Source organism: Dendrobates tinctorius, unplaced genomic scaffold (genome assembly GCF_039654945.1).
Source record: "Dendrobates tinctorius isolate UK_male_01 unplaced genomic scaffold, ASM3965494v1 ptg000427l, whole genome shotgun sequence".
Lineage (NCBI taxonomy): Eukaryota > Metazoa > Chordata > Amphibia > Anura > Dendrobatidae > Dendrobates > Dendrobates tinctorius.
In genome coordinates this window covers 440518-566352 of record NW_027362091.1, presented here as the reverse complement: position 1 = coordinate 566352, position 125835 = coordinate 440518, and the positions used below count along the sequence as shown (strand labels likewise).

The 125835-nt window shown below is 45.9% G+C and overlaps 3 protein-coding genes across 3 annotated transcripts; 2 read left to right on the top strand and 1 right to left on the bottom strand.

Annotated features, from left to right (window-relative positions):
* Nucleotides 1-5653: 5653 nt before the first annotated feature.
* UEVLD (UEV and lactate/malate dehyrogenase domains) lies at nucleotides 5654-20044 on the top strand. The gene is made up of 12 exons (XM_073564096.1): nucleotides 5654-5832; nucleotides 6257-6341; nucleotides 7953-8018; nucleotides 10231-10394; nucleotides 11648-11783; nucleotides 11866-11966; nucleotides 12990-13098; nucleotides 14139-14309; nucleotides 16300-16473; nucleotides 16850-16937; nucleotides 17027-17150; nucleotides 18849-20044. The coding sequence occupies exons 1-12, from the start codon at nucleotides 5791-5793 to the stop codon at nucleotides 19014-19016; spliced, it is 1428 nt and encodes a 475-aa protein (XP_073420197.1). The 5' UTR covers nucleotides 5654-5790; the 3' UTR covers nucleotides 19017-20044.
* Nucleotides 20045-33861: 13817 nt separating this feature from the next.
* On the top strand, nucleotides 33862-67181 carry TSG101 (tumor susceptibility 101). Its single transcript, XM_073564077.1, has 10 exons — nucleotides 33862-34050; nucleotides 39039-39123; nucleotides 40317-40382; nucleotides 42580-42743; nucleotides 43425-43545; nucleotides 44151-44211; nucleotides 44470-44573; nucleotides 65227-65429; nucleotides 65702-65941; nucleotides 66321-67181. The coding sequence occupies exons 1-10, from the start codon at nucleotides 34009-34011 to the stop codon at nucleotides 66408-66410; spliced, it is 1176 nt and encodes a 391-aa protein (XP_073420178.1). The 5' UTR covers nucleotides 33862-34008; the 3' UTR covers nucleotides 66411-67181.
* Nucleotides 67182-74468: 7287 nt separating this feature from the next.
* On the bottom strand, nucleotides 74469-84903 carry LOC141076779 (L-lactate dehydrogenase A chain). The gene is made up of 8 exons (XM_073564078.1): nucleotides 84773-84903; nucleotides 81179-81310; nucleotides 80987-81104; nucleotides 79788-79961; nucleotides 79277-79450; nucleotides 78416-78533; nucleotides 77761-77884; nucleotides 74469-75544 (listed from the first exon to the last, which is right to left on the bottom strand). Exons 2-8 carry the CDS (start codon nucleotides 81302-81304, stop codon nucleotides 75380-75382), a joined length of 999 nt encoding a protein of 332 aa, XP_073420179.1. The 5' UTR covers nucleotides 81305-81310; nucleotides 84773-84903; the 3' UTR covers nucleotides 74469-75379.
* Between the last annotated feature and the right edge of the window lie 40932 nt (nucleotides 84904-125835).

The following is a 125835-nucleotide window of genomic DNA, read 5'->3' as shown; positions in this document are numbered from 1 at the left end:
GTGTGCAGTGTATGATATGTGTACGGTGTGTGCTGTATATCAGGTGTGTAGTGTATGATATGTGTACGGTGTGTGCTGTATATCAGGTGTGCAGTGTATGATATGTGTACGGTGTGTGCTGTATATCAGGTGTGCAGTGTATGATATGTGTACGGTGTGTGCTCTATATCAGGTGTGCAGTGTATGATATGTGTACGGTGTGTGCTGTATATTAGGTGTGCAGTGTATGATATGTGTACGGTGTGTGTGCTCTATATCAGGTGTGCAGTGTATGATATGTGTACGGTGTGTGCTGTATATTAGGTGTGCAGTGTATGATATGTGTACGGTGTGTGCTGTATATCAGGTGTACGGTGTATGATATGTGTACGGTGTGTGCTGTATATCAGGTGTGCAGTGTATGATATGTGTACGGTGTGTGCTCTATATCAGGTGTGCAGTGTATGATATGTGTACGGTGTGTGCTGTATATTAGGTGTGCAGTGTATGATATGTGTACGGTGTGTGTGCTCTATATCAGGTGTGCAGTGTATGATATGTGTACGGTGTGTGCTGTATATTAGGTGTGCAGTGTATGATATGTGTACGGTGTGTGCTGTATATCAGGTGTGCAGTGTATGATATGTGTACGGTGTGTGCTGTATATCAGGTGTGCAGTGTATGATATGTGTACGGTGTGTGCTGTATATCAGGTGTACGGTGTATGATATGTGTACGGTGTGTGCTGTATATCAGGTGTGCAGTGTATGATATGTGTACGGTGTGTGCTCTATATCAGGTGTGCAGTGTATGATATGTGTACGGTGTGTGCTGTATATTAGGTGTGCAGTGTATGATATGTGTACGGTGTGTGTGCTCTATATCAGGTGTGCAGTGTATGATATGTGTACGGTGTGTGCTGTATATTAGGTGTGCAGTGTATGATATGTGTACGGTGTGTGCTGTATATCAGGTGTGCAGTGTATGATATGTGTACGGTGTGTGTGCTGTATATCAGGTGTGCAGTGTATGATATGTGTACGGTGTGTGCTGTATATCAGGTGTGCAGTGTATGATATGTGTACGGTGTGTGCTGTATATCAGGTGTGCAGTGTATGATATGTGTACGGTGTGTGCTGTATATTAGGTGTGCAGTGTATGATATGTGTACGGTGTGTGTGCTGTATATCAGGTGTGCAGTGTATGATATGTGTACGGTGTGTGCTGTATATTAGGTGTGCAGTGTATGATATGTGTACGGTGTGTGCTGTATATCAGGTGTGCAGTGTATGATATGTGTACGGTGTGTGTGCTGTATATCAGGTGTGCAGTGTATGATATGTGTACGGTGTGTGCTGTATATTAGGTGTGCAGTGTATGATATGTGTACGGTGTGTGTGCTGTATATCAGGTGTGCAGTGTATGATATGTGTACGGTGTGTGCTGTATATCAGGTGTACGGTGTATGATATGTGTACGGTGTGTGCTGTATATTAGGTGTGCAGTGTATGATATGTGTACGGTGTGTGCTGTATATTAGGTGTGCAGTGTATGATATGTGTACGGTGTGTGCTGTATATCAGGTGTGCAGTGTATGATATGTGTACGGTGTGTGCTGTATATCAGGTGTGCAGTGTATGATATGTGTACGGTGTGTGCTGTATATTAGGTGTGCAGTGTATGATATGTGTACGGTGTGTGCTGTATATCAGGTGTACGGTGTATGATATGTGTACGGTGTGTGCTGTATATCAGGTGTGCAGTGTATGATATGTGTACGGTGTGTGCTGTATATTAGGTGTGCAGTGTATGATATGTGTACGGTGTGTGCTGTATATCAGGTGTGCAGTGTATGATATGTGTACGGTGTGTGTGCTGTATATCAGGTGTGCAGTGTATGATATGTGTACAGTGTGTGCTGTATATTAGGTGTGCAGTGTATGATATGTGTACGGTGTGTGTGCTGTATATCAGGTGTGCAGTGTATGATATGTGTACGGTGTGTGCTGTATATCAGGTGTACGGTGTATGATATGTGTACGGTGTGTGCTGTATATTAGGTGTGCAGTGTATGATATGTGTACGGTGTGTGCTGTATATTAGGTGTGCAGTGTATGATATGTGTACGGTGTGTGCTGTATATCAGGTGTGCAGTGTATGATATGTGTACGGTGTGTGCAGTATATCAGATGTGCAGTGTATGATATGTGTACGGTGTGTGTGCTGTATATCAGGTGTGCAGTGTATGATATGTGTACGGTGTGTGCTGTATATTAGGTGTGCAGTGTATGATATGTGTACGGTGTGTGCTGTATATTAGGTGTGCAGTGTATGATATGTGTACGGTGTGTGCTGTATATTAGGTGTGCAGTGTATGATATGTGTACGGTGTGTGCTGTATATCAGGTGTACGGTGTATGATATGTGTACGGTGTGTGCTGTATATCAGGTGTGCAGTGTATGATATGTGTACGGTGTGTGCTGTATATTAGGTGTGCAGTGTATGATATGTGTACGGTGTGTGCTGTATATCAGGTGTGCAGTGTATGATATGTGTACGGTGTGTGTGCTGTATATCAGGTGTGCAGTGTATGATATGTGTACAGTGTGTGCTGTATATTAGGTGTGCAGTGTATGATATGTGTACAGTGTGTGCTGTATATTAGGTGTGCAGTGTATGATATGTGTACGGTGTGTGTGCTGTATATCAGGTGTGCAGTGTATGATATGTGTACGGTTTGTGCTGTATATCAGGTGTACGGTGTATGATATGTGTACGGTGTGTGCTGTATATTAGGTGTGCAGTGTATGATATGTGTACGGTGTGTGCTGTATATTAGGTGTGCAGTGTATGATATGTGTACGGTGTGTGCTGTATATCAGGTGTGCAGTGTATGATATGTGTACGGTGTGTGCAGTATATCAGGTGTGCAGTGTATGATATGTGTACGGTGTGTGTGCTGTATATCAGGTGTGCAGTGTATGATATGTGTACGGTGTGTGTGCTGTATATCAGGTGTGCAGTGTATGATATGTGTACGGTGTGTGCTGTATATCAGGTGTGCAGTGTATGATATGTGTACGGTGTGTGCTGTATATCAGGTGTGCAGTGTATGATATGTGTACGGTGTGTGCTGTATATCAGGTGTGCAGTGTATGATATGTGTACGGTGTGTGCTGTATATCAGGTGTGCAGTGTATGATATGTGTACGGTGTGTGTGCTGTATATCAGGTGTGCAGTGTATGATATGTGTACGGTGTGTGTGCAGTATATTAGGTGTGCAGTGTATGATATGTGTACGGTGTGTGTGCTGTATATCAGGTGTGCAGTGTATGATATGTGTACGGTGTGTGTGCTGTATATCAGGTGTGCAGTGTATGATATGTGTACGGTGTGTGTGCTGTATATCAGGTGTACGGTGTATGATATGTGTATGGTGTGTGCTGTATATCAGGTGTACGGTGTATGATATGTGTACGGTGTGTGTGCTGTATATCAGGTGTGCAGTGTATGATATGTGTACGGTGTGTGTGCTGTATATCAGGTGTGCAGTGTATGATATGTGTACGGTGTGTGTGCTGTATATCAGGTGTACGGTGTATGATATGTGTACGGTGTGTGTGCTGTATATCAGGTGTGCAGTGTATGATATGTGTACGGTGTGTGTGCAGTATATTAGGTGTGCAGTGTATGATATGTGTACGGTGTGTGCTGTATATTAGGTGTGCAGTGTATGATATGTGTACGGTGTGTGTGCTGTATATCAGGTGTGCAGTGTATGATATGTGTACGGTGTGTGCTGTATATTAGGTGTGCAGTGTATGATATGTGTACGGTGTGTGCTGTATATTAGGTGTGCAGTGTATGATATGTGTACGGTGTGTGCTGTATATTAGGTGTGCAGTGTATGATATGTGTACGGTGTGTGCTGTATATCAGGTGTACGGTGTATGATATGTGTACGGTGTGTGCTGTATATCAGGTGTGCAGTGTATGATATGTGTACGGTGTGTGCTGTATATTAGGTGTGCAGTGTATGATATGTGTACGGTGTGTGCTGTATATCAGGTGTGCAGTGTATGATATGTGTACGGTGTGTGTGCTGTATATCAGGTGTGCAGTGTATGATATGTGTACAGTGTGTGCTGTATATTAGGTGTGCAGTGTATGATATGTGTACAGTGTGTGCTGTATATTAGGTGTGCAGTGTATGATATGTGTACGGTGTGTGTGCTGTATATCAGGTGTGCAGTGTATGATATGTGTACGGTTTGTGCTGTATATCAGGTGTACGGTGTATGATATGTGTACGGTGTGTGCTGTATATTAGGTGTGCAGTGTATGATATGTGTACGGTGTGTGCTGTATATTAGGTGTGCAGTGTATGATATGTGTACGGTGTGTGCTGTATATCAGGTGTGCAGTGTATGATATGTGTACGGTGTGTGCAGTATATCAGGTGTGCAGTGTATGATATGTGTACGGTGTGTGTGCTGTATATCAGGTGTGCAGTGTATGATATGTGTACGGTGTGTGTGCTGTATATCAGGTGTGCAGTGTATGATATGTGTACGGTGTGTGCTGTATATCAGGTGTGCAGTGTATGATATGTGTACGGTGTGTGCTGTATATCAGGTGTGCAGTGTATGATATGTGTACGGTGTGTGCTGTATATCAGGTGTGCAGTGTATGATATGTGTACGGTGTGTGCTGTATATCAGGTGTGCAGTGTATGATATGTGTACGGTGTGTGTGCTGTATATCAGGTGTGCAGTGTATGATATGTGTACGGTGTGTGTGCAGTATATTAGGTGTGCAGTGTATGATATGTGTACGGTGTGTGTGCTGTATATCAGGTGTGCAGTGTATGATATGTGTACGGTGTGTGTGCTGTATATCAGGTGTGCAGTGTATGATATGTGTACGGTGTGTGTGCTGTATATCAGGTGTACGGTGTATGATATGTGTATGGTGTGTGCTGTATATCAGGTGTACGGTGTATGATATGTGTACGGTGTGTGTGCTGTATATCAGGTGTGCAGTGTATGATATGTGTACGGTGTGTGTGCTGTATATCAGGTGTGCAGTGTATGATATGTGTACGGTGTGTGTGCTGTATATCAGGTGTACGGTGTATGATATGTGTACGGTGTGTGTGCTGTATATCAGGTGTGCAGTGTATGATATGTGTACGGTGTGTGTGCAGTATATTAGGTGTGCAGTGTATGATATGTGTACGGTGTGTGCTGTATATTAGGTGTGCAGTGTATGATATGTGTACGGTGTGTGTGCTGTATATCAGGTGTACGGTGTATGATATGTGTACGGTGTGTGCTGTATATCAGGTGTACGGTGTATGATATGTGTACGGTGTGTGCTGTATATCAGGTGTACGGTGTATGATATGTGTACGGTGTGTGCTGTATATCAGGTGTGCAGTGTATGATATGTGTACGGTGTGTGCTGTATATCAGGTGTGCAGTGTATGATATGTGTACGGTGTGTGTGCTGTATATCAGGTGTACGGTGTATGATATGTGTACGGTGTGTGCTGTATATCAGGTGTACGGTGTATGATATGTGTACGGTGTGTGCTGTATATCAGGTGTACGGTGTATGATATGTGTACGGTGTGTGCTGTATATCAGGTGCGGGGTATGTAAACATGTGGAGGAAGTTGTGCTCGGTTGCAGACTGCAGAGGAGGAGGAGGGCGGCCGGGCACCCAGTGATGTCGGCGGCTCCTCCCTGCTGCTTGTCCCGGTCTCTGCAGAGGAAGCAGGAAGAGAAGCCGGGAGCTCCGGCCCGAAATGGAGTTCAGCGTGGAGCTGATGAGACAGCGGCTGGGGAAGGTGAGGGCTGATGTGGTGCCACAGTGTGGGGGAAGGTGAGGGCTGATGTGGTGCCACAGTGTGGGGGAAGGTGAGGGCTGAGCACAGGACTACTACAACTCCATGTAACTAGTCCTGGACTGATACCGGTGTCACGTGACTGCTAGTGTATAACTAGTACTATGGTGATACTGACGTGGTATAACTAGTACTATGGTGATACTGACGTGGTATAACTAGTACTATGGTGATACTGACGTGGTATAACTAGTACTATGGTGATACTGACGTGGTATAACTAGTACTATGGTGATACTGACGTGGTATAACTAGTACTATGGTGATACTGACGTGGTATAACTAGTACTATGGTGATACTGACGTGGTATAACTAGTACTATGGTGATACTGACGTGGTATAACTAGTACTCCTTTATTCCCACAGTATAAGTTCCGAGACCTGACTATCGAAGAGCTGAAGGATGTGCACCGCGTCTTCCCCAGCTTCCTCTATTCTATGGACACCTACAGTAAGTACCTCCGCATTATCCTAGGATTATGTAATGTCGCTGTGTTCAGTGGTCTCGTGTAACCTGCTGACTCCACGCAGGGCCGGTTTTAGGCAAAGTGGGGCCCTAGGCAAAGTATAAAATGGGGCCCCAAATGCTGACATATTGCACGTCACACAGAAGCATTTCGGTTGTAGTTACATGCGCTGAGTTCAGGACGATAAATGAGTGTGATCGACAATATTGAAGTCGTTCGACACTTGTTTCCCGGCCTCTTTCCACCGTCTGAGAAGGAATGATGGGGACAGAACAATCACTAACAGATCACCATACAGTATCATGTTATCAGCAGCACATCTACAGTTTACACCCCATAGTCCTCCATATAATATAATCTGCCTCATAGTCCTCCATATAGTATAATGCACTCCTCATAGTCCTCCATATAGTGTAATGCACTCCCCATAGTCCTCCATATAGTGTAATGCACTCCCCATAGTTCTCCATATAGTATAATACACTCCTCATAGTCCTCCATATAGTATAATACACTCCTCATAGTCCTCCATATAGTATAATACACTCCTCATAGTCCTCCATATAGTATAATACACTCCTCATAGTTCTCCATATAGTATAATGCACTCCCCATGGTTCTCCATATAGTATAATGCACTCCCCATGGTTCTCCATATAGTATAATACACTCCTCATAGTTCTCCATATAGTATAATACACCGCCATAGTCATCCATGTAGTACAATTCACTTCCCATAGTATAATGCACCCATAGTTCTTCATATAATGTATTCCCCATAGTCCTCGATATAGTATAATGCAGCCACCCCACATGGTATATAGCACAGCCCACCATTGGAATACAGCCCAGCATGGTATATAGCTCCCCCAGAATGGCCCCACAGTCCAGTACTCACACTGATTAAAAAAAAAAAAATTACACTCCTCACCTTCTCCTCGTGCCTGCGCTGCTCCCGGCTCCTGTCTCCTGCACTGCCTGGCACACAGTGAGTGAGCGATGACGTCATTGCACACCTGCTGTGTCAGAGGCAGAGCGGGGAATGATGGGAGAGGGAGTGTCAGCTGACGCTCTCTCCTCCTTCAATGCGGTGGCGGGGGGAGTCTGCACTGGGGGCAGGCGGGCCCCCTGCCTCACAGGGGCCCCATAGCGGCGGCATGATGTGCCGCTAGCTGGAGGCCCCTGGGGGAGCGGGAGCCCTAGGCAGCTGCCTGGTCTGCCTGCCCCTAACGCCGGCCCTGACTCCACTTCTTGTCCTACGTACTGGTCCCCCCGGAGAGCCTTGTTTGGAGGTAGTGGACAGATGAGGACTTTTCAGTATGTTTGGGGTGAGTGGGGTCCGGCCCTTACTCGTGTGGGGAACCCACATACGCGGCTACCAGTGAAGACTTTTGGGTCAGGTTGGTTCCTTGGTGCGCATTAAATGATATTCAGCCCCCAAGTACTGCTGTCCCCTGATCTGCGCAGTGTGTATGCGGTTAGTACATTGTGCATGATATATTTAAAGCCTTTTGTTTGCACCTTTTATTTTTTCCAAACATTTTTGGGGGGAACAATGTAATGAAAAACATTGACAATTTTAATGTTATTTTCAGCATTTAAAGATGGATCTCAGAAGGATTTGTTGAATCTCTCAGGAACTGTTCCCATGAAATTCCAGGGTAATGTGAACAAGAACCTTACTGTGTAATATAGGGAGGCTAAACACATATTTGGGGTACAGGATGATGATGGCGCTGACACTTGGTACAGGATGATGATGGCGCTGACACTTGGTACAGGATGATGATGGCGCTGACACTTGGTACAGGATGATGATGGCGCTGACACTTGGTACAGGATGATGATGGCGCTGACACTTGGTACAGGATGATGATGGCGCTGACACTTGGTACAGGATGATGATGGCGCTGACACTTGGTACAGGATGATGATGGCGCTGACACTTGGAGCACAGAAGGAAGTTGATGATGACACTTGGGGTACATGATGATTATGATGATGAGGACACTCGGGGGACAGGAGGAAGATGATGGTGATGCTGACACCCTGGGTACAAGACGATGGCACTGATAATCTGGGTACGGTATAATGATGCTGACACTCGGGGTGCGGTAGGAAGGTGACGCTGACACTCGGTGCAGTAGGTTGATGACGCTGACACTCGGTTCAGTAGGAAGATGACGCTGACACTCGGGGTGCAGTAGGAAGATGAGGCTGACACTCGGGGTGCAGTAGGTCGATGATGCTGACACTAGGTGTGCAGTAGGAAGATGACGCTGACACTAGGTGTGCAGTAGGTCGATGACGCTGACACTCGGGGTGCAGTAGGTCGATGACGCTGACACTCGGGGGGCAGTAGGTCGATGACGCTGACACTCGGGGGGCAGTAGGTCGATGACGCTGACACTCGGGGGGCAGGAGGAAGATGACGCTGACACTCGGGGGGCAGGAGGAAGATGACGCTGACACTCGGGGGGCAGGAGGAAGATGACGCTGACACTCGGGGGGCAGGAGGAAGATGACGCTGACACTCGGGGGGCAGGAGGAAGATGACGCTGACACTCGGGGGGCAGGAGGAAGATGACGCTGACACTCGGGGGGCAGGAGGAAGATGACGCTGACACTCGGGGGGCAGGAGGAAGATGACGCTGACACTCGGGGGGCAGGAGGAAGATGACGCTGACACTCGGGGGGCAGGAGGAAGATGACGCTGACACTCGGGGGGCAGGAGGAAGATGACGCTGACACTCGGGGGGCAGGAGGAAGATGACGCTGACACTAGGTGTGCAGTAGGTCGATGACGCTGACACTAGGTGTGCAGTAGGTCGATGACGCTGACACTCGGGGTGCAGTAGGTCGATGACGCTGACACTCGGGGTGCAGTAGGTCGATGACGCTGACACTCGGGGGGCAGTAGGTCGATGAAGATGACGCTGACACGGTGCAGCAGGTCGATGACGCTGACACTCGGGGTGCCGTAGGAAGATGACGCTGACACTCGGGGGGGCAGGAGGAAGATGACGCTGACACTCGGGGGCAGGAGGAAGATGACGCTGACACTCGGGGGGCAGGAGGAAGATGACGCTGACACTCGGGGGGCAGGAGGAAGATGACGCTGACACTCGGGGGGCAGGAGGAAGATGACGCTGACACTCGGGGGGCAGGAGGAAGATGACGCTGACACTCGGGGGGCAGGAGGAAGATGACGCTGACACTCGGGGGGGCAGGAGGAAGATGACGCTGACACTCGGGGGGGCAGGAGGAAGAGGACGCTGACACTCGGGGGTGGGGGGGGCAGGAGGAAGAGGACGCTGACACCGGGGGGGGGGCAGGAGGAAGAGGACGCTGACACTCGGGGGGGCAGGAGTAAGAGGACGCTGACACTGGGGGGGCGGGGCAGGAGGAAGAGGACGCTGACACTCGGGGGGGGGGGCAGGAGGAAGAGGACGCTGACACTCGGGGGGGGGGGGGCAGGAGGAAGAGGACGCTGACACTCGGGGGGGGGGGGGGGCAGGAGGAAGAGGACGCTGACACTTGGGGGGGGGGGCAGGAGGAAGAGGACGCTGACACTCGGGGGGGGCAGGAGGAAGAGGACGCTGACACTCGGGGGGGGGGGGGGGGCAGGAGGAAGAGGACGCTGACACTCGGGGGGGGGCAGGAGGAAGAGGACGCTGACACTCGGGGGGGGGGGGGGGGGCGGGAGGAAGAGGACGCTGACACTCGGGGGGGGCGGGAGGAAGAGGACGCTGACACTCGGGGGGGGGGGGGGGGCAGGAGGAAGAGGACGCTGACACTCGGGGGGGGGGGGCTGCAGGAGGAAGAGGACGCTGAGGTATACATATGTATGTTATATATAACATTGTCTTGCAGGGACTCTCTATAACATCCCCGTCTGCCTGTGGCTCCTGGATTCTCACCCGTTTGCTCCTCCACTTTGTTTTCTGAAGCCTACACAGAACATGGGGATCCGGGTTGGAAAACACATAGACAGCCATGGACGGATCTACCTGCCGTCCCTTCAGAACTGGAGCCATGTAAGTACCGCCGCACACACGCGTCGCTATGGTGATGAGCAGAGCGTCCGACATAGAAACATTTTGTGAGCTGTCCATAGCAGCCAATCACATCCCTACTTTCATTTTCTAAATGGCCTCTAAAAAGTAAGAGCTGGATTCTGATTGGCTGCTGTGGGCGAGTTGTTATAAAGCCTATGATCATTAATGTTGGTACTTGTGTCATGTGATTAGCGCGCTGAGTTTTGCCGCTCACATGACGACGACGACCAGATTAGTTTCAGCCTGTTATTAACTCACCGGACTGGAGTTTCTAGTTGTGGCTGGAATCAGTATTGCCAAAAATAGCAGGAAAGATGACGAGCGGCCGCAATGACTAAATGTTGTATCTTAGGAGGGTTTTAGGTTTAGGTGATGGCTCCTCGGAGATTGTCAGTTGTCACTTCACTGCAGCTGTGAAAAATGTTAATTTACAGGGAAATCATAGTAGCATCATCTGCTTCTGGGAAAGCTGGGTGACCACCAATATGGCTGCCCTATAGCTCGCACAGGGGTTCCCATCCAGACTGCTGTATCTAATTCTCCAGAAATATCGAAACTGGGGTCAGATTGTCCTTCAGGGTTCTGGAAAAGCTGGATTTAAGGCGTACTGATACGCTGATACGTTGTGTGGTCCCCCCTTACATGGCTGGTGCCGGCTGTGTTATACAGCTAGCAGCAGTGACCAGAAATAGCGCCTATTACTGCTCATTAACCACGTCAATACTGATATCAATAACTGACACTGACATTTAATCATCGCAATCACAGCGGTGCCACGTGGTATCGATAAAAAATGTCATCTCACCCTGAAAAAAAAAACAAAACCCTCATATAGCTCCATAAACGCAAAAATAAAAGTTGTGGACAACAACAACCTAATTTTTTTTTTTTTTAATAACTGATAAAAAAAAACCCCTATAAAATCCAGTCTCTCCGTTATCCTGCTGATCTGTATTGTCATGTTACAAGGTCATTTTTTTTTTCTGTAAAAATGATCGCTGTCAAGAATGATACCCACAGCCCCCAAAACCCAAAAAACTAACTTTCTGGCAGGAAACCAGGGATCTAGAAAATGAAGAGAGAGTTAATATTTCAGAACTTTCAACATACATTATATAGGTAGTAACATCTGAGACATGTATGACCTGTTCCCGGGGGAGGGTGAGCAGCCATTACTGTACCATCTGCTATAGTACCGGTCACTGCCATCTGTAGTATTTGGTCTCTTACAGCCCAAGTCTACCATACTCAGCCTGATCAAAGAAATGGCAGCGACGTTTGAGGATGAGCTCCCGCTTTATTCCCTCTCCGCTACGGAAGCCGCCAGGCAGAAGGAGCTTCTGTCCTTCATCTCCAAGGTCACTGATGGTAAGGATATATGGAGGAGCCCCCACGATGTAGAGACTGGCACACTGTGCCCCTCAATATAATAATATCATTACATTGCCAGGTGTGTCCGGTGTAGACGTAAGTGGAAAAAGCCGCAGTAAAGTCGCAGTGATCGGAGGAGGAGATTTGGCTTTGGCTTGTCTATTGGCTATTTCTGCAAAGGTACAAAAAAATGCAAAATTTTATACATTTCCTTATATTAAATCCTAATAATCCTGAGAATGATGCCGGTTATCAGGATAGCTGGACCATCCAGCACCAGATTTGTAGTATTGGGTTTCTGGATTTCTCCTGTCACTTGTCATTTGCCCACTGTGAGGTAGAGCGCTGTCATTCAAGTAAGGGATACTCACTCAGCAGCCACAAAATCAGATCCGGCACAGGTTTTCCATAAAATCATAACAGTCCATGCAGTTTATTCAGCAGCATAAACCCATAACAGCAACATAAAATTCACTTAACAGCATAGCGTCCATGACAGAGTTCAGCTCTGTTACTCTGTAATCATACAGGTTATGCACACACAGGCTTTCTAGCCTCAGTTATCTCAGCCTGTCAGGGTTTCCTCATGCTGCTTCACCATGCTGCACACGTTCATTCCCTCCAGGGAACTAACAGGCACACGTCGCCATTACTCACAGCCACTTCACAGGCTGTTAGCCAGGAAGCCCCATCTCAGCGGGACCTTCCACACTGGACCAACCGAGTCCCAGCATTCACGTCATGTGACCTACCCTGGCCACCTTATATGGTCCGTAGCCACGCCCACCGGGTCACATGGCTATGACCTCATCACAGGTCCTTGAACCATTCACAGACATTTTGGAATAGCGTTCTTAAACACACCCCCTGGGTGGGTTTGTAGGTAACTGGGCCGGCCCGTCTCCCCAGTTACCTGGAGACTTCTCCCTGACACATTAAAACAACACCTCAGCAATATCATTGCTGATCAACACACACAAGTCTCCATCTCAATGCCACCCACCTTGAGATACATAACGATCCTTCAGGATTCTGCCACTCATTCTCTCTCTTGGGACATCCACCTAGCGGACACCGTGGTCACTACACCACACCACCATAGCATGTTATCTCATAAAACACCCCTGAGAGATAATTGGGAAGCGGACTTGCTGAGATCACAGACCTGCATGGTCATTTTACATGATTAATGTTCCCGTACAGAGGGCTGTGGACTCGCTTGTTCTTCTCGATGTCAGTGATGGAGGATCAAAAGGTGGAGGAACCAGTGACCTGCAACTTTTCCCGATTCCTGATGTGGAAGTCAGTAAAGGTAGGTGATACACTAAAAAAAGGCACTAAATAAATGGCACTATTTTTTATATATATATTGCAATTTTAACTATATTTTATATATATATATGCAATCTATATATACAGTATATGTGCAATTTTAATATATTATAATATATATATAATATATGCAATTTTAACTATTTTATATAAAATATAGTTAAAATTGCATAAAATAAAAAAGGTGATCACACTATCTCAAACAAGACCGGTAAAAAGACTAGAAAATAAGGTAAAAAGTTAAAAACTTGAAAAAACCAATCATCCCTCTTTTCTGCAGTTAATAATAGAGATAAAAAAGCATATTCTGTATTGCTGTATACATAAAACCATAGAAGTCAGATCTATGAAAATATAAAACAGTTTAACACAGACATGAAATGGTGTAAAGAAAAAACCTACAAAGTTGCTGTGATTTGTTTGTCACCCCTCCCACATAAAATGGAAGTCAAGGTTGATGAAAACGCCAATGAAAACAGCTAGACACATAAAACAATAAAGCTCTATCGACATAAAAATGAAAAAAAACTTTTTTTTTTTTTTTTTGTTTACAAAGTTTCGAATTTTTACAAGGTACTAAAATAGTGAAAAAAAAAAAACAACCACCTACAAGTTTGTTATTGCCATAACTGTACTGACCTGGAGAATCGAGTAGCCAGTTGACTTTTACGTTGTAAAAAAAAAAAAAAAAAAAACGAGACACAAAAAGTAATGGCCGATTTGTGTTTTTCCATCACTTCACCGCAGATAGATTTTTATTTTTACCACCATTCAATACATCACACTGTAAAGTGAACGACGCCGTTCAAAATGACAACTCAAAAAAATCGAAAGGTAGAAAAAAAAAAAGGTTATGGCTCTTGGAAGAAGGGGAGGACAAAATCTAAATCACAAAAAAAAAAAAAAAATTTGGTTGCATCTTTAAGGGGTTAATATTTACGTAAGCCTTCATGATTACTTTGATTTGAATTTGGGTATGTGGATGTGACGGGAGAGAATACGCAATGTTCTTCATTTCAGATCTGTCCTGTGTTGCCGGCTCGAAAGTCATAGTGATAACGTTAAATGCATGGAGTAACGCTCAGTCATACCTGGAAGTCCTACAAAGTAACGTGGACCTTCTGCGTGGATTTATACCAGCCGTGGCCTATCTTTGCCCGAATAGCGTGCTGGTCATTGCCTCCCAGCCTGGTAAGATCACATCGTAGGTGCATGTTAGAATTGCTTGACTTCTATTATTTTCCATGACTTAGTTGTAAAATCTTTAGTTTTAGACCCTGCTCCAAAAAATAAAGGGAACACTAAAATCCCACATCCTAGATATCACTGAATGAAATATTCCAGTTGCAAATCTTTATTCATTACTTAGTGAAATGCATTGAGAACAATGAAACATAAAAATGATCAATGTAAACAAAATGAATATCCCATTGAGGTCTGGATTTGGAATGATACTCAAAATCAAAGTGGAAAATCAAATTACAGGCTGATCCAACTTCAATGGAAATACCTCAAGACAAGGAAATGATGCTCTGTATTGTGCATGGCCTCCACGTGCCTGTTTCACCTTCCTACAACCAGGGCTGTGGAGTCAGAGTTGAGCCCATTTTGGTGGAGTCAGAGTAGGTGTCATGGAAATTGAGGAGTTGGAGGTTTGGCTTACCGACTCCACAGCCCTGGTATGAGGGAGTCGGAGTCATGGAAATTGAGGAGTCAGAGTCAAAGTTGGAGTCTGAGGTTTGGCTTACCTACTCCACAGCCCTGCCTACAACGCCTGGGCATGCTCCTGATGAGGCAGTGGCAGATATTCTCCTAATGGATCTCCTCCCAGATCTGGATTAAAGTATCAGTCAACTCCTGGACAGTCTGTAGTGCAACGTGGCATTGGTGGATGGAACGAGACATGATGTCCCAGATGTATTCGATTGCATTCAGGTCTGGGGAACGGGCAGGCCACTCCATAGCATCAATGGCTTCATCATACAGGAACTGCTGACACACTTCAGGCACATGAGGCCTAGCGTTTTCTTGCATCAGAAGGAACCCAGGGCCCAGTGCACCTGCATATGGTCTCACAATGGGTCTGATGATCTCATCCCGGTACCTAATGAAAGTCGGGGTACCTCCAGTTAGCACATGGAGGGCTGTACGGCCCTCCAAAGAAGTGCCTCCCCACATCATTACTGACCCAATGCCAAACTGGTCATGCTGGAGGATGTTGCAGGCATCAGAAGGTTCTCCACGGCGTCTCCAGACTCTCACATCTGTCACGTGCTTAGTGTGATCCTGCTCTCATCCATGAAGAGCACAGGGCGCCAATGTCTAATCTGCCAATCTTGCTGTTCTCTGGCAAATGCCAATTGCCGTGCATGGTGTTGGGCTGTAAGCACAACACCCACTTGTGGATGTCAGACCCTCATACCACCCTCATGGAGTCTGTTTATAACAGTTTGAGCAGACACATGGATGTTAGTGACCTGCTTGAGGTAATTTTGCAGGGCTCTAGCATGGCTCAACCTGTTCCTCTCTGAACAAATGAGGTAGCGGTCCTGCTGCTGGGTTGTTGGCCTCCTATGGACCCTCCTGGTGTTCTGGCCTGTCTCCTGGTATCTGCTCCATGCTCTGGACACTGCTGACAGACACAGCTATCCTTCTTGGCACAGCTCGCATTGATGTGCCATCATGGACCAGCTGCACTACCTGAGCCACTTCTGTGGGTTGTAGACACTGCCTCATGCTACTGCACCTCTAATAGTGAGAGCAATGACAAATTCAAAAGTGACCAAAACAGTAAAAAATGATGAGAACAGAGAAATGGTCTGTTGTTACCCCCTGAAGAACCACACCTTTGTAGGGATTGCCTTGCTAATTGCCGATCATTTATAGTTTGTTCCATTTGCACAACAGCAGGAAACATTGATTCATAATCAGTTTTGCTTCATAACTGGACAGGTTAATTTCTCAGAAGTGTGATTTACTTGGAGTTAAATTGTGTTGTTTAAGTGTTCCCTTTATTTTTTGAGCAATGTATATTTTTAATCTATATTTTTGGGAGTGTGAAGGGTTTGGAGGTTACTTGGTGTAACATCTTTCAGGTGGTACTTTTAGTATGATTCCTTTTAAAATTCTATATAATTCACCATTGTTTCTTATGTAAATAATATATTGACAACATTTTCAGTGGAAATAATGACCTATGTGGCCTGGAAACTAAGTGGCCTTCCCTCCAGACAAGTCATTGGAATCGGAAGTAACTTGGACTCTGCAAGGTTTCAGCATGTCGTTAAAACATTAACCAGTTCTTCAGAGGAGTCACAGACAGGTTGGGTCATTGGGGAGCAAGGAGCAAATAAAGGTGAGAAGGAATGAGTAATAATGGAACTCTAAATTTAATTGCCACATTGTATATTAGCAGCTTTTGTAATATACTGTATTATATGTTTCCATCAGAAAAAAAAAACTAGACCTGACTTCCCAAACAATTTTAAGTGTAGTCAGATTCCCCATTATGTTTGGTCTGTTCCATATTGCACAGGTCATTTTCACTACTAGACTATATCATTACGGATCAAACCATTGCAGATTGGGGGTGTTCTGACTACATTTTAAACATTAAAGTCAGTTACAGATGATTTTTTTTTTTTTTCAACTTTCCTGCAACATTTGCTGGAAAATAAACCACATAAAAAAATGGACACAAAGATTGAACGCTATGAATTTGTTTATTTTAGTGGCGGCTTGGAGCGATCCCGATTCAGAAAATAATCACAAACCTGGAAAGATATATCCCAAGCTCTTCCAAGAACAGCTGACAAACAGGTAACGAGTGAGGTCTTATTAAAGTATTATATGTAGTATTGAGTTTTGTGTGTTTTTTGTTTGTATTGATATTTTATTAACTCTTACAGAGCCATGGAGGCCATGAAAGGTAAAGGTCAGAGGTCGTGGTCTATCGGCCTGTCTGTAGCTGACCTCACAGACACCATTGTGCAAAATAAGAGGAAGGTTCACTCGGTTTCTTCACTGGCTAAGGTAACGACTAACTTCTGCTGAAAAGTGAAACGCTTAGGAACATGACAATAACGAAAAACGTTTAGGCAGAACTCATCAGTCTGTCATGAATTGGTTGTGGAGTTGCTGTGGGTTCAAAGAGTATTCAAATTATGCCCTAAAAGTGCTTTAATCCTCTTCCCTGATGGTTCTGCGCCAGCAGTCCTGTGGTCTCCTGCCGGCATCTACACTACCGACCTTTTGGAATGACCCATTGAACGGTGACTCCTGCAGTCAAAATTGATGACTTATCATTGCAAGGAGCCGAGTGTACAGATCCCATGAAAGCATTGCCATGGGAGGACTAGGGGTGGGAAAAAAAACAATAATAAAAAATAATATATATTTACCCTCTTCCTCCTCACTGTCCTAAGGCTGCAGCAGGAACCTCCCCCCTCTGCCGTGTCTGCAGCAGGAACCTCCCCCCTCTGCCGTGTCTGCAGCAGGAGCCTCCCCCCTCTGCCGTGTCTGCAGCAGGAGCCTCCCCACTCTGCCGTGTCTGCAGCAGGAGCCTCCCCCCTCTGCCGTGTCTGCAGCAGGAGCCTCCCCCCTCTGCCGTGTCTGCAGCAGGAGCCTCCCCCCTCTGCCGTGTCTGCAGCAGGAGCCTCCCCCCTCTGCCGTGTCTGCAGCAGGAGCCTCCCCCCCTCTGCCGTGTCTGCAGCAGCAGCCTCCCCCCTCTGCCGTGTCTGCAGCAGGAGCCTCCCCCCTCTGCCGTGTCTGCAGCAGGAGCCTCCCCCCTCTGCCGTGTCTGCAGCAGGAGCCTCCCCCCTCTGCCGTGTCTGCAGCAGGAGCCTCCCCCCTCTGCCGTGTCTGCAGCAGGAGCCTCCCCCCTCTGCCGTGTCTGCAGCAGGAGCCTCCCCCCTCTGCCGTGTCTGCAGCAGGAGCCTCCCCCCTCTGCCGTGTCTGCAGCAGGAGCCTCCCCCCTCTGCCGTGTCTGCAGCAGGAGCCTCCCCCCTCTGCCGTGTCTGCAGCAGGAGCCTCCCCCCTCTGCCGTGTCTGCAGCAGGAGCCTCCCCCCTCTGCCGTGTCTGCAGCAGGAGCCTCCCCCCTCTGCCGTGTCTGCAGCAGGAGCCTCCCCCCCTCTGCCGTGTCTGCAGCCGGAGCCTCCCCCCTCTGCCTTGTCTTCAGAAGCATAAATATTAAGCTACGTCGTCCTCACTATGTCCCTCTCCGATCTGAAAGTGTCATAAATCACCAGGGAGTAAACCTATAAATTTTCTAGCTTTAAGAAACATTGCCTGTTTGTAGCTCAAACATACTGGATAAAAAAAAGGATGAAAACAAGTCGTCCATTATTCAGTCATCTTTTCAAATAATCCCCATCCCTCACCCATGCTGTCAATGAATGGGAATTCACATGCTGAATACAGATCCTGATCCAGTTTCACATGGCTACAAGGTTCATTCTGAGAGAGAAATCTGATGCTTACACCTTGTTCACACATTGCAGCTTTTCCTGACGTTGTGTGAGCCAGACAAGTTTCCATATTTTGGATGTAAACAAGAATCCCCAGTCACTGACAGCAAGCGGAGATCATGGATGGCCGAGAAATTGAACCACAAGTCGTATCCGAAAGTTTCGGACTTTATTATATAACACCCACTAATATTATAGACAGACTAGTTACTTACTAATAATTGTCGTACACCCATCAGACTGTATTTTGTGTTCTGTCTTCAGGGCTTCTTCAATATTCAGAATGACGTGTTTCTGAGCGTGCCCTGTGTGCTGGGAGACAGCGGGGTGCTCGGGAGTCCCCAGATCCTACAACATGAAGATCATGTATCTGACACTCTCCACAAAAGTGCTGCCTCGATCCACGACCTGCAGCGGCAGCTGAACCTGTGATCCGCAGCGGAAGCCGGACTCCGTGACGCCTGTAATCTCTGCAGTGCAGAGTCGCTTTCTGAAATGATCTAAGAAGAAGGGACGGGGTTCATCTGTATTTCACATTTCCAGTTTAGCGCACACCATCAGCATCCATGACCGCACTGATTCACCGGAAGCCATTGCATTGGGTGGGCACCTTCTAACGACCCCCAGAAGGGCAGCTGCAGCTGTGTGACTGGTGCCTTGTGCATCTAGCTATTTATATTCTGCATTTCTGTTTTGTCTTTCCTGAACACTCTTGCTTTTATATAGACAATGAGGCTGGAGGTGGATGACGACTTCTGCATCACCTTGGTCTTATAGTGATGAGCGACCGTGCTCGGATAAGGTGTTATCTGAGCATGCTCATGTGCTAATAGACTGTCTTCGGCGTGCTCGAAAAGTATGATCGAGTCCCCGCGGTTGCATGTCTCACAGCTGTTTGACAGCTGCAACACATGCAGGGATTTCCTGTTTGTTAGGCAATCCCTGCATGTGTTGCTTCTGTCAAACAGCCAAGAGACATGCAGCCGCGGGGACTCGAACATACTTTTCGAGCACGCCGAAGTCAGTCTGTTAGCACACAAGCACGCTCGCTCATCGCTATTAGCCTGATGAGGTTGATGTTTGCTCAATTATTTCTTTGGATCAATTAAAAAAAATAAATTCACTGACAACGAGAAGTTGTCCTGAAATATTTATACTGTAATTGAACTTTAGATGAATGGATCGGTCTTGGTTGCAGGGCTGCAAATGGGAACCACTAACATAGTCCTGTCTTAACTTGCAAGAATATATGCATAAACACATACGATACGCGGCTGCAGCTGCGTTAACGCTTATTCGCATTTTTACCTTTTCTTATTTTGTATACTGAGAGCACTGATTCCCTACATTTTTATATCTATGGACCTATTGGCGGTTAGTCCTGTACAAGGTGGAAAATTATTTCATTCAGTGAATGGAATCATTTGGAAAAAAAGAATAAAGTAACTTTTATAGCTGTGCAGGTTGTGTGTTGTGTATAGTCATTCACATATATCCCCTCTCTGTATTGTACGCTGACGTAAATGATTGACAACTAGTGATGAGTGAGCGTGCTGGGATAAGGTGTTATCTGAGCATGCTCAGGTGCTAACCGAGAGGTTTTGGCGTGCTCGAAATATATGTCCCGAGTCCCAATGGCTGTATGTCTCATGGCTGTTCGACAGTCGTAACACATGCAGGGATTGCCTAACAAACGGGGATTCAAAAATATTTTTCGAGCATGCCAAAATCTCTGGGTTAGCACAAGAGCATGCTCAGATAACACCTTATCCCAGCACGCTCACTCATCACTAGTGACAAGCTACAAGGGATTGTTCATGTGTTATGTTCTTGGCTGTCAGCAAATGGGAACTATCCCAGTAGGTGTACTGTCCTATACCCATGATAGTTATTGGCCAAAAGCGCAGTCATCTGACCTGTGGATACATGTGACACTTACGCCACAACTTTGAACCTCTTCATGTGCTAACTGTAGGACTCTGGTGTATTGTGCTTTGAGTCTAAAGCCCGATTCCACACACACCAATAATCAGGGATCAAGAATAATTCCCAATTGTCGGCACGTGTGAACATGCCCATAATCAGCGCTTTTCTCATTCATCCGCTGATTTGAATCTTTCATGTGGGCATGTATGTTATTTTCATCTGCATGACTTCTGCCCGTGTAAACAGGATGTGCTGCCAATAATATCCGTGCTACATGAGGTCAGAATGATCGAATTAACCATCATCCTGTCCCCATGCGGTTGTGTCAGCCTGGAGACTACAGTGCCTTGGGTTGTAAACCTCTTGATTATGCTGCGCACCGTGGACAAAGAAACATCAAGATCTCTGGACATGGACCTGTCACCTTGAAATTGTTGATATTTTTTAACAATTTGGTTCTTAAGTCCTCAGACAGTTCTCTTCTCTTTCTGTTCTCCATGCTTAGTGTGGCACACACAGACACACAATGCAAAGATTTAGTTATCTTCTCCCCTTTGTACCTGGTTTCAGGTGTGATTTTCATATTACCCACTCCTGTTACTCGCCACATGAGAGTTGGAACGAGCATCACATGCGTGAAACAAAAGTTGTGTACTCACAAATTTGGAAAGGTGCCAACAATTTTGTCCGGCCCATTTTTGGCGTTTTGGGTGAAGCTATGTCCAATTTTTTTTGTGTTGTTTGAAATCAATACACACAAAGGAAATAAACGTGTGTATAACAAAACGTGTAATTGCAATAATTTTCTGGGAGAAATACTTGATTATCAGGAACAATATCAAGGGTGCCGACACTTTTGTCCCTAACTGTATGACAATAGCTATGGTGAGAATGAAATTTCACAAAAAAACTGCAGCCTGCCATTTTATGTTGTGGATCTCAACGAATTTTGACGTTTGCAATGCAAGATTTCCGAGAGATCCACAGCAGAAAGATCCCAATGGGACATAAACTAATGGATAAAAACGATAAATTTAGCCATGAAAGCCATCAATTACGCAGCTCAATAAAATGATCTTTAGCCAATGACAAAGCATTTTTTGCATCAGATGGCCGAAATATTTGGAACCGGAAGTGAAGGGAATTTTTAGACATTTCTGACAATGGCTTAAACCACAAACTAGGGGATAACTTATTACAGGGGGTCAGATGGCTGGTTCCCCCACTAAAAATGAGAACTGGGGTTCTCCAAATGCTCTGAGAATGGAGGTGTAGTGATCGTGCTCAGGCTGCACTCCACTCACTTCTATGGGACTGTCTGTACAGCTCTCTGCCAGGTGCTTGGAGCAGTGATCGCTCAAATACATCAGTACTTTGGGACCCCTGTTGTCAGGTTTAGAGGGGCTCTATGCTGTCTAACCCCCCCAGCGATCATACATACATTACCTATTCCAGGGTTCCCCAACTCCAGTCCTCAAGGCCCACCAACAGGTCATGTTTTCAGGATTTATTTAGTATTGCCCAGGTGATAATTGCATCACCTGTACAATACAAGGGAAATCCTGGAAACATGACCTGTTGGTGAAAACATGACCTGTTGGTGGGCCTTGAAGACTGGAGTTGGGGAACCCTGGCCTATCCTTTTGATGGTACATGCATGATTGGCACAAATTGTCCTCCAGGATTATATCTGTGGATGCAAAAGTGAATAGCGGCGTTTCCACCCCCCCGCTTAAGACTTTAGATGCCGACGTCAACAGCGAACGCAGCATCTTAGGGGTTAGCCGGATGAAGGTGGGCTTCCTCCATCAGCCCCATGACTTGACTGTGGTAGTCGCACATGCGTTGCCATGGCACCTTAGGGGTTAAACGGATGAAGGTGGACTTCCACCGTCAGCCCATCGCCCCATGACTTGACCGTGGTGGTCGCAGATGCGATGCCATGGCACCTTATGGGTTAGATGAAGGTGGGCTTCCTCCGTCAGCCATTCGTCTCATGACTTGACCGTGGTGGTTGCAGAGGCGTTACCATGGCACCTTAGCAGTTAGACGGATGAAGGTGGGTTTCCATCGTCAGCCCATGACTTGACAGTGGTGGTCGCAGATGTGTTGCCATGCCCATGACACCTTAGGGGTTATACGGATGAAGGTTGGCTTCCACCGTCAGCCCCATCACCCCATGACTTGACCGTGGTGGTCGCAGATGCGTTGCCATGGCACCTTAGGGGTTATACAGATGAAGGTGGGCTTCCACTGTCAGCCCAATCACCCTATGACTTGACCGTGGTGGTCGCAGATGCGTTGCCATGGCACCTTAGGGGTTATACAGATGAAGGTGGGCTTCCACTGTCAGCCCAATCACCCTATGACTTGACCGGGGTGGTCGCAGATGCGTTGCCATGGCATCCAGAGTCTGGGTCTAATTCGATGCCTATTGACATTATAATAAAGGGAATACTCTATATTTTATTTTTAGTCCCAATACTAGACAGAAAAAAAACCATTTTCCTTCTTACCCGCTTCTTTACAATTTTTTAAACATAATAGTCCTTGACCTCATCAAAGGGTCACATCCCACATTAATATAAAAACAACCATATCCTGAACGGATATCAAGAATGTGTGACAAATTATCATATCATTAAAAAACAATTTATTAACCAAAATTAAAAATACATACTATGAGTGCTCACAGATCAAAACAGAAGCGGTTGGGAACCGACACAATCACCCAGAGAAAATAGCTGGTATATATAAAGCACTAGGTGGTATGAAAAGAGCTCATATATAGCTCAAATAAATGCCCATAGTTACCCTTTGCTAGATATTGCACTGATACAAGCAAAATCAATTTAAAGCAGCAAGAAAAGAAGACCCCTGACCACTGCTAATGACTAAAGTATCTAAGTGCAGTGAAATTAAATCATGGCGCCTAACTGCCGCTTGTAAGAAAGTGTCTATGTGCAACCTAGAGTAACTTGTGTTACTACAAGGACCTGAGTGAGTGGTATAAGAAGAGATAATCTCCCACCATAAATATGTTGAACGTACTAAACGTGAGGCATTACCTGAGATGCTGTGTCCAGACCCACACCGCGTCCCCTGACGCGCGTTTCGGCGTTCCTTTTTCAAAAGGCGTGTTTTAAGGCAGGGGGAATTTACCTATTTATAGATGCCCTCCATCCAATCAGTTTCAACTACTGAATCACGTGGTATCATTGCTAAGTGACCGCTGTGTCAGTGAAACCAGGATATAACGGCGCATGCGGCTATGTCGTCAGCTCCTGTGAAAAGACTGCCCACCTCCGCCTGACAGAGCGCTCTGCGTTCCACTTCGGAATAACCGGGCGAAAGACAGACGCCCACGTCACTATGCCAGACATGGGAGGTCTGGAGAGACTCCAAAAGGCGCATGCGCACATCCAGGATATGTAAGGTGTAGTGATGTGATGTAAAGAAATAGATCTACCGCGATACAGCGAAGATCATAATAAGTGAAAATTAATAATTACAGTGAAACTAATATATAGTAATAAAGTGCCATGTGTAAAGCAATATTGTATCTTTTTTCACCCATTAATATAATTCTAAATATATACTGTGCTAGAAATCCACCACAATACAGCAAAAATCACATTGAAAATAAGTGAATATGGTGAATCAATAATATATAATTATATAACAATGATACCAATATTAATATAAATATATTATACAACCTCATACTATATCAAAAGGATATAAAAATAACATCAAGATATGCCAAGAAATTTTATGCTACATATTAGGACAGTAAGCTTTATAGATTATTAGGCAGACTAGACACAGTCCCAATTTAATCAAACCAAAGTCCTATACCAGCCACTAGGGCCATAAAAAAGTCCGACCAAAGTCAGCATAAAAATGTCAGCAGAAAAATGCTTTATGAAAAAATTCTTTTAGAAAAAATTCTTTTTGAAAACGTCATCTTCAGAGTCAAGATATTTCGTCATCTTGAAAGTAGACAGGAAGTATCGAAGCCGATATAATATATCAAATGCAGAACTTGTTTGAAGAATCAGAACATTGAAACCAATGTCGTATGGAAGGCATGAATCTATAAAAGTAATGCACCATAATTAGACACATGAACTAAAAACATGATTAAAAACAACCCCCCGATGATAAAAACTTCCACTATAATGATCATACTGTATCTATAAGAATCACAGAAACGCCCCAAAACCAAAAGACTCATTCAGACCCTGCGGTGCCAAAGTGTCTAAACGGTAAATCCACCGGGATTCAATTTGTGCCAAATCCCTACCAATGTTACCACCTCGCACCCCCAGTGATACCGAATCAATACCTTTGATCTTAAGGCCCTTGGAACTACAAGAATGGTATTTCCGAAAATATCTTGGGAGAGTTTTTAATGTAGACACATCTTCAATTTTTCGGGCATTTTCAATATCTCTACAGTGCTCCAGCGTCCATATTTTTAACTCTCTTGTCGTCATGCCGATATAGATTTTATCGCACGGACACGTGGCATGATAATGTGCCTTCTGATGGTATACACTTTGCTGTTGTCATAATTACCGAAATTTTTTGATTTAACCAAATTCAGGCATGCCTTGCATAGGCCACATGGATAAAAACCGGAATTGTCAAAGTTATCCATGTAACTGATGTATTTGGATGGATTATATAGACTATGCACCAAGAGGTCGCGCAGGTTTTTAGATCTCCTCGCCACCAGAAGTGTTTTTTTAGGTAATAACTTTCTGAGAACTGGATCAGTTTGCAAAACACTTCAATGTTTTTCAAAAAATTTTCTAAATATAAACCACTTGTTATGGTAAGTAGTAATCATCCGCACATTGTCTTGTTTAGTTGTTCCATCAACCTTATTTTTTGTGTACAACAAGTCATTTCTTGGAGTGTTTAAGGCTCGCCTGTAACCTTTTTCGATGTTTCTTTCACTATATCCTCTCTCACGAAATCTAGTGGCAAGGTCTATAGATTGTAGTTGAAAGTCACTGAGGTTAGTGCATATTCTTTTCGCCCTCAAAAATTGTCCAACTGGAATTCCTCTGATGGTAGCAGGCGGGTGTGAAGATTTAGCATGAAGATTTAGCATGAAGAACCGAATTAGTGGCTGTCGGCTTTCTGTAGAGATTTGTGGACAAAAAAACATTGTTATCCACACTGATTGGAAGGTCTAAAAATTCAATCATTCTACCAGTTTTGAAGGTAAGTTTTATATTCAAATCATTTTTATTAAGGGTCTCCATGAACACCGCCAAGTCACCATCAGACCCCTCCCAGATGAACCAAATGTCATCAATACACCTCATCCAGCCTGTGACCAGGCTGGAATGAGGTATAGGATCACAAACAAAAATGTCACGTTCCCATAACCCCAAAAATAGGTTGGCATATGAAGGGGCACAGCAAGCCCCCATTGCTGTGCCCTGGCACTGTTAATAAACCATATTTTTGAAAATGAAAATATTATGGGTGAGGGCATATTCCAAAAGTTGTAACAACGATGCCACCATATCCTTATCCAAATTACTAGCATGTAAATACCAAGAGGCCACCTTCAAACCATCTTCATGACGTATTGACGTATATAACGCCTCGACGTCAGCCGTCACCATTATTGTATTGTTTGCCAATTGCACATTGTCCAATCTATGCAATGCCGAATTAGTGTCTTTAATATAAGACGGCAAATCACTAACTAGAGGTTTTAAGTAGTGATCTATAATGGTGGTAACTATCTCGCATAGGCCTCCATTATCCGATATTATGGGTCTTCCTGGTGGGTCTAACACATTTTTGTGAATTTTTGGAATCAGATATAGTGTGGGTAAACGTGGTTGCATCTCTTTGATGGTATCCACCAATTTTTTCGGGATGATCCCTTTAACAAATGCCACATCTAAAATTTTGACCAACTCATCCTGAAAATCATGTAACGAATTGTAAAATAACTTTTGATAGTTGTCTTTATCATTTAATAAATTAAACGCCTGTTTTTCATATGTTTCATACGGCCAAACAACCAGGTTTCCCCCTTTATCTGCGGCTTTGAACACAACTTCAGTCAAACCCTGAAGGCTCACTATAACCTCTCTCTCAGCCTTACTGCAATTGGTAAAACCAAAACCATCTCTGCTCAACTGTTCGATGTCATTGGTTACCAATTTTGTGAATACCTCAACAGCTGGACAAATGTTTAATTAGGGACATTTTTTTGACTTATTAATAAGAGAAAGGGGAAAACCTGGCTCACCGAAGTAGGATTGCTTTCCTCTGCCAAAGCTTCAAGATTCTCAAGTGCCTCCTTTTGAAGGGCAGAGGTCAAGGGATCCTCCATGTCACATTTATGATGTAATTTCTGTAAGATTATTTTCCTAGAGAAGAGATGCACATCCTTGATTGCTATGAAAGGATCTAAATATTGAGAAGGAGAGAAAGTTAGACCTTTTTCAAGGACTGAAAGCTGTACCTAGTTAATTCATGATTGGATAAATTAATTACCTTTGGCTGTGCATCCCGTGGTGTAATCTATCATGCCACGTGTCCGTGCGATAAGATCTATATCGGCATGACGACAAGAGAGTTAAAAATACGGTGCGGGGAGCACTGTAGAGATATTGAAAATGCCCCAAAAATTGAAGATGTGTCCGAATATGGTGATATATGCGGCGCACGAGGTGGCGCCAGTAAAACGACGTGGTCACTGGTTCTAGCATGTATATTTGTAATTTGTTGCTTAGCACAAGTAAATTAGTGTACTAAAATCTGCATTGCTTAAATATTCTATTGTGACATCCTGGACTTGTGTGTCCTTTGGAGTTATGAGTGATAAACATTTTGCACCTTTGTATTTTCCACCAATAATTGGCTATGTGATTTTAATTATATACTAATAAAAATGGTATTAATTACAGATACAGTATGTTGCCTTTTGATCATCTTTTTTTATATGCATGCTATGTGGTAATTGATGATAGGCCATTATAATCCAATCACCGCATGGTTAATTAACCATGTGGGTTCCTCAGACCTGTTGGTATTTAATATTCATTTGGCGCAGAATCATCACAGATCTTTTTTTTTCCCGTCAATCTTTCTATTGTTTAAATGCAGCTATTCAGTGCAGATTATTTTCTGTTTCTTTCAATTGGACAGATTAAGCCACTAGCTTGGTATAATATTGATGCTTTTTTTTCAGTCCGTTTCTGCAACCAAAAAATGGAAATAAAACTTGCTGAGTGTGGGAAAATACGCGCGGATTGTAGATGCAGAAACACCGCACGCTTCGTATTAAAATATGCATCAAATATAATATGAGCGTAATCTTAAAGGGTTTGTCCACTGCTTGGATAACCCATTTTGGATTAAGTTAGTTCCCCTTGTAAAATAAAATTAAGATACTCGCCTCCCGCAGTAGCACCGTGCCAACGATGCCAGGGCTTGTGTTATATTGGCTGCAGGGATCACATGGCATGACAGTCAGCGGCCACAATTGGGCTACAGCGCTCGTTCTTTAGGATGAATGTCAGACGAGTGAAAGAAGTAAAAGCGCATTAGCCCCAAAGCGGCCACTGGTTTTCTGCAGGGATCACATGGCGTAATAATGCCACGTGTGACCCGGCGCTTACATAGCTGGAATGGCGCCAGTGCGGGAGGTGAGCATCTGTCGTTTTTACTTTACAAGGGGGACTGCTTAATTTATAAATGGGTGCTCCAGTCATTGGACATCCCCTTTAATACTAGGTTCACCTGTATATTCGATGATCTTGAAGACATTTTTTTTTTTCCATTTTATTATAGGTATACTAATCCTGTTTTGTTTTTTTTCACTTTCTTAGATTCTGCTGTAATCCCTACAGATAACCTATCGTTTCTGCCTCGGCCAGAAGATGACGACCCTGAAAACCAGCAGGAGATTCGGATTGACATATACCTCAACTGCCTTCGGAAGATAAAACAGATCGTGAATGACACTGAGGCCAAAATTTTGGCTTTAAAGGCCAAAGAGTTGTGAATTTGGGCAATTAGTTTGTTCTATTCTTAGGGTGGTTTCACTCTGCGTTCAGGCACCCGTTCAGTGGCTCAAGTCGGGGATTATGTCAAGACCCCAGCAAAACTGGATCCCAGACATATGCACCAACGGGCCATAGACTATAATGGTGCTGGCAGAGTAAACGTGCGCTGTGCCATTCAGGAGGGTATTCCTACTGGAGGTGGATACTCCAACGCAGTAGACTGTGTCTGGGTGTCCGCCTCCAGTAGGCATATATGCCCGAAAATGATGGACGGCAGAGCACACGTTCACTCTTCAGCACCATTCTAGCCTATGGCCTCGTCAGTGCATACGTCCAAATCCAGTTTGTGGGGGGCTCGGACACAAGCCCTTATGGGGCCACTAAACGGGAGCCTACAGACAATGTGAGCACCCTTACACAAGCTGAAATTATATCATAACATTCTATGATTATGATATAAACGTTTACACAATTTGACAATTTAGTGAATGTAAAAATTAATATTATATTACAACATCTTTTACTTTATATACTATGTTCCATTTCACAAAGATGACACGTAGTTATGAGGGACATGATTCTTTGTAATGGCTCTTCTTCCTTTCCATTTATGCCTTTACCATGATTCCCTGTCTCCTCCTCTATCTATGCTATGCATACAATGTTCGGATTGCCCTATTTGTCTTAGATTATTCTATTGGAAAATGTAATGTTCTTTCAAGACCATAATGCTGTGAATATAGTGAGGAATGTACCAATATATAATATATACAATAAAACCAGTTTAAAGTAATTTCTTGCTCGTGTTATAGGGGTGGAGGATACCGAAGATTTAGGATATAGGCTGCTACCAATAGGTGGCTGAAAATGTTATCTCCTGCCAAGGCTGTGTCCTTCTTTAAGACACTGGACTAACCAGTTTTACCTTATGGCCTCACTGCTCTTACAGAAGGGTTATGCTATTTTTCAGGAACGTCTCCCCGTTATTCCCACGGTTGGGCATGGATAACAATATCGACCCCATCACAATGCAGAGACCCTCAAAGAAGACAAGTGGGACCCTAACTCTCCTCTGTATCTTACCAGCCTTGAGTCTCCATACGCATCAGAGTAAAGTTTGCCAAACACTCCAATATTGGCAGAATTAGCATACAGTCTGTGTACAGGGCCTCTCAATTTGTTTCCCGACAGATGAAGTTGAGCAGTGATTATCCGTCCTGTCGAATTTCAACAGCTGATCCTTTTGTTCTCCAAGAAATTGGCCTCCGACAGAGGAGGTTGGCAGAGCTTCTCTTATAGAGAACACAGGAATTCTTGGCCTGGGAGAGAATGGGGGAGATGGCTCTTAGCCAAACAATTGGCTATTTAATGTTTGTGGGGTCCTTTAGGGTCGCCCTCATTTGAGCCTGCTCCCCACCCGTTCTCCCATTCCCCACAATGACCCTGTTGGAATTGAAAAGAAGGGGATCTAACAGAGGGAAGTAAAACCCTCTAAGTTTGCTTCCAGTCACCTGTCTATAGATAACTTGCTTCTGGTCTCCCGACTAATGCCCCTGATTATTTCCACCGATTCCACCTTTGGGCTTTCCTGCATCCCACCTACCCTGTGGTCTCCTCTACTTTTAGTGCACCCTTCTTTAGCCTCTGAGCCCACCTTTTTGCCATCTTAGCACTATGCTTCGGTGCTACCTGTCCAATCCGCCTTTTTCCTTCTTTCTCCGCCTCGGTGTGGAGCGGCTCCTGCGTTCTTGCGTTCCCTTACTGGTGCAGCTATGCATATTATTCTAAGCACGGATATAGTAACGTTGGGTGATTTGACTTTTGTTCTACTTTCTAGATTTCTTTTTTTTATTGCAGTGTGAAAGCATGTCCTCTCCTCAATATGAGTAATGCATTTCCTTGAGTCTCTGCCCGATATCGCACTGTGAATTGCACAAACTTTATCCCACCTTACTGTTCTAGTAAGCACTGCAGGGGCAGAGCTTATATCATATTGCCTAATACATTACCCCTGAGTTAAGCTCTCCTGGTGAGGTGGATTCTCTAAGTCATAGGTTAGAATGGGCAGCTCGGATCGGTAGTGATGAAGCAGTGGAAATGACCAGTGTCTGGAAGAGGAGTGCAGATGGGTAAGTGAAGCAGCAAGCAACTGACACTGCTCCTACCAGTTGTTGGAGGAGACTCGGAATATCCTAAACACATTAGACGACTGGCTGGTCCGGATGAAATCTTCACGCTCAGTCGATATTGATCTAAAAAAAAAGCGTTTGGCCATAGTGTTTTCTTTGCAAGGAGAAGCTGAAACAGAAGCTCATGTGAACCTATAGACCAGTGACATAGTGTGGCTTGCCAGCATCTGGGTTAAGGCAAGTATTGCACCCGCAAACCCAGTAATAATACACCCATAAGTGCCCACTATAAAGTAGTAATGCCATCATTGTGCCAGTATAAGTTAAGTTTATACTCTTCTAATCCAAGCATCTGACTCCTCCTTTCCCTTATACACACAGAGGGCTCAATATGATGTAATTGCGTCACCTTCACCAAAACGCTGATGTGTGGTGCAGGATAAAGGGTGGTGATGCAGCTTATGGATCCCCGATCTGCCACAAGAACCATCCATATTGGTGTCTTGTTGGCGACTGTGTAGTCAAGGTGACGCTCCGATCTGGGGCACCGGACTATAAGTCTGGGACACCTGCACTGTCCCAGAACTACGGCATCAGGCTACAAGACTGGGATATGTGCACTGTGGCGCCCCTGAGGCTCAGTCACCACAGAGGTACTGCACCTTCTCCTAAGGTGTAGTGCCCTACCACCTAGGTAAGTTGGGATCTCCTTTCCACGCTCCAACACTCGCACCCCACACACAGGATAGTTCAGCGCTGACCACATTGCGGCTTCATGCTTAGGCCTGTTTCACACTTCCGTTTGTGACCATCAGTCAAGATCCGCCGATTTGAAAAAAAAACGGATCCGCCATTTTACTTGGCAGATCCGTTTTTTTCCTCATAGACTTGCATTATCGGCGGATCTTGACGGATGGTCGTCCGTTCGAACCGCTTTTGTACGGATCCGCCAAGATTTTGGCGTCCGCTCAGCGGCCCGGACGGAGCATGTAACGTTATTTTGTTATCCGGATCCGCTATTTACTAAATTAACCCGCATTTCTATCTGGCTGCTGGATAAAACTCTCTCTCTCTCCTCCACGACATACCCCTCCACATCGCCGCTGCTGATCTCTCTCCTCCACATCGCCGCTGCTGTCCCGCGAGATCTCTCTCTCCTCCACGACATACTCCTCCACATTGCCGCTCCTTTACGGCACCTTCTCCACGACAGCGCACCTACTGATGCCGCGACCACCGCTGCTGCTCCCGCTACTTCACCGCTGATGATCCCGCCGTGCCCACAGCTCCTGCGTCACCATGCCCGCTCCCGGACTGCGCTACATCGCCGGTATTTTTACATTTTTTTTTTTTTCACAAGCGCGGTTCCTTTAATTTTTCAACTTCGGCGGATCCATACATCCGCCAATCCGATGCCACCCGTTCCTGTCAGTCCGCCTGCGGATCCGTTTTCCGCTATTTTGGCAGATTCGGACTGACAGGAAAAACTGAAGTGTGAAACAGGCCTTAGAGGGTAGCAGAGCACCTTTCGTGGTTCCTTGCTTCGTAATACGAGATGTGCTGGGAGGTGGGTGGAGTTAGATATAAAAGAGTGGGAAAGTTTAGAATTACAGGTCAGTCTGACAGAGGGTCAGAGGAGTCTGAGGGTCAGTCAGTTAGGAGAGACTGAGGACGGATCCCTGGAAGAAGGGATGGAGGAAGGAGTGCTGCAGTTGCCTCAGTGACCTGAGCCAGCTGGCACGGGAGAGGAACAGAAGGAGAAAGACGTAGAACTGAAACCTAAGCTTCCATAAGAGAGAGAAGGAACAGTGCGGAACAGAGAGGAGACGTGGGTTGGAAGAGGAACCCTGCCTATAGGTTCTAAGCGCAAGGCCGGGGCCCAGTCCCCGAGGTTGTATGGACACTTATGGTTCTGCAGCAGACTCCGGTGGAGTAGTTGGGTGTAAATGCACTACTCCCATCTAAGACTTGGGGGCACAACAGCAACTGAATAGAGAGCCAGGATTCTGGAAGAGTCCCCGAGAGAGGCTACAGCTGACTGTCATACAAGTAGAGTTGTTAGGAACATCTGACAGGAGGAACTTCAGAGTACCACGGTGCTGGAGCTCTTCACACCTTAAGGCGCAATAGAGGAGTCGTTCAGGAAAGGTACATGTTGGTGGAGTGTTGGAGAGGAGAATCCTGACTTGCCCGGGAGGTTGATTGAGTCTCTGCCCCGGAGGCAGGCACCAGTGTGTACCACGAACTGTGAGTAAAGCTTTGGAACTGCAGGCCCTGGTGTCTTCCATTCATTTGTGCGCCAACACCGTCAGCACTGCTACATTTGGGTACCAACATTCCTCACACCGCCTGCGCCTATACACTGCCCTGTCGTTACAGCTTCACCTGTGGGGAGCTACACCATCTATGCTGCAACACACCATCAGCCCCAGAGGATCTGCATGCAGCGTTGGCTCAACATCTTGCCAAACACCACAGGTGGCGTCACGAACTATCACATAAACTATATCATAAACCACCATTGATTTGGGCGCCCAGGGCCACGGACCGGGTCTCCGCCGCTGTGACATATCCCACTGACACCGGCCCGGTACCGAGTACCCGGTCCCCACAGCCCTGGGACGGGGCGACCCAGCACGGTCCCAGATGTATGGCATCGGGATAGAAGTCTGGGACACACTCACTTTCCCAGATCTACGGCATCAGGTTACAAGTTTCAGACCTGCATGGTCCCAGATCTGGGGCACTGGGCTACAAGTCTAGGACACGTGCACGTTCCTGGATCTAGGGCGCTAGATCTGGGACCCGCACTACCGAAAACAGCAGTGTCGCACTGTCTCTGCCTCCGGCTGTACAGCTCCCAAGTAGTCACTAGAGATCTTAAATGTCCACTTTGGAGCTCTCCTTTCCGTTTCTGCGGTTGGTTGGTTGTCTTTGGTGTTATTGCACCATCACATGATGCAATCTGATTCTATAGACAATATGCCTCATATGTTAACATTCGATAAGCTTAGCGGACAGCAGAGCTGTATACAGGATTTGTCCTAATACTTCAATTATTTATGGGATAAAAATGGGATCTCAATGTAACATGCTGGCGTCAGGGAGAACTGCCCTTATCCAACATGGCGGCGGCAGCGCGGTCTGTGGTCACCATGGTAACACACGGCTGTATCCAGGGAAGTGACGTTTGAGCAGGGAGCGGAAGTTGCAGTGCGGACAGCTGGACTTCCGGTTTCACTGGGTTTGGTTCTAGGAGCCCGAAAAGGGAAACGGAGGGAGATCGGGGACAGTCAGTGATCGGCGGCGGGGACACTCCTCACCATGGCGGTGTCAGAGGCCCAGCTGAAGAAGATGCTGAGCAAGGTGAGAAGAACTCCCACAAGCGGGTCACCACGTCTGACCCGCGGGAGGCCCCGTCACTGTGGTCCCGCCACCCACCAACACCATGTGACAGCCCCTGTACCGTCATATCCCCCCCGGTATCTCAGCCCCTGTACCGTCATATCCCCCCCTCCCCCCGGTATCTCGGCCCCTGTACCGTCATATCCCCCCTTCCCCCGGTATCTCGGCCCCTGTACCGTCGTATCCCCCTCCCCCGGTATCTCGGCCCCTGTACCGTCATATCCCCCCCTCCCCCCGGTATCTCGGCCCCTGTACCGTCATATCCCCCCTTCCCCCCGTATCTCGGCCCCTGTACCGTCGTATCCCCCTCCCCCGGTATCTCGGCCCCTGTACCGCTATCTCGGCCCCTGTACCGTAGTATCCCCCCCCTCCCCCGGTATCTCGGCCCCTGTACCGTCGTATCCCCCCTCCATCTCGGCCCCTGTACCGTCGTATCCCCCCTCCATCTCGGCCCCTGTACCGTCGTATCCCCCCCCATGGTATCTCGGCCCCTGCACAGTCATACCCTCCCCCGGTATCTCGGCCCCTGTACCGTAGTATCCCCCCTTCCCCCCGGTATCTCGGCCCCTGTACCGTAGTATCCCCCCCCCTCCCCCGGTATCTCGGCCCCTGTACCGTCGTATCCCCCCCCCCTCCCCCGGTATCTCGGCCCCTGTACCGTCGTATCCCCCCCCCCTCCCCCGGTATCTCGGCCCCTGTACCGTCGTATCCCCCCCCTCCCCCGGTATCTCGGCCCCTGTACCGTCGTATCCCCCCTCCATCTCGGCCCCTGTACCGTCGTATCCCCCCTCCGTCTCGGCCCCTGTACCGTCGTATCCCCCCTCCGTCTCGGCCCCTGTACCGTCGTATCCCCCCTCCGTCTCGGCCCCTGTACCGTCGTATCCCCCCTCCGTCTCGGCCCCTGTACCGTCGTATCCCCCCTCCGTCTCGGCCCCTGTACCGTCGTATCCCCCCTCCGTCTCGGCCCCTGTACCGTCGTATCCCCCCTCCGTCTCGGCCCCTGTACCGTCGTATCCCCCCTCCGTCTCGGCCCCTGTACCGTCGTATCCCCCCTCCGTCTCGGCCCCTGTACCGTCGTATCCCCCCTCCGTCTCGGCCCCTGTACCGTCGTATCCCCCCTCCGTCTCGGCCCCTGTACCGTCGTATCCCCCCTCCGTCTCGGCCCCTGTACCGTCGTATCCCCCCTCCGTCTCGGCCCCTGTACCGTCGTATCCCCCCTCCGTCTCGGCCCCTGTACCGTCGTATCCCCCCTCCGTCTCGGCCCCTGTACCGTCGTATCCCCCCTCCGTCTCGGCCCCTGTACCGTCGTATCCCCCCTCCGTCTCGGCCCCTGTACCGTCGTATCCCCCCTCCGTCTCGGCCCCTGTACCGTCGTATCCCCCCTCCGTCTCGGCCCCTGTACCGTCGTATCCCCCCTCCGTCTCGGCCCCTGTACCGTCGTATCCCCCCTCCGTCTCGGCCCCTGTACCGTCGTATCCCCCCTCCGTCTCGGCCCCTGTACCGTCGTATCCCCCCTCCGTCTCGGCCCCTGTACCGTCGTATCCCCCCTCCGTCTCGGCCCCTGTACCGTCGTATCCCCCCTCCGTCTCGGCCCCTGTACCGTCGTATCCCCCCTCCGTCTCGGCCCCTGTACCGTCGTATCCCCCCTCCGTCTCGGCCCCTGTACCGTCGTATCCCCCCTCCGTCTCGGCCCCTGTACCGTCGTATCCCCCCTCCGTCTCGGCCCCTGTACCGTCGTATCCCCCCTCCGTCTCGGCCCCTGTACCGTCGTATCCCCCCTCCGTCTCGGCCCCTGTACCGTCGTATCCCCCCTCCGTCTCGGCCCCTGTACCGTCGTATCCCCCCTCCGTCTCGGCCCCTGTACCGTCGTATCCCCCCTCCGTCTCGGCCCCTGTACCGTCGTATCCCCCCTCCGTCTCGGCCCCTGTACCGTCGTATCCCCCCTCCGTCTCGGCCCCTGTACCGTCGTATCCCCCCTCCGTCTCGGCCCCTGTACCGTCGTATCCCCCCTCCGTCTCGGCCCCTGTACCGTCGTATCCCCCCTCCGTCTCGGCCCCTGTACCGTCGTATCCCCCCTCCGTCTCGGCCCCTGTACCGTCGTATCCCCCCTCCGTCTCGGCCCCTGTACCGTCGTATCCCCCCTCCGTCTCGGCCCCTGTACCGTCGTATCCCCCCTCCGTCTCGGCCCCTGTACCGTCGTATCCCCCCTCCGTCTCGGCCCCTGTACCGTCGTATCCCCCCTCCGTCTCGGCCCCTGTACCGTCGTATCCCCCCTCCGTCTCGGCCCCTGTACCGTCGTATCCCCCCTCCGTCTCGGCCCCTGTACCGTCGTATCCCCCCTCCGTCTCGGCCCCTGTACCGTCGTATCCCCCCTCCGTCTCGGCCCCTGTACCGTCGTATCCCCCCTCCGTCTCGGCCCCTGTACCGTCGTATCCCCCCTCCGTCTCGGCCCCTGTACCGTCGTATCCCCCCTCCGTCTCGGCCCCTGTACCGTCGTATCCCCCCTCCGTCTCGGCCCCTGTACCGTCGTATCCCCCCTCCGTCTCGGCCCCTGTACCGTCGTATCCCCCCTCCGTCTCGGCCCCTGTACCGTCGTATCCCCCCTCCGTCTCGGCCCCTGTACCGTCGTATCCCCCCTCCGTCTCGGCCCCTGTACCGTCGTATCCCCCCTCCGTCTCGGCCCCTGTACCGTCGTATCCCCCCTCCGTCTCGGCCCCTGTACCGTCGTATCCCCCCTCCGTCTCGGCCCCTGTACCGTCGTATCCCCCCTCCGTCTCGGCCCCTGTACCGTCGTATCCCCCCTCCGTCTCGGCCCCTGTACCGTCGTATCCCCCCTCCGTCTCGGCCCCTGTACCGTCGTATCCCCCCTCCGTCTCGGCCCCTGTACCGTCGTATCCCCCCTCCGTCTCGGCCCCTGTACCGTCGTATCCCCCCTCCGTCTCGGCCCCTGTACCGTCGTATCCCCCCTCCGTCTCGGCCCCTGTACCGTCGTATCCCCCCTCCGTCTCGGCCCCTGTACCGTCGTATCCCCCCTCCGTCTCGGCCCCTGTACCGTCGTATCCCCCCTCCGTCTCGGCCCCTGTACCGTCGTATCCCCCCTCCGTCTCGGCCCCTGTACCGTCGTATCCCCCCTCCGTCTCGGCCCCTGTACCGTCGTATCCCCCCTCCGTCTCGGCCCCTGTACCGTCGTATCCCCCCCCCGTCTCGGCCCCTGTACCGTCGTATCCCCCCCCCATGGTATCTCGGCCCCTGCACAGTCATACCCTCCCCCCGATATCTCGGTCCCTGTACCATCATATCTTCCTCTCCCAGTATCTCAGCTCCTGTACCGTCATATCCCCCCACCGTATCTCGGCCTCTGTACCGGCATATCCCCCCACCCAGTATACTGGCCCCTGTACCATCATATCTTCCTCTCCCAGTATCTCAGCTCCTGTACCGTCATATCTTCCTCTCCCAGTATCTCAGCTCCTGTACCGTCATATCTTCCTCTCCCAGTATCTCAGCTCCTGTACCGTCATATCTTCCTCTCCCAGTATCTCAGCTCCTGTACCGTCATATCCCCCTCCCCCGGTATCTCGGCCCCTGTGCCATCATATTCCCCCCCCCATGGTATCTCGGCCCCTGTACCGCCGTATCCCCCCCCTCCCCCATGGTATCTCGGGCCCTGTACCGCCGTATCCCCCCTCCCCCCCCCCCCGGTATCTCGGTCCCTGTACTGTCATATCGGCCCCCTCCCACGGTATCTCGGTCCCTGTACCGTAATATCGGCCCCCTCCCATGGTATCTCGGCCCCTGTACCGTCATATCCCCCCCCCTCCCATGGTATCTCGGCCCCTGCACCGTCATATCCCCCCCACCCGGTATCTCGGTCCCTGTATTGTCACATCCCCTCACCTGGTATCTCGACTCCTGTACCGTCATACTCATCCCCCCCCCCACGCCTCCTGCGGTATCTCGGCCCTGTACCGTCTTACTCCCCCCCCCACCCTCACGGCGGTATCTCGGCCCTGTACCGTCATATCACCCGCCCATATGTCAGCCCCTGTACTGTCACTCCCCCCCATCCCGGTGTCTCGGCCCCTGTACCGTCACTTCCCCCCACCGTATCTCGGCCCCTGTAGCGTCGTATTCCGCCCCCGCTCTCGGTCTCTGTACCGTCTTCATACCCCTACCTCCCAGTATATAGATCTCTGCACCATTTCACCCTACACCCCCATATACTGTACATTTACTGTCATCGGTGCATTTCTTTATTGTATGTCGCTGTCCCTTTAAGCTTTGTGTATCGTCACTTAGTCATGTGCTGACAGCCATGAGTCATTGTGGCAGCACTACCTGCCAGTATAAGTCCCCAGTGCACATGTGACCGGCTGATCTCAGATTTCTATTCAAGGAAGTCATACCTGAGGAATAAAGCCACCCAGTGTCCTAGATTAGCCGGTCCCTGCACTGGGATCTACATGGAGGAGCGTGCGAGTCTGCTTTAATGGAGAGCAGACATCATATTGGCGTCCGCATGTCGTATTCTCCCTGTCCTAGTAGATGAATGTCATCTACACATACAGTACATGCATGGGGAATCACGGCCAGAGACATTGTACAGCCCGGGAGCTACAGTCACCACTAGGGGGAGCTTACTGCATACTGTCTATATACTGAACCCAATAATAAAAGTGTATTCAATGAGCTCCCCTTAGTGGTGGCTGCAGGAAGACAAAATTGTATCTTGTAACCATCTCTGTGGATAAGATTTGGAGCAATGTATCAGTGACCTATAAATATATAAAAAAAAAAATGTATTGTATCAAAATGTTGAGGCCGATTAAGAATTCAAAAAGGTAAAATCGTATTTGCTGCACATTCCCATTCAAGGAGCGTATCTGAGGCTGATGGGGCTGCTTCTTGTGATTTTAATATATATATTTTTTTTTTCTGCTTGGTTTTAGTACAAATACAGAGATCTGTCAGTGCGGGAGATCATGAATGTCATCGGGCTCTACAGAGACCTCAAACCATTACCTGACCATTATGGTACGTGACGGATGTCTGCAGGGGGTGGTAGCGAGAGTTTGTGTCCGGTCCTGGGCACCACAATGCAGTGACCCTCTCGGGCACATCCCACGCTGCTTGCTTAAAAACTGATTTTATTACGTATCTCTTTGTGCGGCACCATGACGCCCTGACAGTGACCCCAGGCAGCGAGGATGGGGATCTGATCCTGGGGGGGGGGTAGCAGCCGCTCAGTGGTTTCTTGCTTGGGACAAAGTGGTCTCTGTCTCTTGTTCACTACAAAGGAGAAAGTAAATGATAGACGCCGGTGCCTGCCACGACCCAGAAATCCTTTTCTGCACATAAGAAAAGGCTGTTTTATATCGACCTTTAGCTGAGACCACGAGGAAATAAAGGGAATTTATCGAAATTAGCACAAGGCGGAAAATTAGAGCAGAGGTCTGTAGCTACTAAGCAGAAGCCACCATCAGGTGCTCTTGGTGGAATACGGTCATTGCTGCCTTTTGCTTTTACTGGTTTTGATAAATCTCCAGTATCCAAGGGTATTCCCATCTCAAAGTCATGGCAAATATATGGGGTATGTTATCACTTTATGGTCGATGGGGGGTCCGGCTTTGGACCTATTCAGATTCCACAATTGGAGATGAATCGATGCTGGTGTCACTCCTCATATCTCCCCTCTATGGAGGGATCTGCAGCACCACTCCGTTCAGGTACATGGAGTATCCAGCAGGTCCCTGCACAGCTGGGGGGCCGTATATGCTGCTGTGCAGTGTTAGAGGGGACGCAGATCGCCACTCCTGCTGCCGCCCTTTTATTCTCAGTATCACAGATGTCAGATCCACACTAGTCATAGTGATGGCACATCCCACCACCTTATGTGATGGCAATAGCCCTTCTATGCAGTTTTGTTACAATGTTTTGGTGCAGGTAAAACGTGCTCCATTCTGTGACAGCAAGGAGGGATCTTTAAAAAGTGACTTTCTTTAGCAAAAAAGTACTGAGAGTTTAAGTAAAACTGAGAACCAAACTTTAGATTTACTAACCCCGCCCCCCCCCCCCCCCCCCCCCGAGATGCCAAGCAGCACCTGTCACAATGAGAAAGCGAGGGGCAGCTGCTCATGTGCAGACATAGATCAATACCCAACACTAGAAGTTAGGAGACATTGTGGAATATTCATGGGTTAGCGACTAATTGATCTTTCTCCTTTTAGTTTTTAATGATGGCACCTCCAGAGAACTCCTCAGCCTCTCGGGCACCATTCCGGTACCGTATAAAGGTAAGTTCAAGGTGTGGGACGATGGAAACTTCGCTCCACGATGGGTAAAGAGAAATATTGTGCTATTAGACACTGTCAGGACTGATGAGGTTCGCTGTCGTGTTGAACTCTTCCTCTCTGTTGCTGTGTACCCGTGCAATCGTGAGGGGGGGCGATAATTGGTATACGCAGTTGCAGTTTTTGGGAATGGTCTGTACTGATCACATGATCGGCGCTGGTCCTTCAGAGAGCACAGGTGCCTCACACTAAATGCCCAGAGCAATGCTGCAGATTGGTCAGAGATCGACAGGTGCTGTTACTCGCTTTATTTTATTTATATATATATATATACAGTGGGGCAAAAAAGTATTTAGTCAGTCAGCAATAGTGCAAGTTCCACCACTTAAAAAGATGAGAGGCGTCTGTAATTTACATCATAGGTAGACCTCAACTATGGGAGACAAACTGAGAAAAAAAAATCCAGAAAATCACATTGTCTGTTTTTTTTTCATTTTATTTGCATATTATGGTGGAAAATAAGTATTTGGTCAGAAACAAGCAATCAAGATTTCTGGCTCTCACAGACCTGTAACGTCTTCTTTAAGAGTCTCCTCTTTCCTCCACTCATTACCTGTAGTAATGGCACCTGTTTAAACTTGTTATCAGTATAAAAAGACACCTGTGCACACCCTCAAACAGTCTGACTCCAAACTCCACTATGGTGAAGACCAAAGAGCTGTCAAAGGACACCAGAAACAAAATTGTAGCCCTGCACCAGGCTGGGAAGACTGAATCTGCAATAGCCAACCAGCTTGGAGTGAAGAAATCAACTGTGGGAGCAATAATTAGAAAATGGAAGACATACAAGACCACTGATAATCTCCCTCGATCTGGTGCTCCACGCAAAATCCCACCCCGTGGGGTCAGAATGATCACAAGAACGGTGAGCAAAAATCCCAGAACCACGCGGGGGGACCTAGTGAATGAACTGCAGAGAGCTGGGACCAATGTAACAAGGCCTACCATAAGTAACACACTACGCCACCATGGACTCAGATCCTGCAGTGCCAGACGTGTCCCACTGCTTAAGCCTGTACATGTCCGGGCCCGTCTGAAGTTTGCTAGAGAGCATTTGGATGATCCAGAGGAGTTTTGGGAGAATGTCCTATGGTCTGATGAAACCAAACTGGAACTGTTTGGTAGAAACACAACTTGTCGTGTTTGGAGGAAAAAGAATACTGAGTTGCATCCATCAAACACCATACCTACTGTAAAGCATGGTGGTGGAAACATCAAGCTTTGGGGCTGTTTCTCTGCAAAGGGGCCAGGACGACTGATCCGGGTACATGAAAGAATGAATGGGGCCATGTATCGTGAGATTTTGAGTGCAAACCTCCTTCCATCAGCAAGGGCATTGAATATGAAACGTGGCTGGGTCTTTCAACATGACAATGATACAAAGCACACCGCCAGGGCAACGAAGGAGTGGCTTCGTAAGAAGCATTTCAAGGTCCTGGAGTGGCCTAGCAAGTCTCCAGATCTCAACCCTATAGAAAACCTTTGGAGGGAGTTGAAAGTCCGTTGTGCCAAGCGAAAAGCCAAAAACATCACTGCTCTAGAGGAGATCTGCATGGAGGAATGGGCCAACATACCAACAACAGTGTGTGGCAACCTTGTGAAGACTTACAGAAAACGTTTGACCTCTGTCATTGCCAACAAAGGATATATCAGAAAGTATTGAGATGAAATTTTGTTTCTGACCAAATACTTATTTTCCACCATAATATGCAAATAAAATGAAAAAAAAACAGACAATGTGATTTTCTGGATTTTTTTTTCTCAGTTTGTCTCCCATAGTTGAGGTCTACCTATGATGTAAATTACAGACGCCTCTCATCTTTTTAAGTGGTGGAACTTGCACTATTGCTGACTGACTAAATACTTTTTTGCCCCACTGTATATACACTAAATCATGGCAACTGCATATTTATTGAGGTTAAAGGATTTTTATTTTTTTGCGATATTTAGCATTTAATGGTCCCGGAGACTCCACCTGTTGTGAAACTCTCATTACCAGCTTGTGGCCAACAGGGCATGCTGGGAGTTGCAGTACCCGGAGAGCCACAGGCCGCAATGCTATAAAGATTATGATGGCAGCTGTGTATCTGTAGTTGTTAAATATCAGACAATTTTTCTTTTGTTTCCGTTTGCTCTTTAGGTAACACATACAATATCCCCATATGTCTCTGGCTACTGGACACCTACCCCTACAACCCCCCAATCTGCTTTGTGAAACCCACCAGTACGATGACCATAAAAACCGGAAAACATGTAGACGCTAACGGCAAGATCTACCTCCCGTATCTGCACGAATGGAAACACGTGAGTACAATCGCCTGTAAGAAGCGTCCTCAGGGCTGCCATATGGCCGGTCCCAGCTATCTGCTCTGAGGTGGGGTCACCTGTATATAGATATACGTGGACAGAACAGAAATCTATATAATGTGGTCATACCCAATGTACGTCCGCAGGCAGGATTCTTTACTGTGAGAGCAGTTATTCTTTATATAGGAAATTGATCAAGGGGTTTATTCATATCTGTGAAAAGCATGAATGGACTTCATTACTTGAACAACCCCTTCTTAAATTCCTGGGTAAAGTAAGAAAAGCTATTACTCTTCTCATCAGCTGGCTCCTGGTCACCTGCTACTCACATTGTTACATGAGCACCGCAGCCAGTCTGTATCCGCTGACTGGCTGCAGCCTCTGCTATTTTGTCAGGACATCTGCTCGGCCAAAATATTAGTGATCAGCAGCTGATCGACTGCAGTGGTCTTTTACAAGAACAATGACGTGTCTCCCACCAGGAACAGCAGGTCCATCTTTGCTATGAGAGGTGAGTATAAATTGTTTTTTATTTTGTTGTTTTTTTATGAGGCCCTGAATTGATTAGGTAGGGTTATATATACATATATTGTGACAGTAACAGAACTCAATGAGAATGTGCTGGATGCAGCCGGGCCGCAGATGAATAGTAGTCACCGCTTTCTTCTCTCTCCACAGCCTCCGTCAGACCTGCTGGGGCTAATTCAGATCCTGATTGTCGTATTTGGAGAGGAGCCACCAGTCTTTTCTCGATCTGCACCAGCGCCATACATGTACCCGGCCACCGGCCCTCCCAACAGTGAGTTTTATCTCTTTGTACCCTTCCTTGGTAATAATCGTTATCAGCATGATAGCTGACAAGTCTGCACATAAATACTGCACTCACTAAATATATAAAAAGTGGTAAAAAACTTGTGCACACTATAGAATCGGCAGAATCCAGGGATCGCTAATATCTGTTTATTCAGACCGCTCCTTGCACGGGACACAGGCTGTGAACAAGGCCTTGGTGACACTGAAACATTGTCCTTTTCTCCTGATTCTTGTGCTGACACGCCACTGTGAATTATCATATTGTGTGCGCCATGGTTGCTACAACTGTAGCACTAAGCGCCACGAGTGCCCACTGTAATATTCCATATACTTCATGATTGCAGAAATGACTGCAGGCGTCAACCTCTGATTGTTTTACATTGTGGATGGAGCACGGTTTTCCAGTAGCACAGTGTTTCAGGGGGACGAGCACAGGCCGGTTACACTTATCTATTGTTGATGGTGTCACAATGTGATGTAGTTCCTTAATCCTCTACATATGAAATAATCCATCTTACTCCATTATTACTTTCTGATATTCACAATGTTTATCCTTTCATCATTAATAATTCCTTTCCATGTGTATTTCAGCCTCGTACATGCCCGGCGCCATCCCCTCTTACCCATCGGCAGGTCTCCCGTCCAACCCAAGGTACAGTGAATGCCATGTAATAGAAAGAGATGAGACATATCTAAGTTTACAATCTGCAGATGTATTAATAAGTTTCCTCCCCATGTTTCTGATAGCGCAGCCTGTGTAGGACCCCTGAGCGTTCATCTGTATGGGGGGAAATCGGGTCATAGTTGTCAGATGCGACTTTTCTCGTACATGGCCAGCTTTCGTCACATTTTCTGCCTTTTGACCGCGAAGGGGAATTGTCTCTGAAAATTGTCTGGTTTCTGTTCATAGTGGGTATCCTGGCTACTATCCAGCTGGTGGGTCATATCCCCCAACATCCGGCCCCCAGATGTATCCTCAGCCCCCTGTTTCTCATCCTCAAGTTACCAACTCCGGTGAGTACTGCTGCAACAGAAGACCTTTGCGTTAAAAAAAAAAAAAAAAAAAAAGGTTTAAGAAGTCACGGTAGAACTGGGAGTCCGGTTTTCATGTGATCAAAACTTCAGCTGTAACATTGGGGGGCAGCACTCGTTTGACAGGGCAGGATGAAAAAGTTGTAATGCCCCCCATATAAAATGGAAAGTGAACAGCTGAGTGATCATTTGGCTGACCGGTAACTCTCCCAACTCCTCCATATACAGGAGCGCTCGGCAGAAACTTGTCTCCGGGGACATTGTAATTCCAAAGTTGGGAGACCCCCGTATACACAAGACTATCAGCCGATCCTTGGGGGTTTAGCTGACTTCAGTATAACGTGTGTGGAGCCTTTATGAGACTTCTATGTATAAGGAGGGGAAGCTGCCAGTGAGCGTAATGGTAGAAGTTAAGCCACTCGTCTCTGCCCCGTCCAACCCTGTTCACATCCGTTACCGGTCATTGAGGACCTGATCTCCGTACTTCTGACTTGGGGCCGGCTTTTAGGCCGCAGACTTTTTTTTAATGTTTTGTCAAATGTTACGCATTGATGCAGAATAACATAATGGCGACCATAGCGGTAAAGAGATGAGTGGCCCATTCACAATGTGGGGGATATTGCATTATTTTTTATTTTAGAATTATGGGCATGGGATAAATTGTTACCATGTACCCTAGTGTCGAAAGATTAAGAGGTCGGCATTGAGCCACTAGAAGACAGCGCTCTGTATCTTATACTTTTCCGCCACGAGAGGGCGTCGCGCTCCTGCAGGTTTTTTTCTGTATGGGGTTTGTTTGGTTGTCATGTTCTTGTGATTTCTGAGTTCCAGAGAACTTCATTCATCAGCAGTTATACAACTGGCAATAAATCCACCTTCATTTATACTGGTATTTCATAACCTGACCACTGTGATTAACGTCTTCTCTCTGCTCATATCGGCTCCTCAGATTTCTCTGCCAAGTATCCGGCCTTTCATCAGACAATCTTATTGACCTCATTAAGGGCCCAAGAACAAGGCTCCACGTATTAACCCCTTAGTTAGCATAGTAAAACAAAAAATATTTTGTCACTGTGTCTTCTGAGTCATATAGTTGCAGAAATACCAAATGCAGATAGTTTTTTTTTTTTTTTTTTTTTTTTTTACCCCTTCACTACCAAGGGTGGTTTGCACGTTAACTACCGGGCCAATTTTTACAATTCTGACCACTGTCCCTTTATGAGGTCATAACTCTGGAACGCTTCAACGGATCTAGGCGGTTCTGACATTGTTTTCTTGTGACATATTGTACTTCACTTTAGTGATAAAATTTCTTCGCTATAACTTGCGTTTATTTATGAAAAAAACGGAAATATGGCGAAAATTTAGAATATTTTGCGATTTTCAAAGTTTGAATTTTTATTACCTTAAACCAGAGAGTTACATGACAGAAAATAGTTAATAAATAACATTTCCCACATGTCTACTTTACATCAGCACAAATTTGGAAACAACATTTTTTTTTTGTTAGGAAGTTATAAGGGTTAAAAGTTGACCAGCGATTTCTCATTTTTACAACAAAATTTACAAAACCATTTTTTTTAGGGACCACCTCACATTTGAAGTCACTTTGAGGGGTCTATATGGCAGAAAATACCCAAAAGTGACACCATTCTAAAAACTGAACCCCTCAAGCTACTCAAAACTACATTCTAGAAGATTATTTACCATTCAAGTGCTTCACAGGAGCAGAAGCAACATGGAAGGAAAAAAATAACATTTAACTTTTTAGTCACAAAAATGATCTGTTAGCAACAATTTTTTAATTTTCCCAAGGGTAACAGGAGAAATTGGACCCCAAAAGTTGTTGTCCAATTTGTCCTGAGTACGCTGATACCCTATATGTGGGGGGGGACCACTGTTTGGGCGCACGGCAGGGCTCGGAAGAGAAGCAGCGCCGTTTGACTTTTTCAACCTAAAATTGGTTGGAATTGAGATTGGACGCCATGTTGCATTTGACGAGCCCCCAATGTGCCCAAACAGTGGAAACCCCCCACAACTGACCCCATTTTGGAAACTAGACCCCCTAAGGAACTTATCTAGATGTGTGGCGAGCACCTTGAACCCCCTGGGGCTTCACAGGAGTTTATAACGCCCGGGCGTGAAAATAAAAAATCATATTTTTTCCACAAACATGATCGTTTAGTCCCCAATTTTTTATTTTCCCAAAGGTAGCAGGAGAAATTGGACCCCAAAAGTTGTTGTCCAATTTGTCCTGAGTACGCTGATACTCTATATGTGGGGGGGACCACTGTTTGGGCGCACGGCAGGGCTCGGAAGGGAAGCAGCGCCGCTTGACTTTTTCAACCTAAAATTGGCTGGAATTGAGATTGGACACCATGTTGCGTTTGACGAGCCCCCAATGTGCCCAAACAGTGGAAACCCCCCCACAAGTGACCCCATTTTGGAAACTAGACCCCCTAAGGAACTTATCTAGATGTGTGGTGAGCACCTTGAACCCCCTGGGGCTTCACAGGAGTTTATAATGCCCGGGCGTGAAAATAAAAAATCATATTTTTTCCACAAACATGATCGTTTAGTCCCCAATTTTTTATTTTCCCAAAGGTAGCAGGAGAAATTGGACCCCAAAAGTTGTTGTCCAATTTGTCCTGAGTACGCTGATACTCTATATGTGGGGGGGACCACTGTTTGGGCGCACGGCAGGGCTCGGAAGGGAAGCAGCGCCGCTTGACTTTTTCAACCTAAAATTGGCTGGAATTGAGATTGGACGCCATGTTGCGTTTGACGAGCCCCTAATGTGCCCAAACAGTGGAAACCCCCCACAAGTGACCCCATTTTGGAAACTAGACCCCCTAAGGAACTTATCTAGATGTGTGGTGAGCACCTTGAACCCCCTGGGGCTTCACAGGAGTTTATAACGCCCGGGCGTGAAAATAGAAAATCATATTTTTTCCACAAACATGATCGTTTAGTCCCCAATTTTTTATTTTCCCAAAGGTAGCAGGAGAAATTGGACCCCAAAAGTTGTTGTCCAATTTGTCCTGAGTACGCTGATACTCTATATGTGGGGGGGACCACTGTTTGGGCGCACGGCAGGGCTCGGAAGGGAAGCAGCGCCGCTTGACTTTTTCAACCTAAAATTGGCTGGAATTGAGATTGGACGCCATGTTGCGTTTGACGAGCCCCTAATGTGCCCAAACAGTGGAAACCCCCCACAAGTGACCCCATTTTGGAAACTAGACCCCCTAAGGAACTTATCTAGATGTGTGGTGAGCACCTTGAACCCCCTGGGGCTTCACAGGAGTTTATAACGCCCGGGCGTGAAAATAAAAAATCATATTTTTTCCACAAACATGATCGTTTAGTCCCCAATTTTTTATTTTCCCAAAGGTAGCAGGAGAAATTGGACCCCAAAAGTTGTTGTCCAATTTGTCCTGAGTATGCTGATACTCTATATGTGGGGGGGACCACTGTTTGGGCGCACGGCAGGGCTCGGAAGGGAAGCAGCGCCGCTTGACTTTTTCAACCTAAAATTGGCTGGAATTGAGATTGGACGCCATGTTGCGTTTGACGAGCCCCTAATGTGCCCAAACAGTGGAAACCCCCCACAAGTGACCCCATTTTGGAAACTAGACCCCCTAAGGAACTTATCTAGATGTGTGGTGAGCACCTTGAACCCCCAGGGGCTTCACAGGAGTTTATAACGCCCGGGCGTGAAAATAAAAAATCATATTTTTTCCACAAACATGATCGTTTAGTCCCCAATTTTTTATTTTCCCAAAGGTAGCAGGAGAAATTGGACCCCAAAAGTTGTTGTCCAATTTGTCCTGAGTACGCTGATACTCTATATGTGGGGGGGACCACTGTTTGGGCGCACGGCAGGGCTCGGAAGGGAAGCAGCGCCGCTTGACTTTTTCAACCTAAAATTGGCTGGAATTGAGATTGGACGCCATGTTGCGTTTGACGAGCCCCCAATGTGCCCAAACAGTGTAAACCCCCCACAAGTGACCCCATTTTGGAAACTAGACCCCCTAAGGAACTTATCTAGATGTGTGGTGAGCACCTTGAACCCCCTAGGGCTTTACAGGAGTTTATAACGCCCGGGCGTGAAAATAAAAAATCATATTTTTTTCCACAAACATGATCGTTTAGTCCCCAATTTTTTATTTTCCCAAAGGTAGAAGGAGAAATTGGACGTCAAAAGTTGTTGTCCAATTTGTCCTGAGTACGCTGATACTCTGTATGTGGGGGGGACCACTGATTGGGCGCACGGCAGGGCTCGGAAGGGAAGCAGCGCCGCTTGACTTTTTCAACCTAAAATTGGCTGGAATTGAGATTGGACGCCATGTTGCGTTTGACGAGCCCCCAATGTGCTCAAACAGTGGAAACCCCCCACAAGTGACCCCATTTTGGAAACTAGACCCCCTAAGGAACTTAACTAGATATGTGGTGAGAACTTTGAACCCCCAAGTGTTTCACTAAAGTTTATACTGCCCAGGCGTGAAAATAAAAAATCCTATTTTGTGCCCACAAAAATGATCGTTTAGTCCCCAATTTTTAATTTTCCCAAGCGTAACAGGAGAAATTGGACCCCAAAAGTTGTTGTCCAATTTGTCCTGAGTACGCTGGTGCCCCATATGTGGGGGAAAACTACTGTTTGGGCACACGTCGGTGCTCAGAAGGGAAGAAGTGACGCTTTGGAATGCAGACTTTGATGGAATGGTCTGCGGGCGTCATGTTCCGTTTGCAGAGCCCCTGATGTGGTTAAACAGTAGAAACCCCCCACAAGTGACCCCATTTTGGAAACTAGACCCCCTAAGGAACTTATCTAGATATGTGGTGAGAACTTTGAACCCCCAAGTGTTTCACTAAAGTTTATACTGCCCAGGCGTGAAAATAAAAAATCCTATTTTGTGCCCACAAAAATGATCGTTTAGTCCCCAATTTTCAATTTTCCCAAGCGTAAGAGGAGAAATTGGACCCCAAAAGTTGTTTTCCAATTTGTCCTGAGTACGCTGGTGCCCCATATGTGGGGGAAAACTACTGTTTGGGCACACGTCGGGGCTCAGAAGGGAAGAAGTGACGCTTTGGAATGCAGACTTTGATGGAATGGTCTGCGGGCGTCATGTTCCGTTTGCAGAGCCCCTGATGTGGTTAAACAGTAGAAACCCCCCACAAGTGACCCCATTTTGGAAACTAGACCCCCTAAGGAACTTATCTAGATATGTGGTGAGAACTTTGAACCCCCAAGTGTTTCACTAAAGTTTATACTGCCCAGGCGTGAAAATAAAAAATCCTATTTTGTGCCCACAAAAATGATCGTTTAGTCCCCAATTTTCAATTTTCCCAAGCGTAAGAGGAGAAATTGGACCCCAAAAGTTGTTTTCCAATTTGTCCTGAGTACGCTGGTGCCCCATATGTGGGGGAAAACTACTGTTTGGGCACACGTCGGGGCTCAGAAGGGAAGAAGTGACGCTTTGGAATGCAGACTTTGATGGAATGGTCTGCGGGCGTCATGTTCCGTTTGCAGAGCCCCTGATGTGGTTAAACAGTAGAAACCCCCCACAAGTGACCCCATTTTGGAAACTAGACCCCCTAAGGAACTTATCTAGATATGTGGTGAGAACTTTGAACCCCCAAGTGTTTCACTAAAGTTTATACTGCCCAGGCGTGAAAATAAAAAATCCTATTTTGTGCCCACAAAAATGATCGTTTAGTCCCCAATTTTCAATTTTCCCAAGCGTAAGAGGAGAAATTGGACCCCAAAAGTTGTTGTCCAATTTGTCCTGAGTACGCTGGTACCCCATATGTGGGAAAAAACTGTTTAGGCACACGGCAGGGTCGGAAGGGAGTGACGTTTTGAAATGCAGACTTAGATGGAATGGTCTGTGGGCGTCATTTTCCATTTGCAGAGCCCCTGATGTGCCTAAACAGTAAAAAAAACCCACAAGTGACATTGATTTGGAAACTAGACCCCCAAGGAACTTATCTAGATGTGCCCCAACTAATCTAATGTTTCCGGTAACGAAATTTAGTAGTGCATTGAGGTGTGGTACAATTTGAAGCAATCCTTCATACACAGGCCAGGTTTTTCGGGGCAGGTGTCGCATTGATAAATGGTGTCCTTGCGTATTCCGTTTTTGTAACACACTCGGCACCTTTTTTGCGATTTACCTCTTTTTCCAGTTTGCGGGACCTCCCCCGGGAAATGCTGACCTGGTACAATACGAGCACCTTCAGTTCCGGAAGTTCTGGGGCCCGCTCCTTCCAGAGTGCCAAACATCAGGGCCTTAACCACTACCTCCTGAAACTGAAGGTACGACGTATCGCTGGGGCATGCACATTGTGACAATAGGAATGCGTTGAGCATTGCCAATTGGACGATGTGCACGACCAGCTTTTTGTACCACGCCTTGGCCTTTCTCAAAGCATTGTACGGTTGGAGGTATTGATCGGAGCGATCAACGCCCCCCATGTTTTTATTGTACCCCAGCACACATTCAGGTTTGCTGACCTGTGCCGAGGTACCCCGTACAGTGCTGAGGGCGCTGCCATCACCGTGTATGGTGGTCAAGAGAAAGACATCCCTCTTGTCCTTGTACTTGACCACCAGCAGGTGGTCGCTACATTGGGCCCTGCTCTCACCTTTTCGGAGCATCTGCCCAAGTAGCGTCTTCGGGAGGCCTCTCTGATTTTTGCGGACAGTACCGCAAGCTGCGGTACCTCGCGCAAAGAGGGCTTTGTAGAGTGGGACACTGGTATAAAAGTTATCAGTGTAGAGGTGATAACCTTTATCCAGCAGTGGGTGCACCAAATCCCACACAATTTTCCCACTCACTCCCAGGTCAGGAGGACACTCAGGGGGTTCAATCCTGGTGTCCTTTCCTTCGTACACTCTAAACCTGTGGGTGTACCCTGAGGTACTCTCACACAGCTTATAGAGTTTGATTCCGTACCTGGCCCTCTTACTGGGCAGGTATTGACGGAATCCGAGCCTGCCCTTAAAATGGACCAAGGACTCGTCCACGCAGATGTTCCTTTGGAGAACGTACACTTCAGCAAACTTTTTGTTGAAGTGTTCGATGACCGGCCGAACTTTGAACAGACGGTCAAAGTTGGGGTCATCTCGTGCGAGACACTGTGCATTATCGTTATAATGCAGAAACTTGAGGATGGCCTGAAAACGCGCCCGGGCCATGACCATTCGGAATACTGGAGTGTTGTATAAAATATCAACACTCCAATATTGCGAAATTTCAGGCTTCTTCAGGATACCCATGTGGAGGACCAGGCCCCAAAACTTCGTCATTTCAACTGCGTCCACAGGAGACCAGTTAGTATAGGATGAAAGCGGGTTTTGCTCCAAAAATTGCCGAGCGTACAAATTAGTTTGCTCCACCATGTGGTTAACAAAATCCTCAGAGAAAAAGACTTTGAAAAAGTCAATTTCTGTGAGGCCGGTGGTGTCAAACTTGATTCCTGATTCTGCCACAAAATCAGGAATCAGTGGCTCGTAATTTTCGGGGGGCGAGGTCCACACAGGGTCTGCTGAATCAGCTGCGGGCATGGTGGGCGCTGCCTCATCTTCTGTCCTGGAGCGTCTGCGTGGCGGTTCCGCAGGACCCGAGGAGGAAGATGAGGAGGGGGAAGAGGAAGAAGAAGAGGATGAAGAATCCGAAAAATAAAGAAAAGTCGGATCGTCATCCTCGCTATCAGTGTCGGAGGCAAGGTAAGAATATGCCTCCTCCATTGAATAGCGCTGTTGGGAGGAACGTGATGGGCGGGACATTTTTTTGTGTAAATATGGTGCTTGGGTGTACTTTATTTATAACTGTGTATGTGGTGGGGGGCTAGTGATTGGTGCACACTATCCTGTAAGAAAAAGCTAAAAGGAAATGTGGAAAAAAAAGTCTAAAACAGCAGGACCTAGATATGGTAAGTGAACGGCGTCACTTACCAAAATTCAGTGGCTGCTGGATGTGTGCACAGGGGTGGCTCAAAGGGGGGGGGAGGTGAAAAAGAAAAATGGAAAACAGTCGGCACGAACTTTTATAAGTGAATTGCGTCACTTATCAAAATTCAGCGGCTGCTAAATGTGCACACGGAAACGGCACAAAGGGGGGTAAAAAGAGGGGGCTGGGAGGATTGGGGTGGATGAATAGAGATCGGACAGGGATCAACAGTTAGGGTTGTAGTTACGTGGCACAAAAAGGGGAGAAAAAAATTTAAAACGGCAGGCAGGTGGCGCAAAAGTGGGGTGGAGGGGGGTGGGGGATGGGGGGATTGGGGTGGATGAAGAGAGATTGGGCAGGGGTCAGTTAGGGTTGTTGTTAGGTGGCACAAGGGGGGGAGAAAAAAAATGAAAAACGGGATGTGTGTGCGAAGGAAAAAAGGCGAGCACGAGTGTTGATCGGTGAACTGCGTCACCGATCAACGCTCGGTGGCTGCGCACGGAGGTGGCGCAAAAGTGGGGTGGAGGGGGGTAAAAATAGGGGGAAGGGGGATGGGGGGATTGGGGTGGATGAAGAAAGATTGGGCAGGGGTCAGTTAGGGTTGTAGTTAGGTGGCACAAGGGGGGGAGAAAAAAATGAAAAACGGGATGTGTGTGCGGAGTAAAAAAAAGCGAGCACAAGTGTTGATCGGTGAACTGCGTCACCGATCAACGCTTGGCGGCTGCACACGGAGGCGGGCCAAAAGGGGGGGTGGAGGGGGTAAAAGGGGGGTGAGGGGGGTAAAAGGGGGGTGAGGGGGGTAAAAGGGGGGACGGGGGAATGAAGATAGGTGGGGGGGTGAAGATAGATTGGGCAGGGGATCAGGGATCAATTAGCACTTACAGTTGTAGTTTTCTTTCTTCTTCTTCTTTCTTCTGCAGGGATTGTGATGCTACAAGCTGTGGCACCACAATACCCAGCACAGGAGCTCTTGCTGCGTCCGACCTCTCTGCAGGAATCCTCAGCTAGAGTGAGGACCCCTGCAGACAGGTTAGACAGGTCAGAGGCAGGTCAGGGGGCAGGTCACAGAGCGGTCACTTCGCTGCTGTGACCTGTCATTGGTGGGATCGAATGATTACATCGATCCCACCAATCCCTGATCTGCCTGGTGACCATGGTAACTGCCTAGGATCGGAGCTCACAGCTCCGATTCCTAGGCAGGTCATGGCCAGGTCATCAGCAGGGCACAGAGCGGTCACATGGTGACCGCAGCTGTGCCCTGTGGCTGGCGCGATCGCCGATCTAATCGATCGCGCCAACCACTTCCTGCAGGCCCTACTGGGCCTGTCCTAGGCTCTGGCCTAGGATCGGTGCTATTACAGCACCGATCCGGGCCGGTACCGGCAGGGCACAGCGGCGATATTGCGCCGCTGTGCGCTGCGATTGGCGCGATCGATTAGATCGGCGATCGCGCCAATCTGGGGGCTTTTCTCCGGTGCCTGGCGTTGCCAGGCACCGGTCCTAGGATCGAGTACATCGGTACTCGATCCTAGCCTAGATTCCTGTTGTTTCAGCCAATCTGATTGGCTGAAACAAAGAGAGTTGCTGTGATTGGTTGTTCTGAATTGAACAGCCAATCACAGCTCAGAGAGGGGCGGGCCAGGGCGGAGACTGCCCGGGATGCCGAGGCCATCTATCCTGAGGTAAGATGGCATCGGCATTTTAATGCGATCACCGCGACTTAAGTCGCGATGTCGCATTAAAGGGCATGACGTAATATTCCGTCCATGGTAATTAGGTCCATGGTCACATGGACGGAATATTACGTCAATTGTAGGTAAGGGGTTAATTAAGCACAATAAAAGTAATTAAAAAAATAAAAATTCTGCTGCTGTATTCTAAGACTTTATTTCTTTTTTGTTTGTTTTTTTTATGCGAGGGCTTATTTTTTAAAGGACGTGTTGTTGTTTTTTTTTCTCTCTATAATCAAATTTTCTGGGAGTACACCACTTTCTTCATGTTGTATTCTCACCTGTGATAATTGAGGAGACTGCTGAGAAGTGATCTCACAAGAGCAGGACTTGTCATTTTTTTGCGAAGCTCTGAGTAATTGCTGCTAGATTGCTGGATTACGGTATATTTCTCAATAATGGACTCCTGACAGAACCAATTACTGTAATCTGAACTTCTGTGTTGTATTGTTCCTCTGTTATTCCTCTTGGAAATTGGAGTAACACAGCGGCAGAGTTTGGGGTCAGAACAGCACAGCGCCCGCCACTGTCTACTGGCTGCTCCTGGGTACTGCAGATCATCTCCTATGAAGTGGATGTGCTGAGCTGCCGTACTCTGCAGCGGCCACTACATGGTGTACGGTGTTCACATCCGGCTGGCACTTGAGCAGCTGACGGATGATCAGTGGTGGGTACCAGGTACCAGACCCCCACGGATCTGATGTACTATAAAAATGTGCAGTAATTGTTGCATAATAAACATGTATCTCCACTAGGTAGAGCTAAATGGCCACCAGGCGGTACTTGCACCTCTTGTCTAGCAATTTAAATGCAGTTTCCCTCTATATCCACATGGGATCGGCGGCGGAGCCAGTCAATGATCACTGGGTCTGCAGCCATTGATGTACATTTACCAGGCCAGTCCTCTGTCCTTGTACATCCCCCCCGTACTGTACGTCCAGCGCTGTTGTAACCGGATGCTGTTTGCTATAAAGGTTAAAGGCGATATCAGCCCAGATGGCACAAAGCCTGCACAGGCTGAGATAAAAATAGTGAAATGCTACAGGGTCACGTCTAGGGCACAATGAAGGGTTACTGCCGAAATGAAAGGATTTCTCAGGTTGGGGCAGACCTAGCAATACAGTGTAATTATTAGTCAGTGCTAGCGGAGACATGACCGTCACCTTTATCACGGGGGCCCAATTTGGGGTCTGTTTACACCACCTATTACTTGGCTTACTTTGTGCACCACAATTCTGGTGCATCGGGCTTAAAAAATACACCTAGAGATACAATGTTAAAGCATTTTTCTACAGCAACAGCGCCACACCTTGTCACTGGTTATGCAAGGAACTGCAAGCTCAAAGAGCTCTAGTTATGATCTGCAATACCAGACACAGTCGATGGACAGGGGTGGCGCTGATTCAGGCAGGTAGCAGTTGTGTATTTTTAACACTAAATTACATTTAATATGCATTTATAAATGAAACTGGAGTCCATCACATTCAGCAAAAAAAAAGGTGCAAAGACTTCATTACTGGTGGCAGTCCTCCATTACTGTGAAATACACAGGGGCGATCTGCTCACTTCGATGTCTCTGCGCTCCCAACCACTTTTTCCCGTCTCCCATGACGGCACACATGAGAGGGGATTCGCCCAGTCAGGACAGGAACCCTACTGAAGATAAAAGGGCGGTACCTCTACCTCGCTTCAGTTGGGTTTCCTGTCCTGACAGGGACCCGTGTGCTGAAGACAGCGGTCACACGTACCTGCCCCTCTCCCGTGCCGGCGTTGAAGATCAGGCTGGTTTTCCTGAGCGCTGTGCGTCGGGTGGGGGAAGCGCCGTCCGCGGGTCCCCAGGGGGTTCAGCGTCCATGCGGGCGCAGAAGCAGCACGGCTGGGGTCCTGGGGCTCTGCCGTGGCTGCCGCGCCGCCCTCTCCCCCTCTGCCAGGCCCAGAAGCGGCGCAGGAGCATCAGGAGGCGGCCGCTTCCGGGTCGCGCCCCTCTGAAGGGGCGTGCCCGCGTGACGTTGGGAGGCGGCGCCGACGATCCAAGATGGCGACGCCCATAGAGAACAACGCCGGCGGGCGAAAGGAGATCCTGGCGGCATGGCGGGGGGGGGGCTGTGGGGTAACCGGAGGAGGCGCAGAGTGCTGTGGATCCCCCTTACATAAGGGGGATGACCACAGAAGACGCACTCATGCCCAAGGCTTCAGGATGGAAGTGGGGCAAGACGAGCAGCAGCAGCAGCGTAAGCAGCAGCGACAACAGCGTAAGCAGCAGCGACAACAGCGTCAGCAGCAGCAAGAGCTCTCGCCAGATGCCAGGCCGAGCCGCCAGCATACCAGGAGCAGTCGCTCGAGTGGTGGGAGCGGCAGTCGTAAACGCGACCGGCGTGACTCTGAGACGTCCAGGAGGAACGTCACGAGTGCATCTGAGGAGCCTCCGAGATCGGTACCCCTGATTGACAGCGGTGGTGAGTGATCTTTGTGAATGTCACCCTTATAGTAACGGGGTTCCCTTTTCTCTGATCACTAGGGGTCGAGGAAGGCCAGCAGCAAAACCAAAAATAGAGAATGCGCCCTATGTAAAAACCCGCTGGCAGATCAGTGGCAGAAAGACCTGCGCTGACTGTATAAACAAAACTATACAGGAGGAGACCCCTGATTTGGTGACTAGCCTGAAAGAGTTAATACAACAGGAGGTGAAAGGCTCCCTAAAGGCAGCCCTTAAAAAGAAAGAGAAAAGAAACCGTAGAGGGAGCTCCGATTCAGAGGCCTCGCCAAGGCAGAAGGGGCGGGATAGACCCTTGTCCCCCTCCACCTCCTCTTCCTCTACCCAGTCCTCAGAATCCTCCTCGGACAGCGATATAGGCGGCCGTGGAAAAGCTGGTCAAAGCAATTAGGGCTACAATGGGCCTTAAAGAGGAAAAAGTTCCCAAATCATTAGAGGATGTAATGTTTGGAGGACTGGAGGAAAAACGAAAACGTACCTTTCCTATAAATGATAAAATAAAAGCACTAATTGACAGGGAATGGAAAAAACCGGAGAGGTCAGGGGACTTACCTTCCACATCAAAAAGGAGGTACCCTTTTGAGCAGAAGGATTCAGAAACCTGGGAGAAAGTCCCTAAAATTGATGGGGCCGTAGCCAGATCCTCAAAAAAGGTATCCCTACCATTAGAGGATTCCGGCATGTTGAAAGACCCCCTTGATAAAAAAGCAGACGGTTTCCTAAAACACATCTGGGAAGCTTCAGCAGGTGGATTGAAGCCAGCGATAGCTGGTACCTGGACCGCTCGTGCCCTCATGGTCTGGCTACAACAAATAGAGGACCAGATCAAGGATAGAGTTCCTAGGGAAGAAATTTTGTCTAATTTGACACTGGTGCACGGAGCAGCGGCTTTCCTAGCAGATTCCTCTGCAGACTCTGCAAGGTTGACAGCTAGAGCAGCAAGCCTGTCAAACGCGGCAAGACGAGCCCTGTGGCTTAAAGGGTGTCCCGGAGATTTACCATCGAAGCATAGGTTATGTTCCATTCCATGCGACGGCCAATTCCTCTTCGGGAAAAAACTAGAAGAGATTTTGGAACATGCGGGGGATAGGAAGAAGAGCTTTCCCCGATTTCCGGGAGAACCCAAAAAGCAGCCCTTTCGGAGGAGGAGATTTAACAGGGGTCGTCCCCCGGGAGATAGAAAAAGCTGGGACTTTAAAGAAAGAAGAGCATCGGGCTATATGTTTAAAGGGCCCTCCACGTCCTCCAAAAAATCTCCCCAATGACGTTGGGCCGGAGGTAGGGGGAAGGCTTTCTCTCTTTCCGCCTGGGCAAATATCTCCCCCAGTACATGGGTCCTAAATATAATCAAGGACGGCTTAAAAATAAAATTCATCCGTCCGCCCAGGCGCACCTTCATAATGACACCCAGAAGGAAAGCCCAAGAGCAACAGCTGGCCCTGGAGACGGAAGTCTTGGGACTAGTGAAAAAACAAGTCCTACAGTAAGTCCCAGTGCAAGAAGAAGGAAGGGGGTTCTACTCCCCCCTCTTCTTAATACAAAAACCAGACGGCTCTTGGAGAACCATTGTCAACCTGAGGAGACTCAATCAGTGGGTAGACAATTGCTCCTTCAAAATGGAGTCAATCAATACGGCCACAAAGATTCTGTTCCAGCATTGCCTCATGGCAGTGATAGACTTAAAAGATGCCTACTATCATATCCCAATTCATCGGGAATATCAAAAATATTTGAGTAGCGCTCCATGTCCAGGGACAGGTGAAACACTACCAATACGCAGCCCTTCTGTTTGGCCTGTCTACAGCCCCCAGAGTATTCACCAAAGTGATGGCCGAAGTAATGTCTTTTCTGCGTTCCAGGGACATAGTGATCGTCCCATAGCTAGACGACTTTCTGATAATAGTGAGGTCGGAGTCCCACTGCACACATCAAGTGAAGGAAGTGATAGCAATTCTAGTAGGACTAGGATGGATAGTAAACATCCCCAAGTCAAGGATAACCCCAGCAAAAGAGCAATCCTTCCTAGGGTTGATATTGGACTCCGAGCAACAACGCTGCCTCCTACCAGAGAGCAAAGTGACCAAGATAAGAGGCCTAGCTCGCACAGCAATACAAAGACCAAATATGACACTGAGGAACGCAATGTCCCTTTTAGGCTCACTGACATCATGCATACCCGCAGTAGCATGGGCGCAGTACCACGTAAGGCAACTACAGTGGGAAGTTCTGTCAGCACAGAAACAATTAAAAGGGCATTTAGAAGGCAAACTATGTCTCTCAGTGGCTGTAAGAGATTCCCTGCTCTGGTGGACTGTAGAAAAGAATCTAACAGCCGGTGTCCCTTGGCAAAAACCAGTCGAGGACATTACAACAGACGCGAGTGCCACAGGATGGGGAGCACACCTGAGATCCCACACAATACAGGGGACCTGGTCCTCGCTAGAAAAGGATCACGGTTCAAATGTAAAAGAACTATGGGCAGTGGAAAAAGCCGTGAAACATTTCCTTCCCTTACTTCGGGGCCGCCACACCCGGGTCATGACGGACAATCAAGCAGTAGTAGCCTACATCAATCACCGGGGGGAACGAGATCTCGGGGCCTCATGCAAATATCAGATCTACTCTTCCAGCTAGCAGAACAACATCTGTTATCCATCACAGCACTGCACATAAAGGGGGCAGAAAATATACAGGCAGACTTCCTGAGTTGCAGGCACCTAAAACAAGGGGAATGGTCCCTAAACCCCCAAGTCTTCCAACAAATAGTTCAGGCCTGGGGCAAACCAGAAATAGACCTGTTCGCTACCGCACAGAACCGGAAGGTCAGGAAGTTCTGCTCACTAAACCCAAGGGAAAACCCCTTCGCAGTAGATGCCCTACAAATACCCTGGAAGTTCATCCTGGCCTATGCATTTCCCCCGATAACAATGATCCCAGTAGTGGTCAGGAAAATCGGGGGAGGATCGAGCGAGAATAATTCTTATAGCTCCATTCTGGCCGAGAAGGCCTTGGTTCTCCCTTCTGAGGCTCATGTCAGTGACAGATCCATGGATACTACCGGAGATTCCAGACCTGCTTTCCCAGGGACCAGTGGTCCACTCTCAGGTGAAGGGCTTCCATCTAGCAGCCTGGAATTTGAGAGGGCGCTACTGAGTCGCCAGGGATTCTCTCCAGGGTTAGTCTCCACCCTGTTGAAAAGTAGGAAACCTATAACATCCCAAATCTACGGTAGAACATGGAAAAAGTTCCTAGACTTCCTGGGGGAACCCTTGGGGGATGTAGCGCCAGTGGGACCTATCCTAGAGTTCTTACAGTCGGGGCTACAACTGGGGTTAGCCACTAATACACTCAAAGTTCAAGTCTCAGCTTTGGAGGCCCTATATAACTACAACTTAGCAGCCAATAGGTGGGTGTCCCGATTCATAAAGTCCTGTGGCAGGTCAAGGCCGGTCATTATCCCAAAGATACCACCCTGGGACCTCAACCTAGTCTTAGAGGCCTTAACCAAAGACCCCTTTGAACCACTACTAGAGCTGTCAAAAAAGCTACTTACACTTAAAACTGTCTTACTGGTAGCCTTAACATCAGCCCGAAGAGTCAGCGACCTTCAAGCTCTGTCTATATGTTCTCCATATACACAGATATTGGAGGACCGAGTGGTTCTAAGACCAGACCCGGCCTATCTCCCCAAGGTAGTCCAAAAGTTTCACAGGACTCAGGAGATCTCCTTGCCATCGTTCTGTAACAATCCTAGAAACCTTGGGGAGCAAAAGTTCCATACATTAGATGTAAGACTAGCCATATTGCAATATATGTCAGTAACTAGTCAGTGGAGGAAAGATCAGTCCCTTTTTGTAGCCTTTCAGGGTAGTAGAAAAGGGCACGGGGTAGCTAACAGTACCATTGCCAGATGGATCAGGGAGGCCATTATGTTATCCTACTCCGCAAGTGGCGCTCCGGTTCCAGAAGGCATCAAGGCTCACTCCACCAGAGCCATGGCTACCTCCTGGGCAGAGAAGGCTGAGGTATCAATTGAACAAGTTTGTAAAGCCGCTACTTGGTCCTCACCTTCGACCTTTTTTAAGCACTACCGACTTGATCTGTCTTCCTCTACTGAACTAACCTTTGGTAGAAGGGTGCTGCAAGTGGTCGTTTCTCCCTAAGGTGTCTTATTCTACAAAAGTCTCTCATGTGTGCCGTCATGGGAGACGGGAAAACACCAAGGTTACTTACCGGTAGCCGGTTTTTCCGGAGCCCATGACCGCACCTGTATATTCCCCCCCCTTTTCACTCCTTTGGTGTGCACTATAGTTTGGGTGTTTTTTTAGTTAGATATAATGTGGTGATAGTTTTACCATGTGTACTAACCCGGGGGGCCTCTCATGCTCTGTAAACCAACTGAAGCGAGGGAGAGGTACCGCCCTTTTATCTTCAGTAGGGTTCCTGTCCTGACTGGGCGGATCCCCTCTCATGTGTGCCGTCATGGGCTCCGGAAAAACCGGCTACCGGTAAGTAACCTTGGTGTTTCTGCACTGGCGCTGCAGGATGTGCAGTCGTCTCCTGCCACGTTCTAAGTGCATGTCCAGGAATGGCCGTCCTCCTGTGCACGGCTGACGGTGACAGCTTGTAGGCGATATGTGCACGTGGGATTTACAATCAGGCTGACAATTGAACTAAACCGCCCATTGTATAATCCCCAGATTAGATTGCAGGATCTGCTTATCATAAGGACTTTTTCATCAGATATAAGGACTTTTTTACTTGCAGGTCAGTGTCTTGTGCGTTTTTAGAATTTTTTTTTTTTTTCTTGGCTCTGCACACATCGTTCCATTCAGTCTTTCTAGAGATCGATCAACCACAGCTTAGAAAGTCCTTGATGTATGTACACCTTTGCCCGTAATCACTACTGGCACCCTCCAGAAACCTTTACGTAGGTGTAACGGACAATGGACCCTCCTTTTATTATCCTGCACAGATATTGTAGATTTTGGGGCTCATGCGATAATCGTGAGCCAATGGCAGCTACAGACCCTCTATTTCAGGGATGTCAAACTCCGAGGGCCAAAATTAAAATCTTGGGTAAAGCTGAGGGCCGACTTTAATCTTGATTATAAAAAAAAATGTCAACAATGATATTGGAAAGGGATAGTGGTGGGGACAGGATGAATTGGTAAGGTGTAAAATGGTAATATTAGTGGGAATCTGCACTGCATAGATAGATATGGGGTGTATTAGAGGGTGAGGGGATCTGTCTGCGTATTGGGAGGTTGAGACCAGTAACGAGGAAGGAAAAAGACACAGCAGAAAAAAGGCAGCACCGCTTACCTGCCCAGGTCTTTGAACAAATGCACTACAGGATGCAGCCAGCCCATATAGCAAAGGTGTTGGCAACACAGGTGCAAAATACTAAATAGACAGCCACTCACCACCTACCCATTCGTGTAGGGGGTGACTGCTTAGTATTCATTTGCACAATAAATTCCTGTATAGGGCACTGTTCACTTAAAGGTACTGCGTAGTGTCTGGTTCACAGCCTATAGGGGCATTTACACATAGCGATATCGCTAAAGCGTCACCGATTTTGTGACGCAGCAGCGATATTGCTATGTGTGATACTTACCTCCGACCGGCTCCCCCGCTGGCTGTCGCTGATCGCGCAGCTCCATTTCTCGTCGGGCGCTTCCTCCACAAAAAGAACTAAAATCTTCCAAAAATTAAAAAAAAAAAACACAGCAGAAAATAGTGAGTGGCTGTCTATTTAGTATTTTGCACCTGTGTTGCCAACATGTTGCTATGTGGGCTGGCTGCACCCTGTAGTGCATTTGTTCAAAGACCTGGGCAGGTAAGCGGTGCTGCCTTTTTTCTGCTATTTTTTTTTTTTTTTAAATTTTGGAGGATTTTAGTTCTTATTATTATGCATTTATATAGTGCCATTTATTCCATGGCGCTTTACATGTGAAAATGGAAATATAGACAAATATAGTAAACATGTGTAAGACAAGGGACACACAAGTACATAAGGAAGGGGCCCCTGCCCGCGAGGGCTCACAGTCTACAGGGATGGGTGAGGATACAGTAGGAGAGGGTAGAGCAGGTCGCGCGGTGGTTCAGTAGACCGAGGATCATTGCAGGCTGTAGGCTTGTCGGAACAGGTGGGTCTTCAGGTTCTTCTTGAAGGTTTCCATTGATGGTGAGAGTCTGATGTGTTGCGGCAGAGAGTTCCAGAGTATCGGGGAAGCACTGGAGAAGTCTTGTAAGCGGTTGTGGGAAGAAGAGATAAGGGGGAAGGAGATCTTGAGATGATCGAAGGTTGCGTGCGGGTAGGTACCTAGAGACCATGTCACAGATGTATGGAGGAGACAGGTTGTGGATGGCTTTGTATGTCATGGTTAGGGTTTTGAATTGGAGCCTCTGGGCGATAGGAAGCCAGTGAAGGGCCTGGCATAGGGGGGAGGCTGGGGAATAGCGGGGAGACAGGTGGATTAGTCGGGCAGCAGAGTGTAGGATGGACTGGAGCGGAGCCAGAGTGCTAGAGGGGAGGCCAGAGAGTAGGAGGTTGCAGTAGTCGAGGCGGGAGATAAGAGCATGCACTAGTGTTTTTGTGGTTTCATGGTTGAGGAATGAGCGGATCTGGGAAATATTTTATGAGTTTGAGGCGGCAGGAGGAGGCGAGGTCTTGGATATGTGGTTTGAAAGAGAGCGCAGAGTCGAGGATCACCCCAAGGCACCGAGCGTACGGGACTGGGGAAAGAGAGCAGCCGTTGACATTGATGGATAGGTCTGGTGGAGGGGTAGAGAGAGATGGGGGGAAAAGATGATGAATTCTGTTTTGTCCATGTTCAGTTTGAGAAAGCGAGCAGAGAAGAAGGCTGAGATAGCAGACAGACATTGTGGGATTTTGGTCAGTAAGGAGGCGAGGTTGGGTCCAGATAGGTAGATCTGCGTGTCATCGGCATAGAGGTGACACTGCAAACCGTGGGATTCTATGAGCTGTCCCAAGCCAAAGGTGTAGATGGAGAATAGTAGGGGTCCTAAGACTGAGCCTTGGGGAACACTGACAGACAGGGGGCAAGGTGAGGAGGTGGTGTGTGAGAGGGAGACACTAAATGTTTGGTCTGTTAGGTATGATGAGATCCAGGATAGGGCCAGGTCTGTGATGCCAAGAGATGAGTCTGTAGCAGGTGGGAATGGTCTACGGTGTCGAAGGCAGAGGACAGGTCCGGGAGAAGGAGGACAGAGTAGTGTCGCTTGCTCTTGGCGGTTAGTAAGTCGTTAGTGAGTTTAGATAGGGCAGGTTCAGTTGAGTGATGCGGTCGGAAGCCAGATTGTAACTGGTCAAAGAGGGAACAGGAGGAGAGGTGGGAGGACAGTTCCAGATATACATGCTGTTTCAGTAGTTTTGAGGCGTAAGGGAGAAGAGATATTGGGCGATAGTTAGACACAGAGGATAGGTCAAGGGAGGGCTTTTTGAGGATGGGTGTGATTGAGGCATGTTTGAAGGATGAGGGAAAGACACCATTTCTAAGTGAAAGGTTGAAGAGGTGTGTTAGAGATGGGATGAAGACTGTGGCCAAGTTAGGGATGAGGTGAGACGGGAGTGGGTCGAGGGTACAAGTGGTGAGCTGTGATCTTGACAGAAGGGTGGAGAGCTGATCTTCTGTGGCTTTGCTATTAGTTCAGTAATGAGGAAGAATGCGGATTCCTTGATATGAGAGGAAGGATTGACAAAATGGTGAAAATGTCATGTCGTCGGGGAGCAGACACGGCTGCACAACTCGTGGGTGTTCTTAAAAGCACAGTGGATGCTCTTACAAGCAGAACATAAAAAAAGCCTATTGCCACATGCCAGATTTTGTTGCAGAAAGTTCTGCAACGAAAGATTAATGAAGAGAAAACGTGCTGGGATAAGGTGTTATCTGAGCATGCTCCTGTGCTAATAGAGTGACTTTGGCGTGCTCAAATAATATGTTTGAATCCCTGCAGCTGCATGTCTCGCTGCTGTTCGGTCGCAACAAAATCTTTTGCTTCATTTTGGTTTCACTCATACCTCGTACAGGTGATCCTTTCTCACAGCTAGCCACTCAGACATGTGCCCCTCGCCTCTGGCAATCACAGGTTCTCCGGGTCATGACTGACTCGGGGGCATCTCTATGGAGCAGCACTCACTCCACCTTATGGGGCAAATTTAATTTCCCTTCGGTTACTTCCTGACAGCCAAATGTAATCACCCTGCGGGCCAGATTTGGCCCATGGCCCAGAGTTTGACATGTGTGCTCTATTTAGTCCACAGGGTAGAAATCATTGCAGGTCTGACAATTTGTAGGGTTACGGGCTCTATTGCTGCTAATGAAAGGCTAGAGAATATGATGTCCCTTTGAGTGGTCCGTCACCCCCTGATGCTGTCATTCCTATGAGGTTATAATTATCCAGACACTGATCTCACTGTTGTCGGCCCTTAGGTCCAGCCCGAGATGGCACCATTGGTGAGGACACAATCCGGGCATCCCTTATTTCCGCTGTAAGTGACAAGTTAAGATGGAGGATGAAGGAAGAAATAGACCGCGCTCAGGCCGAGCTGAATGCCCTGAAGCGCACCGAGGAGGATCTGAAGAAAGGCCACCAGAAGCTGGAGGAGATGGTCACCCGGCTGGACCAGGAAGTGGTAATTCATGATTTATTGGATTTATGGTTTGGTTCTGCCTTAGAATTGTATGTTTCTACTTTAGTGTATCCAATAGTGTCACCTAACGTTCCCAAAAAATATATGTAGCAAGGACGGGTGTAACCTACACAGCGTTGAATCTGGCTCCATGACCAGCCAGTTGGCCGAGGGCTACTGTGCATGGATGACCAAGCTGTTCACAATATGCCCGATAATCAGAACTCTTCTGCAGTTTCTGTTTTCATATCAGAATTTTTCTATCTTCCCATCAGACGGAAGTGGATAAAAATATTGAAACCCTAAGAAAGAAAGACGAGGAGTTGGGAGCGGTAGTGGAGAAGATGGAGAGCCAGTCTGAGTACAGAGACATTGACGAGGTGATCGTGCCGACAGCACCGCTCTATAAGCAGATCCTGAACCTGTACGCAGAGGAGAACGCTATAGAAGACACCATCTTTTACCTGGGGGAAGCGCTGAGACGTGGCGTAATAGACCTGGACGTGTTTCTCAAGGTGCGTCTTACTAAAATGCCACAGCTGGACCGAGCATCAGATATCCACTACCAATCATTAACAGAGCGTAAGGGTCCGTCTGTGTCTGCATTTCAGTATGAGCTATTATGTTCTGTTATCAGCTACGAACTGTAGCAGAAAATAAAAAATTAACAAAGCAGATTACTCTGCTCAGGCCAGTTTCTCTTGAATCACTGTCTCCCGTCTTCACACTGTTCTAGAGGAAGCCTCGTGAGAGGTTCTGCAGCGGCTGGGGAAAATGCTATTATACAGTGTTTTACATTACTTCTCCTTTTGGATTCACATTAGCTATGTATTTGTGCTGCGCACAGTTTTTTGGGACCCTTACTTACCATGGTCTTTTCTGCTTTTCCCCCAGCACGTCCGTCTTCTGTCCCGCAAACAGTTCCAGCTCCGGGCACTGATGCAGAAAGCCAGGAAGACGGCCGGACTGAGCGATCTGTATTAACATGAACCTCCCCACCCTAATTTTTATTTTATTTTTTTCTCAATTCCTGAGATCATTAGAGATTTGGGTTAAGTTATTGTAAAAAAAAAAAGAAAAAATAATAATGAAGAAAGAAACTGATGTTTAGTTTTCTGCTGGTGAGGGCGGCGGTCTCAGAGCGATGCACTTTGTCTTTGGTTTAGATTGTATTACAGAGCGAGGTAACCAGAAGAGTGGCGGACATTATAACACGTGCTGTCCCTCTGGCCGGTACTGAGAAGAGCGAATGGGACGGGGATGAATCGTGCAGGGGGTACGAGGACGTCCGCGACTTCTGTATAGCTTACTAGAGTTTCTGGTTACCAGTTAGGTCATTGTGTAGCGGGCTGAGTATAGAGGTCCGATTTGTACAAATATATATTTTCCTTTTTTAACGGGAAAAATTTCCGTTTGCTGAGACTTGCTGCCCGATGACGACAGTTGCTCCTTCGCACCAATATATTACACTAAGTGAACGCTGATCACTCCATGGCTAAGGAGCAACCGAGTCTGTGCCTGGGCGAGCTGCAACTCTCCGCCATAGGAAGGTTTTCCGTCCAGCGCTGGCTTTGCAGAGGAGGCCGTACGTGAGGATTCATTTGCCTGTCATTTGAGCATTTTTTGCCCTGTCTATATTTGTATGTGAAGCAGCTGTACAGTGCACCTGGAGCTTCTTGCTGTGCGGACACAGCATCAAATCCACCTGTATGTGAATAATTTTATTAATATGTATTAAAGAAATACTAATTCTTTCTTTTGTGTTGCTTTTATTAAGACGAGAGAATAGTTCTGGGTGAGACTAGGAGGAATGCATATTTTCTCCCTCACCCATGACAGCACCACGGAGAGAGGGGGTCCGCCCATCAAGGACAGGAACCTACAGACAAGAGCGGCACCTCTCCTCCGCCCCCCCAGTTGGGTTCCTGTCCTTGACGGGTGAACCACGGCAGCAGGAGCGCAGCACTTACCGGGGTGAAGATCCGGGACCGTCCCGTCCGCGGTCAGACAGCGGGGAGGCCCCTGTCGCGGCGGGGTCGGTTGCCGAAGCCGCTGCAGCTGAGGGGCTGTCCAGGGTGAGCGGGCGGGGAGGACCGGGCCGCCGCTCCGGGAGGAGTAGGGGACGCCGGTATAGGGGCAGCGCCGGGTACAGAGGTGTACCAAGATGGCGCTGCCCCGGAAATAGAAGGAGGAACTTCCGGGTCCCCGAGGTCAGCGCATGCGCAGTGCGCACTCTCCGGGGGAGGCAGCGGTGCAGGCCGGGAAAACAGGTGACGCCAGGGCGGCCTATTCAAATTTGGAACGCTGAAGCAGCCTCAGGGCTGGAAGCGTTCAGGCGTGATGGATAGCGACCAGCATGAGGAGCTACAGCAGCCTAAGCAGCAGCAACATAGGCAGCATCACCAGCACCGCCAAAAGGATAAAGACGGACGGGAGAGCCGGTCCAGTAGTCACTCCACGCAGCATTCAACTGCAAGGAGCAAGTCACCTGCCGTGGATCGCCCAGTGAGGGATTTGGATCCACTTCCAGAACCGGTACCTGCAACCGCGCATGGGGGGTAAGTGGATCTTCGTGAATGTTCCCCATTGTAATAGACTTCTTTCCCTTATCAGGGAAAGAAGAGAGAAAAAACCAAGAACAGGGAATGCCCCACCTGTAGGAAGCCATTACCAACGCCCTGGGAGAAAAAATTATGTGACTCCTGTATACAGGAGGTCCTCGGCGGTGAAACCCTGGATCATGCCGCAGACCTAAGGGCGGTAATCCGCGCAGAGATTCAGAGTGCCCTTTCATCCAAAAAACGGGAAAGGAAGGGAGGGGGACGTGGTAATAGAGTCCCAATCAGAGAGCTTATCGTCAGGGGAAGTCACCTCCCATACTGTAAACACCGACTCGTCATCCTCCGAAGAGGAGACGGAAGGTCGTCATTGTTTCCCCCTGGACGAAGTGGATGCCTTAGTAAAAGCGGTAAGATCCACTATGGGGGTGGAAGACCCCCGGACTGATAGATCAGTCCAGGACATTATGTTCGGAGGACTGGGTCAAAAGAAACGGAGGGTATTTCCGTTAAATAAGAACGTCCAAGGCCTCATAGATAAAGAATGGGAAAAACCGGATAGAAAAGTCTACGGTTCCTTCCATCAAAAGAAAGTACCCATTTGATGAGGAGGCATCCACTTCGTGGGATAAAGCCCCCAAACTAGACGTGGCGGTAGCCAAAGCTTCAAGAAGGTTTGCACTCCCCTTTGAAAATATGGGTACCCTGAAAGACCCATTAGATAAAAAAGCGGATACCCTACTTAAGGGCACCTGGGAATCAGCAGGGGGAAACATCAGGCCGGCGGTAGCGGCAACCTGTACCTCCAGAGCTCTTATGGTATGGATAGACCAATTGGAGAGACAGATAAGGGAAGGGGTTCCCAGAGATAAAATCCTGGAATCCATGCCAATGATAAGAGGGGCGGCAGCCTTCCTGGCCGACTCTTCGGCTGATTCGATAGGATTGTCGTCCAAAACGGCAGCCTTGTCGAATGCAGCTAGAAGAGCTTTGTGGTTAAAATGTTGGCCTGGGGATCTCCAGACAAAAATGAAGTTATGCGCCATTCCCTGTGAAGGAAAATTCCTCTTCGGGGAAACTTTGGATGACATCCTCGAAAAGGCAGGCGACAAAAAGAAAGGCTTCCCAAACCTAGGACCAGTGAGCGCCACGGGCTTTAAACGGTCCTTTCGGAACAAAAAGTTCTTTCAGAGGAGACCCCCGAGAGACCAAAAATGGGAAGACAGAAGAAGGGACAGGGGGTTCATCTTCGGTAACTTGTCCCGGGATAAAAAACCCGCCAAGTGACTGTGGGCGCCCAGGGTGGGAGGGAGACTAAGTTTTTTCCTCCCAGCCTGGGAGAAAATATCCAACAATCCCTGGCTGATAAATCTTATAAGATCAGGATAAGGATAAGCTTTTATTCTCTCCCGCCGCAAAAATATATAATTACCCCGATAAGGTCGTCAAAAAACGAACAAGACGCCCTCGAAAAGGAGGTCCTGAGTATGTTGGACAAAAAAGTCCTACAGGAGGTTCCCCCACAGGAGAGAGGCAGGGGGTTCTACTCGCCTCTCTTCCTAGTAACCAAACCAGACGGCACCTTCCGCACCATCATAAATTTAAAAAGACTGAATTGCTATATCAAGAACAAAAAATTCAAGATGGAGTCGATCAAATCGACCATCAAAATTCTCTTTCCGCAATGCTTTATGGTGGTCTTAGACCTCAGCGATGCCTACTACCATGTCCCCATTCACAAAGAATCCAGGCAATACCTCAGGCTAGCAGTCTCAATAGCAGGAGAAATAAGAGAATTCCAATACAGGGCCCTGCCATTTGGGATCTCAGTGGCTCCACGGGTCTTTACGAAATTGGTGGCAGAGATGATGGCTCACATAAGAGAACAGGATGTTCTGATAGTGCCATATTTGGACGACTTTTTAATAGCGAGCAACTCAGGCCAGAAATGCACAGAACAGAGGGACAGAGTGATGAGCACTCTAAAAAACCTCGGGTGGCTTCTGAACCTGAAAAAGTCAAGGCTGGAACCAAGGAGAGTCCAGGAGTTCCTATGCCTGACACTGGATTCAAACATCCAAGTGTGTTACTTGCCAGATCACAAAAGGGACAGAATCATTCATATGGTACAAAAAGCGAGGCAAAACCCTTCTATGACACTAAGACGAGCAATGTCTCTGTTAGGGTCCCTCTCTGCATGCTTGCCGGCGGTCCAGTGGGCACAAATACACATGAGGGATCTGCAGTGGGATGTCCTGACCAACCAGTGGGCTTTAGGAGACCACTTGGAACATCATATTACGCTAGATTCAAAAACTATTCATTCCCTAGCCTGGTGGGAGGACAAAAACAACTTGTCCAAAGGGATTCCCTGGGAGGCCAAGATCACACATGTAATTACCACCGACGCCAGTCCTGTGGGATGGGGAGCACACATGGGCATCAGTGTGGCTCAAGGAGGATGGAGAGGTCAAGAACTAAAAGCCTCCTCGAATCAAAAAGAACTGCTAGCAGTAAATTATGCCTTGAGTCACTTTTTGCCAGCATTAAAGGGCCATCATGTCCGGATATTCTCGGACAACCGAGTAACAGTGGCCTATATAAACCACCAGGGGGGAACCAGGTCCAGAACGCTAATGGAGGCATCCTCCGAGATATTCAGGTTAGCCGAGGAAAACTTACTGTCCCTATCGGCGCTACACATACAGGGAGTAGAGAACCAGACAGCAGACTTTCTGAGCCGTACCCAACTACATCAAGGGGAGTGGGCTCTAAATCAGTCCGTTTTTCAGAAGATTGTGGAAATGTGGGGAACCCCAGACATAGACTTATTTGCAGACCACAAAAACAAAAAACTGGAAGCATTCTGTTCTCTAAATCCCAAAGGGAATCCTCGGACCCTGGACGCATTTATGCTTCCATGGACACGGGGACTATTGTATGCCTTCCCACCGACCATTCTCCTCCCGGCGGTGATAAGGAAAGTCAGGGAAGAAGGGGCTCGAGTAATACTTATAGCCCCTTTCTGGCCAAAAAGAACATGGTTTTTATGGCTCAGAATAATGTCAGTAACCGACCCCTGGGTTCTACCAGATCTCCCCGACCTTCTATCGCAGGGTCCTGTGCTACACCCCCAAGCAGTGAACCTCCATTTAACAGCATGGAATTTGAAAGGTCACTGCTGAGGGGGAAAGGATTTTCAGAAAATCTAATTTCCACGTTGCAAAAAAGTAGAAAACCAATTACAACCAAAGCCTATGGTAGAACCTGGAGGAAATTCCTATCCAGTTCGGGGGCAAAGGTTCAGGATGGAATACAAATGGATAAAATCCTGGAATTCCTCCAAAGGGGGTTAGAACAGGGACTAGCGACTAACACACTAAGGGTACAGGTAGCGGCCCTAGGCGCCCTCTATAATCAGGAGGTGGCGAGCGACCCTTGGGTATCACGGTTTATCAGGGCCGCAGCCAGGTCTAGACCAATAACTACCCAGAAAGTACCATCATGGGATCTGAACTTAGTGTTGTCAGCCCTAACAGGACCCCCATTCGAGCCTATCCAGTCAGCTCCACTAAAGACCCTATCATTAAAAACGATACTGCTAGTGGCCCTAACATCTGCTCGCAGAGTGAGTGACATTCAAGCCTTATCGGCATTACCCCCATTCATTAAAATTATGGAGGATAGAATTATATTGAAACCTGACCCTGCATATTTGCCTAAGGTAGCAACACACTTCCATAGATCACAGGAGGTAGTCCTTCCTTCCTTCTGCCCAAACCCAGGAATAGAGGAGAGGAGAAATTTCACACATTAGATGTGAAGAGGTGCTTAGTGCACTACCTAGAGGCCACCAAGGGATGTAGGAAGGAAGGATCTCTCTTTGTGTGTTTCCAGGGACCTTGGAAGAGGCTCGGGGCGTCCAAAAGTACCCTGGCAAGATGGATAAGGGATGCGATTGCCCTGGCATACTCATGCAGTGGGAATACCATCCCGGAGGGTCTAAAAGCCCACTCTACGAGAGTAATGGCGACCTCATGGGCAGAAAGATCAGAGGTATCAATAGAGCAGATCTGTAAGGCGGCCACCTGGTCAACACCTTCTACCTTTTTCAAACACTATCGCCTAGATCTAGCCTCTGCGTCTGACCTGACCTTCGGGAGAAGGGTCCTTCAGGCGGTGGTCCCTCCCTAAGCTACCAATCTCTGAAATTCTCTCCGTGGTGCTGTCATGGGTGAGAGAGAATAGCTTAGTTACTCACCGATAACGGTGTTTCTCGGAACCCATGACAGCACCCGCTTAATTCCCCCCCTTTTTTCACGTGTGCGGTGAGCACGATTTAATGTGTGTAGAGTGTGTTCTTAGACACGAGGCTTCTCTATAAGTATACAAATTATAATGTTATGTATATACTTCTGTTGTTAACTAACCGGGAGACCCTCTGATGGTCTGTAACCAACTGGGGGGCGGAGGAGAGGTGCCGCTCTTTTGTCTGTAGGTTCCTGTCCTTGATGGGCGGACCCCCTCTCTCTGTGGTGCTGTCATGGGTTCCGAGAAACACCGTTATCGGTGAGTAACTAAGCTAATCGTCTTTATATTGCCTTTTCAATAGCGGCTCTGCCTTTTCTTGAATGGGACTGAACTATAATATTGGGGGACATCTGCTACCATTAACCACTATACCTAGTAACCCATGAACGGGACGTGTCAGACCCCCAATCCGATACGGACAGCCTCTCCTATGTGTATCGCCACTATAGGGAGCTTATGCTCCATTGTGCTATTAAAGTGTACCTGTGGTAGCTCATATCCAGAAGCTGTCCTGTGTGTACATGAGGAATAACACCATTTTTCACCAGTTTTTCCTGTTAGCTGCTATGATGTTTCCCATCACAGTCACCAGAGATTCCTGTTCTGTCTATATATAACCTGTTCAGAAGCAGTAGTAAGGTCATTATATATCAGTACTGAGACAGTGTAGCTGTGAATCCAACACTGGGGGCAGAAACAATTACTAGCACGCAGTAGCCCCATCTGTGTGTGTCTGCTTCTTACTCTCAGAAAATAGAGTATTACAGTGCCAGATTCTACTAAGGCTGAATTCACACATCTGTTTTTCATGGTCCAAGTATGAACTAGCCGTGGTCTTATCTTCAGAGTCTCATAGACATGCACGAGGTGTTGAGTTCCAAGTCAGTAGACCCAAGGCTGCTCGTGCATCGGACTACAAAAAGCCTAAGGTTGGGGTCACACTTCCAACTCGCGCAAGTTTCTCACCTCAATACTCGGGACCGGAGTGTGCGGCTGCATGTATTTCTATGTAGCGGAGCGCTCCAGTCCCGAGTTCTAGCGGCAGTGCCGGGTATTGATGCGCGAATTTCTCGCATTGCAGTTGCAAGAGTGACCTCGGCCTAAATCTCATCCAGAAGCTGCTTAGAAAAAAAAAATTACATTTTCACAGAAATTAACTGGAGCGTAGCGTAAGATCCGTGGCAATCTGTGTGGAAATTGAGGCTTTTTTGCAACAGTTTTTTGTTCCTTTCCCCTCCCTAGGTTGAAACTTCCATTTTTCAGACTGTTGCAAAACATCATGCGAGATGTCATTAAACCAAAGCGATAAAACCATTGATTTTGTGCCAAGAGGAAAAAAAAAAAAGTCTCTTGGCGTTTACAAAACGGTACAAAGTTTACCCAGATAACCCTCCTGGTAATGTGAGAGCTGAATTATTACTTGTCACACCTGAGAAATGGGAACCAGTATGGATGGCTGCTTGGATATTAAAATGATTAATGATCTGATTACTGATCGTTAGCGTTAACCCATTGAGGTCCATGAGTCAGCAAATAACCACACTAAGTTTGTACAGATGGTCACCATCCTGTTCCAGCTGGACGACTAGAAGACAATACGGGGGAATGAATTCCACATGTTATTAAAGCTCATTCGTTATACAAAAGTTCTGCAATTTCTATTTTTTTTCCACTGCTCGCTGTCAGTGACTGGAATCATCTGCATTCAGAGGCTAAAAAAAAAAAAAGCTTTCCCAATTATGGCTGTTGGACCTCGGTGCAAAACTTTTATGGGGAAGTCAAAGTAAAGTAAATACATGCCTCCATGATTATTGACTTTTTTTTTTTTTTTTTAAAAGTTAGTGGCCCTTTAAGGCCATGTGCACACGCTGCGGTTTTGGCCCTGCAGAACTGCAGCAGTTCCGCAGACATGGTACTTTACCATGTTAGCCTATGGGTTTTCAAAACCGCAGTGCTCACGCTGCGGTTTTTTACCTGCGGAAAAGCTGCGGTTTTTTTCCGCAGCATGTCAATTGTTTCTGCGGATTCTGCTGCGGTTTCACACCTTTAACATAGTAGAGATGTGAAACCGCAGGCCACTTTACCTGCGTTTCTGCGGGAAAAAACCCGCAGCAGAATCCGCAGCGTGTGCACTCACCCTAAGACTAGAATGACAGACCCAGAACTGCACAGACCAAGTTCCAAAATTCATTTTATTAGTGTCAAATCCATGTTTGCCTTTTAATCTCAGCTGAAAATACAGGAAACTTTCCTTGGATGGAAGTGAAGACAACATACAAGACGCAGGTATTATCTCCTATAGATTCTCTTCTGGATGTGAAATCTCATCCTTGTAAACAACCGTCCAGATGCTTCTGGATTGTCTAAGGATCCTCCTTGGTCAATGGACAATAATGGAGTGAAGGCAGCCATACTGAAGTAAAATATGTCACTTAAAGGGGATCTCCTTCATTTACTTTTTGCACAAATATCTGACTTCATATAGTATGGCTAGCAGGGTTTCAGTGTTGGTAAGCCTTCTTGCCTTCTGCCAGTGGTCTGAGAACAGCAATTTGTCCTGTTTTAAGAACATGGGAATTTGAGACAACCTGGTTGCTATGGAAATTATCCCTGACAATCAGATTTAAAAGGGTTGTTAGGCATTGTATACATCCATAGCAACAAGACCAAACCTGGATTGGCAGAGAAGGGAAGGGCAGCCAGTCTGCTTTATCAATCAAAAGTTTAAAAGAAAAAAAAAAAAAAAAAAAAAAGGTAGGGCCCCTTTAAATCCACCAAAGCTGTCTCTATGTACGAAGTGGGACCATTTGTTCTCTTGGACCGGGAAGATGTTTTAATGGACACGAATGTGATGAGTTGTTAATCCAAGAGGTCGATAACTGAACCCTTTTTTTTTTTCCAACCTAGTGCTATTATGCAACACAACGCGGTATTACGCTCGGGCGGCCGGCACAGATTGGAACATTACTGTAGACAGTTTCACAAATACAGATGATCATGACACAAGGGAATTGACCTACTCAAAGTGCAACGCAAAAACACAATGAGACAACGACAGCGCACAAGTGAGCAGACGAGAGCGGATTAAAACTGCAGCTCCTTCTGGATAGACCAGAGAGTGTCTGCACTCTTCCTAAGACGCTCTTCTTCTTCAGGCTTCAGGGTCATGTTCACCACATCAGTGATGCCCTGGTTACCCAAAACGGATGGGATGCTAAGGAAGACGTCCTCCTTTATGCCGTACATTCCCTGAAAAAGAGTTACACGAGCTGAATATCTTGTAGGGGGCAATATTAAATTGAATATAACTACAATACAAATAATACTGCCCCTAAGTACAAGAATATAACTACTATTATAGTTATATTCTTGGTCACAGTGGGCAGTATTATGGTAGTTTTATTCTTGTACATAGGGGCAGTATTATAGTAGTTATATTCTTGTACATAGGGGGCAGTAGTATTATGGTAGTTTTATTCTTGTACATAGGGGCAGTATTATAGTAGTTATATTCTTGTACATAGGGGCAGTATTATGGTAGTTTTATTCTTGTACATAGGGGCAGTATTATAGTAGTTATATTCTTGTACATAGGGGGCAGTATTATGGTAGTTTTATTCTTGTACATAGGGGCAGTATTATAGTAGTTATATTCTTGTACATAGGGGGCAGTATTATAGTAGCTATATTCTTGTACATAGGGGGCAGTATTATAGTAGTTATATTCTTGTATATAGGAGCTGAATTAGGCTATGTGCCCACGTAGCGATTCTGAAGCAGAATATTCCTGAGCAGAATCGCACACCCTGCTCCCGGGAAAACGCATGCATTTGACACGCTTTTGTAAGCGTTTTGTCCATACAATTGATGGTATGCGGAATCGCGTGCGATTCCGCAAAATTAATGAACATGCTGCGATTTTAATCGCTAAGCGTTTCCGCAGCTTTTAAAAACGCACCATTGGCACAACATGTGCGTTTCTCATTAAAAATCAATTGTATGCTTTTCTTAAGCGTTTCTGCAGCAGAATCGCTTGTCTAAAAGCGCTGCAGAAACGCTTAAAAACGCTAGGTGGGCACACAGCCTTATAGTACCTATATTCTTGTACATAGGAGCAGTATTATAGTAGTTATATTCTTGTATATAGGAGCAGTATTATAGTAGTTATATTCTTGTACATAGGAGTAATATAGTAGTTATATTCTTGTATATAGGAGCAGTATTATAGTAGTTATATTCTTGTACATAGGAGCAGTATTATAGTAGTTATATTCTTGTACATAGGAGTAATATAGTAGTTATATTCTTGTATATAGGAGCAGTATTATAGTAGTTATATTCTTGTACATAGGAGTAATATAGTAGTTATATTCTTGTATATAGGAGCAGTATTATAGTAGTTATATTCTTGTACATAGGAGCAGTATTATAGTAGTTATATTCTTGTACATAGGAGTAATATAGTAGTTATATTCTTGTATATAGGAGCAGTATTATAGTAGTTATATTCTTGTACATAGGAGTAATATAGTAGTTATATTCTTGTATATAGGAGCAGTATTATAGTAGTTATATTCTTGTACATAGGAGCAGTATTATAGTAGTTATATTCTGGTACATAGGGGCAGTATTATAGTAGTTATATTCTTGTACATAGGAGCAGTATTATAGTAGTTATATTCTGGTACATAGGGGCAGTATTATAGTAGTTATATTCTTGTACATAGGGGCAGTATTATAGTAGTTATATTCTGGTACATAGGGGCAGTATTATAGTAGTTATATTCTTGTACATAGGGGCAGTATTACAGTAGTTAATTCTTGTACATAGGGGCAGTATTATAGTAGTTATATTCTTGTACATAGGGGCGGTATTATGGTAGTTATATTCTTGTATATAGGAGCGGTATTATAGTAGTTATATTCTTGTACATAGGAGCAGTATTATAGTAGTTTTATTCTTGTACATAGGGGCAGTATTATAGTAGTTATATTCTTGTACATAGGGGCAGTATTACAGTAGTTAATTCTTGTACATAGGGGCAGTATTATAGTAGTTATATTCTTGTACATAGGGGCGGTATTATGGTAGTTATATTCTTGTATATAGGAGCGGTATTATAGTAGTTATATTCTTGCACATAGGGGCAGTATTATAGTAGTTATATTCTTGTACATAGGAGCAGTATTATAGTAGTTTTATTCTTGTATATAGGGGCAGTATTATAGTAGTTATATTCTTGTACATAGGGGCAGTATTACAGTAGTTAATTCTTGTATATAGGAGCAGTATTATAGTAGTTATATTCTTGCAGTATTATAGTAGTTATATTCTTGCAGTATTATAGTAGTTATATTCTTGTACATAGGAGCAGTATTATAATAGTCATGTTCTTTTTCATAGTCCTTTTCTTAAGTAGTCACCAGTCCACTGATCATTATACAGTTAGTGTGGGATCCCGTACCTTCACCATTGTGGAAATAGGATGAACGCGTCTGAGGTTCTTGAGAGTAGTTTCTGCAAGATCTGCGACTGACAGGCCGATGGCCCAGGAGGTGTATCCCTTCAGCTTGATCACTTCATAAGCACTACAAGGAAATTTCAGGGCATTCTGTAAGTGACCTTTTCCCATGAAATATACATGCCACAGACAGAAAGTGACAGTTTTTTGTTTGTACGCACTATGGTATATGGCGGTAATCTACAACCTGTGGTCATACCCCAGCAGGGCAAGCTGATAATTGTAGTGTTTGTCCACACAAGATAGATCTGTTACAGATTTTCTTCAGCAAATCCACAGTCACGAAACCTATACATTGTGAATTTGGCTGCAGATTTTACCATCTGCATTTCAAAATGTAAAAATATGCGGCATGAATTGACATGCAGTAGACATCAGATCGGCAGCGTGTGGATACAATTCTGTAAAGTCTCATCCATAATGCTGCTACTGTAATAAGCTGCAGATTTTTGGATGGAAAATTTGTTTCTAGTGTTTGGACCAGTTGTTTGACTATAGCTGATGAGCATGAGGTTGCAGGCCACTCGAGATGCTGGGAGTTGTAGTCACTGGTATATATGGCATAGCTTTATAGACCATGCACATACAGATTCTGTACCTGTCAACTACTTGTTTGTGGACCTCCTTCCAGTTCTCCTTATCGTTGTCTGCTCCCAGGTCAGGATTCAGGGTCTTCAGAGAGACTCCGGCTACATTCACTCCACTCCAGACAGGCACTGGAAGAGCAAGGAAAAAAAAAAAAAAAAAAAACCATGAGACTAAGCAGAGACAGCCCTGAAATGAGCACCTAAAACAGTCACCTATCAATACCTATTAATTTACATTTTCCACTGATTTAACCCCTGATGTACATTTTCATCAGAGGCTGCATGAGGGATTAATAGAACAGGCTCAGGTGCTGATCCCGCTCTATACTGGGCAGACGATAGCGGCTTTACACATTCAGCATCAATCAGAGCAAGCTCTGCTCACGGCTGCTTTTTTATAACCCGCTTCCTATGCACTGGCGCCCAGTCTTCCATTGCCCTGCTTAATACTCAACTGCAGGAGCAGATAGGCTACCATGGCAGTTGGGGGATTGCTGAAGGTCTCCACGGCTGCCATCATAGTCCCCCCATTGGGCTTCATAGGAGTGTGTCATTTTTACAATATACTGCAAAACTGTAGTGCTGCAACGTATAATGTGAGCAATCAGGAAAAAAAATACATATATAAATGAATATTTTATGGTATGGATGTAAAAAAAAGTGATTAAATGGTTGGAGGATTGTTCCTGTATATAGCAGAGCTGCACAGCTACTTCTCCCGGTGACAGCTGACATTCAGCACCGCAGGGATATTTCTCAGTAACCTTTCGGGGTGAAGGCCGCAGCGTCTGACCTACTTGAGTTACCATCTCGACCTTTCCAAGGAGATAAATATAGAGTGGGTCTAAGGTTTCTCGGAGGATTGCACTCACCGCTGGAGTCTCCGTGTTCACCGATGACCCAGCCGTGACAGCTCAGGGAGTGGATGCCCAACTTCTCTCCCATTAGGTAGCGGAAACGAGCAGAGTCCAGGTTGCAGCCGCTGCCGATGACGCGGTGCTTGGGGAAGCCACTGATTTTCCAGGCTACGTAGGTCAAGACATCCACTAGTGAAGGATAAAAAAAAAAAAAAGAACAAGTTTGCAATTAACAGATCTATTGCTCCCAGGTATCAGCCATTCAGAATGTAAGGAATGTGACCCCCCCAGAACCCTACTGTATATCATGTATCACTAGTGCTGAGTCATTTTACAAGCCATATGTTTGACAGATATCAGCGCTATTATAGTCTGTGGATTTTGGGGTTAGTGGCCCTTTAAGACTAAAAAGGACCGAGCTCCACTTGGAGGACTATACCATCACCTGTTGCGCTCCTGGGTCAGTACTGCTATTTTATTGCATAGGACTGCCTCATCCCCTGGAGTGTGGCAGCGCAGGGCTCACCAGGATTGGAAACAATCAGCAGGATGCACTTAGGACTGTGCTTTACAATATTAGGAATGATAAATTTGAAGATGTTGACGTTGCGTTGCACCAGGTTCAGGCGGCTCTCGCCTTCCTGCTGACGGGCTCCGGCTGTGACCACCACCAGCTTGGAATTGGCTGTGACACTGTAATCTGCAACAACAAGACTGAAGTCACCATCACGGCAGTTTACCCAGTGGCTTTTCACCGACATGCACCAAAGTATAGGGGGCATCGAGCTAAATTTATAGGGGTCCGTCATATGATGCTCCTATGCGTATTATTGAGATGTGCAGTGTAAACAGGGGTCCGAATTCTGCAATTAAACCATTAACATTTTAATTCATTGCCAGCAAGTAACAGATCTTAAAACAAATTATATAGTGAAATTAACATTAATACTGAATTCATACAGTTGACATTATCGGAGTACAGACCGCGATGTCCGGACCGGCTGCTGGTCTTCTGACCTGAACTCGGCTGATATCTACCTAAGCAACTGTTGAGACAGGATCAGGAGATCCACGGCCGATCCGGACATCATGGTCCAAACAACAATCAGATATCTGAATCTGACCCCATTTCTTAAAAATATAAATTAGATCCTTTAAAAGGATATGGACTCCTTAAGTTGCATTTTTGGCTAAAGGACATTGTTGTGATTGGCTTCTTTTTAAATATGTTACCCCATTTTCCCTTTATCTATACTGTTTGCTGTAGAATGAGCTGACTAAAAAGCCGTCAGCGAGTTCACTTTTTAACGGAAGAATTTATAACTTTATATTCTTCTTGAGCCCCTCTCAGCTGATTTATGATCAACTTTATATGCTCATCAATCCGCTGAGAGGTGCTGATAATACTACAGGTAAAGAATTATAAACTTTTTCATCAGACTTAGGTCTTTGCTTGAATCTCAGTTAACTCATTCTGCAAGCAGCAATACACAGAGAAGAAAACAGTGCAAACTTTTAAAGAAACCTTAATGCAAAAATACATTTTAGGCAAAGATAAAGGTTTCAGAGCGAAAAATAAAATGCCACCTCCCCTATATAGTAGGCATGCAGTGGTCCTGATTGGGTAGGTCCAAGGTCTAGGGAATGTCTCCAGGTTAATATTTGGACCAATCTCACCTATGGGGAGTATGTCGTTGGGTTCCCCTGCGTGGATCACGGACTTACCTTTCCCAGACACGATCTTAGGAGTCCGCAGGAAGAGGCTGCCATGTTGTAGATCCATCATTTCACCCTTCAGTTTGTCTTCAATCACATCAACCAAGGCAAGTTCATCCGCCAGATCCTGGAGAAGAAATGGACAAGGTGTGAGGAAGATCATCCAGGAGCCTCCTGGGTAAATGATGGGAGTCGTCTCACCTTCTGCAGGACGCTGATGGCGCAGGCCATGCCGACTGCCCCAACGCCGACAATGGTGACCTTATTCTGGGAGGAGGCCGCCTCGGGCACCACATTGTGGATCAGCTTCTCCTTGGTACTTGCCATCTTGCTCTGCGGAAAAAAAAAAGAAAAAGCACAATGCAGACTAAGGGCCGGGATAAAGGGCACCGGGCGTTGTACATTAACCCACAGCCTCATGACTGCAAACAAGAACCGTATCGGAGTCCATCATTGTGAAGGCAAGGACGCCACAAAACCACTCCGATCAGGACGTCTAAACTATACCGTACGGAATATTCTCAGACCCGCATTAAAGAATGTAACTGATTCTAGGAAAGCTGGGTGACCATCCTCTTGGCTGCTATAACTTTTACCAAACTTTCCCAAACTCCTGAAAATCAGCTCTGCAGAGCTGCAAGTGACAAACTCCGCTCTGCTATGTATCGACAGACCTGAGGTTTCCAGCAGCGCTCGTTATTAGAACTGCTCCTTGTGGCTTTTCCTATCAGAATAATTGGACGGGACCCAAGTGTCAACAGGAAGTAAAGGCCGAGGGTGCGTTATAGTCACCGGATTGGGGGGGGCAAACCGTACATGGATCATAGGATCCACCCAAATATCTGACAAAAAGCAGGATAAGGTCACTTTCACATGTCCGACATTCACGGTCCGAGTCCAGAAGGGGGTCTCCTACGTTCAGGCCCGGAGACCTGCAGCCGCTCCGGACTGAGAATTCTACGTTATCCCCAAGGCCGGGTTCACACAAGCCTTTTTCCTTGTACGCGAAACATCCTTGTTTTTCACGGATAGCACATGTATACCATACGGTTTACTGCAGGAACCGCAGAAAATGAAAAACACCCAGACGGCGAACAGATAGCGACCATGTCATCCACGTGTCGTTGGATCCCACACCCATAGTAGAAACTGACGGGTGCCAAAATTTATGTTTCTTTCTCGCGTGCAAAAAAGACGGTCATATTTCACGTCTGCGCTCCATTAATATTTTTTTAGTATGCAGCACAGTATATGGGTTTTTTCTCCTTATGGGAATGGTATTCGTCACAACTTCCTGTCAGAAATATTATATATATATATATAATATATATACATACATCTCCAACACCGGCTCCTAACATGATGTACTGAAGCCTATCTCCGGAGCATCTCTACTATCCCTTTACTGTATATAGATTTGTCTGGCGTCCATTAATGGTGAATTCAAGGAATCTGCGTGTTGTAACGCCATGGAAGCACGACAACAAGGTCACCGAAAGAGAGGGACATTACCCTCAGGGGAATACAGAGCGTTTCCATGGCTACAGTGATCTCTGGGAATGGAGGATGATGAGGTAGATATATACAAGATGGCCTCCTCCTGGTGGAGATGTGACATCACGTACGTAGCGGCAAGGGACGAGGAGGTCTGCAGTCAAGGACACGGGGATGACGCTCTCCACACCCCCCTCCCGTGTTCAGGACATGGTACACAGACCACCATTTGGGAGTATTACATATAGTTGAGCAGGAAACTGAAATTACATTTTTTTTGTTGTTTTGCAAAAGTTGAGAAATTCTGAGGTTATTGCCCAACTCCACCAATGAGCTGAGGGGAAGTGCTGTAACCTGCAAGCTGCGGCAGGTTACAACCCCGGACCCTTAGAGGATCTCCACTACTGACCCCTTAATGGGTGATCATCAGATCATTATCGGATGCACAAAAGGCAGAGGAAGAAAATGAGAAATGGGGGGGGATGATCATTCCTGAAAGACAGACGGGGATTTCTCCCATTTCTTAAAGGGAACCTGTCACCCCCCCCAGGCGTTTTTAAGTAAAAGAGCCACCTTGTGCAGCACTAATGCTGCATTCTGTCAAGGTGGCTCTTTTATTTGGCAACCCTTCCACCGCAGAAATAATTGTTTATAAAATTGGTTAAACATACCAAAATTTTGACCGGGGGCAGGTCTTCACCCCTCTGACACCAACACCTCGCCCCCATCATTCATTTCCTCCTTATGTCTTTGCTCTGCCTCCTCTGTGTTCAATTTCAAATGCTGGCGCCTGCGCTGTAATATCTTTTCTTGTGCATGCGCAGTTAGCGCTGCCCGTTCTCTCACATCACTTCATGGCCTGGCTATCGCGCCTGCGTGGATGCGCTGCCAGAGATCCCGCCCCACAGTCGCTTCTGATTTATTCACACTGCGGGGCTGGGAATCTTGGGCATGCGCTGTAGTTATCTGCGGCTCTCCGACTCCATGAAATCCCTCCGCCTCTTTCCTACTATGCAGCGTCATAGGAGGAGTCATCAGCTCATCCCTAATTGACGAATTAAAGAGGAGGCGGAGGGATTTCATGGAGTCGGAGAGCCGCAGATAACTACAGCGCATGCCCAAGATTCCCAGCCCCGCAGTGTGAATAAATCAGAAGCGACTGCGGGGCGGGAACTCTGGCTGCGCGTCCACGCAGGCGCGATAGCTCAGACATCATGTGATGTCAGAGGACGGGCAGTGCTAACTGCGCATGCCCAAGAAAAGATATTACAGCGCAGGTGCCAGGAATTGAAATGAACTCTGAGGAGGCGGCGCCAAATTAAAAAGGAGGACATGACTGATGGATGTGAGGCGTCTGTGTCCAAGGGGGAAAGACCTGCCCCCCGGACAAACTACAGGTATGACAGACAAATTTTAAAACCGCCTATATCTGCGGTGGAAGGGACGCCAAATAAAAGAGCCACCTTGACAGAATGCAGCATTAGTGCTGCACAAGGTGACTCTTTTACTTAAAAACACCTGGGGGGGGGGGGGGGGTGACAGGTTCCCTTTAATATCCTAAGCAGCAGCCGCCCCACCCCTCACATCTCCGCATCCCCCCCTCAGGACTGACTCCATGCATGGCAGCAGAGGATGAGGGGGCACGGTGCCACCATGACAAGACCATCCCCCTCGCCATCACTTGTTACTTTCTATCAGGCACTTCAACAAATGAAATCTGGGCTATAAATACTGCGGCCTGAAAAATGGGGCCGACACCAAGACACCGCAGATTGTGCATCAGAGGAACTGACCCAAGAATGAGCAGAAAGCCTGGATCCCCAGAAGGGATGAATGCAGTATATACTGTACATCAGGGGAATTAATACAATGGTATAATCAGTGCCAGTGCAATGTATACCCGTGCTAGGTAAGGCAGTATTCCTAGAAGGGTAATGCATGGATTAGATTAGTGCATTGTATACAGATATATGTAGCATTGCAATGTACAGATTCTAGTTGGGCGGTGCCTAGCTGTGCGTCCCTAGAAGGGTAATGTATAGATTTACATCAGGACAGTGCATGTGGCATTACAATATACAGATTATATTATGCATATTCTTGTTTATTATATGTAATGTATTTCTTGCATTATTTAAACCCCAGCGAGTCACACCCACCATTACTTATAGAATATATAGTACAGTCCTTTGCAGAGTAAATAGTGCCCCCGCGCCCCCCATTATACAGGTTGTGCAGAACTGCAGATCACAGAGGGGTCCTCCGGGACCGCAATGTTGGGGTGTGGGCGGCTGCTCTTACCTGGGTGTATGACTCTACTCTCAGTTGCTGCTGCTCCGCTCTGCACAAGAGCCCCGGCGGAGGGATACTTATATATATCGGGTTGTCCCTGACGTTACCAGTGATGCGTTCCTCATTTGCATAGCTCGCGGACGTGCCTGCTCTCAGGTTCTGCGGCTGGCGGAGAGATCTAGTGTGAATTGATGCAGTGATGAGGCTGATGCTGGTGGGGAATGAGGATGCGGAGAAGTGATCGGGTCAGACGGCTCCGAGTCCGAGGAGACGGGGGCATGAGTCCAGACGGCATAGGTGCACAGATCCCCATAACACTGTGCCTGACACAGTCACAGACCCTCATAACACTGTGTCATACACAGACCCCCATAACACTGTGCCTGACACAGATCCCCATAACACTGTGCCTGACACAGACCCCCCATAACACTGTGCCTGACACAGACCCCCATAACACTGTGCCTGACACAGACCACCATAACACTGTGCCTGACACAGACCCCCATAACACTGTGCCTGACACAGTCACAGACCCTCATAACACTGTGTCATACACAGACCCCATAACACTGTGCCTGACACAGATCCCCATAACACTGTGCCTGACACAGATCCCCATAACACTGTGCCTGACACAGTCACAGACCCTCATAACACTGTGCCTGACACAGATCCCCATAACACTGTGCCTGACACAGACCCCATAACACTGTGCCTGACACAGACCCCCCATAACACTGTGCCTGACACAGTCACAGACCCTCATAACACTGTGTCATACACAGACCCCCATAACACTGTGCCTGACACAGACCCCCCATAACACTGTGCCTGACACAGACCCCCATAACACAGTGCCAGACACAGATCCCCATAACACTGTGCCTGACACAGATCCCCATAACACTGTGCCTGACACAGTCACAGACCCTCATAACACTGTGCCTGACACAGATCCCCATAACACTGTGCCTGACACAGACCCCATAACACTGTGCCTGACACAGACCCCCCATAACACTGTGCCTGACACAGTCACAGACCCTCATAACACTGTGTCATACACAGACCCCCATAACACTGTGCCTGACACAGACCCCCATAACACTGTGCCTGACACAGACCCCCCATAACACAGTGCCAGACACAGATCCCCCATAACACTGTGCCAGACAGACCCCCCATAACACTACAAGACACAGACCCCCATAACACTGTACCAGACACAGACCCCCCATAACACTGTGCCAGACACAGACCCCCCATAACACTGTGCCAGACACAGACCCCCCATAACACTGTGCCTGACACAGTCACAGACCCTCATAACACTGTGTCATACACAGACCCCCATAACACTGTGCCTGACAGACCCCCATAACACTGTGTCATACACAGACCCCCATAACACTGTGCCTGACACAGACCCCCATAATACTGTGCCAGACACAGACCCCCCATAACACTGTGCCAGACACAGACCCCCATAACACTGTGCCAGACACAGACCCCCCATAACACTGTGCCTCACACAGACCCCCCATAACACTGTGCCCGACACAGACCCCCATAACACAGTGCCAGACACAGATCCCCCATAACACTGTGCCAGACAGACCCCCCATAACACTACAAGACACAGACCCCCATAACACTGTGCCAGACAGACCCCCATAACACTGTGCCAGACACAGACCACCATAACACTGTGCCAGACACAGACCCCCCATAACACTGTTCCAGACACAGACCCCCATAACACTGTGCCAGACACAGACCCCCCCATAACACTGTGCCGGACACAGACCCCCCCATAACACTGTGCCGGACACAGACCCCCCATAACACTGTGCCCGACACAGACCCCCATAACACAGTGCCAGACACAGATCCCCCATAACACTGTGCCAGACAGACCCCCCATAACACTACAAGACACAGACCCCCATAACACTGTGCCAGACAGACCCCCATAACACTGTGCCAGACACAGACCACCATAACACTGTGCCAGACACAGACCCCCCATAACACTGTTCCAGACACAGACCCCCATAACACTGTGCCAGACACAGACCCCCCCATAACACTGTGCCGGACACAGACCCCCCCATAACACTGTGCCGGACACAGACCCCCCCATAACACTGTGCCGGACACAGACCCCCATAACACTGTGCCTGACACAGATCCCCATAACACTGTGCCTGACACAGATCCCCATAACACTGTGCCTGACACAGACCCCCATAACACTGTGCCTGACACAGACCCCCATAACACTGTGCCTGACACAGACCCCCATAACACTGTGCCTGACACAGTCACAGACCCTCATAACACTGTCATACACAGACCCCCATAACACTGTGCCTGACACAGTCACAGACCCTCATAACACTGTGTCATACACAGACCCCATAACACTGTGCCTGACACAGATCCCCATAACACTGTGCCTGACACAGATCCCCATAACACTGTGCCTGACACAGTCACAGACCCTCATAACACTGTGCCTGACACAGATCCCCATAACACTGTGCCTGACACAGACCCCATAACACTGTGCCTGACACAGACCCCCCATAACACTGTGCCTGACACAGTCACAGACCCTCATAACACTGTGTCATACACAGACCCCCATAACACTGTGCCTGACACAGACCCCCCATAACACTGTGCCTGACACAGACCCCCATAACACAGTGCCAGACACAGATCCCCCATAACACTGTGCCAGACAGACCCCCCATAACACTACAAGACACAGACCCCCATAACACTGTACCAGACACAGACCACCATAACACTGTGCCAGACACAGACCCCCCATAACACTGTGCCAGACACAGACCCCCCCATAACACTGTGCCTGACACAGTCACAGACCCTCATAACACTGTGTCATACACAGACCCCCATAACACTGTGCCTGACACAGATCCCCATAACACTGTGCCTGACACAGTCACAGACCCTCATAACACTGTGTCATACACAGACCCCCATAACACTGTGCCTGACAGACCCCCATAACACTGTGTCATACACAGACCCCCATAACACTGTGCCTGACACAGACCCCCATAATACTGTGCCAGACACAGACCCCCCATAACACTGTGCCAGACACAGACCCCCATAACACTGTGCCAGACACAGACCCCCCATAACACTGTGCCTCACACAGACCCCCCATAACACTGTGCCCGACACAGACCCCCATAACACAGTGCCAGACACAGATCCCCCATAACACTGTGCCAGACAGACCCCCCATAACACTACAAGACACAGACCCCCATAACACTGTGCCAGACAGACCCCCATAACACTGTGCCAGACACAGACCACCATAACACTGTGCCAGACACAGACCCCCCATAACACTGTTCCAGACACAGACCCCCATAACACTGTGCCAGACACAGACCCCCCCATAACACTGTGCCGGACACAGACCCCCCCATAACACTGTGCCGGACACAGACCCCCATAACACTGTGCCGGACACAGACCCCCATAACACTGTGCCGGACACAGACCCCCATAACACTGTGCCAGACACAGACCCCATAACACTGTGCCAGACACAGACTCCTCCATAACACTGTACCAGACACAAACCCCCATAACACAGTGCCTGACACAGACCCCATAACACTGTGCTAGACACAGACCCCCCATAACACTGTGCCAGACACAGACCCCTCCATAACACTGTACCAGACACAAACCCCATAACACTGTGCCAGACACAAACCCCATACACACTGTGCCAGACACAGACCCCCATAACACTGTGCCTGACACAGACCCCCCATAACACTGTGCCTGACACAGACCCCCATAACACTACCAGACACAGACCCCCCCATAACACTGTACCAGACACAGACCCCTCCATAACACTGTACCAGACACAGACCCCATAACACTGTGCCAGACACAGATCCCCCATAACACTGTGCCAGACAGACCCCCCATAACATTACAAGACCCAGACCCCATAACACTGTGCCAAAGACCCCCATAACACTGTGCCGGACACAGACCCCCCCATAACACTGTGCCAGACACAGACCCCCATAACACTGTGCCAGACACAGACCCCTCCATAACACTGTACCAGACACAAACCCCATAACACTGTGCCTGACACAAACCCCCATAACACTGTACCAGACACAAACCCCATAACACTGTGCCTGACACAGACCCCCATAACACTGTGCCATACACAGACCCCTCATAACACTGTGCCAGACACAGACCCCCCATAACACTGTGCCAGACACAGACCCCCATAACACTGTGCCAGACACAGACCCCTCCATAACACTGTACCAGACACAAACCCCATAACACTGTGCCAGACACAAACCCCATACACACTGTGCCAGACACAGACCCCCATAACACTGTGCCTGACACAGACCCCCCATAACACTGTGCCTGACACAGACCCCCATAACACTACCAGACACAGACCCCCCCATAACACTGTACCAGACACAGACCCCTCCATAACACTGTACCAGACACAGACCCCATAACACTGTGCCAGACATACCCCCCATAACATTACAAGACCCAGACCCCATAACACTGTGCCAAAGACCCCCATAACATTGTGCCGGACACAGACCCCCCATAACACTGTGCCGGACACAGACCCCCCCATAACACTGTGCCGGACACAGACCCCCATAACACTGTGCCGGACACAGACCCCCATAACACTGTGCCGGACACAGACCCCCATAACACTGTGCCAGACACAGACCCCATAACACTGTGCCAGACACAGACTCCTCCATAACACTGTACCAGACACAAACCCCCATAACACAGTGCCTGACACAGACCCCATAACACTGTGCTAGACACAGACCCCCCATAACACTGTGCCAGACACAGACCCCTCCATAACACTGTACCAGACACAAACCCCATAACACTGTGCCAGACACAAACCCCATACACACTGTGCCAGACACAGACCCCCATAACACTGTGCCTGACACAGACCCCCCATAACACTGTGCCTGACACAGACCCCCATAACACTACCAGACACAGACCCCCCCATAACACTGTACCAGACACAGACCCCTCCATAACACTGTACCAGACACAGACCCCATAACACTGTGCCAGACACAGATCCCCCATAACACTGTACCAGACACAGACCCCTCCATAACACTGTACCAGACACAGACCCCATAACACTGTGCCAAAGACCCCCATAACACTGTGCCGGACACAGACCCCCCATAACACTGTGCCAGACACAGACCCCCATAACACTGTGCCAGACACAGACCCCTCCATAACACTGTACCAGACACAAACCCCATAACACTGTGCCAGACACAGACCCCCATAACACTGTACCAGACACAAACCCCATAACACTGTACCAGACACAAACCCCATAACACTGTGCCTGACACAGACCCCCATAACACTGTGCCATACACAGACCCCTCATAACACTGTGCCAGACACAGACCCCTCATAACACTGTGCCAGACACAGACCCCCCATAACACTGTGCCAGACACAGACCCCTCCATAACACTGTACCAGACACAGACCCCTCCATAACACTGTACCAGACACAAACCCCATAACACTGTGCCAGACACAAACCCCATACACACTGTGCCAGACACAAACCCCATACACACTGTGCCAGACACAGACCCCCATAACACTGTGCCTGACACAGACCCCCCATAACACTGTGCCTGACACAGACCCCCATAACACTACCAGACACAGACCCCCCCATAACACTGTACCAGACACAGACCCCTCCATAACACTGTACCAGACACAGACCCCATAACACTGTGCCAGACATACCCCCCATAACATTACAAGACCCAGACCCCATAACACTGTGCCAAAGACCCCCATAACACTGTGCCGGACACAGACCCCCCATAACACTGTGCCAGACACAGACCCCCATAACACTGTGCCAGACACAGACCCCTCCATAACACTGTACCAGACACAAACCCCATAACACTGTGCCAGACACAGACCCCCAAACACTGTGCCAGACAGATCCCCCATAACACTGTGCCAGACACAGACCCCCATAACACTGCCAGACACAGACCCCCCATAACACTGTGCCAGACACTGACCCCTCCATAACACTGTACCAGACACAGACCCCATAACACTGTGCCAGACACAGATCCCCCATAACACTGTGCCAGACAGACCCCCCATAACATTACAAGACCCAGACCCCATAACACTGTGCCAGACAAAGACCCCCCCATAACACTGTGCCAGACACAGATCCCCCATAACACTGTGCCAGACAGACCCCCCATAACATTACAAGACCCAGACCCCATAACACTGTGCCGGACACAGACCCCCCCATAACACTGTGCCAGACACAGACCCCCATAACACTGTGCCAGACACAGACCCCTCCATAACACTGTGCCAGACACAGACCCCCCATAACACTGTGCCAGACACAGACCCCTCCATAACACTGTACCAGACACAAACCCCATAACACTGTGCCAGACACAGACCCCCATAACACTGTGCCAGACAGATCCCCCATAACACTGTGCCAGACACAGACCCCCATAACACTGTACCAGACACAAACCCCATAACACTGTGCCAGACACAAACCCCCATAACACTGTGCCAGACAGATCCCCCATAACACTGTGCCTGACACAGACCCCCATAACACTGTGCCAGACAGATCCCCCATAACACTGTTCCAGGCAGACCCGCCCCATAACACTGTGCCTGACACAGACCCCCCATAACACTGTGCCAGACACAGACCCCCCATAACACTGTGCCAGAAACAGACCCCCCATAACACTGTGCCAGACACAGACCCCCATAACACTGTGCCAGACACAGACCCCCCATAACACTGTGCCAGACACAGACCCCCCCATAACAGTGCATCATCAATCCCCCATAATAGATCACCTGACACGTGCTGATGTGAGTGACTGCATTCTGCATGCAGCACTACACAAGATATGGAGACCTATAAAACCAGATTAAATAATAAATCAGTGGGGTCTCAATGATTGCACTGTGCCCCACAGCCCCCAAAAGACAAAGGAGAAAGCCTGGCAGCCCGGTGTCGATATGCTCTGGCCGTGCAGCACCTTAGCATCCCCCCGGGCTCTGACCCTACAGCTCGATAACAGAGGAGAATAGGGAGTTGTGTCTATCGAGTATATGTCTGTGGATCGCCCTCACCCAGGGCGGCGGGGTACTCGGAGCCGGGCCCGGTGGATTTCAGTGGGAGATGTCACGGTAGCTGCGACCCGGTCCGTGGCCCTGGGCGTCCATTGTAAAAAGGGGCCAGATTGGATGATGATGTTTAAAGTTTATAAGTGAATGATTCGTGACGCCACATGTGGTGTTCGGCAATGAAGATGTTAAGCCGACGCTGCAGACAGATCCTCTGGGACAGATGGTGTGGTGCAACAATGATGGTGTAGCCCTCCACAGGTAGGGCTGTAGTCCCAGGGCAGAGTAGATGAAGATGATAAGTGTTAAGGGAGAGAGTGTAGTGTCCGGCACCAAGATGTAGCAGTGCTGAGTGTGTTGGCGCAGGAATAAGTGGAGGACACCAGGGCATGTAGTTCCAAAGCTTTACTCACAGTCTTCTGTGCATACAGGTGCCCGCATCCGTGCCGTGTCCTCCAGGTCAGGGGCTCATCCAACCTCCAGGGAACGTGATGTACTCCGTTCCAACACTCCGCCAACATATGTGCCTTTTCTGAACATCTCCCTTTTGTGCCTATAGTGAAGTACTCTCAGTACTGAGTTACACTGGAGGTTCCTCCTGTCAGATGTTCCTATGAACTCTACTTGTACGGCAGACAGCTGTAGCCTGCTTCGGGGACTCCTTGCTACCAAGTCCCGGCTCACTATTGTTGCTGTTGTGCCCCCAAGTCTTGTGTGGGAATAAAGTGGTGACAACTTCTATTCCTCCGGTGTCTGCTGCAGGACCATTAGTGTAATGTATAATAATTAGATCTGTCTCTTTAAGCAAGCCAGACTTATGGGACTTGGAGGGTGGAGACAAGAGGGATGAGAAGGGAAGTTTCACTTTCACTTCTGTGTAGCATGGGAATGCAAGTGTTATGCTGTGTGCTGGAGGACGAAGAATAAAACATATCTAAAGTTTAATACCTTGAATTCTTCATAACGTGTGGATATTACAACTGGCGACGAGGATGGGATATAATCACCTACTGCTGTGAGTACAGACTCTATTTTACCGCTTCACACGCCAGCACCACTGAGAGACTCCATCATGGCTGACTACTTGCACACATTCCCACAATTTGATATGACTGATGTCATTAATCTCTCCCATAACTGGAGAAAATGGCTAAACAGATTTGAGAATTTCCTAGAAGCCATGGACATAAAGGAGGAGAAAAGAAAGAGAGCTTTGCTCCTGCATTGTGCAGACCCAGGAGTCTATGACATATACAGTACGTTACCTGCAGCAGAAACAGACACATACAACTGCACTAAAGCTCTCACTGGCTACTTCAACCCCAAACAGAACATCAGATATGAAAGATATAAATTCAGGATTGCCAAGCAGCTTCCAGAAGAGTCCATAAACACTTATGTCACACGGCTGAAAGAGTTAGCACATGGATGTGCCTTTACAGATGTAGATGATGAAATCCTAACTCATAATTGTCACCTGCTCGTCTAATAACCTAAGGCGTAAGGCTCTGCAGCAGGATATCTCTCTACATGATTTGCTCAAAATGGCCCGTGCTATAGAAATAGCAGATCATCAGGCTACCGTAATGGAGAATGGGGATAAATTACATGTGCATAATCTCAAACAGAAAAATTTACCAGACAAACAAGCCCAGAAACAGACGAAATGTTATAGATGTGGACAGGATTTCCCTCACCACCAGAATAAATGTCCAGCTATGGGACAAACCTGCAGTAAATGTGGAAAAGGGAATCATTTTGCAGCTGTTTGCAAATCAGCGCACTACAAGCCTCCGCTGCCTATGACAAAATCTGCAGATGTAAAAGTGATAAATCAGGACACAGAAGAAATGTCTGCGACTGAGAACTATGGGGACATACTAAACTGCATATTGGGATGATGGGATGATGGGATGATTAGCTGCAATGCTGGACTCGACCAGTAGATGTCAGCATATTTTTCAACAGCACAGTAGGTTATAGCAGACATCAGCAATTTTAACTCTTCGCTTGCCAACATAGAGAGAAGTCATAGGAAATTCCATAGAAATAATAGCAGAATGAATGAGAACATTCGCAGGGCTGGATCACAAACATAACAATGGAACTAGGGAATACAGATTTTAACTACTTGGGATAAAGTGTAGAATATCAGGGATAAACACACCTGGTGACATATTTCAGGAATATGGGTATAACTATTGTTCTGTATGGGGATTATGGGTGAAATATCACCAATACACATGCCCAGGAGCATATTTCATCTACATCCGATAGGAATTTGGGTATAACTATTGTTCTAGATGGGGATTATGGGTGAAATATCACCAATACACATGCCCAGGAGCATATTTCATCTACATCCGATAGGAATATGGGTATAGCTATTGTTCTGTATGGGGATTATGGGTGAAATATCACCAATACACATGCCCAGGAGCATATTTCATCTACATCCGATAGGAATATGGGTATAGCTATTGTTCTGTATGGGGATTATGGGTGAAATATCACCAATACACATGCCCAGGAGCATATTTCATCTACATCCGATAGGAATATGGGTATAGCTATTGTTCTGTATGGGGATTATGGGTGAAATATCACCAATACACATGCCCAGGAGCATATTTCATCTACATCCGATAGGAATATGGGTATAGCTATTGTTCTGTATGGGGATTATGGGTGAAATATCACCAATACACATACCCAGGAGCATATTTCATCTACATCCGATAGGAATTTGGGTATAACTATTGTTCTAGATGGGGATTATGGGTGAAATATCACCAATACACATGCCCAGGAGCATATTTCATCTACATCCGATAGGAATATGGGTATAGCTATTGTTCTGTATGGGGATTATGGGTGAAATATCACCAATACACATGCCCAGGAGCATATTTCATCTACATCCGATAGGAATATGGGTATAACTATTGTTCTAGATGGGGATTATGGGTGAAATATCACCAATACACATGCCCAGGAGCATATTTCATCTACATCCGATAGGAATTTGGGTATAACTATTGTTCTAGATGGGGATTATGGGTGAAATATCACCAATACACATGCCCAGGAGCATATTTCATCTACATCCGATAGGAATATGGGTATAGCTATTGTTCTGTATGGGGATTATGGGTGAAATATCACCAATACACATGCCCAGGAGCATATTTCATCTACATCCGATAGGAATTTGGGTATAACTATTGTTCTGTATGGTGATTATGGGTGAAATATCACCAATACACATGCCCAGGAGCATATTTCATCTACATCCGATAGGAATTTGGGTATAACTATTGTTCTAGATGGGGATTATGGGTGAAATATCACCAATACACATGCCCAGGAGCATATTTCATCTACATCCGATAGGAATATGGGTATAGCTATTGTTCTGTATGGGGATTATGGGTGAAATATCACCAATACACATGCCCAGGAGCATATTTCATCTACATCCGATAGGAATTTGGGTATAACTATTGTTCTGTATGGGGATTATGGGTGAAATATCACCAATACACATGCCCAGGAGCATATTTCATCTACATCCGATAGGAATATGGGTATAGCTATTGTTCTGTATGGGGATTATGGGTGAAATATCACCAATACACATGCCCAGGAGCATATTTCATCTACATCCGATAGGAATATGGGTATAGCTATTGTTCTGTATGGGGATTATGGGTGAAATATCACCAATACACATGCCCAGGAGCATATTTCATCTATATCCGATAGGAATTTGGGTATAACTATTGTTCTAGATGGGGATTATGGGTGAAATATCACCAATACACATGCCCAGGAGCATATTTCATCTACATCCGATAGGAATATGGGTATAGCTATTGTTCTGTATGGGGATTATGGGTGAAATATCACCAATACACATGCCCAGGAGCATATTTCATCTACATTCGATAGGAATATGGGTATAGCTATTGTTCTGTATGGGGATTATGGGTGAAATATCACCAATACACATGCCCAGGAGCATATTTCATCTACATCCGATAGGAATATGGGTATAACTATTGTTCTAGATGGGGATTATGGGTGAAATATCACCAATACACATGCCCAGGAGCATATTTCATCTACATCCGATAGGAATTTGGGTATAACTATTGTTCTAGATGGGGATTATGGGTGAAATATCACCACTACACATGCCCAGGAGCATATTTCATCTACATCCGATAGGAATATGGGTATAGCTATTGTTCTGTATGGGGATTATGGGTGAAATATCACCAATACACATGCCCAGGAGCATATTTCATCTACATCCGATAGGAATATGGGTATAGCTATTGTTCTGTATGGGGATTATGGGTGAAATATCACCAATACACATGCCCAGGAGCATATTTCATCTACATCCGATAGGAATATGGGTATAGCTATTGTTCTGTATGGGGATTATGGGTGAAATATCACCAATACACATGCCCAGGAGCATATTTCATCTACATCCGATAGGAATATGGGTATAGCTATTGTTCTGTATGGGGATTATGGGTGAAATATCACCAATACACATGCCCAGGAGCATATTTCATCTACATCCGATAGGAATTTGGGTATAACTATTGTTCTAGATGGGGATTATGGGTGAAATATCACCAATACACATGCCCAGGAGCATATTTCATCTACATCCGATAGGAATATGGGTATAGCTATTGTTCTGTATGGGGATTATGGGTGAAATATCACCAATACACATGCCCAGGAGCATATTTCATCTACATCCGATAGGAATATGGGTATAGCTATTGTTCTGTATGGGGATTATGGGTGAAATATCACCAATACACATGCCCAGGAGCATATTTCATCTACATCCGATAGGAATTTGGGTATAACTATTGTTCTGTATGGGGATTATGGGTGAAATATCACCAATACACATGCCCAGGAGCATATTTCATCTACATCCGATAGGAATATGGGTATAGCTATTGTTCTGTATGGGGATTATGGGTGAAATATCACCAATACACATGCCCAGGAGCATATTTCATCTACATCCGATAGGAATATGGGTATAGCTATTGTTCTGTATGGTGATTATGGGTGAAATATCACCAATACACATGCCCAGGAGCATATTTCATCTACATCCGATAGGAATATGGGTATAGCTATTGTTCTGTATGGGGATTATGGGTGAAATATCACCAATACACATGCCCAGGAGCATATTTCATCTACATCCGATAGGAATATGGGTATAGCTATTGTTCTGTATGGGGATTATGGGTGAAATATCACCAATACACATGCCCAGGAGCATATTTCATCTACATCCGATAGGAATTTGGGTATAACTATTGTTCTGTATGGGGATTATGGGTGAAATATCACCAATACACATGCCCAGGAGCATATTTCATCTACATCCGATAGGAATATGGGTATAGCTATTGTTCTGTATGGGGATTATGGGTGAAATATCACCAATACACATGCCCAGGAGCATATTTCATCTACATCCGATAGGAATATGGGTATAACTATTGTTCTGTATGGGGATTATGGGTGAAATATCACCAATACACATGCCCAGGAGCATATTTCATCTACATCCGATAGGAATTTGGGTATAACTATTGTTCTAGATGGGGATTATGGGTGAAATATCACCAATACACATGCCCAGGAGCATATTTCATCTACATCCGATAGGAATTTGGGTATAACTATTGTTCTAGATGGGGATTATGGGTGAAATATCACCAATACACATGCCCAGGAGCATATTTCATCTACATCCGATAGGAATATAGGTATAGCTATTGTTCTGTATGGGGATTATGGGTGAAATATCACCAATACACATGCCCAGGAGCATATTTCATCTACATCCGATAGGAATATGGGTATAACTATTGTTCTGTATGGGGATTATGGGTGAAATATCACCAATACACATGCCCAGGAGCATATTTCATCTACATTCGATAGGAATATGGGTATAGCTATTGTTCTGTATGGGGATTATGGGTGAAATATCACCAATACACATGCCCAGGAGCATATTTCATCTACATTCGATAGGAATATAGGTATAGCTATTGTTCTGTATGGTGATTATGGGTGAAATATCACCAATACACATGCCCAGGAGCATATTTCATCTACATTCGATAGGAATATGGGTATAGCTATTGTTCTGTATGGGGATTATGGGTGAAATATCACCAATACACATGCCCAGGAGCATATTTCATCTACATCCGATAGGAATATAGGTATAGCTATTGTTCTGTATGGTGATTATGGGTGAAATATCACCAATACACATGCCCAGGAGCATATTTCATCTACATCCGATAGGAATATGGGTATAACTATTGTTCTGTATGGGGATTATGGGTGAAATATCACCAATACACATGCCCAGGAGCATATTTCATCTACATTCGATAGGAATATAGGTATAGCTATTGTTCTGTATGGTGATTATGGGTGAAATATCACCAATACACATGCCCAGGAGCATATTTCATCTACATTCGATAGGAATATGGGTATAGCTATTGTTCTGTATGGTGATTATGGGTGAAATATCACCAATACACATGCCCAGGAGCATATTTCATCTACATTCGATAGGAATATAGGTATAGCTATTGTTCTGTATGGGGATTATGGGTGAAATATCACCAATACACATGCCCAGGAGCATATTTCATCTACATTCGATAGGAATATAGGTATAGCTATTGTTCTGTATGGTGATTATGGGTGAAATATCACCAATACACATGCCCAGGAGCATATTTCATCTACATTCGATAGGAATATGGGTATAGCTATTGTTCTGTATGGGGATTATGGGTGAAATATCACCAATACACATGCCCAGGAGCATATTTCATCTACATCCGATAGGAATATAGGTATAGCTATTGTTCTGTATGGTGATTATGGGTGAAATATCACCAATACACATGCCCAGGAGCATATTTCATCTACATCCGATAGGAATATGGGTATAAGCTATTGTTCTGTATGGGGATTATGGGTGAAATATCACCAATACACATGCCCAGGAGCATATTTCATCTACATCCGATAGGAATATGGGTATAGCTATTGTTCTGTATGGGGATTATGGGTGAAATATCACCAATACACATGCCCAGGAGCATATTTCATCTACATCCGATAGGAATATGGGTATAACTATTGTTCTGTATGGGGATTATGGGTGAAATATCACCAATACACATGCCCAGGAGCATATTTCATCTACATCCGATAGGAATATGGGTATAGCTATTGTTCTGTATGGGGATTATGGGTGAAATATCACCAATACACATGCCCAGGAGCATATTTCATCTACATCCGATAGGAATATGGGTATAGCTATTGTTCTGTATGGGGATTATGGGTGAAATATCACCAATACACATGCCCAGGAGCATATTTCATCTACATCCGATAGGAATATGGGTATAACTATTGTTCTGTATGGGGATTATGGGTGAAATATCACCAATACACATGCCCAGGAGCATATTTCATCTACATCCGATAGGAATATGGGTATAGCTATTGTTCTGTATGGGGATTATGGGTGAAATATCACCAATACACATGCCCAGGAGCATATTTCATCTACATCCGATAGGAATATGGGTATAGCTATTGTTCTGTATGGGGATTATGGGTGAAATATCACCAATACACATGCCCAGGAGCATATTTCATCTACATCCGATAGGAATATGGGTATAGCTATTGTTCTGTATGGGGATTATGGGTGAAATATCACCAATACACATGCCCAGGAGCATATTTCATCTACATCCGATAGGAATTATGGGTATAACTATTGTTCTGTATGGTGATTATGGGTGAAATATCACCAATACACATGCCCAGGAGCATATTTCATCTACATCCGATAGGAATATGGGTATAGCTATTGTTCTGTATGGGGATTATGGGTGAAATATCACCAATACACATGCCCAGGAGCATATTTCATCTACATCCGATAGGAATTTGGGTATAACTATTGTTCTAGATGGGGATTATGGGTGAAATATCACCAATACACATGCCCAGGAGCATATTTCATCTACATCCGATAGGAATATGGGTATAACTATTGTTCTGTATGGGGATTATGGGTGAAATATCACCAATACACATGCCCAGGAGCATATTTCATCTACATTCGATAGGAATATGGGTATAGCTATTGTTCTGTATGGGGATTATGGGTGAAATATCACCAATACACATGCCCAGGAGCATATTTCATCTACATCCGATAGGAATATGGGTATAGCTATTGTTCTGTATGGGGATTATGGGTGAAATATCACCAATACACATGCCCAGGAGCATATTTCATCTATATCCGATAGGAATTTGGGTATAACTATTGTTCTAGATGGGGATTATGGGTGAAATATCACCAATACACATGCCCAGGAGCATATTTCATCTACATCCGATAGGAATATGGGTATAGCTATTGTTCTGTATGGGGATTATGGGTGAAATATCACCAATACACATGCCCAGGAGCATATTTCATCTACATTCGATAGGAATATGGGTATAGCTATTGTTCTGTATGGGGATTATGGGTGAAATATCACCAATACACATGCCCAGGAGCATATTTCATCTACATCCGATAGGAATATGGGTATAGCTATTGTTCTGTATGGGGATTATGGGTGAAATATCACCAATACACATGCCCAGGAGCATATTTCATCTACATCCGATAGGAATATGGGTATAGCTATTGTTCTGTATGGGGATTATGGGTGAAATATCACCAATACACATGCCCAGGAGCATATTTCATCTATATCCGATAGGAATTTGGGTATAACTATTGTTCTAGATGGGGATTATGGGTGAAATATCACCAATACACATGCCCAGGAGCATATTTCATCTACATCCGATAGGAATATGGGTATAGCTATTGTTCTGTATGGGGATTATGGGTGAAATATCACCAATACACATGCCCAGGAGCATATTTCATCTACATCCGATAGGAATATGGGTATAGCTATTGTTCTGTATGGGGATTATGGGTGAAATATCACCAATACACATGCCCAGGAGCATATTTCATCTACATCCGATAGGAATATGGGTATAGCTATTGTTCTGTATGGGGATTATGGGTGAAATATCACCAATACACATGCCCAGGAGCATATTTCATCTACATCCGATAGGAATTTGGGTATAACTATTGTTCTGTATGGTGATTATGGGTGAAATATCACCAATACACATGCCCAGGAGCATATTTCATCTACATCCGATAGGAATATGGGTATAGCTATTGTTCTGTATGGGGATTATGGGTGAAATATCACCAATACACATGCCCAGGAGCATATTTCATCTACATCCGATAGGAATATGGGTATAGCTATTGTTCTGTATGGGGATTATGGGTGAAATATCACCAATACACATGCCCAGGAGCATATTTCATCTACATCCGATAGGAATTTGGGTATAACTATTGTTCTAGATGGGGATTATGGGTGAAATATCACCAATACACATGCCCAGGAGCATATTTCATCTACATCCGATAGGAATATGGGTATAACTATTGTTCTAGATGGGGATTATGGGTGAAATATCACCAATACACATGCCCAGGAGCATATTTCATCTACATCCGATAGGCATATGGGTATAACTATTGTTCTGTATGGGGATTATGGGTGAAATATCACCAATACACATGCCCAGGAGCATATTTCATCTACATCCGATAGGAATTTGGGTATAACTATTGTTCTGTATGGTGATTATGGGTGAAATATCACCAATACACATGCCCAGGAGCATATTTCATCTACATCCGATAGGAATTTGGGTATAACTATTGTTCTAGATGGGGATTATGGGTGAAATATCACCAATACACATGCCCAGGAGCATATTTCATCTACATCCGATAGGAATATGGGTATAGCTATTGTTCTGTATGGGGATTATGGGTGAAATATCACCAATACACATGCCCAGGAGCATATTTCATCTACATCCGATAGGAATTTGGGTATAACTATTGTTCTGTATGGGGATTATGGGTGAAATATCACCAATACACATGCCCAGGAGCATATTTCATCTACATCCGATAGGAATATGGGTATAGCTATTGTTCTGTATGGGGATTATGGGTGAAATATCACCAATACACATGCCCAGGAGCATATTTCATCTACATCCGATAGGAATATGGGTATAGCTATTGTTCTGTATGGGATTATGGGTGAAATATCACCAATACACATGCCCAGGAGCATATTTCATCTATATCCGATAGGAATATGGGTATAACTATTGTTCTGTATGGGGATTATGGGTGAAATATCACCAATACACATGCCCAGGAGCATATTTCATCTACATTCGATAGGAATATGGGTATAGCTATTGTTCTGTATGGGGATTATGGGTGAAATATCACCAATACACATGCCCAGGAGCATATTTCATCTACATCCGATAGGAATATGGGTATAGCTATTGTTCTGTATGGGGATTATGGGTGAAATATCACCAATACACATGCCCAGGAGCATATTTCATCTACATCCGATAGGAATATGGGTATAGCTATTGTTCTGTATGGGGATTATGGGTGAAATATCACCAATACACATGCCCAGGAGCATATTTCATCTACATCCGATAGGAATATGGGTATAGCTATTGTTCTGTATGGGGATTATGGGTGAAATATCACCAATACACATGCCCAGGAGCATATTTCATCTATATCCGATAGGAATTTGGGTATAACTATTGTTCTAGATGGGGATTATGGGTGAAATATCACCAATACACATGCCCAGGAGCATATTTCATCTACATCCGATAGGAATATGGGTATAGCTATTGTTCTGTATGGGGATTATGGGTGAAATATCACCAATACACATGCCCAGGAGCATATTTCATCTACATCCGATAGGAATATGGGTATAGCTATTGTTCTGTATGGGGATTATGGGTGAAATATCACCAATACACATGCCCAGGAGCATATTTCATCTACATCCGATAGGAATATGGGTATAGCTATTGTTCTGTATGGGGATTATGGGTGAAATATCACCAATACACATGCCCAGGGGCATATTTCATCTACATCCGATAGGAATTTGGGTATAACTATTGTTCTGTATGGTGATTATGGATGAAATATCACCAATACACATGCCCAGGAGCATATTTCATCTACATCCGATAGGAATATGGGTATAGCTATTGTTCTGTATGGGGATTATGGGTGAAATATCACCAATACACATGCCCAGGAGCATATTTCATCTACATCCGATAGGAATATGGGTATAGCTATTGTTCTGTATGGGGATTATGGGTGAAATATCACCAATACACATGCCCAGGAGCATATTTCATCTACATCCGATAGGAATTTGGGTATAACTATTGTTCTAGATGGGGATTATGGGTGAAATATCACCAATACACATGCCCAGGAGCATATTTCATCTACATCCGATAGGAATATGGGTATAACTATTGTTCTAGATGGGGATTATGGGTGAAATATCACCAATACACATGCCCAGGAGCATATTTCATCTACATCCGATAGGCATATGGGTATAACTATTGTTCTGTATGGGGATTATGGGTGAAATATCACCAATACACATGCCCAGGAGCATATTTCATCTACATCCGATAGGAATTTGGGTATAACTATTGTTCTGTATGGTGATTATGGGTGAAATATCACCAATACACATGCCCAGGAGCATATTTCATCTACATCCGATAGGAATTTGGGTATAACTATTGTTCTAGATGGGGATTATGGGTGAAATATCACCAATACACATGCCCAGGAGCATATTTCATCTACATCCGATAGGAATATGGGTATAGCTATTGTTCTGTATGGGGATTATGGGTGAAATATCACCAATACACATGCCCAGGAGCATATTTCATCTACATCCGATAGGAATTTGGGTATAACTATTGTTCTGTATGGGGATTATGGGTGAAATATCACCAATACACATGCCCAGGAGCATATTTCATCTACATCCGATAGGAATATGGGTATAGCTATTGTTCTGTATGGGGATTATGGGTGAAATATCACCAATACACATGCCCAGGAGCATATTTCATCTACATCCGATAGGAATATGGGTATAGCTATTGTTCTGTATGGGGATTATGGGTGAAATATCACCAATACACATGCCCAGGAGCATATTTCATCTATATCCGATAGGAATTTGGGTATAACTATTGTTCTAGATGGGGATTATGGGTGAAATATCACCAATACACATGCCCAGGAGCATATTTCATCTACATCCGATAGGAATATGGGTATAGCTATTGTTCTGTATGGGGATTATGGGTGAAATATCACCAATACACATGCCCAGGAGCATATTTCATCTACATTCGATAGGAATATGGGTATAGCTATTGTTCTGTATGGGGATTATGGGTGAAATATCACCAATACACATGCCCAGGAGCATATTTCATCTACATCCGATAGGAATATGGGTATAACTATTGTTCTAGATGGGGATTATGGGTGAAATATCACCAATACACATGCCCAGGAGCATATTTCATCTACATCCGATAGGAATTTGGGTATAACTATTGTTCTAGATGGGGATTATGGGTGAAATATCACCACTACACATGCCCAGGAGCATATTTCATCTACATCCGATAGGAATATGGGTATAGCTATTGTTCTGTATGGGGATTATGGGTGAAATATCACCAATACACATGCCCAGGAGCATATTTCATCTACATCCGATAGGAATATGGGTATAGCTATTGTTCTGTATGGGGATTATGGGTGAAATATCACCAATACACATGCCCAGGAGCATATTTCATCTACATCCGATAGGAATATGGGTATAGCTATTGTTCTGTATGGGGATTATGGGTGAAATATCACCAATACACATGCCCAGGAGCATATTTCATCTACATCCGATAGGAATATGGGTATAGCTATTGTTCTGTATGGGGATTATGGGTGAAATATCACCAATACACATGCCCAGGAGCATATTTCATCTACATCCGATAGGAATTTGGGTATAACTATTGTTCTAGATGGGGATTATGGGTGAAATATCACCAATACACATGCCCAGGAGCATATTTCATCTACATCCGATAGGAATATGGGTATAGCTATTGTTCTGTATGGGGATTATGGGTGAAATATCACCAATACACATGCCCAGGAGCATATTTCATCTACATCCGATAGGAATTTGGGTATAACTATTGTTCTAGATGGGGATTATGGGTGAAATATCACCAATACACATGCCCAGGAGCATATTTCATCTACATCCGATAGGAATATGGGTATAGCTATTGTTCTGTATGGGGATTATGGGTGAAATATCACCAATACACATGCCCAGGAGCATATTTCATCTACATCCGATAGGAATATGGGTATAGCTATTGTTCTGTATGGGGATTATGGGTGAAATATCACCAATACACATGCCCAGGAGCATATTTCATCTACATCCGATAGGAATTTGGGTATAACTATTGTTCTGTATGGGGATTATGGGTGAAATATCACCAATACACATGCCCAGGAGCATATTTCATCTACATCCGATAGGAATATGGGTATAGCTATTGTTCTGTATGGGGATTATGGGTGAAATATCACCAATACACATGCCCAGGAGCATATTTCATCTACATCCGATAGGAATATGGGTATAGCTATTGTTCTGTATGGTGATTATGGGTGAAATATCACCAATACACATGCCCAGGAGCATATTTCATCTACATCCGATAGGAATATGGGTATAGCTATTGTTCTGTATGGGGATTATGGGTGAAATATCACCAATACACATGCCCAGGAGCATATTTCATCTACATCCGATAGGAATATGGGTATAGCTATTGTTCTGTATGGGGATTATGGGTGAAATATCACCAATACACATGCCCAGGAGCATATTTCATCTACATCCGATAGGAATTTGGGTATAACTATTGTTCTGTATGGGGATTATGGGTGAAATATCACCAATACACATGCCCAGGAGCATATTTCATCTACATCCGATAGGAATATGGGTATAGCTATTGTTCTGTATGGGGATTATGGGTGAAATATCACCAATACACATGCCCAGGAGCATATTTCATCTACATCCGATAGGAATATGGGTATAACTATTGTTCTGTATGGGGATTATGGGTGAAATATCACCAATACACATGCCCAGGAGCATATTTCATCTGCATCCGATAGGAATTTGGGTATAACTATTGTTCTGTATGGGGATTATGGGTGAAATATCACCAATACACATGCCCAGGAGCATATTTCATCTACATCCGATAGGAATATGGGTATAACTATTGTTCTGTATGGGGATTATGGGTGAAATATCACCAATACACATGCCCAGGAGCATATTTCATCTACATCCGATAGGAATTTGGGTATAACTATTGTTCTAGATGGGGATTATGGGTGAAATATCACCAATACACATGCCCAGGAGCATATTTCATCTACATCCGATAGGAATTTGGGTATAACTATTGTTCTAGATGGGGATTATGGGTGAAATATCACCAATACACATGCCCAGGAGCATATTTCATCTACATCCGATAGGAATATAGGTATAGCTATTGTTCTGTATGGGGATTATGGGTGAAATATCACCAATACACATGCCCAGGAGCATATTTCATCTACATCCGATAGGAATATGGGTATAACTATTGTTCTGTATGGGGATTATGGGTGAAATATCACCAATACACATGCCCAGGAGCATATTTCATCTACATTCGATAGGAATATGGGTATAGCTATTGTTCTGTATGGGGATTATGGGTGAAATATCACCAATACACATGCCCAGGAGCATATTTCATCTACATCCGATAGGAATATAGGTATAGCTATTGTTCTGTATGGTGATTATGGGTGAAATATCACCAATACACATGCCCAGGAGCATATTTCATCTACATCCGATAGGAATATGGGTATAACTATTGTTCTGTATGGGGATTATGGGTGAAATATCACCAATACACATGCCCAGGAGCATATTTCATCTACATTTGATAGGAATATGGGTATAGCTATTGTTCTGTATGGGGATTATGGGTGAAATATCACCAATACACATGCCCAGGAGCATATTTCATCTACATCCGATAGGAATATGGGTATAACTATTGTTCTGTATGGGGATTATGGGTGAAATATCACCAATACACATGCCCAGGAGCATATTTCATCTACATCCGATAGGAATATGGGTATAGCTATTGTTCTGTATGGGGATTATGGGTGAAATATCACCAATACACATGCCCAGGAGCATATTTCATCTACATCCGATAGGAATATGGGTATAGCTATTGTTCTGTATGGGGATTATGGGTGAAATATCACCAATACACATGCCCAGGAGCATATTTCATCTACATCCGATAGGAATTTGGGTATAACTATTGTTCTAGATGGGGATTATGGGTGAAATATCACCAATACACATGCCCAGGAGCATATTTCATCTACATCCGATAGGAATATGGGTATAACTATTGTTCTGTATGGGGATTATGGGTGAAATATCACCAATACACATGCCCAGGAGCATATTTCATCTACATTCGATAGGAATATGGGTATAGCTATTGTTCTGTATGGGGATTATGGGTGAAATATCACCAATACACATGCCCAGGAGCATATTTCATCTACATCCGATAGGAATATGGGTATAGCTATTGTTCTGTATGGGGATTATGGGTGAAATATCACCAATACACATGCCCAGGAGCATATTTCATCTACATCCGATAGGAATATGGGTATAGCTATTGTTCTGTATGGGGATTATGGGTGAAATATCACCAATACACATGCCCAGGAGCATATTTCATCTACATCCGATAGGAATATGGGTATAGCTATTGTTCTGTATGGGGATTATGGGTGAAATATCACCAATACACATGCCCAGGAGCATATTTCATCTACATCCGATAGGAATATGGGTATAGCTATTGTTCTAGATGGGGATTATGGGTGAAATATCACCAATACACATGCCCAGGAGCATATTTCATCTACATCCGATAGGAATATGGGTATAGCTATTGTTCTGTATGGGGATTATGGGTGAAATATCACCAATACACATGCCCAGGAGCATATTTCATCTACATCCGATAGGAATATGGGTATAGCTATTGTTCTGTATGGGGATTATGGGTGAAATATCACCAATACACATGCCCAGGAGCATATTTCATCTACATCCGATAGGAATATGGGTATAGCTATTGTTCTGTATGGGGATTATGGGTGAAATATCACCAATACACATGCCCAGGAGCATATTTCATCTATATCCGATAGGAATTTGGGTATAACTATTGTTCTAGATGGGGATTATGGGTGAAATATCACCAATACACATGCCCAGGAGCATATTTCATCTACATCCGATAGGAATATGGGTATAGCTATTGTTCTGTATGGGGATTATGGGTGAAATATCACCAATACACATGCCCAGGAGCATATTTCATCTACATTCGATAGGAATATGGGTATAGCTATTGTTCTGTATGGGGATTATGGGTGAAATATCACCAATACACATGCCCAGGAGCATATTTCATCTACATCCGATAGGAATATGGGTATAGCTATTGTTCTGTATGGGGATTATGGGTGAAATATCACCAATACACATGCCCAGGAGCATATTTCATCTACATCCGATAGGAATATGGGTATAGCTATTGTTCTGTATGGGGATTATGGGTGAAATATCACCAATACACATGCCCAGGAGCATATTTCATCTATATCCGATAGGAATTTGGGTATAACTATTGTTCTAGATGGGGATTATGGGTGAAATATCACCAATACACATGCCCAGGAGCATATTTCATCTACATCCGATAGGAATATGGGTATAGCTATTGTTCTGTATGGGGATTATGGGTGAAATATCACCAATACACATGCCCAGGAGCATATTTCATCTACATCCGATAGGAATATGGGTATAGCTATTGTTCTGTATGGGGATTATGGGTGAAATATCACCAATACACATGCCCAGGAGCATATTTCATCTACATCCGATAGGAATATGGGTATAGCTATTGTTCTGTATGGGGATTATGGGTGAAATATCACCAATACACATGCCCAGGAGCATATTTCATCTACATCCGATAGGAATTTGGGTATAACTATTGTTCTGTATGGTGATTATGGGTGAAATATCACCAATACACATGCCCAGGAGCATATTTCATCTACATCCGATAGGAATATGGGTATAGCTATTGTTCTGTATGGGGATTATGGGTGAAATATCACCAATACACATGCCCAGGAGCATATTTCATCTACATCCGATAGGAATATGGGTATAGCTATTGTTCTGTATGGGGATTATGGGTGAAATATCACCAATACACATGCCCAGGAGCATATTTCATCTACATCCGATAGGAATTTGGGTATAACTATTGTTCTAGATGGGGATTATGGGTGAAATATCACCAATACACATGCCCAGGAGCATATTTCATCTACATCCGATAGGAATATGGGTATAACTATTGTTCTGTATGGGGATTATGGGTGAAATATCACCAATACACATGCCCAGGAGCATATTTCATCTACATTCGATAGGAATATGGGTATAGCTATTGTTCTGTATGGGGATTATGGGTGAAATATCACCAATACACATGCCCAGGAGCATATTTCATCTACATCCGATAGGAATATGGGTATAGCTATTGTTCTGTATGGGGATTATGGGTGAAATATCACCAATACACATGCCCAGGAGCATATTTCATCTACATCCGATAGGAATATGGGTATAGCTATTGTTCTGTATGGGGATTATGGGTGAAATATCACCAATACACATGCCCAGGAGCATATTTCATCTATATCCGATAGGAATTTGGGTATAACTATTGTTCTAGATGGGGATTATGGGTGAAATATCACCAATACACATGCCCAGGAGCATATTTCATCTACATCCGATAGGAATATGGGTATAGCTATTGTTCTGTATGGGGATTATGGGTGAAATATCACCAATACACATGCCCAGGAGCATATTTCATCTACATTCGATAGGAATATGGGTATAGCTATTGTTCTGTATGGGGATTATGGGTGAAATATCACCAATACACATGCCCAGGAGCATATTTCATCTACATCCGATAGGAATATGGGTATAGCTATTGTTCTGTATGGGGATTATGGGTGAAATATCACCAATACACATGCCCAGGAGCATATTTCATCTACATCCGATAGGAATTTGGGTATAACTATTGTTCTAGATGGGGATTATGGGTGAAATATCACCAATACACATGCCCAGGAGCATATTTCATCTACATCCGATAGGAATATGGGTATAGCTATTGTTCTGTATGGGGATTATGGGTGAAATATCACCAATACACATGCCCAGGAGCATATTTCATCTACATCCGATAGGAATATGGGTATAGCTATTGTTCTGTATGGGGATTATGGGTGAAATATCACCAATACACATGCCCAGGAGCATATTTCATCTACATCCGATAGGAATATAGGTATAGCTATTGTTCTGTATGGGGATTATGGGTGAAATATCACCAATACACATGCCCAGGAGCATATTTCATCTACATCCGATAGGAATATGGGTATAGCTATTGTTCTGTATGGGGATTATGGGTGAAATATCACCAATACACATGCCCAGGAGCATATTTCATCTACATCCGATAGGAATTTGGGTATAACTATTGTTCTAGATGGGGATTATGGGTGAAATATCACCAATACACATGCCCAGGAGCATATTTCATCTACATCCGATAGGAATATGGGTATAGCTATTGTTCTGTATGGGGATTATGGGTGAAATATCACCAATACACATGCCCAGGAGCATATTTCATCTACATCCGATAGGAATTTGGGTATAACTATTGTTCTAGATGGGGATTATGGGTGAAATATCACCAATACACATGCCCAGGAGCATATTTCATCTACATCCGATAGGAATATGGGTATAGCTATTGTTCTGTATGGGGATTATGGGTGAAATATCACCAATACACATGCCCAGGAGCATATTTCATCTACATCCGATAGGAATATGGGTATAGCTATTGTTCTGTATGGGGATTATGGGTGAAATATCACCAATACACATGCCCAGGAGCATATTTCATCTACATCCGATAGGAATTTGGGTATAACTATTGTTCTGTATGGGGATTATGGGTGAAATATCACCAATACACATGCCCAGGAGCATATTTCATCTACATCCGATAGGAATATGGGTATAGCTATTGTTCTGTATGGGGATTATGGGTGAAATATCACCAATACACATGCCCAGGAGCATATTTCATCTATATCCGATAGGAATTTGGGTATAACTATTGTTCTAGATGGGGATTATGGGTGAAATATCACCAATACACATGCCCAGGAGCATATTTCATCTACATCCGATAGGAATATGGGTATAGCTATTGTTCTGTATGGGGATTATGGGTGAAATATCACCAATACACATGCCCAGGAGCATATTTCATCTACATCCGATAGGAATATGGGTATAGCTATTGTTCTGTATGGGGATTATGGGTGAAATATCACCAATACACATGCCCAGGAGCATATTTCATCTACATCCGATAGGAATATGGGTATAGCTATTGTTCTGTATGGGGATTATGGGTGAAATATCACCAATACACATGCCCAGGAGCATATTTCATCTACATCCGATAGGAATTTGGGTATAACTATTGTTCTGTATGGTGATTATGGGTGAAATATCACCAATACACATGCCCAGGAGCATATTTCATCTACATCCGATAGGAATATGGGTATAGCTATTGTTCTGTATGGGGATTATGGGTGAAATATCACCAATACACATGCCCAGGAGCATATTTCATCTACATCCGATAGGAATATGGGTATAGCTATTGTTCTGTATGGGGATTATGGGTGAAATATCACCAATACACATGCCCAGGAGCATATTTCATCTACATCCGATAGGAATTTGGGTATAACTATTGTTCTAGATGGGGATTATGGGTGAAATATCACCAATACACATGCCCAGGAGCATATTTCATCTACATCCGATAGGAATATGGGTATAACTATTGTTCTGTATGGGGATTATGGGTGAAATATCACCAATACACATGCCCAGGAGCATATTTCATCTACATTCGATAGGAATATGGGTATAGCTATTGTTCTGTATGGGGATTATGGGTGAAATATCACCAATACACATGCCCAGGAGCATATTTCATCTACATCCGATAGGAATATGGGTATAGCTATTGTTCTGTATGGGGATTATGGGTGAAATATCACCAATACACATGCCCAGGAGCATATTTCATCTACATCCGATAGGAATATGGGTATAGCTATTGTTCTGTATGGGGATTATGGGTGAAATATCACCAATACACATGCCCAGGAGCATATTTCATCTACATTCGATAGGAATATGGGTATAGCTATTGTTCTGTATGGGGATTATGGGTGAAATATCACCAATACACATGCCCAGGAGCATATTTCATCTACATCCGATAGGAATATGGGTATAGCTATTGTTCTAGATGGGGATTATGGGTGAAATATCACCAATACACATGCCCAGGAGCATATTTCATCTACATCCGATAGGAATATGGGTATAGCTATTGTTCTGTATGGGGATTATGGGTGAAATATCACCAATACACATGCCCAGGAGCATATTTCATCTACATCCGATAGGAATATGGGTATAGCTATTGTTCTGTATGGGGATTATGGGTGAAATATCACCAATACACATGCCCAGGAGCATATTTCATCTATATCCGATAGGAATTTGGGTATAACTATTGTTCTAGATGGGGATTATGGGTGAAATATCACCAATACACATGCCCAGGAGCATATTTCATCTACATCCGATAGGAATTTGGGTATAACTATTGTTCTAGATGGGGATTATGGGTGAAATATCACCAATACACATGCCCAGGAGCATATTTCATCTACATCCGATAGGAATATGGGTATAGCTATTGTTCTGTATGGGGATTATGGGTGAAATATCACCAATACACATGCCCAGTAGCATATTTCATCTACATCCAATAGGCATATGGGTATAACTATTGTTCTGTATGGGGATTATGGGTGAAATATCACCAATACACATGCCCAGGAGCATATTTCATCTACATCCGATAGGAATTTGGGTATAACTATTGTTCTAGATGGGGATTATGGGTGAAATATCACCAATACACATGCCCAGGAGCATATTTCATCTACATCCGATAGGAATTTGGGTATAACTATTGTTCTAGATGGGGATTATGGGTGAAATATCACCAATACACATGCCCAGGAGCATATTTCATCTACATCCGATAGGAATTTGGGTATAACTATTGTTCTAGAAGGGGATTATGGGTGAAATATCACCAATACACATGCCCAGGAGCATATTTCATCTACATCCGATAGGAATATGGGTATAACTATTGTTCTAGATGGGGATTATGGGTGAAATATCACCAATACACATGCCCAGGAGCATATTTCATCTACATCCGATAGGAATATGGGTATAGCTATTGTTCTGTATGGGGATTATGGGTGAAATATCACCAATACACATGCCCAGGAGCATATTTCATCTACATCCGATAGGAATATGGGTATAGCTATTGTTCTGTATGGGGATTATGGGTGAAATATCACCAATACACATGCCCAGGAGCATATTTCATCTACATCCGATAGGAATTTGGGTATAACTATTGTTCTAGATGGGGATTATGGGTGAAATATCACCAATACACATGCCCAGGAGCATATTTCATCTACATCCGATAGGAATATGGGTATAGCTATTGTTCTGTATGGGGATTATGGGTGAAATATCACCAATACACATGCCCAGGAGCATATTTCATCTACATCCGATAGGAATATGGGTATAGCTATTGTTCTGTATGGGGATTATGGGTGAAATATCACCAATACACATGCCCAGGAGCATATTTCATCTACATCCGATAGGAATTTGGGTATAACTATTGTTCTGTATGGGGATTATGGGTGAAATATCACCAATACACATGCCCAGGAGCATATTTCATCTACATCCGATAGGAATATGGGTATAGCTATTGTTCTGTATGGGGATTATGGGTGAAATATCACCAATACACATGCCCAGGAGCATATTTCATCTACATCCGATAGGAATATGGGTATAACTATTGTTCTGTATGGGGATTATGGGTGAAATATCACCAATACACATGCCCAGGAGCATATTTCATCTACATCCGATAGGAATATGGGTATAGCTATTGTTCTGTATGGGGATTATGGGTGAAATATCACCAATACACATGCCCAGGAGCATATTTCATCTACATCCGATAGGAATATGGGTATAGCTATTGTTCTGTATGGGGATTATGGGTGAAATATCACCAATACACATGCCCAGGAGCATATTTCATCTACATCCGATAGGAATATGGGTATAGCTATTGTTCTGTATGGGGATTATGGGTGAAATATCACCAATACACATGCCCAGGAGCATATTTCATCTACATCCGATAGGAATTTGGGTATAACTATTGTTCTGTATGGTGATTATGGGTGAAATATCACCAATACACATGCCCAGGAGCATATTTCATCTACATCCGATAGGAATATGGGTATAGCTATTGTTCTGTATGGGGATTATGGGTGAAATATCACCAATACACATGCCCAGGAGCATATTTCATCTACATCCGATAGGAATATGGGTATAGCTATTGTTCTGTATGGGGATTATGGGTGAAATATCACCAATACACATGCCCAGGAGCATATTTCATCTACATCCGATAGGAATTTGGGTATAACTATTGTTCTAGATGGGGATTATGGGTGAAATATCACCAATACACATGCCCAGGAGCATATTTCATCTACATCCGATAGGAATATGGGTATAACTATTGTTCTGTATGGGGATTATGGGTGAAATATCACCAATACACATGCCCAGGAGCATATTTCATCTACATTCGATAGGAATATGGGTATAGCTATTGTTCTGTATGGGGATTATGGGTGAAATATCACCAATACACATGCCCAGGAGCATATTTCATCTACATCCGATAGGAATATGGGTATAGCTATTGTTCTGTATGGGGATTATGGGTGAAATATCACCAATACACATGCCCAGGAGCATATTTCATCTACATCCGATAGGAATATGGGTATAGCTATTGTTCTGTATGGGGATTATGGGTGAAATATCACCAATACACATGCCCAGGAGCATATTTCATCTACATTCGATAGGAATATGGGTATAGCTATTGTTCTGTATGGGGATTATGGGTGAAATATCACCAATACACATGCCCAGGAGCATATTTCATCTACATCCGATAGGAATATGGGTATAGCTATTGTTCTAGATGGGGATTATGGGTGAAATATCACCAATACACATGCCCAGGAGCATATTTCATCTACATCCGATAGGAATATGGGTATAGCTATTGTTCTGTATGGGGATTATGGGTGAAATATCACCAATACACATGCCCAGGAGCATATTTCATCTACATCCGATAGGAATATGGGTATAGCTATTGTTCTGTATGGGGATTATGGGTGAAATATCACCAATACACATGCCCAGGAGCATATTTCATCTATATCCGATAGGAATTTGGGTATAACTATTGTTCTAGATGGGGATTATGGGTGAAATATCACCAATACACATGCCCAGGAGCATATTTCATCTACATCCGATAGGAATTTGGGTATAACTATTGTTCTAGATGGGGATTATGGGTGAAATATCACCAATACACATGCCCAGGAGCATATTTCATCTACATCCGATAGGAATATGGGTATAACTATTGTTCTAGATGGGGATTATGGGTGAAATATCACCAATACACATGCCCAGGAGCATATTTCATCTACATCCGATAGGCATATGGGTATAACTATTGTTCTGTATGGGGATTATGGGTGAAATATCACCAATACACATGCCCAGGAGCATATTTCATCTACATCCGATAGGAATTTGGGTATAACTATTGTTCTAGATGGGGATTATGGGTGAAATATCACCAATACACATGCCCAGGAGCATATTTCATCTACATCCGATAGGAATTTGGGTATAACTATTGTTCTAGATGGGGATTATGGGTGAAATATCACCAATACACATGCCCAGGAGCATATTTCATCTACATCCGATAGGAATTTGGGTATAACTATTGTTCTAGAAGGGGATTATGGGTGAAATATCACCAATACACATGCCCAGGAGCATATTTCATCTACATCCGATAGGAATATGGGTATAACTATTGTTCTAGAAGGGGATTATGGGTGAAATATCACCAATACACATGCCCAGGAGCATATTTCATCTACATCCGATAGGAATATGGGTATAGCTATTGTTCTGTATGGGGATTATGGGTGAAATATCACCAATACACATGCCCAGGAGCATATTTCATCTACATCCGATAGGAATATGGGTATAACTATTGTTCTAGAAGGGGATTATGGGTGAAATATCACCAATACACATGCCCAGGAGCATATTTCATCTACATCCGATAGGAATATGGGTATAGCTATTGTTCTGTATGGGGATTATGGGTGAAATATCACCAATACACATGCCCAGGAGCATATTTCATCTACATCCGATAGGAATATGGGTATAACTATTGTTCTAGATGGGGATTATGGGTGAAATATCACCAATACACATGCCCAGGAGCATATTTCATCTATATCCGATAGGAATATGGGTATAATATGTATGTTATATGTGGACATTTGGTGACATATCAGGAATACATATGTGAACAATTTTCCAAAAGAATGAGTTGTGACAGGTTGACCACAGTAATGATAGTTGTTGTCCGCTTGTAGGCCATAAGGACCCCCAAGCCAGCAGCATAGGGGTTAATCTATTGGGTGGGGCAATTTGTACTCTGTGCTCTCTTCACTCCCCTGGTAGATATTGCTTGTCTTGTCAGTCTGTCCTGTCTATACCTTTCTCCACCGTGGTTACACTTCCTTTTGTCGTTCCTGCTCCCTGCTCCTCCCTGCCTGCCCTTTTGTAAGTGCCCTACAGTCAGGTTGTTTGTTTCCTTACCCCTCTCCCATCGGCCCCTGCACTTAGCAGCATAGGGACCGCCACCAAGTTGTCGCCCTCTGCCTAGGGAGGAACAGGCAAGTAGGCAGGGACAGAGGTGGGTTTAGTCAGGGCGCACTTCCTTCCCTCTGACAGAATCCACATGTTGAAACATTTCATTAACGTCCGGTAAGAATATGGGTATATTTATTATTTTATATGGAGTTATGGTCAGAATGCCATGGATATAAAGGTCCTGTAACCTATTTGCATCTGACAGGATTACATGTCCATTGACTTCTCCCACCTCTGGGAGATGTGAGCCCTTGCATCATAGCTCTTTGACCCAGTATTCCCACCTCCTTGGATGAGCAGTCTTGCACCATACTTCTTGCTTATACGCCTATATTATTCTCAACACATTGTTCTTTATAGGATGTTAGATCTTTTGGAGGGTTTTATTGGTTACTTTGGTTTGTTGTCATCAATAACTTAATGGAGATATATCTCAATTTTTTAAATCAACTTTTAATAAAATAATAGGCTTTATGTTAACCAAAAAACTTTGAAATGGAACATGTATTTTAGTGTATACTAGTCTCTAGGTTAATACCAAGGTCATCATAACAAATACAACAAAATAGCTTTCATAGAACAATAAATTAAACTGCTTATGTTCACATGTCTGATATACAGCAGGACTCGGTATTGCTTCCTAGTCAGTAGGCAAGGCATAAATGACTCTTATGTGCCTGTTTTCCATCCAGTTTCACTCGAATGGGAATGGAAACTTTGATATTGTGAAAGTTAGTAAAAAGGACAGTTACTCTTTAAAAAGTAAGTCCACATTAAAATATAAATTTTTTTAATTTTTAACTATCAAGTTTCTCACCCTAAATAAAATGGCAATAACATTTTGCACTAGTTTCTTTTACATTGTAAACAGATAAAATATTTTGGTGGTCGGCCTATCGGTCCCGCACACTTTTGGTGATACCAATTTCGACACATTACACAGAGGATCTGTTTTTCTTCATGGTAAATGTCGCCTGTGCAATAGAAAGACCTGCAAAATGTCCACCCTTCTGAATTGCTGTAGCGGGATGCAAGAGTACGTATTTCCTGCTCTGTTTCCTTTTCTATTATTTTGATCCTTGATGGTCTGTAGGTCTTCATTTTCTCAGTCGCAATTTTTTGTTGCGGTGTTGGTTTGGAGCTGAAATGTGAGTAATTAACTTCCATAATTTTGGTCTGTATCCACCTTCTAACATTATTGCTGTCAAAGCAATGAACATAGTTAATACCATTACATATCACATATGAATTTAGTATGACATGCACTCCACAGTCAAATGAATTATTCTGTTTTGGGCAGTCGGCGCTCACAATCCACGTCCATTCATGTTCAAAAAACTCCACTGAGGAACATAGGGAGTGGATGCCATAGAGAATTTTTTTAAGAACAGCACAGTGCATGTTGTATTTGGAGATCATAGAGTCCATTATTGTCACCGTTCTAGATTTTAGGTCTGCTAAAGCCAAAAACCAGTGGAAACCTCGTCCGTATAAAGTGAGGTCACTGTTTATTGGAAACAGCAAAATGTCATAGTTTAAAAGTGCTAAGGAATCAGCAAATTTTAAAAAGGATGCGTATCCTCCATTACTAACAGCATTGAAAAAATGTGGAGGAACAGCCAAACAACCACTGGAAATTCCAGATTCCTTAACCAACTGTATTATTGCACTTTCTATTACTTCTCCTTCAAGCCAGGCCTTTGGTTTCAGACATGGTGTCAAACTTTCAATAAGGTCTACTGGTTCATCCCAAGGCTTTCTATCTATAAAGCTACAAGACTTTCTTGGTGTGCTTTCATACTTTGGAGATTGTAGTTCAATATTCTCATCAATTAATTCTGTACGTGTGAGACTTTCACAGGAAAACGCTGAAACTGGTTGGTTACCAATTAGTTTGTGTGAACTGGCAGACAGGTCTTGAGTATTCTCTACTAGCTGCATGACTGTAGGTATCAAGATTGCATGAGATTCATTTGCTACTTTCTCATCTAGGTTTTTTTGGTTCAGATTTGGCTGTGATGAGTTTGGCTGAGTTGCCATCTCGGAATCTGGTGCAGCCTCTGTTTCATAGTCATAATCTCTCTTTCTTGCCTTTTTACGTCCTGATTTTCCCTCTTTCCGACGTTGTTGTTTCCTCAAAGTGGAAAGATTATAAGTGAAATGATCTGGTATAAAAATTCCACATGCCTTTTGAACTGCAATTAAATGGAAACACAGTCCAGAGCTATTACAGGAACATTGAGGTTTCCGTGACAAGCACACTGAATGGACATCATTTTTAAATGGACTCCTAACAACAAACACCTGTAATTGCCCATTTAAAGAAACTAAATTGTTCTCAATGCATAAGTTTGCAATAGCTGTCTGTGTCATTCTGTTAGTAGATTCTTTTTTAAGACTGGGAAAATGTGTGGAATTTTTTGATTTCACCTTCGCAACAATTTTCTCAACTGGTATATATAATGGGAATTGTGTGTACTCATTGGGGACTTTCGCCAATTTATTGAACGTTGCTTTCAAGTGATACATTCCTAGACTATAGTAAGCCCTTTTGAACTCATAAAAATAAAACAATTGTAAATGGAGTAAGCACAATAGAAGGCAGTCCAGAGACAATTCTTTCCATTCTGTTGCATTTTTCAATATTTTGTTCATGCTTTCACTCACATTATTTGTTGACGCTTTATCTTGAAATGCTGCAAACCTCTTAGTATAGAACCTGCTTGCAAATTTGAAAATGTGTTCATGCAAATTATGTTCAAAATATTCTGTGAACGAGTGTGACCACAGTATTTTGAACGCTTCATATTTGTTCCTCCATTCTTCTTCACTTTCAGAATCTTTAAGCTGTTCTACATGATCCTTCAATACCTTTATGTCATCGTTTTTTCCTCCAGCAGACTTCACCCAATATTCAATATCTCTCAAAATGTGATTTCCACATAACACAAGAGAAATAGATGGTGCCACTTTCTTCACAGCATTAAGAATTCCTTTTTCACGATCACTCACAAATGGAATAGTTTTGATGTCTTTTATATTTAACTGATTTACAAGTTCTCCAATGAAGAGTTCATGGTATTTTTGAAACTTCCTTTCATGAACCATAAAAGCTACTGGAAATATTGGATTTTTTACTCTTCGCCACGACAGCACCCACTGGAGGTATCGGATCCGCCCATTTGGAACAGGAAACCCTACAGGAAAGATAAAAGGGGCGGTCCGCCTTTCCTCCTCAGTTTTGGTTTCCTGTTCCAAATGGAGCAGGATCCTGCAGGATCTTACCTGGGCCATGCATCCGCCTGTGCGGTCTCTTCGGGAACGGCAGGGGCTGCGGTCCGGAGGCAGCGTCGGGGGAGACTCCGTTTGACGGCTCCCCCCTCGTCTGGTGGCATATTGGTAATGGCCGGGTCCGGGGAGGGACGCCCGGTCTTACCAGGGAGCGCGCCGGTCTGGCATCCAGGGGATCCCCCCCCCCATCCCCATCGGTGGGGGTATAGCGTGGATGGTGAGGCCATGTGCGCGCGAGCCGCGTGTGTAATTGCGGTGGCGTGGGAGCAGGCCGGCGCCCGACGCTCCTATACCCCGGAAGTGATGGTTGAACTTCCGGGGTAAGATGGCGATGACGCGGCGCATGCGCCCTGTGACTGGCGACTTCCGGGGCTACAATATGGATACAGATAAAACAGCGCTGCAGCGCTGCAACGTTGGAACATGTCGTCCCCCGCAGAGTCGCAGACCCCAGCAGGGGATTCAGCTGGGGGCAACTCCACCAGGGACCGCAGCGCCAGGACGGAGACTGCCCGCAGGAGCGAGGCAGCAGAAACCCGATCCAAACCGTCTCAGCCATCTGAACCGGTATTAAGCTTCACTGGGTGAGTGTGCAAAGCATATGCTCTACCTATTAAGCTAACCTCCTCTCCTCCCCCCCCCTCTTTACCTTTGACCTCCCGTTTTAGTCAAAGAAAAAAGGAAAAACAAAACATAAAGAATGCGCATTATGTTCAGAGCCTCTCCCTGACTCCTACCCCAAAAAGCTCTGCAAACAATGCATTAAAGAGACCAGGCAGGGGTCGACGATATCTTCTCAGGATATCCGAGCCATAATTAGGGAGGAAATACAAGCCATCAACCGCGCCAGCACTCCCGCAGAGTCCAGTCATAGAAAACAGGTTATTGTTAGTTCAGAGTCAGAGGAAGAACAGGATTTAAACTCAGACTCCGCTTCCACGTCCTCATCATCATCCTCGGAGGCGGAAGGACGCGCATGTTTTCCTCTGGACAGCGTAGATAACCTGGTAAAAGCGGTTAGAAACACTATGGGGTGTGAAGAGGAAAGGGGAGCCCAGACCGCGCAGGACATTATGTTTGCGGGATTGGCAGAAAAAAAGAGGAGACCATTTCCAGTAATACCGGCAATTAAAGATCTCATCAAAAGGGAATGGGAAAAACACGACCAGAGGGGTTTTCTCCCATCCGCCTCAAAACGGAAGTACCCGTTCACTGATGAAGATCTATTAAAATGGTCTAAAATACCAAAAGTGGACGCTGTCATATCCTCCACTTCCAAACAAACCTCGATCCCGGTCGAGGACGCAGGATTGTTAGCAGACCCATTGGACCGAAAGGCTGAATCTTCGCTCAAAAGGTCCTGGGAGTCCACCACCGGGGTATTCAAACCCGCAATAGCCAGCACATGTACTGCTAGGTCAATGCTGGTATGGCTAGATCAATTAGACCAGCAGATTGAGCAAAGAGTGTCAAGAGACAAACTGCGTGCAGCCATCCCGTTGATAAGAGGGGCAGCTGCCTTTATGGCAGACGCTTCAGCGGACACCCTAAGACTGGCAGCAAGGTCGGCAGCCCTGGTGAATAACGCCAGACGCGCGCTTTGGATAAAAAGCTGGAAAGGGGATGCACAGTCAAAGTCCAAAATTAGTGCAACCCCATGCGAGGGTGAGTTCCTCTTCGGAAAAGCCTTAGACGAAATTCTCGCCAAGGCAAAAGAAAGAAAAAAGGCCTTCAGTGATTCTCCCATTCCGTTTTATAGGAAAACCTTTAAAAGACGGCCATTCGGGAGAAGAAGACAATCGGACAGAACGAGATGGGCCACGAAAGACGAAAAGCAGAAGGGTACCATCTTCAGAGGGCCAACATATAGGAGAGAGAAAATTAAAAGTTTAGACCCACCGGTTGGGGGCAGATTAAAATTTTTTTTTACCAAATGGGAACAAATTACGTCAAACCCATGGATTTTGAAAATAATCAAGGAAGGAATAAAGATTGAATTCCTTCGAATCCCCTATGAGTTCTTTGTTATAACTCACCTTAATTCCTCACTTCAGCAAAAGGCTCTCGAAGACGAGATTCGAGTCCTGCTAGCCAAAAAAGTTTTAGTTGACGTCCCTGAGGAACAACAGGGTAGAGGCTTTTACTCTCCCCTGTTTTTGGTGTCTAAACCAGACGGTACATTTAGAACCATTATTAATTTAAAGAAGCTAAATTCATTTATAAAAAATTATAAGTTCAAAATGGAATCGATTAGATCCACTATAAAGCTTCTTTTTCCAAATTGCGTAATGGCAGGGATTGATTTAAAAGATGCTTATTATCATCTCCCTATACACAACAGATTCCAGAAATACCTAAGAGTCGCAGTGGAAGTCGAGGGCAGGATTCGTCATTTCCAATACGCGGCCATGCCCTTCGGGCTTTCCACGGCACCAAGAATATTTACCAAGGTGATGGCAGAAGTGATGGCCTACCTTCGCCAAAAGGACACACTAATTGTACCATATCTAGACGACTTCCTAGTAATTGGGAATTCAGTCAAACAATGTACTGAACGCGTGACTGACGCAGTCTCCTCTTTTCAGAGCCTTGGCTGGATCATCAATATCCAAAAGTCCAGACTCGATCCGCAATCTCTCCAGACTTTTCTAGGATTTCAACTAGATTCCTTGACCCAGAGATGTCTACTACCCCAGGTAAAAATCATCCTCATAAAACAAAAAATACAAGCAGCTATAGTTAAACCACGTGTATCCTTAAGAGGAGCAATGTCACTATTAGGATCACTAAATTCTTGCACCCCGGCAGTCCGGTGGGCCCAGTACCATGTCCGTACACTACAACACCAGATCCTCCAGGAGGATAAACGACATAGTGGTTATTTACAGAGCAAAATAACCCTGTCACAAGAAGTCTTGACTTCCCTAGAGTGGTGGTTAGACGATGACCATTTATGTTCAGGAGTCCCATGGGTTATAGTTCCATCCTGTATTGTAACCACCGATGCCAGTCCCCAGGGCTGGGGAGCCCACATGGAGAATGGGTTTTATCAGGGAAGGTGGAGTAAAGAGGAATGTGATTACTCATCTAATTTAAAAGAACTGACTGCAGTGTTCTATGCTCTATACAACTTCCTTCCGCAGCTCCAACAGAAGCATGTAAGGATCCTGTCGGACAATACCACCACAGTGGCATATATAAACAGACAAGGAGGAACTCGATCAGAGACTCTGATGTCTTCAGCGGCAAAAATTTTAAACTTAGCAGAAAACTATTTTTTGTCCCTCTCGGCCCTTCATATAAGAGGCGAGAGCAATCAAAAGGCAGACTTCCTAAGCCGTCACACTCTACGACAAGGAGAGTGGTGCCTCAATCGGAAGGTCTTCAGGGACATAGTAGCCGCATGGGGACAACCCGAGGTGGATCTTTTCGCCACAAGGGAGAACAGGCAGATAAAAACCTTTGCCTCCCTATCTCCGTCAGATCACCCAAACATACTGGACGCCTTTCTAGCTCCATGGAATTTCAACCTAGCGTATGCGTTCCCTCCATTGATCCTCCTACCTCAAGTAATTCGGAAGATCAGAGACGACAAAGCCAGAATAATCTTAATAGCACCGTTCTGGCCAAAAAGACCGTGGTTTTCGTGGCTGCAGATTATGTCGATAACAGATCCTTGGATCCTTCCGACTGCCAATCTACTCTCCCAGGGCCCCTTTTTCCACCCTCAAGTGCTCAGCTTGCACTTGACGGCGTGGAATTTGAGAGGCAGTTATTGAGGACAAGAGGATTCTCGGAGTCCTTAATTGCTACACTACTACAAAGTAGAAAACAGTCCACGACCCAGATTTATAATAGAATATGGAAAAAATTTCTTCAATTCCATACAGTACCTCATACAACAGAAGTTCCGATAATCCCAATCTTGGAATTTCTGCAGAAGGGGAAACACTTAGGCTTAGCAGTAAATACACTAAGGGTACAAATATCGGCATTAGGAGCACTATATGGCCATAATATAGCGGGCAACAAGTGGATAACTCGTTTCATTACAGCATGTGAACGAATAGCTCCAATCCACATACCCTCCGTCCCTACATGGGATCTAAATCTGGTCTTAGACGCCCTAACGGTAGACCCCTTTGAGCCGATCGACACAATACCCTTCAAATACTTAGCACTTAAAATGGCCCTCTTAGTATCACTGACCTCAGCTAGAAGAGTGGGTGATATTCAGGCCTTGTCAATAGATCCACCTTTTTTCCAAGAATACCAAGACAGATTAGTATTAAAACCTGACCCTGCCTACCTGCCAAAAGTGGCAACAAAATATCATAGATCTCAGGAGATACTCCTCCCAACCTTCTATAAAAATGCCTCTACTCCGGAAGAGCAGAAGTTCCATACTCTGGACGTCAAAAGAACTGTCCTAAAATATATTGAGAGGTCCAACAGTTGGAGGCAGAGCAGGGCCCTATTTGTTTCATTTCAGGGCCGTAAGAAGGGGTATGGAGTCACGAAGAGCACCATTTCCCGGTGGATCAGAGAGGCCATTCGTTTAGCCTACTCCGCAAAAAACGAAGATCCTCCAGGGAACATCAGGGCGCATTCCACCAGAGCAATGGCAACCTCTTGGGCGGAAAAGGGAGATGTTCCGATTGAAACTATATGTAAGGCGGCAGTTTGGTCATCCCCTTCTACCTTCTATAAGCACTACAGACTTGATCTGTCATCAACCTCTGACTTAAGCTTTGGCAGGACTATCCTTGGCATGGTGGTCCCACCCAGGTGATGGTCTCTGGAATCTCTCCAGTGGGTGCTGTCGTGGCGAAGAGTAAAAAGCCGGATTACTTACCGGTAATGCTCTTTTAATGAGTCCACGACAGCACCCGTTCACTTCCCCCCCTAAAGATATCAATAGTTAAAGTATTACCAAATAATGGATAAGAAAGATGTTAAAATAAGAGAACATTGCCTAATCCTTGGCGGTCCTTCTGGTACTCTGAAACGTAAAACTGAGGAGGAAAGGCG

Bases quoted from the DNA above. Each gene is read 5' to 3' on its own strand.
- TSG101 (XM_073564077.1), top strand. From the start codon at position 34,009: ATGGCGGTGTCAGAGGCCCAGCTGAAGAAGATGCTGAGCAAG. The intron at 39,124-40,316 runs GTACGTGACGGA...TTCTCCTTTTAG, and splicing joins ACCATTACCTGACCATTATG to TTTTTAATGATGGCACCTCC. The intron at 42,744-43,424 runs GTGAGTACAATC...CTCTCTCCACAG, and splicing joins ATCTGCACGAATGGAAACAC to CCTCCGTCAGACCTGCTGGG.
- UEVLD (XM_073564096.1), top strand. From the start codon at position 5,791: ATGGAGTTCAGCGTGGAGCTGATGAGACAGCGGCTGGGGAAG. The intron at 5,833-6,256 runs GTGAGGGCTGAT...TTATTCCCACAG, and splicing joins TGAGACAGCGGCTGGGGAAG to TATAAGTTCCGAGACCTGAC. The intron at 13,099-14,138 runs GTAGGTGATACA...TCTTCATTTCAG, and splicing joins TGATGTGGAAGTCAGTAAAG to ATCTGTCCTGTGTTGCCGGC.
- LOC141076779 (XM_073564078.1), bottom strand. From the start codon at position 81,304: ATGGCAAGTACCAAGGAGAAGCTGATCCACAATGTGGTGCCCGAGGCG. The intron at 81,105-81,178 runs GTGAGACGACTC...TTTCTTCTCCAG, and splicing joins CCATCAGCGTCCTGCAGAAG to GATCTGGCGGATGAACTTGC. The intron at 75,545-77,760 runs GTACGGGATCCC...ACTCTTTTTCAG, and splicing joins CTATTTCCACAATGGTGAAG to GGAATGTACGGCATAAAGGA.